This window comes from Sebastes umbrosus, chromosome 1 (assembly GCF_015220745.1).
Source record: "Sebastes umbrosus isolate fSebUmb1 chromosome 1, fSebUmb1.pri, whole genome shotgun sequence".
In the NCBI taxonomy this organism is placed as follows: domain Eukaryota; kingdom Metazoa; phylum Chordata; class Actinopteri; order Perciformes; family Sebastidae; genus Sebastes; species Sebastes umbrosus.
Genome location: NC_051269.1, coordinates 25266952 through 25382323, shown reverse-complemented (window position 1 = coordinate 25382323; position 115372 = coordinate 25266952). Strand labels below are relative to the sequence as shown.

The 115372-nt window shown below is 41.0% G+C and overlaps 6 protein-coding genes and 1 long non-coding RNA gene across 25 annotated transcripts; 5 read left to right on the top strand and 2 right to left on the bottom strand.

Moving 5' to 3' along the window:
• The first annotated feature begins 2592 nt into the window (after window positions 1-2592).
• LOC119488572 (inter-alpha-trypsin inhibitor heavy chain H3-like) lies at window positions 2593-14755 on the top strand. Its single transcript, XM_037770352.1, has 20 exons — window positions 2593-2679; window positions 3256-3416; window positions 3523-3627; window positions 4027-4189; window positions 4286-4396; window positions 5194-5322; window positions 5486-5602; window positions 5782-5950; window positions 6039-6149; window positions 6395-6576; window positions 6710-6889; window positions 6984-7105; window positions 8054-8276; window positions 8586-8610; window positions 9105-9122; window positions 13008-13115; window positions 13276-13444; window positions 13993-14141; window positions 14349-14433; window positions 14537-14755. Exons 1-20 carry the CDS (start codon window positions 2608-2610, stop codon window positions 14649-14651), a joined length of 2514 nt encoding a protein of 837 aa, XP_037626280.1. The 5' UTR covers window positions 2593-2607; the 3' UTR covers window positions 14652-14755.
• A 3160-nt stretch (window positions 14756-17915) lies between these two features.
• Window positions 17916-27828, top strand: LOC119488454 (inter-alpha-trypsin inhibitor heavy chain H3-like). 7 transcript variants are annotated; one of them, XM_037770143.1, is made up of 22 exons: window positions 17916-18054; window positions 18631-18791; window positions 18898-19002; window positions 19403-19565; window positions 19662-19772; window positions 20571-20699; window positions 20863-20979; window positions 21159-21327; window positions 21416-21526; window positions 21772-21953; window positions 22087-22266; window positions 22361-22482; window positions 23296-23528; window positions 24263-24334; window positions 25049-25090; window positions 25355-25414; window positions 25681-25755; window positions 26342-26449; window positions 26705-26873; window positions 27058-27206; window positions 27414-27498; window positions 27602-27828. In XM_037770143.1, the coding sequence occupies exons 1-22, from the start codon at window positions 17983-17985 to the stop codon at window positions 27714-27716; spliced, it is 2730 nt and encodes a 909-aa protein (XP_037626071.1). In that variant the 5' UTR covers window positions 17916-17982; the 3' UTR covers window positions 27717-27828. The 7 variants fall into 7 exon arrangements, with proteins under 7 accessions (XP_037626071.1, XP_037626090.1, XP_037626082.1 ...); XM_037770162.1 differs by lacking the exon at window positions 24263-24334; XM_037770154.1 differs by lacking the exon at window positions 25049-25090.
• On the bottom strand, window positions 27728-59952 carry LOC119488616. Its single transcript, XR_005206994.1, has 7 exons — window positions 59940-59952; window positions 58533-58542; window positions 42674-42679; window positions 41102-41105; window positions 35957-35961; window positions 33673-33675; window positions 27728-27843 (listed from the first exon to the last, which is right to left on the bottom strand). It is a non-coding gene; the product is annotated as an uncharacterized LOC119488616 (long non-coding RNA).
• LOC119488483 (inter-alpha-trypsin inhibitor heavy chain H3-like) lies at window positions 28638-48090 on the top strand. Of its 5 annotated transcripts, XM_037770216.1 has the most exons (23): window positions 28638-28667; window positions 30040-30116; window positions 30670-30830; window positions 30937-31041; window positions 31442-31604; window positions 31701-31811; window positions 39531-39659; window positions 39822-39938; window positions 40120-40288; window positions 40377-40487; window positions 40764-40945; window positions 41079-41258; window positions 41353-41474; window positions 42741-42938; window positions 42972-43006; window positions 44694-44768; window positions 44989-45063; window positions 45330-45386; window positions 45983-46090; window positions 46340-46508; window positions 47250-47398; window positions 47653-47737; window positions 47841-48090. In XM_037770216.1, the coding sequence occupies exons 2-23, from the start codon at window positions 30045-30047 to the stop codon at window positions 47953-47955; spliced, it is 2688 nt and encodes an 895-aa protein (XP_037626144.1). In that variant the 5' UTR covers window positions 28638-28667; window positions 30040-30044; the 3' UTR covers window positions 47956-48090. The 5 variants fall into 5 exon arrangements, with proteins under 5 accessions (XP_037626144.1, XP_037626135.1, XP_037626151.1 ...); XM_037770207.1 differs by having other exon boundaries at window positions 42741-43006; XM_037770223.1 differs by lacking the exon at window positions 45330-45386 and having other exon boundaries at window positions 42741-43006.
• On the top strand, window positions 31845-62035 carry il17rc (interleukin 17 receptor C). 2 transcript variants are annotated; one of them, XM_037770364.1, is made up of 15 exons: window positions 50011-50162; window positions 53377-53695; window positions 54051-54213; window positions 55209-55312; window positions 55409-55523; window positions 55614-55655; window positions 55757-55875; window positions 57443-57499; window positions 57595-57649; window positions 57756-57976; window positions 58646-58699; window positions 58782-58833; window positions 58953-59048; window positions 59421-59459; window positions 59546-62035. In XM_037770364.1, the coding sequence occupies exons 2-15, from the start codon at window positions 53588-53590 to the stop codon at window positions 60199-60201; spliced, it is 1881 nt and encodes a 626-aa protein (XP_037626292.1). In that variant the 5' UTR covers window positions 50011-50162; window positions 53377-53587; the 3' UTR covers window positions 60202-62035. The 2 variants fall into 2 exon arrangements, with proteins under 2 accessions (XP_037626303.1, XP_037626292.1); XM_037770375.1 differs by lacking the exons at window positions 50011-50162; window positions 53377-53695; window positions 54051-54213 and adding an exon at window positions 31845-32196 and having other exon boundaries at window positions 54535-55312.
• On the top strand, window positions 61865-67131 carry LOC119488591 (protein disulfide isomerase Creld1). Its single transcript, XM_037770387.1, has 6 exons — window positions 61865-61941; window positions 64713-64884; window positions 64977-65060; window positions 65390-65485; window positions 65581-65721; window positions 65808-67131. Exons 2-6 carry the CDS (start codon window positions 64713-64715, stop codon window positions 66026-66028), a joined length of 714 nt encoding a protein of 237 aa, XP_037626315.1. The 5' UTR covers window positions 61865-61941; the 3' UTR covers window positions 66029-67131.
• Window positions 67132-72938: 5807 nt separating this feature from the next.
• On the bottom strand, window positions 72939-115048 carry erc2 (ELKS/RAB6-interacting/CAST family member 2). 8 transcript variants are annotated; one of them, XM_037770073.1, is made up of 22 exons: window positions 114910-115048; window positions 108906-109719; window positions 98873-98896; window positions 96688-97122; window positions 96321-96395; window positions 93679-93834; window positions 92707-92874; window positions 92030-92197; window positions 90874-91011; window positions 89277-89417; window positions 88921-89061; window positions 87011-87046; window positions 83547-83749; window positions 81144-81266; window positions 79095-79106; window positions 78576-78699; window positions 77493-77653; window positions 76170-76317; window positions 75663-75701; window positions 73532-74203; window positions 73204-73271; window positions 72939-73080 (listed from the first exon to the last, which is right to left on the bottom strand). In XM_037770073.1, exons 2-21 carry the CDS (start codon window positions 109581-109583, stop codon window positions 73245-73247), a joined length of 3669 nt encoding a protein of 1222 aa, XP_037626001.1. In that variant the 5' UTR covers window positions 109584-109719; window positions 114910-115048; the 3' UTR covers window positions 72939-73080; window positions 73204-73244. The 8 variants fall into 8 exon arrangements, with proteins under 8 accessions (XP_037626001.1, XP_037626033.1, XP_037626010.1 ...); XM_037770105.1 differs by lacking the exon at window positions 75663-75701; XM_037770082.1 differs by lacking the exon at window positions 79095-79106.
• Window positions 115049-115372: the final 324 nt, after the last annotated feature.

The window sequence follows — 115372 nt, the reverse complement described above, 5'->3', positions numbered from 1 at the left end:
CATCTTAAACTGGCATTGTTATATTTATATGTGACTATGCCAACACACCATCTGTGATTTATCTATTACCACCATATGATAACACTGAGTCATGGTCAAGCACAATATTATTGCTACAGCCAGCCCAGTGTCTTTTCCAAAAAAAGTAGCTAGCAGCACTAGCTCCGAAAGCCCCTAAATCAAAGTAATATAAAAACAGGTTGATGTGGTGAGTTACAGGAGAAACTGGCATTGAAACTGAACCGTTGTGGTTTTTAAGAGATTACTGTCTGGTTGGTTGTTGTTTGATAAATGTTGATGATACGATGATGTTAGATGCACATATAACTTTTATTAGAAAAATTCTCTCTGAAGAATAGTTTATTGAATGCATCAATGTTTTGATGGTCAACTGTTCCACGGCCAGGAATGACGATTACTCCTCCTGGATCTGAGGTTCGTCAATTTTGAACGTGACCCACTCAGATTCCATGTCCCCAAACTCTCCCAGTTTGACAATACATTTTGCCGGAGGTGGAAGTTGAAGACTTCGCCGACAGAGGCCCCAGCCATACGTTCCCAGTTAAGCCTCACTACACGTTTGGGTTTACCAGGTCTGTCGGCAGCCTCCCCGCCATCAGCTACTAGGCACAAACAACAGTCAGGGACCTCCTCTCAGCAACTCACTGTCAAATATACCCCTTTCACACCAAGGACTCAACCAGGGTTGAAGCAGGGCTGATTGTGTGTATGAAAGGGTTAACCCGCGTTGATCGACTCGCCTTTGCGATCCCAGGTTGAGACGTGGGTCAGACCAAGGTCAGACCAGGGTCAATTTCGATGTGAATGGCACGGACCAGGATCACTAACAAACGGGGCGGGACAAACCTATTCAGTTGCAAATGAGGGCGCACAGTCCGTCACGTTACTATCACAGGTCGCCGTAGCTCAGACAAACGATGCAACGGCAGCAGGAATGTTTTCAGACACGACGGACGATCAACACGGATGTGTGGTGAGACTTCGGGGTCTCACCACACATGGCCGTCCGCTGTGAGGAAGAAAAAAGCGGTATAAGACGAGACGGTGTAACGTTAAACGAACATAAAAAGGCTGCTGAATGAGAGAGGCTTCCGCCGTAGCGTTACACGGAAACACACCTCGTTAATAATACGTAAACCACCTCACGGTACCGCCAACTGTTAGCGCACCTGTTTTTAAAGCGTGTTTACACATCTTCTATTTGTAACGTTAACTTTTTTAACTTTTTATCTTTCCAAATAAACCTGCAAAAAGATCCATCTGTCGCCTGACCCATCTGTCATAAAGTAACAAACACATTCCCAGTTTATTACATTATCGAGCTATTAGCAAACTAAATGAAATATAAACTCATTTTATTATGTTTGGACAAGCTCTTATATTATCCAACAGTTGCAACATGTCTAGCTGAAAAACTTTAATAGCCCTACTATATGAAGCATGTCTTTGCTGGGATGGTGGAGTGAGTGAAATATACATTTCAGTCTTCAGAAGTTTCTGTAATTCGTTTGTAAATGTAGCCTTTATTATCATAGATAGCACAATGTAGTCTAATATATGATAAATGGGTACTGTAGATAGACAGAGGAAAAAAGGTTCATGTTGATGAACAGATACTGTAAATCTGTACAGTATGTTGTCTGTATGTTTTTGCATACGATACAGCTCCATACATACAACATAGTTCAACATTTTATAAAGCTCAAAATGCTGTGTGTATATATTTACACTGTATCCTAAAAACATGCATCATTCTGTGACATTTTATGTTTTTGCACACATTGATGATGTCACTATCATCTCCTCTTTCTGTAATCCTCCAGACCTGTAACCCCCCCCCCCCCGCCCATTTCTAACACCTGAACTAATTGGTGTGCATTGCTCCCAGGTTGTGACCCAGGTCGTATCTGAATTGTCCTGACCAGGGTTCAACCCGGGTTGACTGGCTTGGTTTGAATTGACAAAATAAGGGTTGAACCAGGGTCAGATAACCCTGGGCATTGGTGAATCAAATGCAACTTTAAGTTTTTGGTAAGACTGTGTGTATGCAAACTGCAAAATCTTCTCTTGACAGATTTGTGTTGTATTAAATTTATATATTCAAGTAAGGACAACTGGGGCTCATTGAGTTTGTTCTATCATTCATCCAAGTGAAGATTGAACTGAAGTACAAGTTTTCTACATCAGTGGCGATTATAGTATATGTTCTTGAACATATTAAGCCAATTTGTCTCTGTGTATCTCATTCACTTTGAGTTTTCTAACCGATGTTGTCTGTGTCAGGATAAAAATTCCTGGAAAAGTGGGCAGGCTGGACCCTCGATGTCAACAGTAAAGCTCACATAAGCAGTTGAATTTCTGGTAAATTTATTTCCTTTTTTCATTCTGTTGTGACAATTTCTGTTAGCTATGTATGTGATTACCAGCAGTATGCATGAGAGGAACGTAGGAGGTTGTTGATACAGGAGAGAGAGAAAGAGGAGTTTGCCCTTTTAAAAAAAGTATGTACACAATAATGTTGTCCTTGTCTGTTTGAGTTTAAAAGACGGATTCAGCTGCCTGGGTTGCACTCTGGTGGGAGCCATCATGGAGAGAGCTGTGGTGCAAATCACCCTCTTTGGGTTGCTGCTGGCTTTGACCACCACACTACCAAGCAAGGTAAGGTCACAAAACTTAAAGGACAGACCACCACACTGCAAGGAAATTGATGCCGTGCTTGATTTTTTCGTCTTCTTGTTGTAAGTTGATCCATTCAATTTTAGGGTTAAGACTTTGGTATTTGGTATGGGTTGGGTTACGGTGAAACTCCAGGGAATTATTGTAAGTAAAAAATGCCTGACAAAAGTATGTTATTGTGTGTAGCTGAAAGTCTATTAGGTATACTCGTGTTGTTGGGCTATAAGTCTGTAAACACAGTCACATTGAAGAGACTCAACTCCCATTTGAGCACAACAAGTTGATCCCCCATGATGTTAATCATTAACTTTTAGGGTAAAGACTTGGTAAAGGTTGAGGTTAAGGAGTATTGGGAGTCATTGTTATTTGAAATCACTGGATAAAGAAATAACGAGAATTAGGTGTTTCTGCAGTTAGACCAACAAGATTCACTCATACCACCCACCAACACTTTGTTTTTCACCATCATCTGATCTTTGGTCAGCTGGTCGTCAGCCAGCGAAATTGACCAAGCCATTTATTTTATTGTGAAATGTGCCTCCTCCTGTATTTGCTCAGGACAACTGGGATATCTACAGCTTTCACATCAACTCCACAGTGACCAGTCGTTATGCAACCACTGTCATCACAAGCCGCGTGGCCAATCGTATGGACGAGTCCAAGGAAATAGAATTCCACGTCCGGATTCCCAAGAACGCCTTCATCAGTAAATTCAGAATGTGTGTGAAGCACATAAAGAATTATACATTAAAGCATCATGAAAATAAATCACGGGCTACTCAGGAGTATGTATATAAACTAAGACTTTTCTTTGGTCTTCTTCAGGTTTATAGATGGCCAAGTGTACGACGGTGTTGTGAAAGGTAAAGAGAAAGCTCTGCAGCAGTACACCGAGGCTGTGTCCCGAGGCCAAAGCGCTGGGATTGTCAGGTACATGGATCAATGGATCAGTTTATTGCCAGGTCTTATACAGGTTGTTTTTATATCGTACTTTGTAGAAGAGCCTTGTGTGTCCTCTGGGATAAAGGAGAAGAAAAAGAAAAAAAATCTTTGTTGCACTAAATTATGTTTATTTTTGTTAGACTTTTCTCAAATGTTTGCTTTTTACTTGGCTACTTTAACATCTTCAGGTCTCTAAAATCCTTCAAATTAAACAATCTGAGAGGAAAAATAACGCTTTGATTGAACTACTCACATCTCATATCCACACTAAGGTCATAATCTGTGATGAGGCGTCATAACTAAGTAGGCATTGTTTCATTTTAAGGGGTCACAAGCCAGAAGGAAGGAACCGCTGCTCTAATGCAATGATTATCGTCTCTGTTGCAGTTCTGTAGGGAGGACCCTGGAGGAATTTAAGACCTCTGTGACTGTAGCTGCACACAAAAAGATCACCTTTGAACTCACATATGAGGAGCTGCTGAAACGCAGGCTTGGCAAGTATGAGCTGCAAATCCACGCTCGACCCATGCAGCCTGTCAAAGACTTCAAGGTGCGTCTTCTTGTTCTATTCAGGAGAACAATGCTGTGGTAAAATCATCTTTCATGGTCAGAGTTTCTAACTACTTTATTTCATTCTCAATGCCAGGTTGATGTGTACATTAATGAGAAGGCGGGCATCAATTTCATCGAGGTTAAAGGAGGTCTAAGCACCAAAACCCTGGCTAATGCCATCACCAAAACACATGCTGACAAACAGGTACATCACGCAGTGATTAAAAGTTCTGTATTTAAAGGTGCTAAATGCGAGATTGGGAGCATTTCTATTGCCTCCGCACGGCTCTCAACTTGGCAACGGCTGAGCCGGCAGCTCGTAGCTAACGTTGCTAACAGCACTAATAATAAAAAAACTACTGCTGACAGAGATAACAGTGTTTATCTGAGGGGGAACTGAGGGAGGGTGCTAAGCCTCCACGACGGCGCTGTTGGCGGGGACGGTGTTATAGGTTGTAACTGCCATGTGAGATCAGTGCAGAGCAGCGGTCGAGAGAAGCTCGGATTATAACACACACAGAGGGAGAGTGACTTCATTCTCTGCTCAGGTAGACATTACTCCTCTATATCTTACATAGCAAATAGTTGTTTGCAGCTTTATTAATGCTCTGGATATCGTATAAAGCACCTTTTAACTCATTTGCTATCTTATTCTGACCCATAATTAACTGTTTAACTACCATACATAATGACGCCATAACAGCACTGGACATATACATCCTGTCTTATTGCTCATCCTTGTGCACATCCCTATCATTCATTCATTATTATATACTATACTGTATATCTTTAGCACTTTTGCAACAGTTTTCACTTTCTGGTTTGATGCCAAACTGCATTTTGTTGTACCAGTCAATGCTCTGCAGAGACAATGAAGTTGAATCTAATCAAATTTAACGAAAGGCAGGGGGCTAATCTTTTTGACCAATAAAACCTATTTATCAACTTCTATCTTTTAACTTCTATCAAGAGTCTGTAAAACCTGATTCATCCTGTTTCCAGGCGTGGGTGTATTTCTACCCGACAGAGGACCAACAGAGAACCTGTGACAGCTGTGGAGAGCAGGGTATGAATGGAGATCTGGTTATTGTTTATGATGTCAACAGGAACACCTCACTGGGAGACATCAAGGTACAGACAGAGTTAATCTCCTGGAAGATTGTTGACTTTGAATGGCCTATTAGCATTGTTAAAATATACCATACTGACTGTACTTAAATTGATATTTTATCTTCCCATGTCTTCTCAACAATATTTTCTAACCAATCGAACTTTCTTCTTCCTCCCCCTCAAGAGATCATCTGGGTACTTTGTTCATCACTTTGCTCCATATGGTCTTGCCCGCATACCAAAAAATGTTGTCTTCGTTATTGATCAAAGTGGCTCAATGCACGGCAGAAAAATGCAACAGGTACAGTATTTGAAGAGTATGAGTTTGTGACAGATTGCCGCTGTATCACTGGAGACTTTTACTTTGTTAATTATGTCTATAAAAGATTTATTAAATACAAAGATCACTTTAAACAAATATTATTGCATGGTTTCTTACTTGAATAAAAGTTCTAATGTGTGAACGATGTTTTTGCCCAGACCCGAATAGCATTAATCCACATCTTGAGCGACCTGGCTGAGGATGACCACTTTGGTCTCTTCACTTTTGATAACAACATTTATCACTGGAAACGAGAACTTGTTCAGGCCAACGAGGAAAACCTGGAGAGTGCCAAGAAATTTGCACGGGATATTAAAGACCGAGGATGTGAGGTTTTTAACAAATATTTTATAAAAGGATGCAAACATGTGACAGCAGAATGGCAGTAATGAAACATGTTTTCATTTAATTACAGCCACAGACATTAACAGAGCAGTGTTGGAAGGAGCACGTATGCTGAATGCACATCCCAGAGAAGGTTCAGCGTCCATCCTTATACTTCTCACCGATGGAGACCCGACCTCAGGTTACAATAAAACACACATGCACACAAACGCAAGCAAATACTTTAAGGACCCTAAAGACACAGTCCATCATTTTTAAATGATCTCACTGCCGTCTTTTTCTCAATATCCTCTCCTGTCAACATGCTAGAAGCCACTCTGGGACTTTGAACATCATGGACATTTAAATGAAAATAGCATCAGCATTATTAAGAATTAAGTGTATAAAACGTGTTTGTGTACACAGTGTAACTTTGTGTCTTTGCAGGGGTGACAAATCTCGAACAAATACAGTCAAATGTCAGAGGGGCTATCGCAGGCAAATTCCCACTCTACTGTCTTGGTTTTGGTTTTGATGTCTATTTTGAGTTCCTTGAGAAGATGTCGCTGCAGAACAATGGTGTGGCACGACGGATTTATGAAGACTCTGACGCTGATTTACAGCTGAAGGTATTTGAAATTACTTGCTCTCATTATAAATACTGTTTACTATGTGATGTGCTACATTTCCAGAGATAAAATTGATCATGGTTGGCTGTGGAGGGATAAACATTTATACAGCGTCCCTAATGTATGTCAACAGGGTTTCTATGAAGAGGTGGCCACTCCTCTGTTGACAGATGTGACAATGATCTATAATGGTGGGACCAATCTAACCCAGACTAACTTCAGCCAGTATTATAATGGCTCTGAGATTGTGGTGGCCGGTCAGATCACTGACAACGACATTGAAACCTTCACTGCGCAAGTTGTGGCCATTTCGGTAAGGATCGCTCTGCACTACATCAGCTGTAATCTTCTGACAGGTTTGTGACAGCCCTCATGTATACTGACATAATTCATTGGTACAATGACAGAGGAATAGAAAGATGATGTTTTCTGACACAAACGCCACCGTGGAGTCCACTGAAACGGCGTCTGGCAGCCACATCCAGAGGGTTTGGGCCTACCTTACAGTCAAACAGCTTCTGGAGAAAGAGTGAGTGCGATGTCAACCATCTTTTCTCTTTGTTCTTGTTTGTAATCTATTATTTATTGAAGGGCTGCAACCCTCATATTTATATTCAATCAATTAATCATTGAGTGTATAAAATGTTATGACAATGAAATATGAAAATATTGGAAAGAAAGGTGCATCACTATCACATTGTTCTGATTGATTTTCTGTCAAACAATTGACCATAAAGGTTCAGCTTCATTGTCATACAATACAGGACTGCAATGAAATGCAGCTGTAGCCTCCTCCACACTATACACACAGAAAAAGTATAATCAAATATTCAAATATTTCATAATGATTATATTAAAAGCTATTTGAAATAGAATAAAACAATAAAATAGATCAAAGCAAATTAAACCTGCAGTAGGCAGAACGTTTTTGGCATCATTGGGCAAAAATTCCATAATAACCTTTCAGCATATTGTAATTCAAGTGTTCTGAGAGAAAACTAGCCTTCTGTTTTCAGAGCGAGGATAACGCGATGATAACGCGATGATAACGCGATGATAACGCGATTTACCACTAATTTATTTCACACATTAATGCAACTTACGTTTTTTCGGTTGTAGTGGGCTCAATCTTAAAGCTAGAGTGAATATATTGCATACATGCATATACAGTATATACAGTAAATATATATACAGTATATACATATATGTGGTAAAAATATATATGTATGTATACTGTATATATATATATATATATATATATATATAAAAAAACTTAGTCTACAAGACACCAAATTTGTCTTAAAATGTGCAGTCCAGTATTTAGGAATGGCCTGTTGCAGCTACAATCTCCCACAAAAGCATACATGTGCTGAAATGTTGTACGACCGTTATATGACCGTATCACTGTACATTATCCCCTACATATTGTCATGTCAACTGTCATGTTTAAAACATTTGAATACAATTTGTGACACAGGCTGCTGTTATCTGGACCTGAGAAGGAGAACGTGAAGAAAGAGGCCTTGGAGCTGTCGCTGAAGTACAGCTTTGTAACCCCACTCACATCCATGGTGGTCACCAAGCCTCCAGGGGAGAACACAGATGTGCTGCATAAACCCAAGGAAGGTGAAACACCACAGGCACGGGATCCTTCTGTAAGGCGTCGCACACCTTTGCGGAGTCACCAAGGATTTCATTCAATTCGTAAGCAAGACAGATATGAACAAAACAAACACAATGTAAAACCAGCACAACATGCTAACTTCCTGTGGCACACAGTGCAGTGTAGAGATTAGTTCCTAGAGCGAGCGTCATAGTTTGAAGCTTAGGGCCACTGGTCAAACGTCAGTATTTGATGAGTTGGGGTGAGAATGTGTTGCAATGGGGGAGGGAATCCTGATATCCACGCTACATGTATTAAAAACTAAGGGTGCAAGCTAATTTACAAATCATGAATATTTCAAAGTAAATTAACAACTGTATCTTAATTTCATGTCATCATCTTTTTCTTTTTAACAGCAGGAGGTGGCGGAGGTAAGACATCTCATATCATCTCTCATCTGCATCGATCTGCAGATACACTATTGATTGACTGCATATTTTTCGCAGTGCATTGCATTGTTGTCATTATGTAAAAATAATTTTAAAAAATGGACAGAAAAACTGAAGGTGGAGGAGGGTGCAAGCTAATATACTGTACAAATCATGAATATTTCAAAGTAAATTAACAACTGTATCTTAATTTCATGTCATCATCTTTTTCTTTTTAACAGCAGCACTTGGTGGAGGTAAGACATCTCATATCATCTCTCATCTGCATCGATCTGCAGATACACTATTGATTGACTGCATATTTTTCGCAGTGCATTGCATTGTTGTCATTATGTAAAAATAATTTTAAAAAATGGATAGAAAAACTGAAGGTGGAGGAGGGTGCAAGCTAATCTACTGTACAAATCATGAATATTTCAAAGTAAATCAACAACTGTATCTGAATTTTATGTTATCATCTTTTTTATTTCTATCAGCACAAGGTGTTATGCCAGGTAAGACATAGGTACACATCTGCACCATTCTGACATTACAGATACACTATTGATTAATTAATAATATAATGTATTTCATACACTTTTGTACTCCAAATATGCTTTGGAAAAAATGTAATCACTACCAAAAAGTTACACGAGAAACAGATGCTGCATCTTTGCAAAATTTGAATAGCCAAAATATAAATTTAATTCTAATTTTTTTTTCTTCAATTTATCTAAATGTACGAAAGCAATTCCAATTTTAAAAACCTCCATGGATCAGCAAGAAGGAGTGGCCTGGGGGACCCTCCTTAAGGCACATATGGGAGGGTTTAAGCTAATTAACAAATCATGAACATTTCAAAGTAAATCAAACTGTATCTTAATTTAATGTTATCATCTTTTTCTTTTAAAAGGTCCACGTAGTTGGCCAGGTACGACATAGGTACACGTCTGCATCTATCTGTAGATACACTATTGATTGACTGCATATGGCATACATCATACAATTTTCACGAATAAATCTTTGCATTCTTCGCAGCACATTGCATTGTTGTCATTATGTAAAATTTAAAAAAATTGACAGAAAAACTGAAGGTGGAGGAGGGTGCAAGCTAATCTACTGTACAAATCATGAATATTTCAAAGTAAATTAACAACTGTATCTGAATTTCATGTTATCATCTTTTTTATTTCTATCAGCACTAGGTTATCAACCAGGTAAGACATAGGTACACATCTGCACCATTCTGACATGACAGATACACTATTGATTAATTAATAATATAATGTATTTCATACACTTTTGTACTCCAAATATGCTTTGGAAAAAATGTAATCACTACCAAAAAGTTACACGAGAAACAGATGCTGCATCTTTGCAAAATTTGAATAGCCAAAATATAAATTTAATTAAAAAAAATTGTTTTCTTCAATTTATCTAAATGTACAAAAGCAATTCCAATTTTAAAAACTTCTATGGATCAGCATGAAGGAGTGGCCTGGGGGACCCTCCTTAAGGCGCATATGGGAGGGTTTAAGCTAATTTACAAATCATGAATATGGTGAATAATGTTATCATATTTCCTTTTAGGAAACCGTGGTCGTGGTTATGTGGGTCAGGATGCAGGTACATGTGTGCATTGTTCTGATACAACTACAATAGTGTATTTGTGCAAATTTTGGATAGCCTTAATATACATTTACTTCTAAAATTTGTTTTTAACTTTATCTAAATTTACAAACGCAATTAAAATTTAAAAACCTCTATGGATCAAAGTAAATTAAACTGTATCTTAATTTAATGTTATCATCTTTTTCTTTTTAACAGTTCTAGCTGGTCTACCAGGTAAGACATAGGTAGATAGGTACATAGGAGGTACACATCTGCAGCGCTCTGACATGACAGACACACTATTGATTAATTATTAATAATGTATTTCATATACTGTACATAGCCTACATCATATAGCATACATTTCTCATGATTATATATAATCTTTGAAATCAAGACAACTCTATTCATAATTTCATGTTATCATATTTTCCTTTTAGCAGGTGGTCGTTTTCATTTTCTTCAAAACACAGGTACAGATGTGCACTGTTCTGATACAACTACAATAGTGTATATATATTTTAATGTACATAGAGATAACACCCAAGTTTGTGGAAAGGTTTCTAAGGCAAGGTTTATTCTACATGTGCATTTACGACAAAGGTGCCACGGTGTGATGATGACCTCATGAGTAAATATTTTGTTCTTCTTAGCAGTAGCGTCAAGAAGGTGGGTGTTATCTAATATGAGTCTGTCAGAGGGCCGACGCCACAGTTGAGAGCAAGAGAAGGAAGGAAGGGGACCGAAACACAAGAAAGTTGGCACGCTGAGAGAGTAGTGAGGAGCTTCTTTGATAAGACCAAACAAAAACAGAGACACTGCTCATATCAGGGAAACTGGGGGTCCCTCCTGGAGACACACCTGGAGTGGACCTTGCAGGTGGCTGGGCCTCTACTCTCTATAATCTCCACAAGAAGTAACATGAGACCACCACCATGTGCGCAAACAACCTGCAAAATTTAGGTTTAGGCGTCTGGTGTGTTGGCAGTTGGACAGCAGGTGAAGGCCGTGGTTCTGGCAGACTTAGCTATAAAAACTTTTGTAAGGATATTGGAGAGATCATGGGAGTTATATGACAATTATGTGTTGCTTTTCATGTTGCTCAACTTGAATGAAGGGTGCTCTGGACATTTTCATGAGTCATTAAGTCCTTGTACAACAGTGCAACAGTGAGAGCTTTTTCCACATATCGATAATAAATCTAGTGCTGTCTTGGTTAGCGTTGGGCTCTGGTTAGATTGTGCCTTGTCACAGACTCTGTTCACAGATCTCTGCTTTGGCAATAATGTAGGTCTGTTCTTCATTGGACTCTTCTGGATTGGTGACTTTGGGTTGGGCGCTAGTTGCTTCCCCAGGTGAAGAAGTAGCTCAGGTTCTTGTTTACTTGTAAGGATAAGATGGACTGTGAAAGTGAAGCGATGCTGTGCTGGGCTGAAGGCGAAAGCTCTCTATTTGTTTTTTCTACCTTCCAACTTCACCCGCTGTCATGATGTAAGCCACTTGAGGCATGAATGTATGATGAGAACTGGAAAAAACGTTGGAGAAAAAAACCCGTCCAATCATTTAAAGCTGAAGTAAGCGACATTGGAGAAAATATGATTAAAAACAAAGTTATTTTTATAAAATGGTTGCTATCCTGACAGCAGTACATGAAACAGATAATCTGAGAAAAATCATGTGCCTCTGTGTCCTCCGGTATCCTCCAATGCTCCTAATGGCATCTGCAGGATTGGAACAACCAATCAGAGCCGAGCTGGAGTCTGCCGTCCACCTTCCGTCTATGAGAGCCGGCTGTCAATCACTCACAAACTCCGATCAAATGGTCAAACTAGGCAGCGCTGATCAAATATGAATCAATATATATACTTTCATTGGAAAAGAGTTTGCAACACTGGACTCGGTTTTTTGGTTGGATCATTTTTTAAATAGTGTACTCTTGCTAGTTCCTCAAGATCACCTTTAAGCCTGTGGTTAACTGGTCAGGATTAGAAAAAAGTGTATTTAGTGGTTTGTTTTGAAGCTGAGGTTAGGTGTCAGAATATGGGTGTCAATTAATACAATATCATCTGAAACTTTGCAACATAAATGTATGTAACTCACTTTGTGTAAATGTATTTACAGCAGATTTCAACGATTATGGCCTTAGTATGAGCAACCCTCTTCCCAGCATTGTGCCAGACAGAGCAACTCATGGTAGAGTATCTCATAGATGTCATTCATGGTATAATTTATATAACATGGATCTATTTATGTTAGAAATTGTACAGAAAATGTGGTAATTTATTTTAATGTAAAAATGTAAGTTGCCCTCGTCTCACCATTAGCTTGCAGAATTCTCAAAACAAAGATTGACAAGAAATGCATCATAAACAAGTATATATTGTAACACATGTATGTTTTTACAGTAAGCCTGAAGTATGTTATTGTGGTGAGGAAAAGGCTGTACTTCAACTACGACGTTCTTGTCTGTGATAATAAATAGCAAACTAAGATTATTTGGCTTACGCTGAAATGTTCCTCAAAACTTGTGAGTCTGAGAGCATAATGGTACATGTCTTTCATTTTTGATGTCAGTGCCACACAAACACAGTCGTGCTTTTATCTTGTAAATGAAATATCAAATGATACATGTTTACTGATCACCACCACATGGAAGTCGAGATTTGGATAATCATTATTAATCATGCTATAATTCATGTTTATTTAGTTAAACTGGTGTTGAGAGCAGAAGCATTTCAGGATAAGTGTTTCTGCTGTGTGACTCTGTGTATCTCTGTGTTCCTCTCTAGCTCCTCTTTCCCACAGGTTTTTGTTAAAAACTGAGAATCTCTCTCTTCCACTTTGCTTTGACGTCACTGGAGATGTTCGCCTTAAACTACTTCATCATCCCAACAGAGGTCAGTAATGCTCCTCTTTGTGTCATCACTATTTCCCTTTTACTTATTGTAATAGAGTATTTTTATGTTGTTCTCATGGTATTTTTGCTTCAGTGAAGGTTGCGTCTACTTATCCTGTATAGGTGTGGTGTTGAGTTGCATTTGTTCTCTTATGTATTAGAGCTGTCTGTGAATGGTGAGCTTGATTCAGTAGCGTATGGAGGCTTCAAAAGGATCGTCATCCACTTCAAGACTGACCTGTATGTTGAGGTTGACACCAATGAAATCACTGTACGAGAGGGACAGACACTGACACGCCACACTGGACAGGATCTCATCACAGCTGGAAGGTGACTTTGCATTGAAATGGCATTGAGTTTTAATGTGTTGCCAAAGATCACATCAAAGCGATGGAGAGGATCGAATTCACTCTCATTTTCATATGCTAAATATAAACCTTCCGCCAGCAGCCATCCATCTTAGCTTACATCACTGTTTTACGGAGGGATGATGTGACTATTTCTTGATTGGCAATGCCAATAGTCCAGAATTATTGTTTTTACACCTAGGTTTACTGTACAGATTAAATAAATGAGATACAACATGTTAATTAGTGAGTTTTAGAGGTGCTGGTAGATTTTGTTACCCTTGACCAGAGTCAGACTAGCTGTTTTCCCCTGTTTCGAGTCCTTATGCTCAGTTAAGGTGTCCAGCTGCTGGCTGTAGCTTCATATTTACTGCAGCCAGCAGCTGCTTTGCATGTGAGAGTGGTATCGATCTTCTCATCCAGCTCTCTGCAAAAAGCAAATCAGCATATTTCCTAAAATGTCAAATTTTCCTTTAAGACAAGTGCAAACAAGTACAAAAGCAAATTAAGACGAGGTGCATTTTTTTCTAGTTTGACAGTGATTAGGCGGGACAAGGAAGTAGATGTTGCAGCTGGAGACACACGCATGGTCTTCTTAATTCACGAGAAGGATGGCGTTAAATTCCTCTGGCCGGTTTTAAGACAGCAGCCATCAGACAACAACGCTACAGGAATTTTAGGTGGGTGAGAATTCTGGATTTTTTGGTATGATTTGATATCAGGTCAATTAATTTCATGTACTGTATGTATGTAATGATTAAAATAAACTTAAAAATAAGGTTTTTAAATATATTGAATAAGTGTTTGCAACCAGCTGTGGTGATTAGTGACTTATGGTACCACCTTTTCAGTGTAATTGCTTTATTATTTGTCCTCTGTGTGTCCAGCTGTAAAGCCAGCAGTTTATGAGGAGGTGCAACAAACTCCCTCAACAAAACTGAAGATCAAGGACCAGGAGGTTGACGTTACCAGGTACATTTTAGTTGGTATAAGGGAGAAAGCTGTTAGAGAGTGCTTTAATTGTTATTGCTCTGATACACAAAGATGTATGACTATTTATGTCTTTCTTTTGTAGGGCCAGTGCTGTTGACTACAGTATTGTCTCTAACCCGACACTGGACTGCTGGCTCATGTCTGCTGAGTCTGCCCTGCAGAGACGCCTGGAGGATTTCATTGTTACACAACTTTAACTGGGAACCATGTTGAATCACTTGCAAAGATTTAATTTGAAATAACAAGTAAGCCAAACTGATTCATAACGTGATACTAACGTGAACAAATAAATAATATCCCAGATCTATAGTTGTCTTGTATGAACTTAATTCATTTATCTAAAGGATTTGTCAGATGATATCACTGGTTGAAATAATTCTTCAAACTTCAAACTTCATTTGTAAAAGATTAAAAGAGAAAATATTAAATCAGGAATTTATAGTGGCATTTGTCCTGCAGTACGACAGCCCTCCACTCATGTCACTCAAAGTGGCCTGAATGCAGAGTTGTTAGTAAAAGATTCAATTCCACGCCATTATTCATTTATTCATATAAGATTAAAAGGTTAACATCATGTAATTAAAAACAAGCTTCATCTTAAACTGGCATTGTTATATTTATATGTGACTATGCCAACACACCATCTGTGATTTATCTACTTATACTATAACCACCATATGATAACACTGAGTCATGGTCAAGCACAACATCATTGCTACAGCCAGCCCAGTGTTGCCAACTCTTTTCCAATGAAAGTAGCTAGCAGCACTAGCTCCAAAAGCCCCTAAATCAAAGTAATAAAAAAACAGGTTGATGTGGTGAGTTACAGGAGGATGTTGTTAAGAGAAACTGGCATTGAAACCGTACAACAAGGAGGGCTGAAGGACTCGACATATGAGTCACAATCATAATAATAATAGTACCTTTACTAATGTAGTCTGTATTTTAATGGTTGCCTTTGTGGATTTTAAGAGATAACTGTCTGGTTGTTTGTTGTTTGATAAATGTTGATGATACGATGATGTTAGATGCACATATAACTTTTATTAGAAAAATTCTCTGTGAAGAATAGTTTATTGAATGCATCAATGTTTTGATGGTCAACTGTTCCACGGCCAGGAATGACGATTACTCCTCCTGGATCTGAGGTTCGTCAATTTTGAACGTGACCCACTCAGATTCCATGTCCCCAAACTCTCCCGGTTTGACAATACATTTTGCCGGAGGTGAGGGTTGAAGACTTCGCCGACAGAGGCCCCAGCCATACGTTCCCAGTTAAGCCTCACTACACGTTTGGGTTTACCAGGTCTGTCGTCAGCCTCCCCGCCATCTGATCCAACTCACCACCAGGTGGTGATCAGTTGAAAGCTCTACGGCCACACACGGCCGCAGGCCTGATGATACAAAGTCGATCATCAATCTTTCGCCAAGGGTGTTGTGGTACCAAGTACACTTATAAATCACCCTGTGCTCCAACATGGTGTTTGTTATGTTATGTCAATTCCATGCATAGCACAGAACTACAGGGTCCCTGGAGAGTTTCCTTTCCAGGACTTCAAGAAGGCCGGGTACTCCACTAGGCTACTAGGCACAAACAACAGTCAGGGAATTCCTCCCAGCAACTCACTGTCAAATATACCCCTTTCACACAAAGGACTCAACCAGGGTTGAAGCAGGGCTGATTATGTGTATGAAAGGGTTAACCCGTGTTGATCGACTCGCCTTTGCGACCCAGGTTGAGACGTGGGTCAGACCAGGGTCGGACCAGGGTCGATTTCAATGTGAATGGCACGGACCAGGATCACTAACAAACGGGGCGGGACAAACCTATTCGGTTGCAAATGAGGGCGCACAGTCCGTCACGTTACTGTCACAGGTCGCCGTAGCTCAGACAAACGATGCGATGGCAGCAGGAATGTTTTCAGATACGATGGACGATCAACACGGATGTGTGGCGAGACTTCAAGGTGCGGGAGCTGCTGGCCGTCCGCGGTGAGGAAGAAAAAAGCGGTAGATTACGAGACGTGAGAGACGACAGTGTAACGTTAAACGAACATAAAAAGGCTGCTGAATGAGAGAGGCTTCCGCCGTAGCGTTACACGGAAACACACCTCGTTAATAATAAGTCAACCACCTCACGGTACCGCCAACTGTTAGCGCACCTGTTTTTAAAGCGTGTTTACACATCTTCTATTTGTAACATTAACTTTTTTAACTTTTTATCTTTCCAAATAAACCTGCAAAAGATCCATCTGTCGCCTGACCCATCTGTCATAAAGTAACAAACGCAGTCCCAGTTTATTACATTATCGAGCTATTAGGAAACTAAATGAAATATAAACTCATTTTATTATGTTTGGACAAGCTCTTATATTATCCAACAGTTGCAACATGTCTAGCTGAAAAACGTTAATAGCCCTACTATATGAAGCATGTCTTTGCTGGGATGGTGGAGTGAGTGAAATATACATTTCAGTCTTCAGAAGTTTCTGTAATTCGTTTGTAAATGTAGCCTTTATTATCATAGATAGCACAATGTAGTCTAATATATGATAAATGGGTACTGTAGATAGACAGAGGAAAAAAGGTTCATGTTGATGAACAGATACTGTAAATCTGTACAGTATGTTGTCTGTATGTTTTTGCATACGATACAGCTCCATACATACAACATAGTTCAACATTTTCTAAAGCTAAAAATGCGGTGTGTATGTATTTACACTGTATCCTAAAAACATGCATCATTCTGTGACATTTTATGTTTTTGCACACATTGATGATGTCACTATCATCTCCTCTTTCTGTAATCCTCCAGACCTGTAACCCCCCCCCCCCCCCCCCCCGCCCATTTCTAACACCTGAACTAATTGGTATGCATTGCTCCCAGGTTGTGACCCAGGTCGTATCTGAATTGTCCTGACCAGGGTTCAACCCGGGTTGACTGGCTTGGTTTGAATTGACAAAATCTTCTCTTGACAGATTTGTGTTGTATTAAATTTATATATTCAAGTAAGGACAACTGGGGCTCATTGAGTTTGTTCTATCATTCATCCAAGTGAAGATTGAACTGAAGTACAAGTTTTCTACATCAGTGGCGATTATAGTATATGTTCTTGAACATATTAAGCCAATTTGTCTCTGTGTATCTCATTCACTTTGAGTTTTCTAACCGATGTTGTCTGTGTCAGGATAAAAATTCCTGGAAAAGTGGGCAGGCTGGACCCTCGATGTCAACAGTAAAGCTCACATAAGCAGTTGAATTTCTGGTAAATTTATTTCCTTTTTTCATTCTGTTGTGACAATTTCTGTTAGCTATGTATGTGATTACCAGCAGTATGCATGAGCGGAACGTAGGAGGGAATGTGTTTTTGTGTGTGGGTGTACAAGGGAGTGAGTTGTTGATACAGGAGAGAGAGAAAGAGGAGTTTGCCCTTTTAAAAAAAGTATGTACACAATAATGTTGTCCTTGTCTGTTTGAGTTTAAAAGACAGATTCAGCTGTCTGGGTTGCACTCTGGTGGGAGCCATCATGGAGAGAGCTGTGGTGCAAATCACCCTCTTTGGGTTGCTGCTGGCTTTGACCACCACACTACCAAGCAAGGTAAGGTCACAAAACTTAAAGGACAGACCACCACACTGCAAGGAAATTGATGCCGTGCTTGATTTTTTCGTCTTCTTGTTGTAAGTTGATCCATTCAATTTTAGGGTTAAGACTTTGGTATTTGGTATGGGTTGGGTTACGGTAAAACTCCAGGGAATTATTGTAAGTAAAAAATGCCTGACAAAAGTATGTTATTGTGTGTAGCTGAAAGTCTATTAGGTATACTCGTGTTGTTGGGCTATAAGTCTGTAAACACAGTCACATTGAAGAGACTCAACTCCCATTTGAGCACAACAAGTTGATCCCCCATGATGTTAATCATTAACTTTTAGGGTAAAGACTTGGTAAAGGTTGAGGTTAAGGAGTATTGGGAGTCATTGTTATTTGAAATCACTGGATAAGAAAATAACGAGAATTAGGTGTTTCTGCAGTTAGACCAACAAGATTCACTCATACCACCCACCAACACTTTGTTTTTCACCATCATCTGATCTTTGGTCAGCTGGTCGTCAGCCAGCGAAATTGACCAAGCCATTTATTTTATTGTGAAATGTGCCTCCTCCTGTATTTGCTCAGGACAACTGGGACATCTACAGCTTTCACATCAACTCCACAGTGACCAGTCGTTATGCAACCACTGTCATCACAAGCCGCGTGGCCAATCGTATGGACGAGTCCAAGGAAATAGAATTCCACGTCCGGATTCCCAAGAACGCCTTCATCAGTAAATTCAGAATGTGTGTGAAGCACATAAAGAATTATACATTAAAGCATCATGAAAATAAATCACGGGCTACTCAGGAGTATGTATATAAACTAAGACTTTTCTTTGGTCTTCTTCAGGTTTATAGATGGCCAAGTGTACGACGGTGTTGTGAAAGGTAAAGAGAAAGCTCTGCAGCAGTACACCGAGGCTGTGTCCCGAGGCCAAAGCGCTGGGATTGTCAGGTACATGGATCAATGGATCAGTTTATTGCCAGGTCTTATACAGGTTGTTTTTATATCGTACTTTGTAGAAGAGCCTTGTGTGTCCTCTGGGATAAAGGAGAAGAAAAAGAAAAAAAAATCTTTGTTGCACTAAATTATATTTATTTTTGTTAGACTTTTCTCAAATGTTTGCTTTTTACTTGGCTACTTTAACATCTTCAGGTCTCTAAAATCCTTCAAATTAAACAATCTGAGAGGAAAAATAACGCTTTGATTGAACTACTCACATCTCATATCCACACTAAGGTCATAACCTGTGATGAGGCGTCATAACTAAGTAGGCATTGTTTCATTTTAAGGGGTCACAAGCCAGAAGGAAGGAACCGCTGCTCTAATGCAATGATTATCGTCTCTGTTGCAGTTCTGTAGGGAGGACCCTGGAGGAATTTAAGACCTCTGTGACTGTAGCTGCACACAAAAAGATCACCTTTGAACTCACATATGAGGAGCTGCTGAAACGCAGGCTTGGCAAGTATGAGCTGCAAATCCACGCTCGACCCATGCAGCCTGTCAAAGACTTCAAGGTGCGTCTTCTTGTTCTATTCAGGAGAACAATGCTGTGGTAAAATCATCTTTCATGGTCAGAGTTTATAACTACTTTATTTCATTCTCAATGCCAGGTTGATGTGTACATTAATGAGAAGGCGGGCATCAATTTCATCGAGGTTAAAGGAGGTCTAAGCACCAAAGCCCTAGCTAATGCCATCACCAAAACACATGCTGACAAACAGGTACATCACGCAGTGATTAAAAGTTCTGTATTTAAAGGTGCTAAATGCGAGATTGGGAGCATTTCTATTGCCTCCGCACGGCTCTCAACTTGGCAACGGCTGAGCCGGCAGCTCGTAGCTAACGTTGCTAACAGCACTAATAATAAAAAAACTACTGCTGACAGAGATAACACAGATAATCTGAGGGGGAACTGAGGGAGGGTGCTAAGCCTCCACGACGGCGCTGTTGGCGGGGACGGTGTTATAGGTTGTAACTGCCATGTGAGATCAGTGCAGAGCAGCGGTCGAGAGAAGCTCGGATTATAACACACACAGAGGGAGAGTGACTTCATTCTCTGCTCAGGTAGACATTACTCCTCTATATCTTTACATAGCAAATAGTTGTTTGCAGCTATATTAATGCTCTGGATATCATATAAAGCACCTTTTAACTCATTTGCTATCTTATTCTGACCCATAATTAACTGTTTAACTACCATACATAATGACGCCATAACAGCACTGGACATATACATCCTGTCTTATTGCTCATCCTTGTGCACATCCCTATCATTCATTCATTATTATATACTATACTGTATATCTTTAGCACTTTTGCAACAGTTTTCACTTTCTGGTTTGATGCCAAACTGCATTTTGTTGTACCAGTCAATGCTCTGCAGAGACAATGAAGTTGAATCTAATCAAATTTAACGAAAGGCAGGGGGCTAATCTTTTTGACCAATAAAACCTATTTATCAACTTCTATCTTTTAACTTCTATCAAGAGTCTGTAAAACCTGATTCATCCTGTTTCCAGGCGTGGGTGTATTTCTACCCGACAGAGGACCAACAGAGAACCTGTGACAGCTGTGGAGAGCAGGGTATGAATGGAGATCTGGTTATTGTTTATGATGTCAACAGGAACACCTCACTGGGAGACATCAAGGTACAGAAAGAGTTAATCTCCTGGAAGATTGTTGACTTTGAATGGCCTATTAGCATTGTTAAAAGATACCATAGTTACTGTACTTAAATTGATATTTTATCTTCCCATGTCTTCTCAACAATATTTTCTAACCAATCGAACTTTCTTCTTCCTCCCCCTCAAGAGATCATCTGGGTACTTTGTTCATCACTTTGCTCCATATGGTCTTGCCCGCATACCAAAAAATGTTGTCTTCGTTATTGATCAAAGTGGCTCAATGTACGGCAGAAAAATGCAACAGGTACAGTATTTGAAGAGTACGAGTTTGTGACAGATTGCCGCTGTATCACTGGAGACTTTTACTTTGTTAATTATGTCTATAAAAGATTTATTAAATACAAAGATCACTTTAAACAAATATTATTGCATGGTTTCTTACTTGAATAAAAGTTCTAATGTGTGAACGATGTTTTTGCCCAGACCCGAATAGCATTAATCCACATCTTGAGCGACCTGGCTGAGGATGACCACTTTGGGCTCTTCACTTTTGATAACAACATTTATCACTGGAAACGAGAACTTGTTCAGGCCAACGAGGAAAACCTGGAGAGTGCCAAGAAATTTGCACGGGATATTAAAGACCGAGGATGTGAGGTTTTTAACAAATATTTTATAAAAGGATGCAAACATGTGACAGCAGAATGGCAGTAATGAAACATGTTTTCATTTAATTACAGCCACAGACATTAACAGAGCAGTGTTGGAAGGAGCACGTATGCTGAATGCACATCCCAGAGAAGGTTCAGCGTCCATCCTTATACTTCTCACCGATGGAGACCCGACCTCAGGTTACAATAAAACACACATGCACACAAACGCAAGCAAATACTTTAAGGACCCTAAAGACACAGTCCATCATTTTTAAATGATCTCACTGCCATCTTTTTCTCAATATCCTCTCCTGTCAACATGCTAGAAGCCACTCTGGGACTTTGAACATCATGGACATTTAAATGAAAATAGCATCAGCATTATTAAGAATTAAGTGTATAAAACGTGTTTGTGTACACAGTGTAACTTTGTGTCTTTGCAGGGGTGACAAATCTCGAACAAATACAGTCAAATGTCAGAGGGGCTATCGCAGGCAAATTCCCACTCTACTGTCTTGGTTTTGGTTTTGATGTCTATTTTGAGTTCCTTGAGAAGATGTCGCTGCAGAACAATGGTGTGGCACGACGGATTTATGAAGACTCTGACGCTGATTTACAGCTGAAGGTATTTGAAATTACTTGCTCTCATTATAAATACTGTTTACTATGTGATGTGCTACATTTCCAGAGATAAAATTGATCATGGTTGGCTGTGGAGGGATAAACATTCATACAGCGTCCCTAATGTATGTCAACAGGGTTTCTATGAAGAGGTGGCCACTCCTCTGTTGACAGATGTGACAATGATCTATAATGGTGGGACCAATCTAACCCAGACTAACTTCAGCCAGTATTATAATGGCTCTGAGATTGTGGTGGCCGGTCAGATCACTGACAACGACATTGAAACCTTCACTGCGCAAGTTGTGGCCATTTCGGTAAGGATCGCTCTGTGCTACATCAGCTGTAATCTTCTGACAGGTTTGTGACAGCCCTCATGTATACTAACATAATTCATTGGTACAATGACAGAGGAATAGAAAGATGACGTTTTCTGACACAAACGCCACCGTGGAGTCCACTGAAACGGCGTCTGGCAGCCACATCCAGAGGGTTTGGGCCTACCTTACAGTCAAACAGCTTCTGGAGAAAGAGTGAGTGCGATGTCAACCATCTTTTCTGTTTGTTTTTGTTTGTAATCAATTATTTATTGAAGGGCTGCAACCCTTATATTTATATTCAATCAATTAATCGTTGAGTCTATAACATGTTATGAAAATGAAAATATTGAGGAAAAAGGTGCATCACTACCACATTGTTCTGATTGATTTTCTGTCAAACAATTGACCATAAAGGTTCAGCTTCATTGTCATACAATACAGGAGTGCAATGAAATGCAGCTGTAGCCTCCTCCACACTATACACACAGAAAAAGTATAATCAAATATTCAAATATTTCATAATGATTATATTAAAAGCTATTTGAAATAGAATAAAACAATAAAATAGATCAAAGCAAATTAAACCTGCAGTAGGCAGAACGTTTTTGGCATCATTGGGCAAAAATTCCATAATAACCTTTCAGCATATTGTAATTCAAGTGTTCTGAGAGAAAACTAGCCTTCTGTTTTCAGAACGAGGATAACGCGATTTACCACTAATTTATTTCTCACATTAATGCAACTTACGTTTTTTCGGTTGTAGTGGGCTCAGTCTTAAAGCTAGAGTGAATATATTGCGTACATGCATATACAGTATATACAGTAAATATATATACAGTATATACATATATGTGGTAAAAATATATATGTATATATATATATATATATATATATATATATATACTGTATATATATACATGTATATATATAATTATATATATATGACCGTCTCACTGTACATTATCCCCTACATATTGTCATGTCAACTGTCATGTTTGAAACATTTGAATACAATTTGTGACACAGGCTGCTGTTATCTGGACCTGAGAAGGAGAACGTGAAGAAAGAGGCCTTGGAGCTGTCGCTGAAGTACAGCTTTGTAACCCCACTCACATCCATGGTGGTCACCAAGCCTCCAGGGGAGAACACAGATGTGCTGCATAAACCCAAGGAAGGTGAAACACCACAGGCACGGGATTCTTTGGTATTGCATAGTCCACCTAGTCGGAGAGTTTACTCGGGACACGGCGGTTCAACTCGTAAGCAACACAGATGACACAAACACAATGTAAAATTAGCATAACATGCTAACTTCTTGTGGCACAGAGTGCATTAGATATGTGTATTATCTGCCGCAAAAGTTCAACGTAGTCGAGGCAAATTACAAACCTAATCAAAAAACGGCGTAAAACCACTTTTTTACATACTACAATTCATGACCACGTTGAATCAATGATTGTGTGCCAGTGCAAACCTTTAATTTTGAGAGGAACATTAATTTTAGTCTTGGTGTGAAAGGTTTGAAGGCGAAAAGTCGTCAATTCATAACTTCCCTGTGTAAAGGCTTTAACAGTTCAAAGACACATTAAAGCCTTCCCACTATCATTAATTCTTTAGTTTGGTACCTACATATATAATAAAATATGCAATATAATTTTTATAATTACAATAAAACTGTTTTCAACTATATGGGATAGTTTACCCGCAAAAAATAAAGGTCTTGATTTTGAAATAGTTCGTTTTTGTCATAATTACAAACTTTTAAGTAATAATCTCAGATTTTTTGTTGTTGTTGATGAATTCTTCTGTGATTCTACCAAAGACTACAGTATCTTGAAATGTGTAATATTCAGATTTTTTAAAAACTAATTATTCTGTGCCTATTAAATATCACCAGCTATAGTTGTAACAAATGTGTATTTTTTAACAAAATGTACATGCAAGATAATAACATGATATGTTTAATTCTTAAATTTCACTGTTCATTTTCCAGAACTAAAGACAATGGTGATAAACACTCGTCATGACCCCCTTCCAGGTCATATTGGTCATATATCTTTTCTAGGTAAACTTCTTTTTTTGTTGTTAATATCATGGCACCAACCACCAATGTTCAACTAAAAAGCATTCAGGCAGCACATTCCCCCACCAAGGCTGGACAATCCTCTGAATCCGTCCTTCTAATGATGGAAAATTTAACAGATACGTAATAATATGTTCTGCATTTGCATCATAATGCATATAGTAAAAGACAATTAATTATCGGAAAATATATCAAATAGCCAAATAGGTTGAATATTTACCAACAAAAGATGTTTTGCAAAAGACTTCCAACATGTGGAAAATTTGTTGAAGCACAATTGGACACGGCCACTGATTATTCTAATAATCTTTAAGAGAAAACAAAGAATTAGCTTCCATTTCATGTTTTATGAGTCAAAATGTAAACTACTTTATGAATATTCACTTGATGCTGCTGTTGGATCAAAATTTCTTCCATGCACCTTGGCCTAAACTTTTTTGAAATTACTTGTCGGTGAAATTTGAAAAACACACATAACATGTTTCATTTTGATTTACAATTGTTAGTTTTGTGTGCATTTAAATCAATGTTAGATTAAGCCTGTGGTTAACTGGTCAGGTTTAGAATAACATGTATTTAGTGGTTTGTTTTGAAGCTGAGGATAGGTGTCAGAATATGGGTGCAAATTAATACAATATCATCTAAAGCTTTATAACATAAATGTTTATAACTGGATTTATGTAAACGTATTTACAGCTGATGATGACTACGGTGATGCAATGGTCGATGAAGATTCTGGTAAAGTATCTCATAGATGTCATTCATGGTATAATTTATATAACATGGATCTATTTATGTTAGAAATTGTACAAAAAGTGTGGTAATTCATTATATAAAAATATAAGCCTGTGGTTAACTGGTCAGGTTTAGAATAACATGTATTTAGTGGTTTGTTTTGAAGCTGAGGATAGGTGTCAGAATATGGGTGTCAATTAATACAATATCCTCTAAAGCTTAGTAACATAAATGTATGTAACTCACTTTGTGTAAATGTATTTACAGCTGTTGAGGACAGCATGTATGGCACTCTTCCCACCCTTGTGCTAGACAGTGCAACTCATGGTAGAGTATCTCATAGATGTCATTCATGGTATAGTTTATATAAAATTGATCTATTTATGTTAGAAATTGTACAGAAAATGTGGTAATTCATTATATAAAAATATATGCCTGTGGTTAACTGGTGAGGATTAGAATAACATGTGTATTTAGTGGTTTGTTTTGAAGCAAAGGTTAGGTGTCAGAATATTGGTGTCAATTAATACAATATCCTCTAAAACTTTGTATCATAAATGTATGTAACTCACTTTGTGTAAATGTATTTACAGCTGAGGATTACAACGATTATGGCCTTAGTATGAGCAACCCTCTTCCCAGCATTGTGCCAGACAGTGCAACTCATGGTAGAGTATCTCATAGATGTCATTCATGGTATAATTTATATGACATGGATCTATTTATGTTAGAAATTGTACAGAAAATGTGGTAATTCATTTTGATGTAAAAGTATAAGTTGCCCTCTTCTCATCATTAGCTTGCAGAATTCTCAAAACAAAGATTGACAAGAAAGGAATCATAAACAAGTATATACTGTAACACATGTAGGTTTTTACAGTAAGCCTGAAGTATGTTATTGCGGTGAGGAAAAGGCTGTACTTTAACTAAGACGTTCTTGTCTGTGATAATAAATAGCAAACTAAGATTATTTGGCTTACGCTGAAATGTTCCTCAAAACTTGTGAGTCTGAGAGCATAATGGTACAGGTCTTTAATTTTTTATGTCAGTGCCACACAAACACAGTTGTGCTTTTACCTTGTAAATTAAATCTCAAATGATACATGTTTACTGATCACCACCACATGAAAGACAAGATTTGGATAATCATTATTAATCATGCTATAATTCATCTTTATTTAGTTAAACTGGTGTTGAGAGCAGAAGCATTTCAGGATAAGTGATTCTGCTGTGTGACTCTGTGTTCCTCTCTAGCTCCTCTTTCACACAGGTTTTTGCTAAAAACTGAGAATCTGTCTCTTCCACTTTGCTTTGACGTCACTGGAGATGTTCGCCTTAAACTACTTCATCATCCCAACAGAGGTCAGTAATGCACCTCTTTGTGTCATCACTATTTCCCTTAAATTCACACAGCCTAGTCAATAAACACCTATTATTTTGCCTTTTGCTCTCTGCGTGTAAAAGGAAATCATACTCTTCTGTACACAATCATTTCTTCTTTGCTCCTCCTTTGCATTTTTTATGTTGATGTCATGGTATTTTTACTTCAGTGAAGGTTACGTCTACTTATACTGTATAGGTGTGGTGTTGAGTTGCATTTGTTCTCTTTTGTATTAGAGCTGTCTGTGAATGGTGAGCTTGATTCAGTATCGTTTGGAGGCTTCAAAAGGATCGTCATCCACTTCAAGACTGAACTGTATGTTGAGGTTGACACCAATGAAATCACTGTACGAGAGGGACAGACACTGACACGCCACACTGGACAAGATCTCATCACAGCTGGAAGGTGACTTTGCATTGTAATGGCATTGAGTTTTAATGTATGGCCAAAGATCGAGAGTGGTATCGATCTTCTCATCTAGCTCTCTGCAAAAAGCAAATCAGCATAATTTCTAAAATGTCAAATGTTCCTTTGAGACAAGTGCAAACAAGTACAAAAGCAAATTAAGACGAGGTGCATATTTTTCTAGTTTGACAGTGATTAGGCGGGACAAGGAAGTAGATGTTGCAGCTGGAGACACACGCATGGTCTTCTTAATTCACGAGAAGGAAGGCGTTAAATTCCTCTGGCCGGTTTTAAGACAGCAGCCATCAGACAACAACGCCACAGGAATTTTAGGTGGGTGAGAATTCTGGATTTTTTGGTATGATTTGATATCAGGTTAATTAATTTCATGTACTGTATGTATGTAATGATTAAAATAAACTACAAAATAAGGTTTTCAAATATATTGAATTAGTGTTTGCAACCAGCTGTGGTGATTAGATACTTTGAGTAGCACATTTTCAGTGTGATTGCTATATTGTTTGTCCTCTGTGTGTCCAGCTGTAAAGCCAGCAGTTTATGAGGAGGTGCAACAAACTCCCTCAACAAAACTGAAGATCGAAGACCAGGAGGTTGACGTTACCAGGTACATTTTAGTTGGTATAAGGGAGAAAGCTGTTTGAGAGTGCTTTAATTGGTATTGCTCTGATAGACAAAGATGTATGACTATTTATGTCTTTCTTTTGTAGGGCCAATGCTGTTGACTACAGTATTGTCTCTAACCTGACACTGGACTGCTGGCTCATGTCTGCTGAGTCTGCCCTGCAGAGACGCCTGGAGGATTTCATTGTTACACAACTTTAACTGGGAACCATGTTGAATCACTTGCAAAGATTTAATTTGAAATAACAAGTAAGCCAAACTGATTCATCACTTGATACTAACGTGAACAAATAAATAATATCCCAGATCTGTAGTTGTCTTGTATGAACTTAATTAATTTACTTAAAGGATTTGTCAGATGGTGCCACTGGTTGAAATAATTCATCAAACTTAAAACTTCATTTGTAAAAGATTAAAAGAGAAAATAGTAAATCAGGAATTTATAGTGGCATTTGTCCTGCAGTACGACAGCCCTCCACTCATGTCACTCAAAGTGGCCTGAATGCAGAGTTGTTAGTAATAGATTCAATTCCACGCCATTATTCATTTATTCATATAAGATTAAAAGGTTAACATCATGTAATTAAAATCAAACTTCATCTTAAACTGGCATTGTTATATTTATATGTGACTTTGCCAACACACCATCTGTGATTTATCTACTTATACTATAACCACCATATGATAACACTGAGTCATGGTCAAGCACAACATCATTGCTATAGCCAGCCCAGTGTTGCCAACTCTTTTCCAATGAAAGTAGCTAGCAGCACTAGCTCCAAAAGCCCCTAAATCAAAGTAATAAAAAAACAGGTTGATGTGGTGAGTTACAGGAGGATGTTGTTAAGAGAAACTGGCATTGAAACCGTACAACAAGGAGGGCTGAAGGACTCGACATATGAGTCACAATCATAATAATAATAGTACCTTTACTAATGTAGTCTGTATTTTAATGGTTGCCTTTGTGGTTTTTAAGAGATTACTGTCTGGTTGGTTGTTGTTTGATAAATGTTGATGATACGATGATGTTAGATGCACATATAACTTTTATTAGAAAAATTCTCTCTGAAGAATAGTTTATTGAATGCATCAATGTTTTGATGGTCAACTGTTACACGGCCAGGAATGACGATTACTCCTCCTGGATCTGAGGTTCGTCAATTTTGAACATGACCCACTCAGATTCCATGTCCCCAAACTCTCCCGGTTTGACAATACATTTTGCCGGAGGTGGAAGTTGAAGACTTCGCCGACAGAGGCCCCAGCCATACGTTCCCAGTTAAGCCTCACTACACGTTTGGGTTTACCAGGTCTGTCGGCAGCCTCCCCGCCATCAGCTACTAGGCACAAACAACAGTCAGGGACCTCCTCTCAGCAACTCACTGTCAAATATACCCCTTTCACACCAAGGACTCAACCAGGGTTGAAGCAGGGCCGATTGTGTGTATGAAAGGGTTAACCCGTGTTGATTGACTCGCCTTTGCGACCCAGGTTGAGAGGTAGGTCAGTTCAGGGTTGGACCAGGGTCAATTTCGATGTGAATGGCACGGACCAGGGTCGCTAACAAACAGGGCGGGACAAACCTATTCAGTTGCAAATGAGGGCGCACAGTCCGTCACGTAACTGTCACAGGTCACCGTGGCTCAAACAAACGATGCGACGGCAGCAGGAATGTTTTCAGACACGACGGACTATCAACACGGATGTGTGGCGAGACGTTTTTGCACACATTGATGATGCCACTATCATCTCCTCTCTCTGTAATCCTCCAGACCTGTAACCCCCCCACCCATTTCTAACACCTGAACTAATTGGTATGCATTGCTCCCAGGTTGTGACCCAGGTCGGATCTGAATTATCCTGACCAGGGTTCAACCCGGGTTGACTGGCTTGGTTTGAATTGACAAAATAAGGGTTGAACCAGGGTCAGATAACCCTGGGCATTGATGAATCAAATGCAACTTTAAGTTTTTGGTAAGACTGTGTGTATGCAAACTGCAAAATCTTCTCTTGACAGATTTGTAGTGTATTAAACTTATATATTCAAGTAAGGACAACTGGGGCTCATTGAGTTTGTTCTATCATTCATCCAAGTGAAGATTGAACTGAAGTACAAATTTTCTACATCAGTGGCGATTATAGTATATGTTCTTGAACATATTAAGCCAATTTGTCTCTGTGTATCTCATTCACTTTGAGTTTTCTAACCGATGTTGTCTGTGTCAGGATAAAAATTCCTGGAAAAGTGGGCAGGCTGGACCCTCGATGTCAACAGTAAAGCTCACATAAGCAGTTGAATTTCTGGTAAATTTATTTCCTTTTTTCATTCTGTTGTGACAATTTCTGTTAGCTATGTATGTGATTACCAGCAGTATGCATGAGAGGAACGTAGGAGGTTGTTGATACAGGAGAGAGAGAAAGAGGAGTTTGCCCTTTTAAAAAAAGTATGTACACAATAATGTTGTCCTTGTCTGTTTGAGTTTAAAAGACAGATTCAGCTGTCTGGGTCACACTCTGGTGGGAGCCATCATGGAGAGAGCTGTGGTGCAAATCACCCTCTTTGGGCTGCTGCTGGCTTTGGCCACCACACTACCAAGCAAGGTAAGGTCACAAAACCTAAAGGACAGACCACCACACTGCAAGGAAATTGATGCCGTGCTTGATTTTTTCTTCTTCTTGTTGTAAGTTGATCCATTCAATTTTAGGGTTAAGACTTTGGTATTTGGTATGGGTTGGGTTACGGTAAAACTCCAGGGAATTATTGTAAGTAAAAAATGCCTGACAAAAGTATGTTATTGTGTGTAGCTGAAAGTCTATTAGGTCTACTCTATAAGTTTGTAAACACAGTCACATTGACTCTCTTTTGAGCACAAAAAGTTGAGCCCCATGATGTTAATCATTAACTTTTAGGGTAAAGACTTGGTAAAGGTTGAGGTTAAGGAGTATTGGGAGTCATTGTTATTTGAAATCACTGGATAAAGAAATAACGAGAATTAGGTGTTTCTGCAGTTAGACCAACAAGATTCACTCATACCACCCACCAACACTTTGTTTTTCACCATCATCTGATCTTTGGTCAGCTGGTCGTCAGCCAGCGAAATTGACCAAGCCATTTATTTTATTGTGAAATGTGCCTCCTCCTGTATTTGCTCAGGACAACTGGGACATCTACAGCTTTCACATCAACTCCACAGTGACCAGTCGTTATGCAACCACTGTCATCACAAGCCGCGTGGCCAATCGTATGGACGAGTCCAAGGAAATAGAATTCCACGTCCGGATTCCCAAGAACGCCTTCATCAGTAAATTCAGAATGTGTGTGAAGCACATAAAGAATTATACATTAAAGCATCATGAAAATAAATCACGGGCTACTCAGGGGTATGTATATAAACTAAGACTTTTCTTTGGTCTTCTTCAGGTTTATAGATGGCCAAGTGTACGACGGTGTTGTGAAAGGTAAAGAGAAAGCTCTGCAGCAGTACACCGAGGCTGTGTCCCGAGGCCAAAGCGCTGGGATTGTCAGGTACGTGGATCAATGGATCAGTTTATTGCCAGGTCTTATACAGGTTGTTTTTATATCGTACTTTGTAGAAGAGCCTTGTGTGTCCTCTGGGATAAAGGAGAAGACAAAGAAAAAAAATCTTTGTTGCACTAGATTATGTTTATTTTTGTTAGACTTTTCTCAAATGTTTGCTTTTTACTTGGCTACTTTAACATCTTCAGGTCTCTAAAATCCTTCAAATTAAACAATCTGAGAAGGAAAAATAACTCTTTGATTGAACTACTCACATCTCATATCCACACTAAGGTCATAACCTGTGATGAGGCGTCATAACTAAGTAGGCATTGTTTCATTTTAAGGGGTCACAAGCCAGAAGGAAGGAACCGCTGCTCTAATGCAATGATTATCGTCTCTGTTGCAGTTCTGTAGGGAGGACCCTGGAGGAATTTAAGACCTCTGTGACTGTAGCTGCACACAAAAAGGTCACCTTTGAACTCACATATGAGGAGCTGCTGAAACGCAGGCTTGGCAAGTACGAGCTGCAAATCCACGCTCGACCAATGCAGCCTGTGAAAGACTTCAAGGTGTGTCTTCTTGTTCTATTCAGGAGAACAATGCTGTGGTAAAATCATCTTTCATGGTCAGAGTTTCTAACTACTTTATTTCATTCTCAATGCCAGGTTGATGTGTACATTAATGAGAAGGCAGGCATCAATTTCATCGAGGTTAAAGGAGGACTAAGCACCAAAACCCTGGCTAATGCCATCACCAAAACACATGCTGACAAACAGGTACAGCACGGAGTGATTCAAAGTTCTGTATTTAAAGATGCTAAATGCGAGATTGGGAGCATTTCTATTGCCTCCGCACGGCTCTCAACTTGGCAACGGCTGAGCCGGCAGCTCGTAGCTAACGGTGCTAACAGCACTAATAATAAAAAAAACTACTGCTGACAGAGATAACACAGATAATCTGAGGGGGAACTGAGGGAGGGTGCTAAGCTTCCGCGACGGCACTGTTGGCGGGGACGGTGTTATTAGTTGTAACTGCCATGTGAGATCAGTGCAGAGCAGCGGTCGAGAGCTAGCCAGCTGCCGGCCCAGTAATGTCAACAAAGCAAAGAGAAACTCGGATTACAACACACACAGAGGGAGAGTGACTTCATTCTCTGCTCAGGTAGACATTACTCCTCTATATCTTTACATAGCAAATAGTTGTTTGCAGCTATATTAATGCTCTGGATATCGTATAAAGCACCTTTTAACTCATTTGCTATCTTATTCTGACCCATAATTAACTGTTTAACTACCATACATAATGACGCCATAACAGCACTGGACATATACATCCTGTCTTATTGCTCATCCTTGTGCATATCCCTATCATTCATTCATTATTATATACTATACTGTATATCTTTAGCACTTTTGCAACAGTTTTCACTTTCTGGTTTGATGCCAAACTGCATTTTGTTGTACCCGTCAATGCTCTGCAGAGACAATGAAGTTGAATCTAATCAAATTTAACGAAAGGCAGAGGGCTAATCTGTTTGACCAATAAAACCTATTTATCAACTTCTATTTTCTAACTTCTATCAAGAGTCTGTGTAAAATAGGCGTTGGTGTAATGGATACCAAACTTGTGACCTTAGTGATGCTGAGTGAATGAACCCTTAGATGATGGTTCTATGAATGTCATTTACAATCTCCACAGGTTGTCCGGTAAGAACATGAATATGATGACGATGTATCAATTAGTCCAGGTCACACACACACTCTCTTTGAGATACCACTCATTTATTGATTGAAGATGGTTTTTAAATCCTTTTGTGAATAGTGTGGATAGTGAGGATAGTGGTTATTTCTCATGGACGCACAGGAAAAGACCATATCAATAATAAATAGAAAAGAGTCCAGAAAGGTGCAACACTGATACTGAGCTGAGTTGGAGGAAAATGAGGCTTGCGATCTGCGCAGAAGGTGATTGGAATAACAGCACTCTCTGATCATGTGAAGACCATGCGCCAAGCCGCAGGCTATTGGTCCGTGCATGTGATCAATGCATGGGCTGGTGAGGGGATGCTTTTGGTTAAACTGCTGCACCTTCTGAACAGCCGCCCCCAACTTTGTGGAGAAAAGTTGAATCAGTTGAAGGTCAGCCAGGAATGTCTTTTGGCAGTGCTGGGAGTCTGATAAGTCGAGCAACAGGTCGTGTGTATGTCTTGTCTTTGACTTGGATCTGGGCAGTCCGCACTCTGCCATCAGCACCAGGAAGGACTGCTGTAACCTTTCCGACTGGCCATAGTGCACGCGGAAGTTGCTGGTCAATGACAAGGGCGATTGTACCGACAGTTAGATCATCCTTTTCTTGTTGCCATTTGGAGCGAGTCTGGAGAGATGGCAGATAGTTCCGGATGAAGTGGATCCAGAATTGATCGATCAGGGCTTGACACTGCCTCCATCTACGACGGCTGAGGAGCTCTGTGTCTGGGTAAACGACCTGTGGTGTTGATGGATCAGGCCGCCCCATCAGCAGCATATTAGGAGTGATTGGATCTGGGTCTGCGACATCTGATGAGGTGTAGCCAAGGGGCTTGGAGTTGACAATACCCTCGACTTCGATGAGAATTGTTCTCAAGACCTCCTCCGTGACCGTCTGAGATCCCAGGGTGGTGTGTAGAGCGGATTTAATGGAGCGGATCTCACGCTCCCAGGAACCACCAAAATGTGGTGCATATGGGGGGTTGAACTGGAAGTGAATCTGCTGACTGGCGAGTTGTGACTGTAGAGATGGGGTAAGTGATTCGAAAGCCTCTTTGAGTTCAGAGCTACCGCCTTTGAAGTTTGTGCCTTGGTCAGATAGCAGCTCGAAGGGTTTTCCTCGTCTGGCAATGAAGCGACGGAGTGCCATCAGAAAGGAGTCCGTATCCATACTGGCTAGCAGATCAATGTGCACGGCATGGGTTGTTAGGCACTTGAATACTATGCCCCATCGTTTCTCTGTGCGCCGTCCAATCTTGATGAGGTAAGGTCCAAAACAGTCCATGCCCGTTGAATAGAATGCTGGGCAGTGGAGCCGTAAGCTGGAGGGTGGAAGGTCGGCCATTTTGGGGATGACTGGCTTACTGCGCCATTTCCGGCATTCAGGACAGTTGTACTGGTGTTTGCGGACTGCCTCTCTCCCACGAAGGATCCAGAATCGTCTGCGTAGTTCAGCAAAGACTCTCTCAGATCCTGGGTGGGCAAGCCGGTTGTCAAAGTCCTGGATGATGAGTTTGGTGATGTGATGATGAGGGTCCAGTACAACTGGATGCAGAGTATCTTGGCAGAGGTCATCACATCTACGGAGCCGCCCCCCCACGCGGATCAACAGGGTATCTTGATCATATTCAGGATCCAAGGTGAGTAGTCTGCTGCTTGATGGTACTGATTTCTGGGATGACAGGAGGGTGACTTCTTCTGGAAAAGAGTCTCTCTGTACCTGTCTGAAGAGGGCCAGTTCAGCTTTCTTGTAGTCATCGGCCGTTGGGTTTGAGGCCGTGGCCGCCCCATGACATGCTTGGACCGAAGCTTCAAGCAATTCACTGAAGCTGTTGAAGGTACTGGCGTCCACCACACATGGATCAGGCGTCACAGAGAGATGGCCACAGAAGTTGGCTTTACGCAGTTCAACTGGATCATCAGGTGAGGAGATGTCTGGAGATGCAGGCCAGGATGATTCATTTTCCCACAAGAATGGAGGTCCGTGGCTCCAGCGGTTGTGGCCAAGGAGCTGCGACAGAGTCAGACCTCGGGTTATGTCATCAGCGGGATTGTCTCTTGTGTTAACATACTGCCAGGGACTACCCTCCGTCAGCTCCTGGATGTCCGCAACTCTGGTGCCAACAAATACCTTATAGCGGCAAGATTGTGATTGCAGCCAATTTAGGACTGTGGTGGAGTCAGTCCAATAGATGATGCTGGAGATGTTCAGGGTAAGCTCCTTTTGCAGGACAGTAGCAAGCTGGGCACCAATGTGTGCAGCGCAGAGTTCCAGCCTTGGGATGGATTGCTGACGGACTGGGGCAACTCGGGATCTTGCTGCTAGGAATGCCACTTGGATTTCACCTGTATGGTCCACTGTCCGAAGGTAGGCTACGGCCCCGTATGCTTTCTCTGATGCATCTGAAAAGATGTGTATGCTTTGGGTGCAGGCGGAGAAGTCTGTCTCTGGATGAGTGTAACATCTGGGAAGAGAGATGGTAGGGAGCTGATGAAGTTCACTCTCCCAGGCATGCCACAGCTGGAGTAGGTCATCCGGCAGCTGTAGGTCATCCCAATCTCTTCTCTTACTCCAGAGACGCTGCACCAGCATTTTAGCTCGGGTGGTGTAGGGAATGAGCAGGCCAAGGGGGTCGTACTGTCTGGCTAGGACCCGATAGATGCTGCGCATAGTCGGTTCAGGGTGCTCAGTGTGGCGAAGCTGGTAGGTGATGGTGTCTGACGTACAGTGCCACAGCAGCCCCAGAGTCCGCTCTGGTGGATCAGTCCCATCTGTTGATAGCCAGAGTTCACTACTCTCCGATAGTGATCCTGGCGGCATGTGACTGACGATGTCTGGAGCATTGGTAGCCCACTGGCGTAGTTCGAACCCACCTGAGAGTAGGAGCTGCTGTAGCTTGTTGACAAGTTGCTTGGCTTCTGGTACTGAGGGGAAGCTCTGAAGGAGGTTGTCAACGTAGAAGCAGTGCTCCATTGAGTGGCGGATATCTTCACCTGGGCTACTGTGATCCAGGACATGTCTCTGGAGAGCAAAGGTGGCACAACAGGGACTGCACGTTGTTCCAAATGGCAGCACCTGCCATTCATAGATGTCGGGTGATGTGCTTGAATCCATGTCTCTCCAGAGGAATCGGAGGAAGGGTTTGTCCTCAGGCAAGAGGTGGACCTGGTGAAACATCCCCTTTATATCGCTGCTCACTGCGATGGGATACTCCCTGAAGCGGAGCAGCACGCCGAGTAGAGTTGATCCCAAAGTGGGTCCTGGAAGGAGATGTTCATTGAGGCTGGCACCATGACGTGTGTATGAACAATTAAACACAATGCGATCTTTACCATTATGTTGGACCATAAGGTGAGGTAGGTACCAGGAGTTGGTGCTGGCTTGTGTTTCAGCAGGAGTGATTTTTCTGACGTAGCCCGCATCCAACAGCTTCTTAATCTCACGGTTGTAGATATCTGCTCTAGCAGAGTCCTTAGATAGGCGTTTTTCAGTCCCACGTAGGTGACCCAGCACTGACTCTTTTGGCGAATGGAGAGGAGGGACGTCTTCCTTCCATAGTAGGGGGGTAGCATACCTTTCAACGCCATCCACTTCCACTCTGATGGTCTTCTCTTCTAGCATCCTGACCGCTGCCGTGTCTTGTTTTGACCGTGTGATGAGCTTCTCATTCCGGTAAGGTAGAACATCCATCTGCCAGAGTTTAGTCACATGACCGAGAAGTTCGGCAGATGGACTCTGGGTGTTGGTGAGCAGGCACTGAGGAGTAGAGGACTGGTGCAGAAGGACTTTGGCAGGGCCTTGAAGTGTCCAACCAAGTCGTGTCTTGAGTGCAGCTGGTCCACCTGGAGGCCCTAAGTGCACGGGCTCGACTGGAATGACGAGATGAGGATAGTCTGAACCAATGAGCAGCAGCGGTTGTGCCTGACTGAATGAGTGGAGAGGCAGGCCTCTGAGGTGACGGTAAGTCTTCTGCAGGGCATCGATGGGATGAGAATGCTTGGAGAGACCGAGTTCTGTTGCAGTGAATGCTCTGTGGACACGGAACCGTTTCTGGGGGTTAACTGCGGAGGACACAGAGAAGGAGACTGACTTTCCTGACACAGTCCTGATGTCTTGACGGATGGTTCTGAGTGCCAGGTCCTCACGCTGTCCCTGAAGTCCCAGCTCTTGGGCAGCACTGTGGAGCAGGATTGTGCGCTCAGACCCGTCGTCAAGGATGGCATATGTCTCGATCCTCCTTTTGCCATTGTAGAGGAATACCTTAACCATCTTCAGAAGCACGCAGCTACTTCGCCAAGCGGGATCTAGGTAGTACGTCACTGGCTGAATCGTTTCTGGGGCTGGCATCTCTGGTCTTACAGATGTTGATGAGTTAACATCATGTAGTACTTCCAGGTGAGTCTGATTGCACTGCTGACATTTGGCCTTGAGGTAGCACTGAGCTGCTAGGTGATCCCTTCCACATCTCCAACACCGTTTACCAGATTTGATCCAGGCTATCTTCTGTTCCTTTGTGAGCTTCTTGACTTCTGAGCACTGGTTGAAGTAATGCTGAATGTTGTCACAGAAAGGGCAATACTTCTTGGGCTTCTCTGGTTTGTTAACCTGAGACCGTACTTGTGTAGGAGGCTCTGATTCCTTTTTAGGGGGTTCATATCCAAGCAGGACGGTCGTGGAGCGTGCTGCTGGCTTCTGCTTAGCCATAACACCTCTCTGACGATCTGGTCGTCCCTGTTGTGGAGGCCGTGATTGTTGGTTCTGTACGTCATCATCTTGAATACGGACTTCGTACTCTAGCCACTCAGCAAAGTCCAGCAAAGTTGGGATGGGTGTGCGAAGGGGATTGATGTAGCGCTTGAATTGTGCTCTCAGGTCATGTGGCAGCTTTGACAGCAAACGTGCGATGTGCGACCTGCACTCCAATTCTGATCTCCCTTCTTTTCCCAGCTGGTCAAGCATTCCAACTAGGGCCCTCACCTTCAGTGCAAACAGGCGAAATCCTCTGCTGTCACCGCTTTTGACTGCAGGCTCATCTAGGACCTCAGTGATGCGCTGCAGAGCCAATTTGTGAGGCTGGCCATACAGCTCTATCAGAGAGGCCATAGTCTTACTGTAGGGTTCCCTGCTGTTACTGTAGGAGTCGGCGATCAGAAGGGCGTCTTCCAGCTTAAGATGGTCGACGAGGATCTGGAATTTGAAGCGTTCCGTAGCATCGTCAGGCAGAATATTGTCAAGTGCTATCTTCAAGCGGGCGAACTGACGAGGATCATCATCAGTGAAGTATGGAATGTGAGGCATTGGTCCACGATACGTTTTCTCCTGACGAGGTGGAGATTGTGGCTGATTGTAGCTTCTCCATTCCCTTGAATCAGCAGGTGGCAAGTGAGGAGAGTCACCTGACAGATAATGAGAGCGAGCAGGTGGTCCGCGAGGAAGAGTGTATGGTTCTGCATATTCTGGTGTGGGTTCTCTGAGCGAGTGTGACCCTGCGGCGTAGTCCGGCTTAATAGTCATATTCCGGAGATGATCGTTCAGCTCAGTAACAAACTGAGGTCGAGGATGCAGTTGAGGGTGCATCCTCAGGAGTGAATCCTGAGCTGTTTCGCTGACTGGGGGTAGGTATGACGCTGGTGGTGGTGGCGGAGGGAATGACTCCCCAACTTGATGTACATACAGTGGCAGAGGTGACTCAGGCCACGGCAGATCTCGCAGGTCATCCTCTGGTTGGTTGAAAGGCTGTCTAGTAGGCTGCAGCGGGGTAGATGCATAGCCTGGAGCAGGGGTCTGTGTGACAGAGATGCCGATGTCCTCGAACTTGGGGAGATGCCTTTGACTGGGAACCTCATAGAATGAAGTGGGAGGTTGAGGGGGAGCTAATGGTCGCGGCGTGAGAACGCTGAGGAGGGATTGCATCTCTCGCCTGAGCTGGTTGTTGTCCTCCCTCATGTCTCTCAGTTCTGACAAGACCACTTCTGGAACGAGGTTCTGGGGAGTCCGTCCATCAGAAGTGACTTTAGTTGCATCGTGGTATCTGCTATCTCCCTCGGCGGAGTGGTCATAGAGTGTGTGTGACTGAGGTAGCCGTCGTCTTGGAAGACTCACCAGGAAGTCGTCGAGATATCGTGGTGGACGAACATCACGGCGAGGACGAGCGTTACCATCGGGGAATGCCATAATGCTGTGGAAACTGTAAATCCGGCTCGAAGGACCATGTAAAATAGGCGTTGGTGTAATGGATACCAAACTTGTGACCTTAGTGATGCTGAGTGAATGAACCCTTAGATGATGGTTCTATGAATGTCATTTACAATCTCCACAGGTTGTCCGGTAAGAACATGAATATGATGACGATGTATCAATTAGTCCAGGTCACACACACACTCTCTTTGAGATACCACTCATTTATTGATTGAAGATGGTTTTTAAATCCTTTTGTGAATAGTGTGGATAGTGAGGATAGTGGTTATTTCTCATGGACGCACAGGAAAAGACCATATCAATAATAAATAGAAAAGAGTCCAGAAAGGTGCAACACTGATACTGAGCTGAGTTGGAGGAAAATGAGGCTTGCGATCTGCGCAGAAGGTGATTGGAATAACAGCACTCTCTGATCATGTGAAGACCATGCGCCAAGCCACAGGCTATTGGTCCGTGCATGTGATCAATGCATGGGCTGGTGAGGGGATGCTTTTGGTTAAACTGCTGCACCTTCTGAACAGTCTGTAAAACCTGATTCATCCTGTTTCCAGGTGTGGGTGTATTTCTACCCGACAGAGGACCAACAGAGAACCTGTGACAGCTGTGGAGAGCAGGGTATGAATGGAGATCTGGTTATTGTTTATGATGTCAACAGGAACACCTCACTGGGAGACATCAAGGTACAGACAGAGTTAATCTCCTGGAAGATTGTTGACTTTGAATGGCCTATTAGCATTGTTAAAAGATACCATAGTTACTGTACTTAAATTGATATTTTATCTTCCCATGTCTTCTCAACAATATTTTCTAACCAATCCAACTTTCTTCTTCCTCCCCCCAAGAGATCATCTGGGTACTTTGTTCATCACTTTGCTCCATATGGTCTTGCCCGCATACCAAAAAATGTTGTCTTCGTTATTGATCAAAGTGGCTCAATGCGCGGCAGAAAAATGCAGCAGGTACAGTATTTGAAGAGTATGAGTTTGTGACAGATTGCCGTTGTAGTACTGGAGACTTTTTACTTCAGTTAATTATGTCTATAAAAGATTTATTAAACACAAAAAACATGTGAAACAAATATTATTGCATGGTTTCTTACTTGAATAAAAGTTCTAATGTGTGAACGATGTTTTTGCCCAGACCCGAATAGCATTAATCCACATCTTGAGCGACCTGGCTGAGGATGACCACTTTGGTCTCTTCACTTTTGATAGCAACATTTATCACTGGAAACGAGAACTTGTTCAGGCCAACGAGGAAAACCTGGAGAGTGCCAAGAAATTTGCACGGGATATTAAAGAAAGAGGATGTGAGGTTTTTAACAAATATTTTATAAAAGGATGCAAACATGTGACAGCAGAATGGCAGTAATGAAACATGTTTTCATTTAATTACAGCCACAGACATTAACAGAGCAGTGTTGGAAGGAGCACGTATGCTGAATGCACATCCCAGAGAAGGTTCAGCGTCTATCCTTATACTTCTCACCGATGGAGACCCGACCTCAGGTTACAATAAAACACACATGCACACAAACCCAAGCAAATACTTTAAGGACCCTAAAGACACAGTCCATCATTTTTAAATGATCTCACTGCCGTCTTATTCTCAATATCCTCTCCTGTCAACAAACTAGAAGCCACTCTGGGACTTTGAACATCATGGACATTTAAATGAAAATAGCATCAGCATTATTAAGAATTAAGTGTATAAAACGTGTTTGTGTATACAGTGTAACTTCTACCTACAGGACAATTTTATGATTGGATGCTGTGTCTTTGCAGGGGTGACAAATCTCGAACAAATACAGTCAAATGTCAGAGGGGCTATCGCAGGCAAATTCCCACTCTACTGTCTTGGTTTTGGTTTTGATGTCAATTTTGAGTTCCTTGAGAAGATGTCGCTGCAGAACAATGGTGTGGCACGACGGATTTATGAAGACTCTGACGCTGATTTACAGCTGAAGGTGTTTGAAATTACTTGCTCTCATTATAAATACTGTTTACTATGTGATGTGCTACGTTTCCAGAGATAAAATTGATCATGGTTGGCTGTGGAGGGATAAACATTTATACAGCGTCCCTAATGTATGTCAACAGGGTTTCTATGAAGAGGTGGCCACTCCTCTGTTGACAGATGTGACAATGATCTATAATGGTGGGACCAATCTAACCCAGACTAACTTCAGCCAGTATTATAATGGCTCTGAGATTGTGGTGGCCGGTCAGATCACTGACAACGACATTGAAACCTTCACTGCGCAAGTTGTGGCCATTTCGGTAAGGATCGCTCTGTGCTGCATCAGCTGTAATCTTCTGACAGGTTTGTGACAGCCCTCATGTATACTGACATAATTCATTGGTACAATGACAGAGGAATAGAAAGATGACGTTTTCTGACACAAACGCCACCGTGGAGTCCACTGAAACGGCGTCTGGCAGCCACATCCAGAGGGTTTGGGCCTACCTTACAGTCAAACAGCTTCTGGAGAAAGAGTGAGTGCGATGTCAACCATCTTTTCTCTTTGTTCTTGTTTGTAATCTATTACTTATTGAAGGGCGGCAACCCTCATATTTATATTCAATCAATCAATCGTTGAGTCTATAACATGTTATGAAAATGAATATATTGGGGAAAAAGGTGCATCACTATCACATTGTTTTGATTGATTTTCTGTCAAACAATTGACCATAGAAGGTTCAGCTTCATTGTCATGCAATACAGGAGTGCAATGAAATGCAGCTGTAGCCTCCTCCACACTATACACACAGAAAAAGTATAATCAAATATTCAAATATTTCATAATGATTATATTAAAAGCTATTTGAAATAGAATAAAACAATGAAATAGATCAAAGCAAATTAAACCTGCAGTAGGCAGAACATTTTTGGCATCGCAGGGCAGAAATTTCATAATAACCTTTCAGCATATTGTAATTCAAGTGTTCTGAGAGATAACTAGACATCTGCACCTCCTCATGGCTCTGTTTTCAGGCTTTAAAAATCTATTGAGTGTTCCTATTGGCTGTGCGCCGGCTGGTGGGCGGTGCTTATTATTTCCTCAACTGATCTCAACATGGCTGCCGGGTCACAAACTTTCTCATTTTACAGCTAAACAGAACACTACAAGATGTTTCTGAAAACATTTGAGGCGAGTAATAGTCATTACAGTAAAAGAATATTAATTAATATTTGATCAGCGCTGCCTAGTTTGACCGTTTGATCAGAGTTTGTGAGTGATTGACAGCTGCTCATAGACGGCAGGCTCCAGCTCGGCTCTGATTGGTTATTTTCCTCCAGTCTGTGAAGTCTTGCAGATGCCATTAGGAGCACTGGAGGACACCGGAGGACACAGAGGCACGATTGTTTTCAGATTACCTGTCTAATGCACTACTGTCAGGATATAGTGACCGTTTTATAAAAATAATTTTTTAAAATCATATTAATCAAGTTAACGCTATAATAATGCGTTAACGCAAATTCGTTTTAATGCCACTAATTTATTTCACACATTAATGCAACTTACGTTTTTTTCGGTTGTAGTGGGCTCAGTTCTAAAGCTAGAGTGAATATATTGCGTATATGCATATACAGTATATACAGTAAACATGTATACAGTATATACATATATGTGCTAAAAATATATATGTATGTATATGTATATATATACACATGTATGACCGTCTCACTGTACATTATCCTCTACATATTGTCATGTCAACTGTCATGTTTAAAACATTTGAATACAATTTGTGACACAGGCTGCTGTTATCTGGACCTGAGAAGGAGAACGTGAAGAAAGAGGCCTTGGAGCTGTCGCTGAAGTACAGCTTTGTAACCCCACTCACATCCATGGTGGTCACCAAGCCTCCAGGGGAGAACACAGATGTGCTGCATAAACCCAAGGAAGGTGAAACACCACAGGCACGGGATCCTTTGGTATTGCATAGTCAACTTATGCGCAAAGGTCACTCGGGGCAAAGTCCACCTAGACGGAGAGTTTACTCGGGACACGGCGGTTCAACTCGTAAGCAACACAGATGACACAAACACAATGTAAAACTAGCATAACATGCTAACTTCTTGTGGCACACTGTGCATTAGATATGTGCATTATCTGCCGCAAAAGTTCAACGTAGTCGAGGCAAATTACAAACCGATAAAAAAACACATCAGAAATCACAAAGGTTCCCATAGGAATGAATTTCCGGCTGACTCACATATGTACACAGAGCTATGTGGAAACGAGGCGTTACACATGCTTCTTTGGCACCACCCATAGGAAATGCATCCACATTGGAATAACGGGCTCGTTTCCAGTGTGTAGAGTTGAGTGTGAGTTTATTATAGGCTAGTAAAAACACTTTTTAATATACTACAATTCATGACAACGTTGAATCAATGATTGTGTGCCAGTGCAAACATTTAAAGGGACTGTTTGTAAGAATCAGAAATTGGTTGTAACAGCGACACCTGTGGCCGTTAAGTCAACGAAAGTCAGTGTCCCGTTGCCCGCGCTCGCCCCTGTGCACGCGCTACGTGAATGGGAGCGAGCATCCGTCAAAACATGTGAGGCGACACACATCAGCTAAAAACACAATATCACTCTATATTTCACCTGCTTGGCAGTAATGTTAGCTGACCAGACCAAGGTCTCTCCATGAATCAATGCTGATCCTAGTGTTGGCTTTTCCTGCCTCAGCCTCCCGATCACGGCCGGAGGAAACAGGGAAGACACCGGCACCCGGTCGGAGACGAGAATGTAACTTGTTGCGGAGCCCCGTCACTTCGCAAGACACGGGAAACCTCTGTTGGTCTGGAGGAGCTGCAGCATTTATTTCTGCAAAAACGTCCACTGTACATACTTCTACAGTGTGTAGTGTGCGCGCATACACGTGAGGTGGAGCGAGCTGAGCGAGTAACGAGCGCGGTGTGTGATTGAAGGCAGGCAGGCAGAGGAGCAGAGTACAGCAGAGACTCCGGCCCTGGAGACCAAAGCTACGGTCTCCCCCGCGTCCTCGGACCGCGGCCAACACTGTTTTGCAAGACGGGCTTCACTAGATACAACTTTGCGGTTTTGGTGCTTCCGTGTAGTTTGTGTTGGAGTCTGAGTCTGAACAGCGTAGCCACACGCGAGCGAGCATGGGACACCGACCCGGATTGATTTATACGTGTAAAAAGTTACAAACAGTCCCTTTAATTTTGAGTGGAACATTAATTTCAGTCTTGATGTGAAAGGTTTGAAGGCGAAAAGTTGTCAATTAATAACTTCCCTGTGTAAAGGCTTTAACACTTCAAAGACACATTAAAGACTTCCTTCTATCATTAATTCTTCAGTTTGGTACCTACATATATAATAAAATATGCAATATGATTTTTCATAATTACAATAAAGCTGTTTTCAACTATATGGGATAGTTTACCCGCAAAAAAATAAAGGTCTTGATTTTGAAATAGTTTGTTTTTGTCTTAATTACAAACTTTTAAGTAATAATCTCAGATTTTTTTTGTTGATGAATGCGTCTGTGATTCTACTAAAGACTACAGTATCTTGAAATGTGTAATATTCAGATTTTTTAGAAACTAATTATTCTGTGCCTTTTTAAATAATTGACCAGCTATAGTTGTAACAAATGTGTATTTATTAACAAAATGTACATGCAAGATAATAACATGATATGTTTAATTCTAAAATTTCACTGTTCATTTTCCAGAACTAAATAAACTATCGCATATCCCTCGTCGTGACCCCATTCCAGGTCCAATTGATCATATTCTACCTTCTCTAGGTAAAACATTTTGATTTACAATTGTTAGTTTTGTGTGCATTTAAATCAGTGTTAGATTAAGCCTGTGGTTAACTGGTGAGGATTAGAATAACATGTGTTGTTAGTGGTTTGTTTTGAAGCTGAGGTTAGGTGTCAGAATATAGGTGTCAGTTAATACAATATCATCTGAAACTTTGTAACATAAATGTAGGTAACTCACTTTGTGTAAATGTATTTACAGCTCGTGATATCAGTGATTATGGCTTTCTTTTGAGCGACCTTCTTCCCAACATCTTTACAGAAAGTGAAACTCATGGTAGAGTATCTCATAGATGTCATTCATGGTGTAATTTGTATAACATGGATCTATTTATGTTAGAAATTGTACAAAAAGTGTGTTAATTCATTAAGTAAAGATATAAGCCTGTGGTTAACTGGTGAGGATTAAAATAACATGTGTATTTAGTGGTTTGTTTTGAAGCTGAGGTTAGGTGTCAGAATATAGGTGTCAATTAATACAATATCCTCTAAAGCTTTGCAATATAAATGTATGTAACTCACTTTGTGTAAATGTATTTACAGCTGATTTCAGCGATTATGGCACTCATCCCAGCATTGTGCCAGACAGAGCAACTCATGGTAGAGTATCTCATAGATGTCATTCATGGTATAATTTATATAACATGGATCTATTTATGTTAGAAATTGTACAGAAAATGTGGTAATTTATTTTAATGTAAAAATGTAAGTTGCCCTCGTCTCACCATTAGCTTGCAGAATTCTCAAAACAAAGATTGACAAGAAAGGCATCATAAACAAGTATATATTGTAACACATGTATGTTTTTACAGTAAGCCTGAAGTATGTTATTGTGGTGAGGAAAAGGCTGTACTTCAACTAAGACGTTCTTGTCTGTGATAATAAATAGCAAACTAAGATTATTTGGCTTACACTGAAATGTTCCTCAAAACTTGTGAGTCTGAGAGCATAATGGTACATGTCTTTCATTTTTGATGTCAGTGCCACACAAACACAGTCGTGCTTTTACCTTGTAAATGAAATATCAAATGATACATGTTTGCTGATCACCACCACATTGAAGTCGATATTTGGATAATCATTATCAATCATGCTATAATTCATCTTTATTTAGTTAAACTGGTGTTGAGAGCAGAAGCATTTCAGGATAAGTGTTTCTGCTGTGTGACTCTGTGTTCCTCTGTGTTCCTCTCTAGCTCCTCTTTCACACAGGTTTTTGCTAAAAACTGAGAATCTGTCTCTTCCACTTTGCTTTGACGTCACTGGAGATGTTCGCCTTAAACTACTTCATCATCCCAACAGAGGTCAGTAATGCTCCTCTTTGTGTCATCACTATTTCCCTTAAATTCACACAGCCTAGTCAATAAACACTTATTATTATGCCTTTTGCTCTCCGCGTGTAAAAGGAAATCATACTCTTCTATACACTATCATTTCTTCTTTTCTCCTCCTTTGCATTTTTTATGTTGTTCTCATGGTACTTTTACTTCAGTGAAGTGTACTTATGCTGTATAGGTGTTGTATTGAGTTGCATTTGTTCTTTTTTGTATTAGAGCTGTCTGTGAATGGTGAGCTTGATTCAGTATCGTATGGAGGCTTCAAAAGGATCGCCATCCACTTCAAGACTGACCTGTATGTTGAGGTTGACACCAATGAAATCACTGTACGAGAGGGACAGACACTGACACGCCACACTGGACAGGATCTCATCACAGCTGGAAGGTGACTTTGCATTGTAATGCTCCCGACCAAGAAATAATCAGGAACATCACCCGCCGTGAAACAGCGATGTGTTGTTTTTACACATAGATTGTTGTACAGATTAAGCTAATGATATACAAAGAGCTTTTGAGATAATGGTGGATGGATGTTGTTACCCTTAAGCAGAGCTCAGGTTGCTGTTTCCCACTGTTTCCAGTCTTTATGCTAAGCTAAGGTAACCAGCTGCTGGTTGTTGCTTCTAATTTAGTGTACAAACATGAGAGTGGTATCAATCTTCTTATTTAACTCTCTGCAAGAAAGCAAATCAGCATATTTCCTAAAATGTATATATAATTGCATGTCTGAACCATAGACTGAATATAAAGATGGACAGCTCCCCAAAAGTGAAGCTAAAAAATCTTGATTGCCCCCTGGTGGCTGACTGCAGTATAGGTCATAAATCCTGCCTCATCCATGTTAGTGGATGGAAATACTCAGAAGCTAAACTAAAAAGTACACGACAAACACATTTTTCCCAAAGATAGTTTTTCCTGTTAGCTTTGTTGCACCTGCCAGGGTGGGACACATTACATCTTCATTCTTATTGGTGCATTGAGTCCGGCGACCTCACATAGTGCTCAGTGTTTCTTTGCAACCTGAGCAGGGGTGTTATCAGCCAAGATAAGTGAAATGACCTGTGTGGGTGTGCAGGGCCGTTAAAAAGTCCAAAACAAAATTAAGAAGAGATGCATATTTTTCTAGTTTGACAGTGATTCGGCGCGACAAGGAAGTAGATGTTGCAGCTGGAGACACACGCATGGTCTTCTTAATTCACGAGAAGGATGGCATTAAATTTCTCTGGCCGGTTTTAAGACAGCAGCCATCAGACAACAACGCCACAGGAATTTTAGGTGGGTGAGAATTCTGGATTTTTTTTGTATGATTTGATATCAGGTCAATTAATTTCATGTATGTTTGTATGTATGTAATGATTAAAATAAACTTTAAAATAAGGTTTTTAAATATATTGAATTAGTGTTTGCAACCAGCTGTGGTGGTTGATGGTGGTTGAATTCATTAATAGAGGCAAATATTTTGTGCTGTGTCTCTTTTAGTTCCACCTTTTCAGTGTAATTGCTTTATTGTTTGTCCTCTGTGTGTCCAGCTCTAAAGCCAGCAGTTTATGAGGAGGTGCAACAAACTCCCTCATCAAAACTAAAGATCGAAGACCAGGAGGTTGACGTTACCAGGTACATTTTAGTTGGTATAAGGGAGAAAGCTGTTAGAGAGTGCTTTAATTGTTATTGCTCTGATACACAAAGATGTATGACTATTTATGTCTTTCTTTTGTAGGGCCAGTGCTGTTGACTACAGTATTGTCTCTAACCCGACACTGGATTGCTGGCTCATGTCTGCTGAGTCTGCCCTGCAGAGACGCCTGGATGATTTCATTGTTACACAACTTTAACTGGGAACCATGTTGAATCACTTGCAAAGATTTAATTTGAAATAACAAATATGTCAAACGCAAACGGATTCATCAAGGAAAAAGACTTTCCGCCTGATACTAACATGAACAAATAAATAATTTCCCAGATCTTTAGTTGTCTTGTATGAACTTAATATATTTACCTAAAGGATTTGTCAGTCATGTTTCATTTGTTTGGAATAATTATGAAGTTTATAGCGGCATTTGTCCTGCAGTACGACCCGAAGTGGCCTGAATGCAGAGTTGTTAGTAATAGATTCAATTCTAAACCTTTATTATTCATATAAGATTAAAAGATAAACATCATGTAATTAAAAACAAAATTCCTCTTCAAATGAAATTGTTATACAGTAATTATGTGACTATGCCAACACACCATCTGTGATTTATCTACTTAAAGAGAGATATACTATAACCATAACTCATATACTGTAACTCTAAATCCTACTGCCTCAGTTTGGACTCAAAATCAGTCAGTCAGACACTTTCTGCTAAGCGTCTCAGTCCTTTCTTTGTAGTTAAAGTACGCATCAAAGTTAACCTGCAACCCTGCATATGTCTATTTATCCATGAATATTACATAATGTAATATTTGTACAGGAGTAACAGCCAGGCTTCAAATTTATTTTTTAAAACTTGTTAACGTGTGGCAGGCCTTGTCGTTTGAGCAATCTGGTTAACAGTGGTGCTTTCCATATACGTGTATGTAAAGGTGTATTAAAATGTAGCCTGTGTACAGTAAATACAGTATATGGAAGCAACTTTAATTGAGATAAAGGGAAAACCATAATGTCACATCATATTGCGCAGTTATGGAAAAAGTAGGCTATTCAAACCTTTTACTGGCAATATTAAAAACATAACAATAAAAATAAAAGGCCCTGCTTTCAGAACTTTACCTAAGTAAGGGATAATGTACAGCGAGCCGATCATTGTTGTGAAATAAACCCCGACAGGGCGATGCGGCCCCGCTTATTACACGGCTACTTGCTTAATAAATCAATAATTTGACACAAAAACGGTCCACCAGAGTCAGAGTTCAGAACTGCGTCCATAGCAACGGCCTGTTATACATAGCAACGGTATGCTATAAAGAAACAACAGGCCGTAGAACGCCGTGATTGACCAATCAACAAAGCCATGCAATAAATAAAATGAAAGAATATTAGTGGTAAATGTGATGCCTTGCATGAACAGTAAGCAACAGAGCTGGTTCAAATACCGTGGGTGGTGCTAGTTCTGCTTCATTTACATGTAGTTTAAACAAAGGCAATGGATCATATCTTAATCTGGAAACTACAAACTACAGAAATCAGTAAAATGTTGTGGAGTGAAATGTGACAAATATTTGCATAGTAAATGTATAAATCCTTACAAAAATGGAAAAGTTCATTGCCAATCCCTCACAGTCACACAGTAGATACAGAGTTTATGTAAGCATACTGTTCACCTTTCACGCAGTACACAATAGGTGGTTGTTGTTTTCTTTACTCTGGTTTGAACACATTTCTAAAGAGCGATGAGCCGTAAAGGGTTTCGTGTTTAGTTCCAGCATTATGTGGTCAAACCAGTCGAGCTGCTGTGGAGTGGTGTGATCATTGTGTTGTGAATGGGATAGTCTTCTCTCAGTGAAGTTCAAAGGTATGTGCATTCTCATGAGCCAGGGTGATAAACTTGTTTATCAAGGCCCAGTGCGGAGAATCGCAAAAGGAAGGATATCTGCCAAATCCACATAACAAGACTCAGAACATGTAACAAACTGTTGCCAACAAACATGCTATGAAGCTTGAACTGTGTTTAAAATACAGCTCTGTGTGTAAAGCTACTTTAGCCTAGTGTTCAAGGTGGAGTCTTGCTTCGATAAAAAAAAATAGTTGTGGACTTTGACCCGTCCAGGTCGTGCTGGTTAAGCTGTAATGAGGAATTCAGAGCAGGAAGTTTCCAGACGATGTGCATTTTGTCATGGCTAGGGACTGAACTGTTGGCACCAAATCAGAGATAGACAAACAGAAAGAGAGAGAGAGACAGAGAGAGAGAGAGAGGGAATGAGGGAGGGACGTCTCTTGAGTCATTACAGTGACGTGCAGTATGGTTCAATTTTCACATGACTCAAACACTTCTAGGAAACTGTCACGGTGTAGCTGATCTGAAGAGAGGATCTTACTTACAGTGGATTACTAAACACAGTAAGTTACCTACATGATATTTCTATGAGATTAAGTATAATTTGATATAATTTCTGATGTTACATTAATATACTCCTGTCTTGTCTTAAGTCGTAGCACTGTTTGCTTGTTTAATGCTTGAATGTGTTTTAAAGGGGACATACCATTCTCATTTCCAGGGTCATACTTAGATTTTGAGCTTCTACTAGAACATTTTTACATTTTTTAATGTTCAAAAAAACATTATTTTTCCCATACTGTCTGTCTGAATATACCTGTATTCATCCTTAGTCTGAAATGCTCCGTTTTAGCGCTTGTCTGTTTAAGACCCCCTCCTGAAAAAGCCCAGTCTGCTCTGATTGGTTTGTGAGAAAAATGTGGTGCACCTTTGCAAAGGTTGTTCTCAAGATGTGTGCGATATATTCTAATGAGCCTACATGTGACATATAGGAAGGGGAGCCACATCTGAATGGCTTGTTGAATCAAATGTTTTCTGATCTAGCCCACAAAAAACTGGGTTGTGTTATTTCACATTTTGTAGGTTGATAGTAGGGGTAGGTGATATATCAAATATATTCGATGCATTGCGGCTTGTTCTACGTTGGTGTAGTAAATGACTATATTGCCAACATCAAGTATAAATATTGTAATTTTTTTTAAGCTGCCGGCATGAGACTTACTTTGGCATTTTTGCTTCTCCAGCGGCTCTCTCCCTCCCACAGACACACTGTGTGTGGTGTATGAGCATGGATGTGCGTATTGGGTGTGTGTTTTTGTATCTGGAGGGGAAGCAGGGAGCTTGGAGAGAGCGGAAGAAGTGAAGCGCCAAAGCGAATGTATACGTTTTGAGGTCGGAATAGGAGATGGAAGATACCAGACGTTACAGCTTTTAATAATCGCCACGTTCTCTGAACCTATGAGATATACTGGTATTGAACTGCCCGTGGGAAGAATGAACATGCAAGAGTCCATTCTGGATAAAAAAGCTCTGTTTTCGCTGTCTACTTTTCTCTTTTTAGAGCACGACACTTATTTCTCCGACTGTTGTCTCTTGTCTCTTGTTTCGTCTCTCCCGTGTGTGTCTCTCAGTGAAGCTAGTAGGGCTGCACGATTTTCAAAAAATATCTAATTGTGATTATTTTGACTGATATTGCAAATGTGATATGATTTACGATATTAGAGATATTTTTTTTTACATTTTTTTATTCTCATTTTGATTGAAAAACATATTACAATAATTATGGTCTGATTTTTGTGGGGATCTGTACCAAACAAAGATGTTTTCCTAAGTCTGTTGAATATAATGTGTAGGCCAGGACATCTCTGCAGCACCACAATATTTCATTTAAAATGGTATTTTGACACACATCACCTTTAACAAATATTAAAGTTGTACCGATTAAAATAGAAATGCTCTGTCAAAATGTAATTATTCTCAATAACTTATCAGTTATAGGTCAGATATATATCCTATATCGCAATATAGCCTAAAAATATTGAGATATTATTTATAAACCATATCGTCCAGCCCTAGTCGGTAGGCACTTGCCCAAATATATGTGAACAAGCACTGCAACAGTAAGTTTTGTATATGTCTCCTTTAAGAATGGACTATCTAGTTTCCAGTAATTATGTTTGCTAAGTAGGACTGTCAACACTAATGCGATGATAACGCGTTAACGATAATTTGTTTAAACGCCACTAATTTCTTTAACGCATTAACACAATCGATCTTTTGGAGGTTGTAGCGGGCTACGTTTTAGAGCTAGAGAAAAGATACTGCATGGAACTAGAAAAACTAAGGAATCGATTGGTACCAACCATGTCATGTTAGCTTGTCGGGAAGAAATACGAAATAACGCTCCAAAGTTACGCTAAATTTTGGCGAGGAAAAAATGGCATGGCCATTTTCAAAGGAGTGCCTTGACTTCTGACTACAAACTATGTGAATGAAAACTCTGAGATGAACGGAGTGAAAACTGTGTCTTATTAGATAAAACAGATGTTGACAAACTGCATAATTTGCAGTTGAAAAAGGTTATAAACAGCAATATATCAAATTGCGTTAAGATCGTATCGTGATAATATTGTATCATGGGGCCTCTGGTGATCCCCACCCCTCGGGTTTGGGTCTATTTGGACAGCATTGTGAATAAATTTGCATGCTTATGTGCATGTGGATGCACATCACTTGTGTATGTGTGTACCATACAGTCTGTGGTGTATGTGTGAACAGGCGGTGTTTGCTTTTGTGATTCGTGGTTTCTTCCCTTTGTTGTTGTGCCAGCTGGTAATGTGTGTGCAGAGGTTTAGTCATCACCACCAGTCTATAATTTGTGTAGGAGAGGTATCGTTACAATTAGTCGTTTTTGCACATATGATTCATATATACAGTGATGCAGCAGGTGTGCAGCCCACACAGTAGGTTGAGTTAATATTTAGTTGGTGGCAAACAATTTTGCAGCAGTCACATATACTGTATATGATGAGCAAAGGTATTGATGTATATGTCATACTAGCTTGTCGCAAAGGAGGCTCCAAACTTGTGCTAAATTTTGGCGAGGAAAAACTGTCATGGTCATATTAAAAGGGGTCCTTTGACCTCTGACCTCAAGATATGTGAATGTAAATGGGTTCTATGGGTACCCACGAGTCTCCCCTTTACAGACATGCCCACTTTATGATAATCACATGCAGTTTGGGGCAAGTCATAGTCAAGTCAGCACACTGACACACTGACAGCTGTTGTTGTCTGTTGGGCTGCAGTTTGCCATGTTATGATTTGAGAATATATTTTATACTAAATGCAGTACCTGTGAGGGTTTATGGACAATATTTGTCATTGTTTTGTGTTGTTAATTGATTTCCAATAATAAATATATACATATATTTGCATAAAGCAAGCATATTTGCCCACTCCCATGTTGATATAAGTGTTAAATACTTGACAAATTTCCCTTCAAGGTAAATTTTGAACAGATTAAAAATTTGCAATTAATTTGTAATTAATCACGGACAATCCTGATTAATCATGATTCAATATTTCAATCAATTGACAGCCCTACTATGAAAAGATTTGTGAAATTTATCAAATCAAGTTAATCATACACCAGAAACACTTGGAGCCAGTTTGTATCAAAAAGATAAATGTGTTGTTTGCAATAGTTGAGTTTCATTTACAGGAACAGAAAACAATGGCCTATACCTGCATTAATTTATGTCTGTTCTTCCCCAGGCCATAACCAATAGTGAAATCCATCAACCACAACTCCGTTTGTCTCGATTCACTGCATTTCCGTGCCAACGTGCAGTTTCAGCCAGGATGTCATCAAGTTCATCTAAAGTAAAGTCATGATGAGGAAGAAGACACTGGACTTGTTTAACAAGGTTGTCATGTTGCTCCTTTGGAGAAAAATGCTGTAGGACTCAAATCTTTCCGAGGCAAGATGTTTTTTCCTGGATGGTCCATTTGGTGCGTTTTACTGACTCTACGCATGTCAGTCTACAGTTTGGAGATTATTGGATATGACAGCCATGAAGTAATCTGCTCACAGGTACTCGAGGTTGCACTGCTAGGATACACTAATTAGACATTTCCTGTGCTGCAGTATAGTACATAGAGTTTTTGTTGACAGATTACACTTTTAATTTCCTTTTAGCTTTTGTACAGCATGCTCTGACATTTTAATTTCCTTTTTCACTGATAGTTTTATTCTCAAACATTTAATTAAGCAGACAGAAGGGATATAACCATCTGTCAGCTTGCCACAATATAGAGCTGCTATATGTACATTAATCACAATATAGTCCTCTGACAGCAAATATTTACCATCCAGATAACATTCAGTAAAAATGTGACGCCACATATTAAACATATGTCTTTCTCATTTTCCATTTGCCTCATTTTAGGGTCTCTCTGATTGCACCATGAAGGATGAAATGTTTATTGAAGCAGAGGATAATGCTGTGGGGGTCCAAAACCTGACTATACATTTCAAGCTGTGCTGCACGGACGGGGAGCCATGTACATTATGTCTGATGATAGACATGGAGATCAACCCATCACAGAAAGGTGCTAAATGCCAGATTGGGAGCATCGCTGCTAACAGTGAAAACAACAGCAACACTGCTGACAGAGCTAACAGCGTTAACCTCGGGGGGAACCAGAGGGTGGGTGCTATGCTTCCGCAACGGGGCCGTAGGTTGGGACGATGTTATAAGCTGTAACCGCCGTATGAGAGCAGTGCAGAGCGGCGGCCGTGAGCTCTATAGCCAGTGCGGCACACTCACATGCACTAAAAGCACACGTTGCTGGCCCAGTTATGTCAACAAAGCTCAGAGAAGCTCTGATTACAACACACACAAAGAGAGAGTCACCTCAATCTCTGCTCAGGAAGACATTACTCCTCTATATCTTTACATGGACAATAGTTGTTTGTTGATATATTAATGCTCTGAATATCATATAGAGCATCTTTACTTCTGTCAAAGTTACATCACACCATCACATGGTGACTGATAGTGGAAACTATCCAAGATTTGACAGTCAGCTGCTGAGGAGCATGTTTGGGGATGTCGGGAAATCATTACTGGAAGAGTGAATGAGCAAACATGGTAGTTGTGACAACAAGGTTATTGTGAAATCAACAGTAGTTTGAGGTATTTGTGTAAATGGTTGCTGTACTTTTCCAGTGTTCCTTGAAAGCACTAATGTGACTTAAAGACCACAGGGAAAACAAGATTTTTTACTTTATTTTCATCATTGATCAATCAACTTACAAACGTATAAAGTGGCTAAAATGTTTACTGTGATCCATTTGAATCTAGTGGAGTAAATGAGTCGCAGTAAAACCTAAGCTTTGAAAAAAAAAAAACGACTGCCATTACAGTACATGCACTTTATGTACAATATTTTAAGTATACTCAGCTCACAATTAATGGGTTAAAACATGAAAAAAAACACTGGTATGGTCATTAAGCGTGGGATTGGGAGTGCTGCTCTTACAGTTGAATTTCTCATGACTGTTTCAATGAAATCTGAGCCCCACCTTGTTTCTGTTGCAACAGCATCTGTGACCGTGTGTTACGTCATACCAGGTACCATGCCCTCGTGTAAGAAGGTGGAGTTTACAGTTAATCATACAGCGCTTACTCACAAAAACAAGGCAAAGGTAAAGTAGACTCCCTGGACTGGAATACAAAGTCTGTACTGTCAATAGAGATCCACTGTATTGCTCTTATAAACTCTGTTTGTTTTTCTTCTATAGTTTTCCATGGTGATTACTAAGCCAGCTGGGGTTTCCTTCAGCAGTCATTTGATTGTTTATTATTCTAAACTATCCCATCTACGTCGAGAAATTCATGCTCCTTCTCTTGATGAAGGTAAAGTTAAGTCTTTTAACTACAAAGCACCTGTTGAACTCATAACTGGCTACTACCAGTAGTGACACATACTTTATTATCTGTCTTCAGTGTGCTCCCCGGAGCTGCAGGCACGTGTAGAAGAGTGTCGCGGTAAATATCTCCCACACAATACATGTGGTTTTCCTTGTGCCATTTTGTTTCTATATTTGTCTTCGGGGAAATGAACCATTTTTTTCTTTCCCTCCTTTCAGTGGCCTACTTCAGCACTGTAATTAACCGAGAGATGAATCGGGTGGAGCTGCAGTTTGCTGACACTGATAAAAGCCCCCCCTCTGTGTGCGTCCAGTATGAGCAGAATGGAATATGTGAGGTCAGTGTTGTATAGCAGAGTTTGGTGGCAGTCGCTGCTTGTCTTTCGTGTTTTTTTGCTTTTGTTATTGTTTGTCTTTGCAGGGGTAAATAAAGTATTCAAATCCTTTGCCCTTAGCCCTAAAAGTAGCAACTAGGGCTGTCAAAGTTAACATGATAATAACTCGTTAACGCAAATGCGTTTTAACGCCACTAATTTCTATAACGCACGGGCGCAACTTGCAATTTGTAGGTGGTAGCGGACTCAGTTTTAAAGCTAGAGTGAAGATACTGGCATCATATGAAACTAGAACCCAAGGAATCCATTAGTACCAACCATGTCATACTAGCTTGTCACGAAGGAGGCTACATAATGCTCCAAACTTATGTTAAATTTTGGCAAAGAAAAACTGTCAGGGACATTTTCAAAGGGGTCCCTTGACCTCTGACCTCAAGATATGTGAATGAAAATGGGTTCTACGGGTACCCACGAGTCTCCCCTTTACAGACATGCCCACTTTATGATAATCACATGCAGTTTGGGGCAAGTCATAGTCAAGTCAGCACACTGACACACTGACAGCTGTTGTTGCCTGTTGGGCTTCAGTTTGCCATGTTATGATTTGAGCATATGTTTTATGCTAAATGCAGTACCTGTGAGGGTTTCTGGACAATATTTGTTATTGTTTTGTGTTGTTAGTTGATTTCTAATAATACAAATATACATACATTTGCATAAAGCAAGCATATTTACCCACTCCCATGTTGATAAGAGTATTAAATACTTGACAAATCTCCCTTTAAGGTACACTTTGAACAGATAAAAAATGCGTGATTAATCGTGAAACTATGGACAATCATGCGATTAATCAAGATTAAATATTTATATCGGTTGACAGCCCTAATAGCAATACAACAATGTAAAAGTCATGCATTCAAATTAAAGTTAAAAGGTACAAGTACAGAGGGTATTATCAGAAAAATTTACTTAAGTATAACAAGTAAAAATATTCAATATGCAGAATGGCCACTTGCTGCATTATTATTACTCATGCATGAATATATAAGCAGTTGGTGGAGGTGGAGCCAATTCTAACTGCTTTATCTACTGTTGGGTAGTTTGATATAGGAACGCATCTTATTTTATGAGATGATCATGTTTTGTATTTAAAATGGCTGCAGAGTAAGTAGTAGAACTGTAACTAATGTACTGATTCATTTCTCAATAAATCCTTTTGTTGATAAAATGTCAAACATTTGTAAAAAAATGTACATCACAATTTCCGAAAGCCCAAGTTGACATATTCTAATTGCTTGTTGTCCAATCAGCAGTCAAAAAATATATTCAGTTTACTAACAAAAAGGACATCAAATAGAACCAGTGAATGTTTAGCATTGTTGCTTGAAAATTGACTCAAAGATTAATCAAAAACATGAATTTTCTTTCTGAAATTCAGTATCAGTATGAAGTGGCATAATATGGAAGTCAAGTAAAGTACAAGTACAGTACTTGAGTAAATGTTCCTCGTCACTCACTACTGTTTTCTCACTCTCATTAAAGCCATGATGTGTTCAATGTTACTTTATAGAGTTGGAACAGGACACCCATCCCGCTGTATGCTGTGACCTCCTGCATGTGTCTCCAGGTACCATCACTTAAACATCATCATTACTTACGGCTACCACATCAACAGTATTGTGTCTATACAGATACAGATAAATATGACTGATGTGTTTTTAGGTATGGAATGAAGATGAGCACAGGCGCGTTCGAAAATGCCCCTTCAACAACACAGGTGAGAAGTCTCTTTTTTAGTTCACTTTCTTTCTGTCTCAGTTCACCGGGTGAAGAGTGGGCAGTTTACCTTTGGTATGCTGATGTTTCCTATGTGTCCCCTCCAGAGTCCCGATGGCAGATGGCCGTATGGCAGAACGTGTCCGTATCTGTAGACCAGGCTCAAATGAACAACCACCGCACCATGCTGTTGTGGAACGTGACTGCACCCTGCAGGCTGGAGGGTGAAGTGTGGCCCTGCCACAAAGACATCAGCTGCAGGGAGATGAAGGGCTTCAGACAACTTCTGACAAATGGCAGGTGGAAACAAAACCGCAAGGAACATTGGGTAAGAGACTTTAATACTGAACCATGTACCCTTCATTTTAAGCCTGTTTGTATTTGTTAACTTAAATTTCCCCTTTTATTTTAGGGATGGGTTGTGATTTTCAAATAGTCATTAACTTATAAAAAAAATCTAATATGTTATATAGCCATGTTGAGATCAGTTGAGGAAATAATAAGCACCGCCCACCAGCCGGAGCACAGCCAATAGGAACGCTCTCTCTCTGAAATTACCTGTGATTGGCCAAAGTCTCCCGTCACGGTCTACATTTTTTAAAGCCTGAAAACAGAGCTATGAGGAGGTGTAAAAGTCTAGTTTTCTCTCAGAACACTTGAATTACGATATGCTGAAAGGTTATAATGGAATTTTTGCCTAATATATGCCAAAAATATTCTGCCTACTGCAGGTTTAATTGAAGCGATATTTACACTGAGTGAAATATCTATGTTTTTATGGCTGTACCATTAAATCAAATAAAATATTCTAAATGCCTTGTGCAAAATGTTATACACATTTCCCCAAATTTAAAAACAATACCATATTTGGTATCATTGGAAACTTTGGGATCTCTACTAGAATTTCAAATAAAGTTCTGTGGGTTTGAATGAGGCCCGGCTACACAACATGAGTTTGTAATGACTGACCCAAGATATATAATTGTGTCCTCTTCAGGAGATAACGGGGGTGTTTGAAGAAATCAACCTTCAGCTCTCTCCATGTGTGATGGTAAAGTATTTGCAACTGTCCTCCTGTGAGTCATACATTTACATACATAGAATAACTCATTTATGTTTATCCATTTGTGCAGGTGAAAGTAAAGGGAATGGGACATGAGCTAGGTCCATTCTGTTTCAAAAACAGTAAGTCTGACACAGTTAATAATACAGAAACTGATGCTGGTTGGGACGTATTTTGCTTAAATACAGCACCTGCTTCTTGAGCTTTTTATTAACAGAGTTTTGTTTTGTACTACTTGCAGCCGACAGGTGGCGCTGGAGTCTCCTGGTTGTTGCGGTCATGCTGCTGGTCTGCTTGACTGTGCTCCTATTTTATCTCCTTCATGACTTCATCAAGAGTGAGTTTTATTAATTTTTGTTATATGTATATACATTGTTAAATATGTACGAACACCAGGACAAAATGCAGGCGACACAAAGAAGACTCAGCAGTGTCTAATTTCTCTGCTCTGGAATTTTAACCAACCCGTGATAAAATATGCATTGTCCAACTTGAACTGAATTTCCTCAGGCACTTCCCACAAAAGGCTCCTTTCATTTGCCCCAAAGACCAAATCTTGTTTACTAGATCTGGGAATTGTTCATAAAGTCTGCACTGCTCATGCATATATTTGATCAATTATTTGTGGTACTGAAATGATAAATATCCCTGTTGTGTATTTCTGCTAAGCCCTCTGGTATATTTACTCTTAATTTTCTGACTTTTATAGAATGGGTGTGGAGCTGTTATCATGGCGGATTTGTAAAGAGTGAGTATTTTCTTGTAATACTTGTAATAAAAAAGTCATAATGGGACAACTATGTGACATTCATCCCCTTGTCTTCCTCTCTAAAGTTGTCAGAAAGGGTCATGTGGTGGTGCTGAGCCCCCCAGATGTGGATGACGGCTTTTCGGAGTCATGTCGGCTTGGCTCCCAGCTCCATGACCAGGGATTCAGTGTGTCTGTGGACCAGTGGAGCACGAAGAAGCAGTGCGATCTGGGGCCTCTGCCATGGCTGCACTCTCAGCTGCTGGAGCTGAAAAGCGTGGGCGGCCGAGTGGTGCTCGTCTTGACCCGCAAATCCTCGGAGAGAGTAGCAGAATGGGCCCGTCGGGACAAAGAGGTTATCAAGACGAAGGGGGAAGACGAGATATGTTCCCCTTACTCTGACGTGTTCATGGCCTCCCTGTGCCTCATCCAAGCGGACAAGCAGCAGGGCAGAGCTGGGGAACGTTTTCTTCTGGTGACATTTGACTCCCATCTAAGCGGTGACAAGAGTCTACCAGAGCTTTTTCAGGGGCTGCCCCTTTTCCAGCTTCCCTCTCAGACCCAGGCTCTCATATCTGAGCTCACTGTGGGAAGGACTGCGAGGGGATCGGGTAGAGGGACATGGACAGGGTGGAAATGGAGAGAAAAGACTAAAGAGGGACCAGACCAGCCGAAGGCACCCCACTGTAAATATGTTGGACTTGAGAAAAACTGGGAGATGAAGCCTTTGATGTACCCATAAATTATTGTTGCACATTATTGCTGCTCTGTGCATGAAGGACACGTTCATCTAAATTACGGATGAGATAAACATAGGACATTATTAAAAAGCTGGCTGGCAATAATCTAAATTGTTTTTATTGTCAAAAAATGCCATGAAATGACCAACAACAATACATTAGTCCATCTCTCATTACTCTCCGACTTCGTTCTCATTCCCAGGGCGTCATATACCGAGGCTTTGTCAGCCGTTCAATACCGCCGCACAAGGCATCCTTTAGCGCGGGTATGCGATGCACCAGGCTTTCCATTATCTACAAACCCATCGCTGCAACAATAAACGTGAAAGTGCTGTGGTGATGTAGTTTAAAGAGTGAAAGAGGCACACCGGGCGGGCGGGAGGAGTGGTGGATGGTGCCCAACAAACACACAGCTTTAATACAGGAGACCGCTGTTTGTGTCCTGTGGGTTACGTTTCACTTTCACTTTACAATCAGCTGTGTGTTCGTGTCCCGTGTTCACAACGTCAAGTCACATTTGCACTATACAAATGTAGTAATTTTAAGCCCAACCATGTTTTTTTCCTTAATCAAACTATAGTGGTTTCATTGCCTAATCCTAAGAAAGTGTTTTTGTTTCATTCACAATATCAAGCATGCATGTTTACTGAGACCGAAAAGTGACGCCAAAAGGGTCTGACAAAGCCCCGGTATGTGACGAGTTGGGATGAGAACGTGTTGGTAGTTTTTAGCAAACATCACACAAATAGGAGTAAATTGTGTATTTGTTGGGGACTATTTTCAGCTGCCAATTTGTAGGCAGCAGGATGGAGTTTGTGAGAGTGACTCAAATCCATCCATCCATCATCCATCATCTGCAACCGCTTATCCCGTTAGGGGTCGCGGAGGGGCTGGAGCCGATCCCAGCTGACATTGGGCGAAGGCGATGTAGACCCTGGACAGGTTGCCAGCCTATCGCAGGGCTGATACATAAAGACAGACAACCATTCACACCTACGGGCAATTTAGAGTCAACAGTTAACCTGCATGTCTTTGGACTGTGGGAGGAGCCCGGAGTACCCGGAGAGAACCCACGCTAACACGGGGAGAACATGCAAACTCCACACAAGGGACCCAAGCCAGATTTGAACCTGCGACCCTCTTGCTTGTGCAGCCCAAACTGACTCAAATGTTTATTGTCAAATGGCACAAAGTGCAACAAGTGGTTTTAATGGTGTTTGGACAATAACAATGGTCTATGGCACAGACGAATTAGTTATATCAGGCTTTGGCTACTTGTTTTTAGTATTGAATTATTGTTTATTATGTTTCATGGGATTTGTTGACCATAAGAAAAATTATAGAATAAGACCAGACTTATCCTTTAAGCTTCAAAATGTTTAACCTAAAACCTTACAGACTAATTATATCCATGTACAGTAAGTCTGTCAACACTTGTCTATAAATAAATGTGCTTATTTTTGTGCGAGGCGGATCTCGGGTTGTGATTGGACAGCTCTCAGTACAAGGATGGCTCTTATTGGTGCAATCTAGTGTCAGTTTAAGTGACACAAAGGAGCGCTTGTTAAAGAATGTCATTACACCCCGGTGGGGGCGGTGCTGTGAGATTATGCATGTACCGCCCGCTCGGGATGTTTGGTTTTTAGTAATCAAACACAGAGAAGTGTTGAAGTGCGACAGGCTCTCCTCGGCTGTCTGATACAGCCTGAACTCACTGCATTTAAACAACGCACACAGAGGAGGTAAAGAAACCCTGAAATCATGTCTAGTTTGTTTTGAGTCCCACTTAAATTATTGGTGTGTTTTACTTATGTAAATGTAGAAGTATTAGTAGCACTTCAAAATGGAAAAGGACCCATTCCAGAGTAATATATTAAGCATGTATAAGCAGCATTTTAATGGTTGAGGTGGAGCTTTAACTTTAATTATATTCTGTAAGAAGATGTTTGCATGTAAAATGTTTAAATGGAGACACTGTCAAGTAAATGTAGTGGAGAAAAAAAGTCCAATATTAGGCTCTATATATAGCCTAATATTGGACTTTTTTTCTTGCTTGACTACATGCAAGAGACACATGTCTCTTGCATGTAGTCAAGCAGAAGTATAAGGTTACATGAAATTAAAATACCTGAAAATGGTAGGTTAAGTAAATGATAACTTCTGTATTTTCTCCATGTTTATTTTAATGGAGTCACTGTCAGGTAAATGTAGTGGAGAAAAAAGTCCAATATTTGGCTATATGTCTCTTGCATGTAATGAATTAGAAGTATAATGTTACATGAAATTAAAAAACCTGAAAATGGTAGGTTAAGTTAAAAACATGGGAAACATACCGAAGTTACCATGGTAACTTCGTTATGTTTCCCAAGTGAAGCTTCACAGCGTCAATGTTACGTTATAGTCCACTAAAAGTGTTTGTTTTTACCATTGAAAGACTCAAGTTGTTATTATAAATGTCTGACAACATTATGGGAATGGAAATAAAACAGATTCCTCACCTTAGTTTGATTCCAGTCAGTCTGTTATTGTGAACAAGTCAAATCTCGTTGTGAAATAATCTGAATATCAGGCAGCAACAGGTCCCAGTCTGTACAGCAGTCTTCCTCCACAGATAGATAGATAGCTAGATAGAGTCACAGCACCCACAGGAACAGCTGGTTCATTGTCGAAGTCAACTAAATATTCAGCCATGACACTGATAATATTTTAGTTAGCACTAAGCTACACTTTCTGTACTTTAACTCAAACAACTCTGCCCGACTAGCACTCGCGTTTCCACCGTCGATGTAGGCTGCTGCACTGTTACCATGACTACTACTCCACTATTACCATGACTACTACTCCACCGCCACCGCACGCGCCATGCTGTTTAACCGTTGTCTTCCGACAACACGTGACCTCGCGATATTTCAGAACGAGATTTGTCATTGAGCGAGATTCTTTCCATAATTGTCTTAAAAACTTAAAAATCTATGCTTAGAATAACAATCAGAGCCTGTCAGTGGCATAAACAAGCACTTTTAGTGGACAGCTTGCCTTGATAGTATTACATTTGCAGCTTGTAAGCAGCTGCCGTCTATACAGCGCTCAATTTCAGACATTTTTACATTTTGGTGACTTTTAAAGAATGAAAATTGCAAAATAATTATAATTATAAAGTAGCCTACACTGCAACAGCCGTTTTATGTTAAAGGGACTGTTTGTAACTTCTTACACGTATAAATCAATCCGGGTCGGTGTCCCAAGCGCGCTCGCGTGTGGGTACGCTGTTCAGACTCAGACTCCAACACAAACTACACAGAAGCACCGAAACCGCAAAGTTATATCTAGTGAAGCCCGTCTTGCAAAACAGTGTTGGCCGCGGTCGGAGGACGCGGGGGAGACCATAACTTTGGTCTCCAGGGCCGGAGTCTCTGCTGTACTCTGCTCCTCTGCCTGCTTGCCTTCATTCCCACGCCGCGCTCGTGCATGCGCGCACACACACTGCAGAAGAGTTAGTTTAGCTCTGATAATATCTAGTAAATGTACAGTGGACGTTTGTGCAGAAATAATTGCTGCAGCTCCTCTAGACCAACATAGGTTTCCCGTGTCTTGTGAAGTGACGGGGCTCCGCAGAGAGAAACATTCTCGTCTCCGACCGGGTGCCGGTGTCGCCCCTGTTCCCTCCGGCCGCGGTCAGGAGGCTTAAGCAGAAAAAAGCCAACACTAGGATCAGCATTGATTCATGGAGAGACCTTCGTCTGGTCATCTAACATTACTGCCAAGCAGGTGAAATATAGAATGATATTGTGGTTTTAGCTGACGTGTGTCGCCTCACTGTTTTGATGGATGCTCGTTCACATTCAGGTAGCGCGTGCACACGGGCGAGGGCGAGCAACAGGACACTGACTTTCGTTGACTTAACGGACACAGGTGTCGCTGCTACAACCAATTTCTGATTCTTACAAACAGTCCCTTTAAATACTTTGACTTTTAGTTTTCAGGAACAAATACAGAGTAGCTAACTCGCACCTCTGGTGTGAACTTTTTCCTTTCAAAGTGTTGTATTATTATAGAATATATAGAAAACATTTTAATGTTGCAGTTCTTCGTCAATTTAGATACTTTACTGGGTAGATTAGCAGTACAATACAGCAACATATCATAAAGCATATCATTTTTTAAATGTAAAAAGTACTAGAAGCTAAAGTTATGAAATAAATGGTGCAGTAAAAAAGTACAATATTTCCCTCTGAGATGTAGTGGAGTAGTAGAAATATTAAGTAGTAGAAGTACTTCATAATTGTACTTGGTGCAGTACTTGAGTAAATGTACTTCGTTAGGCTTCTTTCCACCTCTAGTGCCACAAACAGTCCTCCTAAACTCTTCTTTGTGCCTCCTTGATCACCAAAATAATCAGCAACTTCTTATTCAGGGATGATGGGATGTAAACTAAACTATATTTTGGGATTGTCCCAAAGATGGGGCTTTTTTTTTTTACCCTCATATACTTTATTTTGATCTGATGGGACAGATGGGAGAAAGGATGCTTCCCAGGAACCTGCTGCCGGCTGCCTGGCTGTGTGGTCTGTTGGCTGTTCATGTGCACAGCTGTCCAGATGCATGCAGCAAGTGTTCAGGCCCAGAAACTGACCAGTGTGAGGAATGCAGAGCGGGATGGACACTCCATAATTACACCTGTGTAGGTACTGTATACAGAGTTGATCATCACATACATGTATAGCATAACACCAACAGACTAATGTTGTAAATGTAAATATGTTTTGATCTGTTTTAGACATTGATGAGTGTGGCACAGAGCTGGGTATCTGTCCGACAAACAGCTACTGCTTCAATACAGATGGCTCCTTTGAGTGCAAAGGTCAGTGGTTTAGAATCGGTGTAAAAGACACAACAAGTAGGCTTTTTCTATTGAAGTAAATAAAAATGAAATAAATAACTAAATAAACAAAAATCCTAATTTCACAGAGGGTGAGGGTGACATCCTCAAATTGTTTGTTTTGCCCAAAACCAAAAGATATTCAATTTACAGTGATATTAAAGAGAGATACACACTAAAAGAAAGGGAAAAAGCATAATAGGTCCTCTTTAAATACTTCCTGTTTATCTAATCTGATGTCTTTTGTGGCATTTTTCACTCATATACATTGTTTTTTAACTAAATAAATTAAATGGTGACTCTTTCCTCAGACTGTGACCGGGCCTGTGTGGGCTGTATGGGTAGCGGACCAGCACGCTGCAGGAAATGTGCCTCTGGGTACACACTGACAGGGTCCAAGTGTTTGGGTAACTGCTTAAAAGAGTATTATTTCATCAGCATGTATTAATTATTTGCTCCTGAGATGCTGCATCATGCATGTGCATCTCTTTGTATTTCTCAGATATAGATGAATGTAGTGACCGGGTACTTGCCTGTCATGGTCTGGATGAGATTTGTACCAACACAGAAGGCTCTTTCCGCTGTGACTGTGCTGAAGGATTCCTCCGTAAGAACGGTGTCTGTGTGAAGAAGCGGCAGCCTCGTGAGTCTCATCATACACACAATCACGTGAACATCCGACCACACTGCGACCTCTCACATGTTCACCTCTTGTACTGTGCTATGCAGGCGTTCAGGAGAAAGGTCTGTTTGAGGATATCCAGGACGACGAGGTTGAGGTGCTGCAGCAGATGCTCTTCGGGGTGGTGCTTTGTGCTCTGGCCACGTTGGCTGCTAAGGGAGATTTGGTCTACACCTCTATATTCATGGGAGCAGTGGCGGCCATGGCGGGGTACTGGCTCTCTGACAGGGGAGACCGTTTGTTACACAGCCTCCTGAAGGGACGTTAGGAAAGGACTTCATGTGCCGCTGCTCGGCAAGGCCTTAAACAATCACTGTTGTTTAAACAATCAGGTCCACACACACAGAAAGCAGGTGAATCTTGTGCCTTTTTCATATATCATGGACGATATAAGTTATTGATATGAATTTAAGCTCTGCATTAATGAATGTCACACTTCTCTATCTGTAAGCGAAATGATTGTTATTACTTTTTAGGACAGACTTCATTAAATAGTGCTAAATGTCATTGTACAGAGAGTAAATCTAACCACAATAGAGAAGAACACCCCTTCTTTCATATTTGAAGCCTTTTTAAGGAATTTCAGGTTTTATATGCAGACACCCAGAAGAAGTGACAAATCAAATGACAGTTTTCCTGGCAGCTTCTTTCTGTGCTGACTAACTAACTATAGGCATTTTTTATTATTATTATTTTCACCGGTTTTTGCAACTTAGGGGTTACCTTTTGAACACAACCTTCTTCGGCCCTTGCAGTTTTCAGACATCAGTCTGTATTATAACAGAGTTGGGCAAAAGGAGTGTGGAAGTTTGTTCTTGACCTTGTAAATATTAGTTTGACAAAGCTTAATTCAATTCACTTACCAGCTTCGTCTGGAGCTTTTCAACTGTATTTCACTGTCGTCATCAGTGGATGGATTTTGCTTTGTTGTCGTCATCAACTACAGTCACTGATGAAGACGGCGAGATGCAGTTGAAAGTGGTTACGGCGTATCGGTTAAAGAGAAAGGAAAAATACTTTTATGCGTCTTTCCAGCCACCACTTTACTGTACTGAGCTGAAAAGTGCTTTTTATTGTTTTTCAAGCAGCTACCTTGTTCTGGCATTCAGAGCCACCAACATACGATGTTGTAGCGTGATTAAAGAAGAATTTACAGATTGCTTGAATTTGTGTGCAGAAACCCTGTATTAGATTTGCTTGTTATACTGTATCAATGACACTGTATTTGCACTCTCTAAATATTAAGTTGTAACATGCAGGGTTCAACATTATTGTGTTTTTCACTTGTCCAAAGTCCTTTTTTGCTTGCCCCTATACAAATTGTTGTATTTATTAGTTGTTATCAAATAAGAACAAAGACTTAAGTTAATTGTCATGTTTAATCTTAATGTTTATTTATTGAGAAGGAAGCAAGATAGCTCACTCCTCAGCTACTGCCATCATCAACTCCGACAAAAACAATGTGTTTAATTATTTTTTTACCACTTGCCCGATCTGCAAGCAACTTGCTAGATTTACTAGCCCGACGTGGCCTTTTACTTGCCCCGGGCAAGCGGGCAATCCTGTCGACTCCTGAATATGTACAAGGTAGTATATAGTAACATTTTTAATGCCCCTTTTTTCTATATGTGCAAATTTATTTCTTAAGAATATAAAACACTAAAATAAATATGACCTATGTTAACGTACATAGCCAGGTTTCCTCTTTCATCATTTTAGACAGTGCTGCTGTTGATCATTTTTTTTTTTTTCTTTATATCTGTTAAATTGCTGAATGATAAAACCCAGGACTTTCAATAGTGTAACTTAAATGATTAAGGTAAAACAAATTATTAGAATAATTTACCAAGTTAACTAAATTGTTGCTATTCTAACTACATATAGTATTATTCTTGACATTGTTTTTGCAGATAAGTACAGGACTACATTATTGTAATAAATTATATGTATATGAAATTGAAACAGATGTGAAATCAATGCAAACCTTTAATTACTAGTGTGCTTGTTTGCACTTTGCAATAGTATCATACCTGCATTTAAGTTGTCCGACATGATTGTAGCACTAGAATTAACTAATAAGATTCAACTGCTTTTAACTTTGAGTAGAAAATTACAAACAGAGACAGAAAGAAATTCACCTTTATTTGATGGATATAAACAAGCTGGCCAACACTCAATAGTAATATTCTGATACAGCACATACAATAGCAAACTGGGGCACTGAGGACAGCCTCCTAGGTTTAAAAAACAGAAAACATCACAGAGTATCCATGCGTCATTCAAAACTCAGTCTCGCTTATTTTTTCTCTAGGGACTTCCTCTGATAAAGACTTTTTTTAAATAGATTTTTCTCTTATGCATTCATAGCACACACTCATACACACACATACATACTGACGCATACCCACACCCATAAAAGCAGCACGTACACGCACGCACGCACACACACCTCTCTTTTCTGAATACATTAACACAAGCAACCCCAAAAAACATGCTGCACTCTCACAGAACTGCACAGGCTGTCTACTAAGGGGACACAGTAAGTGAGACACACATCACTCATCAAACACAACATCACACCGCCACAAAGCACGATGCAGATGCAAGTAATGAATGAGGAATGATGCATCATGGGAGATTAGCTCACGTTCACACGAGTAATCATTCAGCATGCTTGGACACTCACATTGAACTTGTTCCTAGGTCTTTACTGTACAGCTCAAAACATTTACTTATACAAATAGTACAGTCTCAAACTGGCATTTTTCAATAAGCGGAAACAATAGAAAAAATAAAGCTAACTTAAATACAAAAATGAATAATAAAAAAGTAAAAACAATATTTTTGTTCTGTCAAAACAAAAAAAAAATGTTTCTGGCATTGGTCACAGTGATTTGTTTAATCCAAAGTTTTCAGCAACATACAGTAAAAAGAAAAATGTACAACAGTAAAGTGAAAATGTATGCTAGGCTTTTCATACTTTTTTCTTGAAGGCTTTTGAGAATTACTGGTGAACCTACAGGCCTTTCAACTCACGGCTGCCTCTAGGCACAGACTTGACTTCTTAACTCCACCTCACACTGAGTGCGATGTCAGTCATTCACAACAAGGATTAGTCTCTCGTCTGAGCCCAGGAAACCAGCCCCAGTCTAAAGCCTCTGTGTCTCCTAAACCTCTTTCTTTTTTGACACAACGGTTGAGAAATCGCTCTGCATAGAGAACAGGAGATTATCCTTACATCGTCGCTTTCAGTTGGCACATTATGTAAAATTCAGCATGCATGGGCACAAATGAAAGGTGTCATGTTTTCTACCATGTAAATCATATATGGTATTTCATGGTAGGAGAACCCCCTACTTCAAGTATTCAGTAGATAAGGACCTGAAAATGGAGGATTCGTACTCCGCCCCCCTGATGGTGAAGTGAAAGGATTTTTGCTCCTCTGTCTGTTTGCATTGTCTTCCCTTTTTAAAAAAAAAAAAAAAAATCCAAATCAGGACCTTTCTCGTAACATTTGTAAACACAAACACGAAAGTTTCACACAATCTGTTGATTCTTGGTCAGTGACAGGAGCTGTAAAGGTTCATAGTGGAGCGGACAAGTACAAGGTGACGCACGCATCGCCTCGGTAAGTTTGTGGAAGATGGGTGGATGGAAAGACATTTATATACAACAATCAACACTTGGCCATATAAGGGAGACAGACACACAGGCACCATGAGGGGAGGGAGAGGAAGTAGATGGGATTGTAACAGTCTAATTCAATTTTCCACTATACTGCAACAATGTGTGTTGTGTTATTCTACTTAAATCAGCTGTCACGGTCACGTATGTCACCACTTCTGTTCACAAGACGACGACGACGACGACGACGACGACGACGACAAACACGCGAAAGAAATGCATCTCGACAGAGTCACTCAAAACCTCCACTTGGGTGTTAAACGTGATAGTCCTCACTCACAAGTGCAAATTCATAATCTCATTGCTACTTATGTGAGCTGCAAAATTCAGTCTTTTTTTTTTTTTTGTTCGAAGTTGTCACCACAACTAAATGTTTTCACACAGAACAAAGGAATGTAATAATGTTTTCTAGACTTCTAGATAGATTTGGATATACTTCTCTATTTCCCATAAACTGCTCTAAAGCTCTTTTTTTTTTGGGCTGTCCTGTGTTTTCAGACAGGGAATGTTACTTGCTGCTGAGGGGGTTTTCTCATGTACAAATCGGAGGAAAATCGCACCACTCAACGCTCTAAATAAGACATCTCTCTGACCTCCAGCCAGTTAGAAAAATAACCATGAAGAAAAAAAACATATATTATTATCTTGTCAGTTTGAAACGATTTTCTGACCACGTATAGACACACTATAGGTTTCTCTCTATATGTATAATATATGCATATCTATCATATATGTGTACAGTTTTTTACGAGGCACAGGCCACCTTGTTGAGAAGGAGAAAACAAGTCACTATGTTTTGGGGGAGGTCACACAGACTACTGCTGGAAGAGGAGAATTACAAGGAAGAGGGGAGCAGGAGCATACTGTGGGTCAGAGTCTGGGCTGGCAATGGTACAAATAGACCTGCAGGGAAAACACCTATTGAACATCCTCCACTTCATAGTCTATAATGTATTTATAGTAGCAGTATTCATAGAGGGAGATCACCTCTGTGTGGGTCTTGAAGTGTTCGTTGCTCACAAAGCCCCCCAAGGTCAAATCGTATGTACAAAGCAGTCTTTTACAGTTGTTTGTGAAGCCCGTTGTGGGATCGAGTCCCTCTACTGTAAAAGGACTAAAAGATGCTCTTGACCAGGTCTTCTGACACCATTTAGTTTGAGCACCAGCAGAAGCACCATTAGTAAAAATTCCTGCAACACGGAGGAGGTGCATAGGTGCATAGTCTCAGAAACTGAAAATAATCTGATGGATCGTTTCTGACCGCTCTCTTGGCCGCTCTGATTGGATGGTTAATTACACTTTGATTGATTAATTTGAGTTAGAATGGGGAAAATAAAAAAATGCATTCACTCTACATTGACATCTGCATAGATTTTTTTTGACTACTTCTGATTAAAATGAGGTAACATGAAGAGAAACATGGATGGCACCCACAGAACTGGAGGCTAAAAACAAGCCCAAGAACTGGAGGGCCCTGCTCGTGCAGCCGAGGAAACCCCCGATGCTGCGGGCAAGGCTAAAGGCGTACTACCAGTCAGCTCTAAGCTCTCCAACAAGAAATGACAACAAAAAATCACTCAAATCTGGTGTGTGGGACACTACATCACTTTTAGAAGCGCTGAACATGAGCCTCTCTAGAAATGGATGGTGTGTGGGGGCATGTATAAAGGTAAAAAAGAGGTCACTGTGTGCCACAAAGGGTAAAATAGCTCATCGACACGATCAGATGATTAAAAACTACAGAAGAGTCATGAGGGTCATGATAGCCAGGTAGAGGGGTCAGATGTCACCAGGTGGGTCAGCAGGGCAGTGAGGATCTCTAAGAAACCATGACAGAGTCAGGTGGGGGAGCCAACCGGAGCCAGAGGAGTCACTCAGGCAGTTGAAACAGACAGCAAGCATGATCTTGAATCAACCACAGGGAGAAAGACGAGGAACAAATACTGGGCTGGCAGACAGCCATGAGATCTCTGCTGGGAGGATCAAGAGGGCGCCGTTGGCCTGAAGAGGTGCAATGTTCAGCAGGTGACAGACAGGTGAGGTGACCTCTGTGAGAGCTCTGATGCAGGGCTGCCATGTTGATCACATGCCCTGTCCAAAGCAAGAATCTGGCACAGAGCACATCTGTCTCTCCATCGGCATCAACATCTGTCTCTTTTCTTTCCAATTCAGTCCCGTATCTGTGATCCTGTACGGAGGAAGTAGATGACGTCTGCTGTTGTTCACACAAAGAAGAAGATCCAGGTCACCTTGAGCAGTAAATGAAGATGAACATAATGTAAGTTGCCATTTTTTATATATTTTTGCATACATTATTTTTTTGTGTTATTATACATTACGTGTGTTCTACTGTAATATGAAATGTTTGTTTTATAGCCTAAACCAAACCTTAGTTGTCACAGATTATTTACTATTGTTATTAATTCAATAGGATAAGTCATCATTGTTTATGAATGGGATGTTATGTATCCCCTTATATATGTATATATTTTTTTAATCAATTGATAATCTGAATGTAGCCCACTCTCCCTCTTTAGGCTGGAACTTCTCGTTAGTGGAGTGGTATGAAAGGTGTTTAAGATATTTGGATGTTGGATTAATCTACCTATATGGTTGTGATGCATGGTATTTATTATTCTTACTTAATATTTTGATACATACATATGGGTGTTGTCACTGATGCATAGTCACAAATAGCTATTTATATATTTTAGGGCTGTCAATCGATTAAAATATTTAAATGCGATTCATTTTTTATCTGTTCAAATTGCACCTTAAAGAGAGATTTGTCAAGTATTTAATACTCTTATCAACATGGGAGTGGGTAAATATGCTACTTTATACAAATGTATGTATATATTTATTATTGGAAATCAATTAAAAACACAAAACAATGACACATATTGTCCAGAAACCCTCACAGGTACTGCATTTAGCATAAAATATATGCTCAAATCATAACATGGCAAACTCAAGCTCAACAGGCAACAACAGCTGTCAGTGTGTCAGTGTGCTGACTTGACTATGACTTGCCCAAAACTGCATGTGATTATCATAAAGTGGGCATTTCTATAAAGGGAAGACTCGTGGGTACCCATAGAACCCATTTTCATTCACATATCTTGAGGTCAGAGGTCAAGGGACCCCTTTGAAAATGGCCAAGCCAGTTTTTCTTGCCCAAAATTTAGCGTAAGTTTGGAGCGTTATTTAGCCTCCTTCGTGACAAACTCGTATGAAATGACTCTTTAGGTTTTCTAGTTTCATATGATGCCAGTATCTTCACTCTAGCTTTAAAACTGAGCCCGCTACAACCTAAAAATCACAAGTTGCGTTAATGCGTTAAAGAAATTAGTGATGTTAAAACTATTTACTAACACGTTATTATGGCGTTAACTTTGACAGCCCTAGTGCTATAATACATTGTGTGTCCCACTGTAATATTAGATGTTTGAAATTACCTGCTCAGCTGTCAATCTCCCTGCATGACCTGCACACCTGAGTGCCCCCTCCTCTTCCCCGGAAAATAGACAAAGGTCCCATTGCTGAGTGTTGATTGAGTGGAGGTAATGAATGTTTGGTCGGGTAGTGTCTCAACATCGTGGCATGGCTGTGCTCCTCCAGTAGTGACCGAATCATCTAAATGTGAGAGATGACAAAACACAAATATCCAGACGTCAAGCAGCTGTTTTCTCTCGTTATGAAATATAGCAGAGAGGACACTGACAATCATAATGTGGGAAAGTCTTAAACATATCTCACCCCTCAAAACAATATTAGAGCTTTGGTTGTCACAGCAAGGATTACGCCCAAATGCCCTCGTCGTCATCCTAGTTAGTGGCAGTGTTACAGGCCAAGAGCAGCGATATGCATGATGGGAAAGAAAGTAGACAGAAACTGAAGTAACTGCTGATCAAAAGACATCACTGGAGCAGCAGGCAGTGAGATAAAAATAGGCGTTTTAATCATTTAAAAGTAAAAGTAAGCATCAGAGAATTTATTAATGTGCCAAGTAGTTGCAGTACTGCTTTTGGCAACAATTTTCCAGGCCTATACTTTGGTGGGAATTTAAAACAAAATTACATCTAACCTGGTCCGGCGCGGGGCGGTGACCAGCATGCGGGGGTCCTCGGGCCGGCCCTCCGCGATGATGGGGCGATGGGTGACGTGGATGTTGCGCGTGGTGTGGGTGCTGTGGGTGCTGTGGGTGCTGAGGGTGTTGAGGGTGTTGCGGGTGCTGGGGATGTGGATGTTGGGGTCCTTGTTGTTGGGGAGGGCCGTGTGGATGCTGAGGGTGAGGGTGCTGCGGAGGGGGATGTCCGTGCGGGTGCTGCGGAGGATGCTGTGGGTGCTGTTGGTGAGGGTGTTGGGGCTGCGGTGGGCGCGGGTGCTGTTGGTGTTGGGGAGGCGGTTGCGGGTGCTGAGCGTGCTGCTGGGGGTGCTGTGGGTGCTGTGGGTGAGGGTACTGGGGTTGTGCCTGCTGTGGGTGTTGCTGCTGTTGGGGGGCCTGCGGGTGCTGCGGGTGTTGCGGATGCATGGCGTGTGGATATGGAGTCTGCTGGGTGTGGGGAGCGTGGGGAGCATGGGGAGCGTGGGGGGCGTGGGGAGCGTGAGGAGCGTGGGGAGCGTGGGGAGCGTGGGGGTACTGCGGCTGGGGCTGAGGCTGAGCGTGCGGGGGCTGTGTCTGAGGGTGGTGAGGGCCATGTGGATGATATTGCTCGTCTTCGTAGTTGTCGGCTATCAGCTTCATTCTGCTTTGTGTCTGTGGAAAGAGGAAAGTGGTTAGTGTATAATGATCTGCTGTTAAAAAGAACATTATTCCCTCACAATGAACATCAAATGAGTTTATGACTGGACAAAGCACATATTTTCAGTATATGTGGGTTGACATAAAAAACAGGAACACCTTACAATGTAATACAATCCAGTGCAATAACCATGCAACCAACACTGAGACTTATACGTTTCTTTGTTTTCCTCAGACAGCTATTGATTCATCACTGTAGTCACTTTTAAGGTCATTGTGATTTCCTTTAGAAAATACACAATTTAAGGAAAATTTTGGAAATACACTCATTCGCTGTCTTGACGAGTTAAATAATAAGATATATACCACTCTCACATCTGTACACTAAATACAAAGCTACAGTCGGCAGCCGATTAGCTTAGCTTAGCATAATGACTGGAAACAGCCAGCCTGACTCTGTTCAAAGGTAACAAAATCCACTTGCAGCACCTCTGAAGCTCACTGACTAACACGTTATATCGGTACAAAAATGACATTGTAAAGATGACAAGTTGTGGTTTAATGGGAGCTGGAACTTTTTCTGGGTTGGGTGCAGTGACGTCCTGACTCTCCGCTGTTTGCCTGGAGACTCCACTCATTTCAGTCTTTATGCTGAAGCTAAGATAACTGTCTCCCGGCTGTAGCTTCAATCTTCTTATCCAACTCTTGACAACAATGCAAAAAAAGAGTATTTCCCAAAATGTTGAACTGTTCCTTTAAGTGTCTATCAGTCCGTGTTGATGTGGGTCTATGTCTAACCTCTATTTATCTTTATTAATGCACTTTCCTTGCATTGTGTATACATCCTTATGATTTATGAGAATCATTTGTGTAAAAAATATTTCCTTTTATGTTTAAGTGTAAATAAATTACAAAAGCAGCTACACACGTGAGTCATGTTAAGTTGAATGACAATTAGCAGCATCTGTCACGTTTCATAGAATTCTAACAATCATAATTTTTGAAGTAATTTATCAAGGCAACATACTGTAGGTCCCCTTAAGCCGTCTACACATGATCAGCGGTAAAATCGCTCTGTGCCATTGTTTTCCAATGGGAGAGTGGTGCCGCCCGCCACGGAGCCTTGCGCTCAAAGTTCAAATTATTTAAACTTTGACCTCGGTTGCCGCTGACCTTTCAAAGCGCAACCAATGACAACAGCTGCAGCTGTTGTTGCCTAGAAACAGGGAATGGCGCTCTTTTTGGGGAGATATTTTACCGCTGTCTCTGCAAGGCTCTGCGCCCTACCACGCGGTGAGTGAAGAGCACATTTCATGTGAAGGCCGCTTTACAGAGACACAAGGAGGCCATATTGTCGCTGCCTGAATTCCTGGTGTATAACTCATACTGGAGCTATAGACCTGAGACTTTGATTTCGAGTGAGACTCGAGTCAAAGACTTGATTTGGACTTGACCGCTGCGAGACTTTACTTACTTGAGACTTGACTCCTTGAAGACCTGACATGACTTGAGGCTTGAAAGCAAAAACATTTAAGACTCAAGTTTGGACCTGGTAAACACACCTTTGAATATTACATTATCAGGCCTATGCACTGAATGAATTTGACCTCAGCTATGCCAATGAACACAGCTTTGATAGGAGACTATCAGAGCTCAAATGAAATGTCATGTAAATGGCCAGAGAAGAGTGGCAAATGACTTGCAATGTGCAAATGAGAACTTGACTTGGACCTGCTGAGTGGAATGACTTGAGACTTGACTTTCTCATGAAAACAGCTCTGACAGCAAAATGAGAGACATTTGGGGGGAAAAACTGAACTAGCAAAGAGGATCAGTGGCCATGCATGTGCACCACCCCCTGCAGATGAAATGGAAAAAAAATGGCTAGTTGCAGCTACATTTTTCGTTTTGATTAATGTTGCCTTGGCAACCAGCTACAGTGCAGACAGAATTTTCCTTGACATTGTGCTGCGGTACTAACATGTTGTTTGAGCTGGTGCATCAGTTTGTCCCGCTCCCTCTTGAGGGACAGCACCTCCTCCTGGGTCTTCTTTTTGTTGGAGGCAGACAGTTCCAGCAGTGCAATATTAGCATCTTTCTCACTGATGGCTGCCAGCAGAGCTTGTTGCCTGAAGAAGAAAAACAACATGATGGCATCAGTACTTTATTTTCTATACAATAGAAAGAACATTAAAGAAATGGTATATTGGTATAAGACATCCCATTACAATCTTTTAACTAAAAAACTGCAGATCAAACTACAACAATTCAATTTAACTGCCTCCGTGCCAAATGCTGTTTAAGTGCGAGTAAATCTATGGCCGGGATTCAGCTTCAGGAGCCAGATGATGATCAATGAATGACACAAGAAGTTGCAGCCGGCAGCCAGTTAGCTTAGTTTAGCATAGAGACTTGATACAGGGGGAAACAGCTGGCTTGTTTAAACCATATAAAGACTGAAGGTTTTATGGGGGGTTATGTTTATGTGCAACACGATTTCTTGCCTGGCAACCTCACAGTGACAACAACATTCAAGGAAGTTTATGCAAAAAAGCGTATTTCTATTTAGTCAATTTAAAGGTACTAAATCCCTGATTGGGAGCATTTCTATTGTCTTTGCACAGCCTCCAGCATGGCGACACCAGCTCGTAGCTAACGGTGCTAACAGCACTTACAGTGAAAACCAAGGCAATACTGTTGACAGAGCTAACAGTGTTAACCTGAAGGGGAGCCGGAGGGCGGGTGCTACAATTCAGTGATAGCGCCGTCCATCAGCTGTAACCGCCGTATGAGAGCAGTGCAGAGCAGCAGCCGTGAGCTAGCCAGCGGGGCACGCTCACATGCACTAACATACACTAAAAGCATGCGCGGCCAGCCCGGCTATGTCAACAAAGCGAGGAGAAGCTCGTATTACAACACACACAGAGGGAGAGCGACTTCATTCTCTGCTCAGGTAGACATTACTCCTTTATATCTTTACAAAGCAAATAGTTGTTTGCTGCTATATTAATGCTCTGGATATCATATAGAAAACATTTAAGTATTTAACAATATCCTCTGAGAATCGATAAGCCTGTTCAGATACATAATAGACCAACAAGCAAACTATGGGAGTGTAAACACTGATGTGACTTTAAACTTTCACCTCAAATGTATTTAGAAGTTATTTTGGTGAATAGTTTATCGAGAATATCTGTTTCTAGACAAGAAATGAATCCATTGCCTTAGCTAGAAACACACCACGAGAAGAGAAATTATGGGCTGCCTGTGTGAGGCTGACATCAAAAGTCATGATAACACTAACTTCATCTCCAGTATCTCCTCCAGCTGTTTCCTGCGCTCCTGTCTCATGTTGGTGAGGTGGCCGTCCCTCTCCTGCAGCGACTGCTGTGTGGAAGACAGACGCTGCTTTGTGGAATCCAGCTCCTGCCTCGTCCTCTCCAGCGTGTTCATCAGCTCCTCCAACTGCATTATATGGGAACACACATCAAATGTATAAATTAGACACATAGATATAGAAATGTAGGTTTCATTAATAAAGTATTAAACCATATATCACTGGTAATTACACTCAGCAAAACCTAATGCAGTCTAAAGGCCTTTACACATCGGGGGCGTGATGAATAAATGACACAAAAATTAAAAATACTCGCCTGCGAATATTGTATGTCTAGGGCTTTTATTGTGAAAGGTAAGAACGGAAGGAGTGGATCTGTTCAGCGCTGCCTTTGTCAAGTTGAGTCATAAAGTTTGCCCTCCTGGTTCGGACTATGGAGCCTCCGTGTTGTTGTTTCATAAATATAGGTGCAACTTAACTGGTTCCGCACAACGTGATTGGTTGATGCCTTTACTCACGGTGCGAAAGCTCAGAAATCATTCTCATTCCGATTCACCACGTAATACTTGTGTACTGTGTGAAAGTACTCATGACAAAAACAAAAGTTTGAAACAAATGAATCGCACTGGAAAAAGAAAACGTGGCCAGTGTGTAACGGCCTTAACACAGTGTTTTCCCCTAGGGGTACTTTGGAGTACTGCAAGGGGTATGTGAGATTTTATTCATACTATAATAAGTTCAATAAAAATGTAAAAGTAAGTTAGATAAACCACATTTTATATTCAATATTACTATTTTCAATGCAATCATTAACTGCAGTAAACTGTCAACTGACGCAACAAACGCAATCGTCCAAGATTACGTTTGTTCAGTTACGTTTTGCGCTGGTCAGAGGGTACTTAGCTGATAAAATATTTCAAAGGGAGAACATTGTTGAAAAAAGTTTGAGAACCACTGGTCTTACATAACAGTCCTAAAATAAATCCTACATTGATGAAGGTTTTTAATAAACTGGCAACTGGAGTGTATTTCTCAAGAGTAAATCCGCACCTTTACATGGTGGCCGCCGTCCATGGAGCCGTCTTTACGGAGGTCTTGTCCTAAGCCCTTCTTGTCCCCTTGTGGTCCCAGTTTGATATTTGGTCCCTTCTTAGTCAGGTCTTTGCCTCCTTGTCTGTAAAAACATAAAAATGTTAGGGCATTTCCATGCCAATCATTTTTCTGAATTCCATTCTGTAGTTGCTGTACCATTCATCGATTAAGAAATACATTCTTGAGGCAATAGTGTTAGGTAAGAAGTTCGTAGATGTATGAGTAGGGGTACAATATATTCCCATATATCAACACAAAAAACATGAAACACAAACAAAAAGAACAAATACAGCGTAATGGACAATCATGTCAGGTGTGCATGAGATCACCAGGACAGCAACACGACATGAGCATCACAGATGAATTGATAGCTTCATGTTAATATGAAATTGCTGAGATGACTCACAGGTTTAGAGTTAGGATGGATATAGGTAGAGATGGGTGCGCAATGGGTGGGGAGGGGAGGGCATTACTTACCTGGGAGCTAGACTGCAGACGGGGAGAGATAGAGATAGAAGAGAAGGAGATGATGGGAGTGGTGGAGGAGACATTGGAAGCAGCAGACGAGAGCACACAAAGGAAAAAGTAAAAAAAAAAGAGACATTAGAACCAGAACATAAAGAAACAACCACAGAAAAAACCAATAGAGAGGACCCAGAGGAGATCACAGTGTGTTCATTGTCAAACAACATGGGAGATCACAGGGGCGCCTGTGACGGCTGCTGCTCTGCAGCCTGACGCAGCTAATGCAGGATGCTTCTCTGAAAACATCGAACCATGTGCATCTGCTGCCAAGCCTGGGAGTGGCAGACATGCAGTCAGACAGGCACAAGTCAGCAGGGCAAAAGAAGAAAGGGAGGAGGACAGGTCTGAGTGCCGAGCAAAAGGAGGGGAAGCCGACAGTGGTTTGACCGAGAGAAGGAGTGAGCTAGTTATGAATTAGTTATGGATGCAGGGTTGTTCAGACACAAGAGACCCGACTGGACTGACACACTCCAGACCCTACCTACTACAGCACCTCACTCACAGAGCGCGTGTAGACCTGGAGCACAGCAGCTCTATGCATGCAGGCCACTTGGCTGATCATTTCCTGTTTTTAGTATCTGGTAGAGCAAGCTAGGCAGGGCGGGGTGGGGCAGGTTGAGAGGGAGGGAGAGCAGGAAGGTGGGCACCGGGACAGACCACTAGAAGAAAGAGGGGCTGTCACAGGTGATGTTACTGGGAGGATTAGAAGGTGAGAATTACAGAGGGTGACGTATAGGGAGAGATGGGCAGATGGGTGGATGGAATAAGCAGGGGAAGTGTGCTCATGGCAGGAAGAGGCATCAGCTTTAGGGACAAGGACTACCTACATCAGCTGCAACAAACAGCCAACACCACACAAACACAAAAAAAGAAGTGTACAGTATGTGTGTCTGCAAGTGAGTTAATGTGCATTATGTGTTCTAACAAAGGACACAGAGGGACAAAAAGTAGAGTCAAATTAAATGGGTGAAACAAAGCGAGAGCAGTTGGGAAAATCACACCAAGAAAACGGCTTCTAATGCAGTTTATAGTGTAGTATTCACAGTATTAAATATATACTGTATATACAAGTGCACTTTTTGATTAGGGGTGTAATGATATATCAATCTGGATTGATTCATCAATTCAATGATCAACGCTTCAATGACATGCAAAGTGAAAACATCAATATCTATCCTCATCTTTAAGATACGCCTTTATTTTGAAATTGAATAGTTTGCTGAATCCTTGGTGTGATTGGTCTTATTGTGTGACTTTACCATGCATCATTACAGAAACAGACCACAATGGGAAGCCCAGCGTAAAGTAACGTCTACTGTTCAGGGAATCAAAAGGAAAAGAGTAATATTTTGAATCACAGAATAACAGAATATATGAACACCTGGACAAAATATTGCAAAATTATGACTTTAAGTTTTGTACTCGTGAGCTGGTTCAAATCTCAAACTTTAAGGTTTGAACTTCATATTAACTTTCATTATTAAGACATACATTATATGAGCCACCTGCAATTAATCATACTCTACGACTTGGTGTTTTAATTTGTTTGATTTGTAATTTGATTCATCATACAACAAAATCTTTGTTGACTTAATTCCCCAATCTGTCATCAGTGTGGACATAATACTGGCTTTTAATACTGGTCGCAACACGCAGTTAGAAAAAATAAACATGCAGCATAAACTCTCTCAACTCTCTCACACATACTGATCAAAAAACATTCATGGCACATACGCAAAACCACTGAGCAAACACATGCTGAAGAAATAAAAGCAAAGATGAATCCAGGGATCTTTGTATCATGTGTACGGGTCATACCGGTACAGCAACATCACCACGCACTAAAAACCAGAGCCCGTCACTCTGATACAAAGATGTGTGAATCCTTGAGACAGCAGGCAGACCCAGGCACACGGGTTGAAACCAGATGCAGTTGCAGCAGTCGCAGTCTGGAGACTTTAACCACGCAGCCGAGCTGAAGTGCCAGGGCAGAGCACTCACTTTCCCAGGAAATCCCACACCATGCCCCCTATCTGCTGGGGGGCAGCGGACACAGAAGGGAGCGGGTCAGGGGGAGCTCTGCCACCGGGACGAGGGATGGGGCGGGGGGCAGAGGGAGGGGGGCTGGTGTTGGGGGGGGGGGAGGTTGCGTGGGAGATAGAGAAGAAAACAGAATCGGATTTGAGAAAGGAATCGAAAAAAAAGGAGGTTTGAGATCGAAGTTGAAAATGATCAATGGCGGAGGGTGAAGAGAGGGACAGGTGGGCATGAAACGGAAGATAGAAAGGGGAAAGGGACAGAAAAAAAGAGGGTAAAGATGGCAAAAAAAAAGACAAGAACACTCAATTAATCAAACACCACCAACAAATTAGCATGACAGAAACGAAAAATGGCCCCTATCACTAGCTGGGAAGGAACAATAGAACTGGTGGGACTGGGACTGACATCGCTCATGTGTCGTTTTCATGCAGTCCATCAGCCTCATCAGTTTAAATTCGAGTCCAGGTGAATGACGATGGTCTCCTCCATCAGCCGAACCAAAGCCAAAAGCTGCTTCCAGTGCGGAGACTCTGGACCACGTACCGCACTGAGAGTTGAGCCAAGAGCTGATGAGACCACCAGCTTTATTTATGTGGTCCATTAACTGGACTCAGTTTGACCGCTTCCACTAAGGGGGATGACTGAGTGGCACTTTGTGTTCTAATATCACATCTAACATTAGCGTCACAACCTTTACAGAGATTCCTTCTGTGCGTATCTCAACATGCAGCTGCAACTATTGTCCATGGAAAAGGTGGATTCTGAGTGTATTATACAAGACCAGGACTGGATCCAGAGCAAGACACTGTGCTGAGACAAACTCATGACGTCACACTTGTACATAACAACGGGAAGATGACAGTACATGTATACAAAGATACATGGAAGCTCACTCAGAACATGGAGAACATTTAACAGGGCATTTTAAAGATGATAAACAACTTTTTACTATTTTAACTTTTCCAAGAGGAGCATAAACAGCAACATAATGTATTGTTAAGAATAATAACATTAAAAGACACAACACAGCACTAGTGAGAAGTATTTTTATGTAATTTTGGTGAACCAGCCCTTTAAAATCTTCCCATTGTTGACGATATCATGTCTGGATATGTAACAATAGGAAAAAGAGGATATATACAGCAGGCCTATATATACATTTGATTTCTTTTGGTTTGTTTTCGTTGTTTCTTTTCGTCTGAGGGTCTCTCTCCTTGCTGTAGGACTTTCCTCGGCCAAAGAAATTCTAACACTAACACAGCAAGGTAGGGCTGCCCCCTCTTAGTTGATTTAATCGACAGATCAGATCTTGAGTTCCTCCACAAAGAATCACATAAAAGCACCACTTTAAATCTTGTATTTACCAGAGATCATACGTTTCTTGGAAAAGAGTCATTCAGCATGAAAAAAGCATAAAAAACGAACAATTGACTAAAGTAATCTTAGTCGACTAAAACCAAAACTACCGATTAGTCGACTAATTGACTAAAAGGGGGCAGCCCTACCTTGCTGTATCTTGTTTTGTTATACAGTATATTGTATGTTTGTATTCTTGTATCTCTTGGTCCGGAGCTGAGAGCATATTTAATTGCCGACTTCAATCCGGCCCTTTGATCATTTATAAATATGAAAAAAGTATTATCCCTCTGAGACCCGCAGGATCGCCGGAAATGTATTTCACAGTCTGTAGCAGGAAGTGAAGATATTGGTATCATATGAAACTACAAAACGTATCCATGGGTACCAACCATCGGGATGGGGGCTACATAACTAATAACTAAATGACGCTCCAAACTTAGGCAAAAAGGGTTCCCTTGACCTCTGACCTCAAGATATGTGAATGAAAATATGAAATGGAAATGTCCGGCCCTTTGGCACTTCGCTGTTTTTCAAATCTGGCCCTTCTAAAAAATGTATTGAATAGGCCTGGTTTAGGGATATTATGTATACAATAAACAGACTGAGAACAACAGCTCTTATTCCTATCAAGTTTGAATGCACATATTGTAAGTAGCTTTGGACAAAAGGGTCTGCAAAATTGTCATTAAATGTAATTAAATATAACAATGCAACAATTTTGTCGAAATAGCATACAGATGTAAGAGCTCCTTTTGCTAATTGTCTCTGTACAGTGTACATAATATCCACTCTTCACCGGTCCTAACATTGTGTCGTCATATTGTCTGTTGATTCTGTGTGTATAAGAACTGTCTCTCTTGTCTTATATAGATATACTCATTATTTCTATAAATATAACAATAGTAAACACTGTACGACAAAAAGGGAGTAATCACATCAGGGTAAACAGAAGTTTACGATACGAGTTACTTTAACCAACGTATCTAGACAGTCACAGTTAATTACCTTTCCAACTCAGCGATCTTCTTGTCCTTGTCATTCTTTTCGGTCTCCACCTCTCGCAGGATGTCCAGGAGTCTCTCCACCTCCGTCTGAGCCTTGTTGGCTTCGTCCTTGAAGTAGCTCACCTCCTTCTCCAGCAGCTTCACCCGGTCCACGTACTCGGGGTTCCCCCTGGGACCGGACTGCAGCTCCACCTCGTGGGCCTTCTGCATCCGCGTGCCACAGGGAGACACACAAACATGCACACATACACACAACCGAAGGTACACTCAGTTAACATTATAACATCAACACAACCATGCAGTACAGCACAGAACAGAGAGTTTTACTGCCCATGGAAGAGAGATACATACAGTACACTGCAGTCCATCACTGTCTTATATTAACCACTCCCCCTGCTCTCTCTCTCTCTCTCTCTCTCTCTCTCTCTCTCTCTCTCTCTTTCTGAATGAATAAAGCAGACTAAAATGTTGTGGATGAGGGCATCATTACTGGTGCTTGCTCATTAGCTTTAACAGAGCTATTATTTAGCTCCATTTAACAGCCCTCTGAGACTCCCAGTCACTTTGCACACTTGGTGAGTGTGCAGAATACAGGACTGTGTATGTGTGTGTGTTTGTTCAGCCCTTTAACACTCAAAAATAGTAACAAATCAGTGGCAGTGAAATGCTAAATCGTGATCCTGTCTCTTCGGTTATCTGTCACAAACTAATCAGGTATTATTGCAACAGTTTGTAACTCTCCATGAAGTACATTACAGTCTTTACACATCACCCTCGAGACAATATGCAGCCACACAAGTCAACACAGGTCGCAGAGGTGCAAAGAGTTGTACAGAGCCAAGAGAGCATCCACCAAAAACACTGCAGTGACCTCCAACCACGGCTGACACCTCAGCTAACCGCACCACACTGAGACGAAAGAGAAGCGTGGCAACACTGACAGTGACAACATGCAACAAGGTCGACCATGTCATGCAAACCCAACGAAGCTGCACAGTCTTTTGTGATTGTCAGTCAAAAGGATGGAGAAACAGAAGCAACAGGGACCGAGTAGATCTGTCGGCTAACAGGAAGTGTCATATTTTAAGCATGAGGAGCGACGTTTGGGTTTAACTTGTGGGAGATTTTTCTCAATGATTCAAATTGTAAAGTATACATCAAGTTATTTTAGATCCACTAATCAATGTGGAAGTATTTAAAAAATACTTTATGAAAAATAACTGTATTGGACAGAAATCAGGCTCCATTCAGCCTATGGGTATAAGTGTGTGGGCATATAGTGCTGCAGGGATGATGTATTTTTGTAGGCCAACCCGGAAGTTAGCATCGCCCTGGTTCCCTCGACAAAAAGCCAATGGGATTTTTCCATTGGGTTTTGGATTATTGTAGAAAATAAGCTCAGTGGCAATCACAAGTTTATGATACTTACACGTTTTGTTCAGCAACATAATCTCCACAATTAAAGGGACTATTTGTAAGATTCAGAAATGCTGCTTAACAGCGACACCTGTGGCCTTGAAATCAACGAAAGTCAGCGTCGAGCTCGCGCTTGCTCGCTCTACATAGACATGAACGAGCATCGCTCAAAACCGTGAGGCGACAGACGTCAGCTAAAACCACAATATCACTCTATATTTCAGCTGCTTGGCAGTAATGTTAGCTGACCAGACGAAGGTCTCTCCATGAATCAATGCTGATCCTAGTGTTGGCTTTTCCTGCTCAGCGCAGGCTTCAGCAGCGGGGCTCCTCAACGAGTTACATTATCGCCTCCCGACCGCAACCGGCAACCGAAGACACCGGCACCCGGTCGGTAACGAGACGATAACGTAACTCGTTGAGGAGCCCAGTCACTTCACAAGACACGGAAAACCTCTGTTGGTCTGGAGGAGCTGCAGCATTTATTTCTGCACAAACGTCCACTCTACATTCACTAGATATTCTCAGAGCTAAACTAACTCTTCTGCAGTGTGTAGTGAGCGCGCGTTCACGTCTAGAGGTGGAGTGAGACAGCGAGGACGAGTGCGCTGTCTGAGTGAAGGAGAGCAGGCAGCGGAGACGAGGCTCCGGCCACACGCGAGCGCGCATATGCGAGCATGTATAAGCATGTGTTCCGACCCGCTACATTTATACGCTTAAAAAGTTACAAACAGTCCCTTTAAACATCACTTTTGTGATGTTTGAAGCATAAATGCAATCCCCAGAAATAAAAAGCTAACGTTAGGCTTAAAACAAACTACACCACAGTCGCATGAGCGCGAGTATACACAACGAGGCTGTAAAGGCGGATGAGTCGGCGTGGTGATGTTTAGCAGTCTCATTTAGCCACTTGTAACATATTTTATATCATAGAACAAAACGTTAAAATCTCTTCAGCTTGTGTTCACCACAGACCTCATTTTAGGCATCTAACTAAAAACCCATTGACTTCCAGACGAGGGAACCGGAAGTGCTAAAATGCTAACTTGTTCTTTTATGGTAAAGATGAGGTTTTAATGATGCCTTTGAGGGTTGTAGGAACTTATCCTCTGTTTCTGTGATCTCTTGTACTTGCTAATGAAAGTATCAAGGAAAAAAAACTACCTTAGGATAATTCAAGTGTAACCTTGTTTTGCATCTACGACTTTACTGAGCTCCACAAAAATGCATCAGTGATACACATGAGGAAATATCAAATCTCTGTATCAGCTTTCAAAATCGATATCAGTTGATGTATCATCCCTCTAAACTATTTAAAGCTGGACATGGGATCCTAAAATACACAGGAAAAAAAAAAATCTTACTAATCCAAAAAATGTCTCTGTCATTTTCAAACATAATTAAGTAACAAATAGAAAAAGATGGTTCGGTTTCACAGTTCATTCCAGGGTTGCAGGTGTCAAAAGATATGAGGAAACCGAAAGTTAACCCCAGGCCGTGTCCTTTGACTTCCATTACATACGTAATCTGAGTATGAAGAAGAGATTGATGCTTTTTCTCAAGCATGTGATGAAGGTCTACTGTCTGAAAACGTAGCCTTATCTTTAAATTCTTGCATTCGACCTAAGTGTGCAGAGCCTTTCTTTCTCTAATGTGCAAGAATAAGTCAATAAAAAGATTATAAATAGAAAAAAAAAATCACAGATAAACCAACTATAGAGCCACAATAATATAATAAAAAGATATACTGTATAATTCCAACTGACCAAATAAAGTGAACTATTAAATACTGTATATGTAGCACCAGTTTCACCACACGTGTCACAAACACAAACAGTTGCAGAATGAGTACGTTGCACAGGACTCTGAGTGCAGTATAAAGCTCATCAGATCAGTACAGTGCGATGGTCAACATGCATCTGGGTGGCTCGGTGGGTGAAAGCAGAACCTGTGCTGGGGGGGCTGGCATGATAACCATATAGCATGTTTCAAAGAAGTGGTCCTCATGCTTTCAATATGTGCCTCAGAGAGCTCGAGAGAGGGACTTACAGGATTGTTCATGTGACTGAATAGCTGCTCAGCTTGCTACATTGCAAACGGAGGGGTCGAGGAAGGGAGCGGGGGCGGGAGAGTCAGTGTTAGGATTTAGTTTGAGAGCCAGAGGAGACAACAGCAGGATCAGACATGTTACAATACGTGTTTGACAGAGCAGTAACATAGTCTCAGTACAGCACAAGTTGTTACAGGTTAAGGGCGACACATCACGGACAAATGTAGAGGAACAGACACGGGGAGAGTCTGTGGATTATGGAGGAGGAGGAGGTGGGTGGGGGGTATTTAATGGACTGTATGTGTCCTGCAGCGGTCTAACAAAGCAGTGCAGCCCGGTACAGGAGAGAAAGCATGATGGTAGCCATTATCCTAATTAACTGGGTTTTATAAAAGGCAGGTTCACGTTTCTGGTTCAGTCCGGATTACAGTGATATTTAGAGAACAGGAATTATCTTAATGAAGGATTACAGGTTTTCAGTTTTCACCTTGTTATATATATAATTGCAAAAAGTGTGTTCTGTTGAGGAATTACTCATTCAGAGTTATCCTCCATGAAAATAACACACAATGCAAGGCCTTGGAAAGAAAAAACACCAAACTCTTTTAATTCTAAGACTAAAAGTAATAATTCACAATTTGTCAAGTCTTTACCTACATAATAGTCTCCATCCAAATGGTCCCTGGACTCACAGTGAGCTAATTATTTTCTTCACAGTGGATACGCAAGCTTTGTTTTTTTTATCTGCAGTTCAGTACAATTAATGAGGGACATCTCTCAGTGTTCATTCAGGGCTTCAGAGAAAAGCTCTTCACAGTTCAGCCAAAGTTGAAGCGTTTATCATAGAAAATGGGAGTGTTTTGGGGACTAAAAAAGGCAATTTAAACCCTAGACCTCTTCCTTATCTGTAAATATTCTTTTCATAACAACAATAAAAAAAGGTCACTTTTGAAACACATGATAATAATTGGATAATGCTTTCAATCTAGTTTGCTTCTTATCTATTTTATTTGTTTATTCTTTCTTTCTGCAGCCAGTGGGTATATAGTTATAGAGCATAAGAGGTAGGTGGAGACAAGGTTTTTAAATTTTGATATTGTAAAGACCCAAGCCAGAGATTGTGATACTTGTTCTCTGCATTTTTTATTAAATGATTTTAATTATGTCTATGTTCCTTGTATGAGTGCATTCAGTCTTTTTGTGTTATGTTCCTCTACCCTCACCAAACTAAATGAGAAATGAAATTTAAAAAAAATAAAGTTGGTCACAAAAAACAACAACTGTAAATTTGAGACTGAAAGTTCATTCTTGACGTTGGAAACCGTATTTTTTGCAAAACAAACTTACCACAACGGCCATATAGTTTCTACTCAGGAGCTATCGATCATATCACATGATATTGCTCAGCAGGTGGAGTTGCAGTAGTCTTTAAATTGTACTTTAGCTGTCAGTTTCAGATGTAGATCATGGGACGCAATGAAACACTCCAGAACAGCTACGACATGGACATTGTAGTAGGATTTCATTGCCAACAGTTGTACACTTGTATGAACATGTATTTGCTGCGACAGACTTCTGTGGAATCATGTTAGCTTTACTGAACTGTGGAGGATTTTTCTTTTGTGTGCCCTGAATTAAGACTGTGGATTTCCCCCTCTTCAACTGAATGATAGAGCTCTGAGTCCAGTATAACAAAAAGTTAAGTGACAATGAAAATGAAACATACGTGTTTAGTTGTGTAAAAACTAGGGACAGGACTAATAACTGATGTGAAATCTGTGAATTATTTACATCTAAATACAAAATATAGATATATGTTAAAGATTAGTAATTATCTGTTTCATATAATCCAAATCAAATCTACACATTAGCCTGATGAGTGATTGTGCTTTGTGAAACGCGCACGTACCTTCTGCAACTGCGTCTCCAACTTACTACACTCCTCTTTTTTCTGCTCAATAGCGATCTCCAGCGACTTGAGCTTTGAATCCCTCTTGAGGCCAGAGGACGCCAGGGATGAAGCATGTTCCTTTAAATCGATGAGACTGGACTGCAGGTGGACAGATAGCACAGATAGTTAGACCTCCTGTCTAACTAGGCTAAAGTGCCGCAGCTTAGATGTCATATAAAGGCCCGAAAGAAAGAGGTACAATATATGCTGTACAGTACGGCAGACTAGAGAAACATAAAGGCACAGCATGTGTACAATATGCAGCCATGTGTACACACTTCACATTCTCTTTACATCCATGCATACTCACTGACCTCTTTCTCTGTTAACTCTATCTGCAGGCTGTTGACCTTCTCCTTCAGATCCTTGTTCTCCTTCTTATAGGACTCGACTTCTTCCAGACGTTCTCTGTCTTCCCTCTCCCTTTGGTCCTTTAAACGCTCTATAATCCTCTCCTAACACACACACACACACACACACACATACAAAAAATAGTCATAAGAGCTACACTTAAGAATCCCAATTTAGGAGTTTAAAACTTCTTAGCTGAGTGTGAGCAATAAGACACATTTATCAAGCGACTTAAGACTTAAGTGTAAGAGTAGAGCAGCTCTCAAGTGACACCTTTAAGTTGTGAGAAATTTCACACACAAAAAGTTTGCAAGTAGGAGTAAACGTGAAGGATTATTATTTTTATCTTTGACAAAAAACATTAAATTAGTCAAATAAATATTGCCCAAAAAGACCAACCGGAGATGTACTCTCGCCCAACCCTAATCTTTACAAAAACTGACTCTGCCGGACTATTTCTTGGCCGGCAGCGGTAACCTCCTGGTTGCCTGGCTGCTGGTGGTCGCTTCATATTTACCATACAGTTGTATCTCATTTAACTCTCGGCAAGAACGCGGAAAAGTGTATTTCTCAAAATGTCGAACTTTTCCTTTAAAGCTGCAGTCGGTATTTTAAACAAATATGATAAAAAGTTGTATTTATAAAATGGTCACTATATGCTGACAGTAGTGCATGAGACAGATAATCTACGAAAAAATCATGTTCCTCTGCCTCCTCCTGTGCTCATAATGGCATTTTTAAGATTTCAACGTGCCCGAACCCAAACAACCAATCAGAGCGAGCTGTCTCTACAGCAGCTGTCAATAACTGCTCGCTACACTCGTGAACTTCGATCAAACGGTCAAACAAATAGGCAGCGCTGATCAAATATGAATCAATATTCTGTTACTGTAATGCATATTTCTCGCCTCAAAGTTGTCAGAAACATCTTGTAGTGCACTGTTTAGCTGTAAAATGAGAAAGTTTGTGACCAATCAACAATCAAGCCAAAACAAAGCACCACCCACAGGCTGGAGCAAACTCTCTTACTTTCCAGCTTAACAGAACACTAACATATGTTTCTGAAAACATTTGAGGAGAGAAATAGACATTACAGTAACAACATTTTTTATCGGAATTCACAAGCTTTGCTAGCATTGATTGACAGCTGCTGTAGAGACAGCTCGGCTCTGATTGGTTGTTTTCTTTCGGTCTGTGAAATCTTGCAAATACCATTAAAAGCACAGGAGGAGACAGAGGAACATGATTTTTTTCAAAAATGATCTGTCTCGTGCACTAATGTGAGGATATAATGACCGTTTTATAAAAATAACTTTTTATCATATTTGCTCTAAGTTACCGACTTCAGCTTTTAAATCCAACATTTTAAATCGTATTAGTTTGATAGATACAGAATCTGAAAAGAAACCTATTTTGTGTCAGTGGGACAGAAAACCTACTACACTCTCATTAAAATGACCTCCCAAAGAGGAACAAATGATTTAGTCATGCAGCAGCTGCTCACATCCCAACTGTGAACTCTCATTGCATCCATCCAAGTGCTACAGTGCTGTACCATACCTTCTCTGACAGCGCCTCCTCCAGGGTGGCCAGGGCAGTGTCTGTGTTACTGGAGTCGGTCTGCAGAGACTTGACCCTGTCCTTTAGATTCCCCAGCTGCTTGTCTTTGTCCCGCAGCTGCTCCTGAAGGTTCTCAATCTGACACACAGAGAAGAAGGAGGAGGAGGAGGAGGAGGAGGAGGAGGAGGAGGAAAAAAGCAGAAAAGCAGGTGTAAATAGCATGTTCTCAAAACCCGAGACGTATTTAAAGTTGGTGTTATAGCTGGACTCGGAGATTACTAAAGTCTTTGATGATTAATACCCTCTACAGACAACGTCATGTTCGTAGTTTGAAATGTTCCGGGGCTTTACAACGAAGCATTTTATATTTCAAGACATACATCAGAAACTGCCAGACTTTTAAGAAGAAGAGTCTGAGAAGTAGAATAAAGAGAAGAGCGGCATATAAATCAAGCTGCCGTCTGTGAGGAAGACAGAATTAAGACTAAATGTAAAAACACAACTATTTAAAGACAAAATGTGCACTGATCTAATGTACTATATTACATGATTGACACAACAGAGAAACAAAACCAGACCAAATCAGGAGAAAACAAAGATTCACGAGAGATGACGAGAGATAAAAGTGGATGGATGAGGAAGAGGAAGTGTGATAGAACAAGAGAGGAGAGGAAGAAAAAGCAAAGGGAATGGGTGAGCAGGTCAGGGTGAGAGAGGGAGTAACAACTCTGTGAGTATTTATAGCACAAACACACACACACACACACACACACACACTAGAGCCAGTGAGGCAGAAATATCTTCTTGCTTGTCTTTCTATGGACACTTTCCCCCTGAGAGCAACAGAGACTCTCTCACTCGTAATGGAGAGAGTAACCACTCTGCCTTGTTATTTTCACAGAGTGACTGGTTTAGTCCAGGATACAAGAGTCTGATGAAACAACGCTCATTTAAAATTACATGTGAAGTACACCAACATAGCCTACTCACAATAGTCAGATGTAACGGATAGATAGTGTAAGAATAACTCAGAGAGTGGTTAGTAAATAGTTTGGACAATTTTTCCAAGATTTTGGTCAGATCTTAGTCTCACTTTACAACTTTAAAAACACCGATCATCCCTTCAAACATCCTCAATGGCAACTCTGATTCTCACCTTCTTCTGCAGGACATTGATCTTCCTTTCTTTGACCTCCAGCATGTCTTTCATGTCCCTGATTTCTCCGGCGAGAGTGCCCTTCTCCTCCGTCAAGTCCTGCAGCTGCTTGGTTTTCTTGTTCAGGAAGGACTCTTTCTCTTCCAGACGCAGACGTAGAGCATCCACCTGAAGCGCGACACAGCCAAAAACACACACTTACAATAAAAGAATCTTACAGAATGTGGACTGTAAATTAGTTAAAATTAGTTATTAGACACCTAAAACGGTTATGGTTTTGGCTTTTAAGTATTTATCCGTCTTAACTTAATCTCCATGCAGTTGCAAAGGAACAGAGCGAGTATTTATTAGCGTGGAGATGATCTTCAGTTTGTGCATTACAGTAACTGTAATGCTTCCACAGTTACTGATCTATCAGTGCAGCTGTTTGATGTTTATTAGATGTGCTGTGACAGTACACTGCGCATTACCATTTCTTTGGCGGTGCCCTGAGTCACAGCTAGTTTGAAGTCCCAAAGTAAATAAAGAGCTGATATGATTTTAAGCCTCGGGCTCAGGGCAAGCCTATTATCTGCTCAGTTTGGCTCGGAGTATGAAAATGTTCACGAGGCAGTGTATTGTTGGGTTGATTTACTGTATGTGTACAAACAAAAGTTGACGGATTTTTATTCTGTTACCTCTGTTTGCAGGATGGCAGCACGTTGCTCCTTGGCAGTGAGAGACTCTTTGAGCACCTCGATATGCTGTTTGCAGTCTGAGTTCTGGTTGTTGAGGGTCTCTAGTTTCGTCTGCAAAGCCAGCAGCTCCGACTCCTTCTTTGACAACTCCTGCTTCAGCTGGTCAATCTACAGACATGTGAAACAACCAGTTAACATGAGCAACGTAATGTTGTACCATCACAGCATGCGTGTATGTATTTGTGTGTGTGTGTGTGTGTGTGAGAGAGAGAGACAAAGAAGAAGGGAACCTCTTTTTACCAAACAATGAGCTACTCAGCACGGCTTTTGCACTATTTTCATCAATGCGTTCTCTCATTAAAAATGCATTTGGGACTGACTCCCCTGCATTCATCATATATTATACATCATCTCTATTCATGATTGATGAAAAGAGGTCTAAAAATAGAACAACAAAACTGATGCTGGTCTACGCCTGGTCGACTAATGCGAGGAGCGGTATGTAAACACTTGATACGATCACAGATTCCAGGTAGCTCTAACTACTAAAACACAAGTCATCGTGTCGTCATGGAGCGTGGGCTGATAGAAACACTGACTGGTCTGACAACTAAAGCAGACATAATGTAATTCACAATTGTCTGTTGGCAGCAGAATAATAAAGTAACCAGCTTTTATACGTAATTAAGGAAGAAAAGTATTTTATTATGCCACAGCATAATTAGCCGATTTTGCCTTTTTTGGTATTCCTGACACAGCTCCCTCAGAAAAAACAGCAGAGAAGCATCTCTCAGAGAGTTGCCAACAGGACACTTTGCTGATGACACTAAATTCTAAAGCAGACACACATCAGTTTAATTTAGTATTCTCCTCCCTGCACAGCTCTATCTGTACCGCGAACGACTCAATCGTGTTTGTTTTTCATGTTTTCGCAGGATCTGCATTTCATGCACAAAGCAGGACGGTATCTACCTTGGACTTCATAAACTTAGAGTGGTTCTTGTAGACCTCCATCTGTTTGATCTCCTCCTCTCTGTCTTCTGTGTTCAGTAAGCCGTTCGCCTTCAGCATTTGGATCTCATCCTCCAGATCCCGAATGTTGCGCTCCAGAGAGGCAATTTTGGTGTCCTGCACACAAACATGCAGAGGAGACACACCTCAAAACCCAGACTGGCATGTCCACAAGTTGCATGCTGCAAATCAAGTCCAGAACAGACAGAAAGACTGACAAAAACAAAAAGATTTAGAGAGACTAAAAGACAGAGCGAGTGAGAAAGAAAGAGATGTAACGAGATAAAGAGAGACTGGAAGAAGCTCTTTGGTGTGGCCGAGAGCAACTGCAGTAGATCTGTCGGTGAAATCAGAAGCTTTCCACCCAGCTCCTTGCAGCCGCTCAGAGGATTAATCACCATTTGGAAATATTGAGCACACATCCTGCACGGCGAGATCATCCAGGACCGGAGAGGAACGTGCAGCGGGAGAGGAAGAAAAGTAACAAGCCGTGGCTTTTTGCCGTAGTTGCTTGCAGATCGATGCAGAATCCAGTCTCTTGACTGCGACTGTGAGTGCAGCTTTAGCTTCACGGCTTTTTAAATAAATAATACAACGTCTTTAAGATTAGCCATGGTCCATCTCCCTCTCCAGCAGAGCATGGAGTAACCTTGTTCCTTCCTGTCTCTCTCTCTTTTTGTGTCTCTCCTTCGTTCCTCCTAGTGGCTCTGAACTTATGAACTTGTGGCCATCAGCAGGGTCAGTCACAGCCTGCTGCAGAGGACCATGGGAAATGTATCGTAATGAGGAACGATAGGCTATCCGCGAACGATCTGAGGGGTTAATGCATGAGAACTGCACATGTACATGCACTTCGCCCCACCGCTGCATCTCACCTCAGTCTCTACGTACGAGACGAACATCAACGAACTAACATCGCTGCGATAGATACAAGACACCGTACCTTCAAAGGAGGGGGATTTTATTCCATCCACATGTAATCACTGGTACATCGACCTGGTCAGTAAATCTGTGCTCTTTATCTCTCTTCCCCTGCCTCTGCGTGTCTCTCTTTCTATCTATCTCCCTGCACACTGGCCTCTCGCTGTCATAAACAACCACACCTGTTTCCATGGTAGCAGCAGGCAGGCTATATACTGTGCACCGTCTCTGGTGAGTGAGGAGGAGAGGGCGGGAGGGATGTAAGGGAGACGGGGAGGGAGGATTATTCGTGCTTCAGCATCAGCATCGACACAGCAGAGGGAGAGAGGAGAGGGGAGAGATGCAGGGTCTTCCTGCACAGCGCAGGAGGAGGAGGAGGAGGAGGAGGAGGAGGAGGAGGAGGAGGAGGTGGAGGAGGAGGAGGAGGAGGAGGAGGTGGAGGCGGGTCTTCCCCTCGCTGTGTACGCAAATCAACAGGATCCCAGAGCACAGATGTCACATGACCGCGCCGGGGAAAGGCTGGGGCCTGCACAGCGCCGATCCAGCCGAGTGAGAGGGGCTGTGTCAGCTCAGCGATGATGTCATGATTTATTTTGAGGAAGTGATGTCAGGCCTCTGCAGTGAGGCTGGTGGAGTCTTCAGCGGCACAACAAGTGTTGATCTGAATAGACGTTTTTATATAAGCATATTTGCATATTACAGCTGCATCGGTTTTAAAGAATGCAATGTGTATGTAAAATGTAATTTGCTTGAGCTGAAAGCTAAACGCAATCACACTTGATGGTGATGGGTGGGGTCTCTAAAACTGCAGACTATCTTTTTTTAAATATTTTTGAATGTAATATGAATGTTTGGCACAATATTTAAATGTGCTTAAAGCTTCCCCTGAAGCTTTAAAGTTGCATAAAACATGACATACATATTCGTTGTCTGCTTATTCCACTGTTATATCTTAAGTGAATTATTCAAATCTAAAAATGCCATTTTAAGACCTGCACAAGCAACTTACAGCAGATAGAAAACTCTTAATATGTCGTGCATCATTTTATACACATTTTGCTATAGTTCAGCTTTGCATATTTGGTGTCTTCAAAAACTTTGAGTGAAAATGTGAAACAATGCTCATCTGCACAAAATTAAGCAGTCTGCGATGTTATAATTATTGAAATTAAATATGTGATTGCTTGTGGTGAAACCAGTGTGATGCAGCTTGGCATGACTGGCTGCTGCACCTCTCCTCTCCAGCCACCACAGCTGTAATGTTGAACAGAAATATTGATTCTTGTTGATGTTTATACAACTGCTTTGTGAGCGGATACACAGTGTGTCTGTGTGCGAGACAGAGATAGAGAGATGTGTCAGTGTGTGTTTACTATTGACTCAGCTGCTCATGATCACAATAACAACAGTAGATTCAGTAGAACACACACCAGCTCTGTTTGGACATGCAGCGGTTTACATAATAGAAGGCGTGTAAATGTCAGTGACACAATAAAACATCTGTCTTTTCACTCTTTTAACATCTGGTTTTAGACAGACTGTCCATGATTAGCTCGTTTGTTTTGCATACAGTCGTAGTTGCAGGAACCTTCCTATCAAAAAATGGAAGTTAACTACATATGAATTACTCCATGAAGCGTTGTGTTGAAGAATAATCATTTCAGGTCGAGTCAGGTTCTTACTTTCATCTCTATGATGGTCTGCAAGGCCTTGGTTTTGCTCGGATCCTGATGCAGTTGATTTCTTCTGTGCAGTTCCTTTTAGAAAAGATACAACATTAAAAAAAAGCAGGATTATATGCCTAAAAAAGACAGAAAAAAATGCATATAATGTTTGTCTATACACATGTAAAATGTTTAATGCAACTGTGGGCTCTGCAGTTTTCAGTTTATACATTACATAATCAATAGGCTACAATATGAGCCGCAGAGTGGAGCATATTGATTATGAGAGACTCTGCACTGCCCTCTAGTGACGACAAATTAAAAAAACAGTCTTCTACAGTGAATCTCATATATTAATATCAACACAACCCTGGCCATAGAGTACCTCTCTCAGATGGATGTTCTCCTTGTCCTTTTGATCCAGAATGACCTCCAGGTGTCCGAGCTGGGCCTCTGCCTCAGCGATGCGCCTCGCTCTCTCCTGCTCCTCCTCCTCAGACACCCTGCCCGACCCAGGAGGCAGCCCTTTGCTCTGCAGCATCTCCAGAAGCTTCTTAATGGACTCGTCCCTGGCGCCCAGCGTCTGTTTCTGGGTCTCGATCCTCAGCTCCATCTCCTCCAGGGTCTTTCTCAGCAAGAAGAGCTCCTTGGCCTGCCGGTCGTGTTCGGCCTGCAGCCGACGGAAGTTCTCCTCCGTCAGCTCGATGGTGGTGAAGTGGTCGTTCATGGAGCGGTTGCCGCCCTCCTGCTGCAACAGGTGATTCAGGTCTCGCTGTGTGCGCAGCTCGTCCTGCAGAGCCTGGATGGTCATCTGGAGATGCTGAAAGAGAGACTCGACATTTATTGACATTAATATCAGGAATAAAGGCAAAGTTTTTCATGACAACACTACACAGCAGGGTGACCACATATAAAACACACTTCTGTTGCACACGGTTCTGTGGAAAAATGCTACAGCGGGTCAAACGGGGGGAACATATCACTTACCAATCTTTAGAAGCAAATACACTGTAAACAAATGATGCTGTCAAAAGACGGTAAAGCTTATTTGAGGAAATATATGAGAGAGGAAGAAGACTGTTTTTCTTTATTCTGGAACAAGAATCAAATTTGAGTCCACTGGATTGGAATCACAGTAACACTTTTTAAAAAAATATATATATTAAGGTTTGAAATAAATCACAGCTGTCAAACTTATTAATTTATTAGGGTAGGTTGCTCTGTTTTTAGACATGTGAGCAGAGTTAATGAGGGTCGTTAATATGCTAATCAAAGCAGAAGACCAGCTCGGTGCTTCCCTGTAGCGCAGCAGAGGTCTTTGCTCTGTGACAGTCAGAGAGCTAACGGAGCACAATGTAGGAAAAGGCTTTATATGATTATTTGAATGAGCTGTTATTGGTGGGGTCAACAATTGAGGAATATACAGACACGGCAACAGAACCTACAGTATCCCAGCCCGTTCGCACAAAAAGGCGTATGAATGCTTCAATAATACGCAAGGCATTTAGCATGTAATAAGAACGCCTTTCTTGCTTTCAGCGTGTCATTTGCACGCCATGTAGTCTGTACTGACTGTGAAGTAAACGCATCCGTGTACATAAGCCACACTCAGAGCTAGTGACGTAGAATACAAAGTAAGAAAAAACGCTTATGGCAAGCGGGTGGGGAGGTGGATAGGTCCAACAAACACAGGGCTGTTAGTGACATGTGTGACGTGTTTTCCGTACTTATGTTTTGTGTTATATATTTTACTTACAGTAGTTTACGTACTTATTTTAAGCCCAACTATGACATTTTTCCCTAAACCTGACTAAGTGGTTTTGTTGCCTAAACCTAACTGTGGACGTTACCGTAGTTTTGCTGCGTGGCGTAGAAATGCCCCGCTATAATGCGTCCTAATGACACGCGGAATATCCGTGTAATGTGCTCTTTATACGCCTTCCTGTGAGACGGGGGAGTATCCTTACACCGTAGAGACGGCACAATAACGTGCTGAATGAACACGTGCTTGTTTGTGAATTTGTGTGTCCAGAATAAAATCAAATCTCTATTAAGCCTACTATATTTCTTTGTGTGCCGGGGTGTCGGTTCTGGGTTTAGGGCTGAGTTTCTGTCACAGATTGACTCAGGCCTGGCGTTGCCTGTTGACATTTTCTTCCAGCAGATATCTCTAGAGAGAGATCAATCTATGTCCAGAAAATGGCCCAATCAGGATTTATAGGAGAGGAAGCAGATTGTTACACTGAAATCAAACCCACTTTACAGGCAGTCTGGGGGTCGTAGGGTTTGTGGTACTACAGGGGGATGGAGCACCAGACACATTTAGATTGACACAATTGAACAAAGCTATTACTCTTTACAGTAGAGTGTCACAGTGTTTATAGGGGAATATATGAGGGTTCACGGGAAAAGGAGACAGGGTAAACTGCTGGTTCACTTCCTTGCGGAGGCTCATAGGAGAGGAAGTTGTAATGGTGCAAAAGGGATTGCCAGGTGTCTGAAAATACACGCCACACTGAAGGTGACTCTATGTTGTGCACACAACACGTGGTGCAAACATAGGGACAAACCTTGTTTCTCCTGGCATCCAGCAGCTGCAGAGCATGGGCAGAATGAACAGAAAAACACATGTATGGTAAAAAAAACAGAGCGTCAGAGCATGATGCAACAGAGACGGATGATCAACATAAACCAGCCAGAGATTTCAAATGAGAGTCTGTCCAGCTGTCTGTTTACCAGCCTTCAGCCTTCAGCCCTCAGCCCTCAGTCACAACATAATATTCACAATATACCTACAGAAACTAAATAGTACTTGTTGAGATTACCTTTCTGGAAAGAGATGAAGATGAGGTTTAAAATGACTGAAAAGATGGTTCCAATCGACGAGCATGATCTCGCATTTACTTATTTTAGATGTATTAGATGGGTCTATGAATGTTATTATTAGTAGTAGTAGCATTGATATTAATAGTGTACTTTGGTATGGTTTTATTCTGTCAAAAACAACATGTAGATAACATTTTGTTTTTCTCTGGGCTTTATGACTCTATTATTATGACTTGCTGATATTCTTATATTTTGTAAGAATGCATATACTGTATTGTTATGATGTCTCTTTTTTTTTGCTACTTCAATCTTTGTATCATATCTCACTGCCCAACGTTATGTTGTGTATAAGAAAATTCAAATAAATAGAAAAAAATGTATTAATTTAATGAACGGCTGATACATTAATGAATCTATTATAGTCGATTAATCAGTTAGTAAATTAATCGGCTATTCCTTTTACAACTGATTAATAATGATGTCATTTTTTAAGCAAAAATGCCTGATTATAACTTCCCAACCATGAACATTTGCGGCTTTTTCTGTTTAATGTGATTTTAAATTTAATATATTTTGGTTTTCTGGCATTTACATACCAAACAATTAATTGAGAAAACAATTGGCAGATGAATCACTAATTAAACTAGTCATTAGTTGCAGTTCTGATTTATTGATGCTATTAAAAAAGCAGGATAAAACAGAAGTGCATTAATCTGAAACATAACTAAAAGACAAATACCAAAGTAAAAAACTAAAATCTGTTTTTCATCGCTCTAACATATTTTGTTGGCTCACTTCCTCAGTACAGACCAGACCGGGTGGAGGGCGGCCACCAGACCCCTGAGGGAGTACAGGATACTGCCAGCATGTGAAGCGTGTGCTCTTCCAGCCGTCGGGGGGCAGTGTTTGTGTTTAGCAGAGCAAAAGGAGCTGATGAATTTTTCTGCTGACAGCAGGACTGCTGCCATCTTCAACAGTTTTGGTCACACTCCCTCCTTATGTGAGTCAGTACTATTAGGTCCGGCAACACAAACCACCTAATACTTCTCAAATTCTCAATTTCACACTGATTTCCATGCTGTCACATGCTGACATCCCTACTGTCACCACTTGGAAATATCATTTACAATCAAGAAAGGATCTTTTCACAAGTTTCAATTCAACAGTTATCTTCCTCGTACATGTGGAATGGTCCTTAGTAAAATAAAAATGTGCTACTATGTTTAAAATGTCTCTTCTTAACCATCAATAAATACATGTTACTGTAATCAGATTAAATTAATCAAAATGAGAAATGACTGGTTTCCTTCATGAGTTTTGATCATGCAGAGAATAAGTCCCTGAATATTGGCCTGCTTGTACTGAGGTATAATGTACAGCTAGCGGGTCAGCTGGTGTCGGGGGTGCTGCATCGCCCTGCCGGGGTTTATTTCACAACAATGACCCGCTTTCTGTACATTATCCCGCTTATTACATGGCTACTTACTTAAGAAATCAATAATTTGACACAAAAATGGTCCTCCAGAGTTCAACATCAGAACTGCGTCCATAGCAACATCCACGGAGCGCCACGATTGACCAATCAGAATCAAGTACAAAGCAGTGTATTAACACCATTTAATATGGCCCAGAGCAATATTCAAACTGTTAAAACCTTTTTCTCTCTCCTCATATCTTCTCTCTCTAGTCTCACCCGACACCGCCTCCTCTCCAGTACTTACTCCCTCTCTCTCTGCCCTGATCAATAACCTGCCGTCTTGTAACTAAACTGCAGGAGGCAGCCCACTGATCACATTTGCATAATTGCACCGTGGGTTAAAATGAATGTATGGCCGTTCCTCCTGACATCTACGGCAGAAAACTGTACCAGTTCCTGTGAGTTAGACGTGACTCAGCAGATATTGGCGTCGTGGTCATCCCGCCTCAAGAGGAGGCTTCTCTTTCGCTGCACATCCTGAAATAGAGCTTCCAGAGGTTTCACAGAGTCAAGGAGGGATGTTGAGCTACAGCGCTCTCCTCTCTATCTGACACCTGGGGCAGGCAGGGGTAACTGGCTGTCAGAAATCCTTTTGTGCAGAAACATAAAATCCTTCTGGGAGCTACAATAGACAAGAAATTGGATTCATTTCCCCTTAAAACCTCTCTTGAAATATCAAAAGCTATTTGTGCGTACATGCTGGTTACTTACACATACAGAAGTTTACTGCAGGTTTGGTTTTTCACAATGTTTGTTTTAGCACGTGGCTAAATTAACAAGACTCTACAGGTATGTTAGCGCCTCAGTGCTGCTTTCGGCATGCTAAAATGCTGATTAGCAGATATAATGTTTACCATGCATGTTCACAATCTTAGTTTAGCAGGTTAGGACGTGGCGTAACATTTTATAATTCAAACTAAATATAACGTAGAGTTGAGGCTGATAGAAATGGTATTCATTTTGCAGGTATTTCGTCTAGGACTGCAACTAACGATTATTTTCATTGTCGATTAATCTGTTGATTATTTTCTCGATTAATTGATTAGTTGTTTGGTCTATAAAGTGTCAGAAAATAGTGAGAAATGTTGATTAGTGTTTCCCAAAGTCCAAGATGTCTTTTTTTTTGTCCACAACTCAAAGATATTCAGCTTACTGACATAGAGGAGTAAAGAAACCAGAAAATATTCACATTTAAGAAGCTGGAATCAGAGAATTTAGACTATTTTTTTCTTAAAAATGACTCAAACTGATTTAGTTTATGTTTAATTTAATAGTTGACAGCTAATCAATTAATCATTGCAGCTCTAATTTTGTCATGAACCAAATAATTGGACACATTAGAAACCTGACCTGATGATGACGCTAGATAAAAAGTCAGAGGATCATCAAAGTTACTACAACTGATCCTGAGGGGAACATGAATGTCTGTACCAAATTTCGTGAGAATCCATCCAATAGTTGTTGAGACATTTCTCTTAAAACCACAAATGTCAACCTCATGGTGGAGCTAGAGGAGAAGTCTCTTTGACCTCCTAGTTGCACCAGATCAAAAGTCATCATCAAAGTCATTGTGAGTCCTCTGAGTACTATGAATGTCCCAGGGGATAGCAATCCATCCACTAGTTGTTAAGATATCGAGGGAAAGTCAGGGGATCCCTAAAGTCAGCAGGTTTCATCCTCTAAGGACAATTAATATCTAGACTAAATTTCCTGGCAATTCATCCAGTAGATGTTGAGATATTTCAGCCTGGACCGAAGTGGTGGACATATAAACTGTTAACTCAAAGCTACGCTGTACATAGATACTCAACGCTGGTGACATTGAAGTTGGCAAAGGAAGGAGCAGCTATATGAGTTGCATGTATACTGCATGTGTGTGTGTGTGTTAAGAGAGAGTGGGTGTTTGCATCTGACAGATGGGACAGCTCCAAAGCGCTGAGTCAGAGCAGCCTACTGTTCACTACAATCCTAATCTCTGTGTTGTATGTCGTGATGGCTGACAATATACAGTTACACCCACAGCTGTGCCAGCAGAAGCGAGATTTATTCATCTGCACTCAGCTAAAAGAAAGAGGAGAGCTCCGCGGATGCAGAAATCTGAGTTGGGACAGAAAACGGGAGTTAAGTAACACTGAATTCTGAAATACATTTTATTTACAGTATTTATAAGTGTTCACCCAGCGTGCAGAAGGCCTTTTAATATATTTTATTCATATTCCTGTTTATTATCTGATTATAGGATGCGCCTGCGAAGATATAAGGATCTTCTCATTTAACAGAACAGCCCACTGTAATGCTGGATCTTTGTTCAGTTTGATAAACCCAAAGACCGGTTCCTATCCTTAGGCTTCCTTTTAATTTAGTTTCTCTGTGATGGGTAATATTAAATGCACACAATTTTTTTTTTTAATTCAAGTATTTACAGCATAAATGGCACTCTCTTAGTCCCACCAACAACACTGAGGATAATGAATTTTTCTATAGTATAGGAGTGTAAGAAAATACAGATACACATGAGTATCGAGATTTTATGTTTTGTGATACAAATTGTTGATTAATTAAATCAAATTATTAATAAACTGATCCTCCAAAACACTGTATTGATTTTTAATTAACCTCTTAAAGATCCAAAGGCCCGCCGTCAGGCCCGGTTTTAAAGATAGAGTGAAGCTACCGGCATTATAACTAGAAACTAGAAAACCTAAGGAATCCATTGGTTCTAACAATGTCATACTGGTAAGTCGTGAAGGAGGCTAAATAAATGCTAGATAGAGGAAAAAGTGTCATGGCCATTTTCAAATGGGTCCCTTGACTTCTGACCTCAAGATATGTGAATGTAAATGGGTTCTCTGGGTACCCACGAGTCTCCCCTTTACAGACATGCCCACTTTATGATAATCACATGCAGTTTTTTGCATGCAGTACAAATGTGCTATTTTTGCCTATTCTAAAAATGATGCATTTCTGGTGTGTTCTTTATATTATGACAGTTTTCATAAAATTAGATTTTAAAAAATCACAATATAATCGCCTTGCTTACAGTATCGCAATATATCACAATATATTGTATAGCTACACCTGTATCATGATACCTATCGTATTGCCAGATTGCAAATACAGTCCTACTATAGTAATAATATTATGGAAATGAAAAAAAGACCACAATGCACTTTGAGTATACATATCTAGGTAAGGTATACTATTCCTTCAAAGGGGAACTCCACTGACTTTCCAAATAAAGTCAGTTTCCAATAGGCGCAACTAGCAAAACACACCTGTATCTCCAAACCAAACTGATGGCAGCCGAGCTGCATTGTGGGTAATATAGGCGGCAGGTTTTGAAAAGGAAGAAGAATATGTGGAATAAAAAAAGATAATATCTACGGTTCCGCAGCATTCATTTTTATATATATTTTTTAAAATGTCCATTGAGTATCTGACAGTGTTATAGAAGTGGGATATCAACCCATATATCATCAGCTGTAAGAGGACAATACAGGCTGTACACGCTCCGCTACATCTGTTAGGCTCTGGGAATATGTTGTATGAATCACAGATATGTGATTTAATACTATGTATTAAATCTTCCACTTCACACTGATGCAAAAAACACTCAGTGATACACAGCCTCTGGGTAATGATTAAGTGAAGCTGTATAATTTCACAGTGATTTTGCATGAGAACCAGCCCAGGAGACAGCCAGCCTACCAGCGCAGGCGATCAATAAACCATTCAAATAGATATAAAAGGCTGACTTTCATCTACAGCACTGTCTGTAAATCAACGCCTTTCAAATTACAAAACCGTTCTCACGCAAGTGTGGATTCAAAATAATGTTCCGTGGGAAAAAAAATTGGTTCAAGCATGAAAGCGCGTCGCAGTGGGCATCCCAATGCGGGACAGTGGAGTCACTCAAAGCTCCAAACCAGGAACCAGGAACAACAGGGACAATGATCCTTAATGAGTTGCTACATACATTTATGTGGAGTTTGATACTATACTACACTTTTCATTATCATGTCTTTCACTCCATCATTCCTACATATCTTGTCTATTTGTTACAAACACAAATCTCACAGTTTGCTTGGCTAATCATTAATTTTTCTGCATATAAAATGTCAGAGAGCAGTGAAAACTAGCTTCCAAGTAACATTGACATGTGGACACGAGGAGCAGGGGATCAAACCGCCAACCCTGCAACTAGTGGCTGGATCTCCTGAGCCACAGCCGCCCGCAAAACGCAGTAATATTTCAGTGGGAAAGAGTGGAATTCATTGTGTTGTCCAATTCTTTTTTCCTTATTCAAAGAAGAATACATCCTTATTGTTGGATTCTCACTTTACTTGTTAAGATGGACATTTTTTGCACCGTTGTCACTGCTCTGATCTAATCTAAAACTATGCTGCTCTGGAGAAAAAGACACCAGCAGACTGTAACGCGTCTTATCCCTTCTGCTTTGTTCCTCCATCCTCCACTCCCATCTTAATCTCACCAGCTTTACACTCTGTAAATGCGTCCCTGCTGTACATGTTGAGAGACATTTCATCACCTTCCTGTCCTCCGGATGATGCAGCAGCCATCTTATGTGCTCGCACGGCGGGGGTGGTGGTTACCACAGGAAGTATCCATGAGCTCACATGATACTTCCTGTGTCCGCTTGAGCTCACCATGTCACGACATCGACAAAAAACATCAATACCTTTTGCTCATCATATATATGTGAGAGCTACATAATTGTTTGGCACCAACTAAATATGAACTCAACCCACTGTGTGGGCTGCACACCTGCTGCTTCACCCTATATATGAATCATACGTGCAAACGACCGATTGTGACGATACCTCTCCCACACAAAATACAGACTGGTGGTGATGACTAAACCTCTGCACACACATTACCAGCTGGCACAAGCACAAAAGGAAGAAACCCGCTAATCACAAAAGCAAACACCCTCTGTTCACACACACACCACAGACTGTATGGTACACACATACACAAGTGATGTGCATCCACATGCACATAAGCATGCAAATTTATTCACAATGCGCTCCAAATAGACCCAAACCCGAGGGGTGGGAATCACCAGAGGCCCCACGATACGATATTATCACGCTACGATCTTAATGTGATTTGATATATTGCGATATATTGCGGTTTATTACCTTTTTCAACTGCAAATTATGCAGTTTGTCAACATTTGTTTTATCTAATAAGATACAGTTTTCACTCTGTTCATCTCAGAGTTTTCATTCACATATCTTGAGGTCAGAGGTCAATGGACTCCTTTGAAAATGGCCATGCCAGTTTTTCCTCGCCAAAATTTAGCGTAACTTTGCAGCGTAATTTACTATCTCTTCCCGACAAGCTAACATGACATGGTTGGTACCAATCGATTCCTTAGTTTTCTAGTTACATATGATACCAGTATCTTCACTCTAGCTTGACTGAGCCTGCTATAACCTCTGAAAGACAGAATAGTGGCATGACCTGCCGGCGGGCCGTCGGATTGTCAAGAGGTTATTAGTTTAAATAAGAGAAGATCGATACTTGACATCCGTGTATTGATACAATATTACTATGCAGAATATCTTGATACTATGCAGTATTGATTTCCCCCCCACCTCCTACAGCCCCCTGACACTGAGACACAACAGTCCCACCCTGATCACATGTTTATTGCTCAGTGACATGTAAAAAATCGGCAGCTCACATTAAAGAATAATTAAAAAAAACATGTCATGTCTGAGGCGAGGTATCCATGCACAGACAGAGCAGTGTGATGCGGGAAGCTCAGCCTCCATTTTGGGGATTGCGTTGATGAAGGCTGACTGGGTGGCTGAGCAGCAGTGGTCATGACTCAGTCAGATATGGTCTGCTCTAGCTCACACACACTTGCCTCCAGCAGCTCTCGTCCAGCTTCGGCACGACAGAACATTCTGCTGAATTCAAGTCGGATGGATCAACGTTATAACAGCCTGAGCCAGTTGCACAGTACATTAACAAAAAAAAAAAAACGTCCTGGGCTAATCATTACCTCTGGTCATGACCATCGACTGTCTTGATTAAAGCTCTGCAGGCTACAGTTGGTATTTCACTCACAGTGGAGAGTCTGTGCTTTACAGAACAGATGAAAGACAAACTAATGCCCGAATGGGTTTCCTCTTTTCCTAAGATGAGGTCAAAAGAAAGCACACAATCCCAGATCTTATTTTTCACAAAATAAATAATGCATGGCATTTGCTCAAGCTAATCGAGGCCTGAGGCTCCTGATGCAATAGTAAAGGGTGCTACAAGACAGATGTAATGATTGGCTTGAAATTACTCCATTATTAATGAGGCAATTTGCTCCTCAGTCAGCCTCTCAAGCCATCCCACCGTAAGTACACTTACGTAAGGACGCCTTACAGCCCAAAAATCAAGATAGAAAAGACCAATTATAGTACCAAGGCAACATCTGCCTTTTATTAGCCAGCATACTTCATTAATGAAGCCAACTAGGAGGGATATAAATACCATTCAGTGCAGAGTCAGAGCAAACACTGGTGGACAAGGCTGAAGGTAGAAAAAAAAAAAAGAGAGCCCTCTCTTTGTATCGAGCACAAAGGCATGAAAGCCCACACTGTACAGCTTTCATATTCTGCCGGACACATTCAGCTCCTACAGTGTGAGACGCCAAGCTAAAAATATACACAAGGATTCACGCTGAGTATTTAATCGCATTGAACGTAAGGAATAAGTGAAATGATGAATGGTTTTGTGCCATGTCAGTGGCTGCGAACAGGTACATTCTCCTCCCCAAACACGATCCCCCTATACGTTGTCATGAATCATAAAGATATAAAAGAATCAAAGCACTGCTGGATCCCCCCCTCTAGGGATCACCGGCAGGTAAAACTGTGAGGCAGAGAGCTCCGACATCCTTCCCCTTTAGCAGCGTGCTTCAGGGATGAGTTGGCAAACTGCAGCCTCTTTAACCTCGGGAATCTTTAAAAAGGGAAATGTTCGTGCACACAAATGCACAAAAGACAGACGGGTCTCATTTAAGGGTTGCACTAATGGTATCCTGCTGTGACCTTGAAGGCTGGAGTGACAGCGTTGAGTAATGAGTGGCCTACTCAGCTGGCTGCTCAGAGTCTGACAGCATCACTCAATGAAGACAGACTGGCACAAAGACCACAACCGGCTGGCAAAAACTCAGCCTTTACGTTTGCTCGAGGGCGTCGTGCAAATCAGCCGCATCATGCCACAGAACTGCCTCAAAATACAAAACGCTGTGGAGCTCGATCTATAAGCAATACGCTGACCTATTCCACAATCTATCTCAGTGTGTCGTGCACTTTTCCTTCAGCTGAAATATCAGACTAAACCGAGGTTCAGTCTGTGAACAGAGAACACATTCCTCTTGAATGCAAGTGCAGTAAGTGATGATTTGCTGTTTTTATATCTACATTATTTCCAGTGTTAGGATCTAATTTTGCATGGGGACACTATAAAAAATAAGAGTTTAGCTGCAAATCAGTATTCTATAAAACAGACTGTAGTGTATGTGAAGATAGCGAAGGCCAGATGAACAGAGGTGGACAGTGAGAGATGATCAAAGTCAGAGTAAGTAAAGGAAAGATAGTGGAAATGGGAAGAGAGAGAAAGAGTAAGACAGAGAGTGTTTAAGCATCCTTGACATGTGTCTCTGGGCCTTGTGCCTACTCTTGTCAGTTCCTGATTTAACTGGGCCATGGCTACACCCCCACATTGAAACCAGCAAAAAAAAAAAACTCTGACATCTCACACTCTCGTGCCAATCTGATAATAACCTTTGAAAGCAAAAACGTTGTGGCCAGATTGCATACAGAAGTTACAATGCATCTACTGGCAGTGTCTTTCACTTAATCATCTAACAACTGCATGTTTTCATTGTCAAGATTATCGATTATAAAATGGTTTCATATAAAGGCAAACAAAAGCTCAATATATTAGCTCATGTTTCAAAAACTAGATTATAGAAAACTAGATTAAAGGGTTTTGGCTCAAGTGGTCTCATTGATTCTGTACTGGAGTACTGTGTGAGGAGAGTGCGTGTTAAATATTTATGTGCGCAAAGAACTCTTTCCAGAAAGGTTTCCACAAGAACTGAAAAACATGACTGATTGCAATAATTCTCTTGAAGTGGTGGACTGAGGATGACAGTGTGGCCTATTGCAGAGAAGAGAATGATGAAAGCGGAGACGCACAGATAAAAAGAAGACAATAGAAAGACTAGCAGTCACTGCAGTGGTGAGTGGATTAAGACAGCTGAGTCTCACCTGGCACTCCTCATGAGTGACTCTCATCTGCTCTTTAAGGATTGATGTGCGAGCCGCCTCTTCTTTCCTCATTATCCTCTCCTTCTTCAGCTCGGGACTCCAGAAGCTCTTGATGCTGTTGGTGGAAGATCCCAACTTACTGTCCTTCAGGTCGAGCTCCCGGCGCAGCAGCTCATTCTCCCTCTGCATATCCCTGAGCTGGACCTGCATCTCCAGCAGCTCCCCACCACTGCTCCGCACCGCCTGCCTCAGCAGAGCGGAGGGCACCCCCTGGTGGTGGTGGTGGTGGTGCTGCAGCATGGAGAGGGAGCCCAGGTCACTGTAAGACAGAAGGTCGCCATGGGGCAGCCCCACTGAAGCGATGTTGGGGCTGCTGCCCATGGCTGTGACGCGGCCCCCGTACATGGCCCGGCTGGTGGCGCGACCCAGAGTCATGGTGCCTTTCGGGTAGGTGGCAGTGGAGCCCACGCCCTCGTGGTCGCTCAGGTACATGGGCCCCGAAGTGGCGTAGGCAGCGTTGAGTGACTGGATGTTCTCCATGGAGAGCGTCTTTCCCCCCGCACCACCCCCGCCCCCGCTGTTGGCCCTCCGATGGCCCAGTCTGGGGGACCTTGGCAGGCGCGGGGACCGTGCGGGGCTGCTCTCTATATGCCCTACAGCTCTGGCACTGCCGTACATGTCCTGCGAATCGGCGGTGCAGCCACCAGAGGGGTCCTTAACAGGGGCGCGCTGAAATGAGACTGCTCTGGCCCTCGGAACCGCACATGGGTGACTTATTTCATGTCTTAATGGGTGGAACACATCAACGTCAGATCTGAGGAAACAGGAGAGAAGCACCTGTTAGATGACTTAACAACTGTTTGTGTGTGTCAGATGAAAGGCACGGAAATAAAAGCGCACACTTTAGATAAGTTCACAGAAGCACATTCCCTTCAGAAACGGTGCATTTGGCCTGCAAGATGCTACAGTTGAATAAATGAATAGCTCTGTTAGTTTTAAGACTGTATTAGTCAACATCAGCAGCAAACTGTCACGTCTTATGTGGCTCCTATTTCAAATGGCCCACAGGAATTTCCCAGCATCAGCCTGGATTTCCCACTGGCCAACGTTTATCTACAACCCATTAATGGTACTCAGGAAAGACAGATTTACAACCACACAAAACATCAGCTAAATAATCACCTAATTAAAACACAGGATACAATATTATATTATATTATATTATATTATATAATATTATATTATATTATATTATATTATATTATATTATATTATATTATATTATATTTTATTATATAATATAATATTATATAATATTATATTATATTATATTATATTATATTATATATACACACACATATAAAAATACAAATATAAGTTTCTGATACATGATGTCAACTATTTTATAACAAGGAAAATAATGATACCCATGAAGTAATAACAAAATGTATGAATGTATGAGATGTTAGCTGCTCTTTTAACAGTTAATCCCCTACAAAAGTATCATGTTTAATATTTCAAATGTCACAATTTGTTTTAGATTAGTGGTTATTAGTTTCTAGAAAACCAAGCACAGATGTATCCATGTATCCAGTAACACTGTAGAGACTGAATAAGAGGTTTATGTGAGTATGACGTTTGACTCTTTGGCTCCTTACTTGATCAGCTCTAGGTTTATTAGTTATTACTGTTATAACTGTTAGGAACTGAACCAAAGTGAAAGACTATATCATATCACAAATATGCAGAAACACAACCCGCTGTTACACTATAAAGAGCACCACGGTACTCCAACGTGCACCATTGTGTTGCGCCAAACAATACAATCATTACAATGTCCCCAACTCAAAGCACTAAAAATCAATTATAAGAGACAGCTAACATAATGAGGCCCATGGCACATGACATAAAGCAATCCTCTCCTGTATTGTATTGCCTCATAAACACATAAAACTTACTAATTAAAATAGACAAGGGACTTTCAAATGATTTTATAACCACTGGTGTTATGCGATTCACAATATGCTATACAGATTTACTAGCCACAATTTTAATTAAAAGAGCGCAAATCAAAAGATTGGAGAGCCTGCTGGGTAATGAGGAGAAAGGGATATGGGAGGCTGAATTTTTAATGTCGTAATAATGGTTCTGCCATTTCATGCCACCTCAAGCTCCAATATAGCACAAGATATATCACAGTCTATAATATATTTAAAGCTTGAGATGACATTATTAAATTATGGTAGATATTATTTGGGGGTAAAATAAAGGCGTTTCACAACAAACGCTGAAGACAAAGACGCTGACAGGTTGTTAATGTCGCAGGCTGCTTGGTGATGAATAATATCTGACGCAAAAAATTAGACTCTTCCATCAAAGTGAAGCACAATACTTTCTCTCCTCAGGTGACACTTGCTGCTCAGGCCCAGTTGCCATGGTGACTATGCCTCGGCTAACGGAGATAAAGCACCTCAGTCGTCTGACATAACGGTAGCATACGTTTCCCCCCCCCCCCCAAAAGAAATGTGGCCAAATGTAGAGGGTGTTTGTCATAGCAGTACCGATGTGACATGACAGCCTGTAGGCTTTAATCTCTCTATAACAATCCCAAGTTTTTAACTTCATGTATATTCTCTTATTTTCCTTCTGAAGGACGGATGAAATGACACAGAGAACTATGTGTCAACAGGTCTCCTCGCTGTATGAAATCCAGTGAGATTTTGGATGACAGGCACCCTCAGTTGCACTCACTGAAGCATCATCTGTGTGGAAACACTTGGCCAGAGGGCACATCACTACAGCCTGGCAGAGGAGGTCAGACAGGACGCCGTCATCTCTGTTAGTAATATTAAGTCAAAGGTGTCTGGGCGGATGGAAACACACTAATATAAACTGGCAGAACAAATCAACCAGAATTTGTTTAAAGGCTCGGACACAGCATGTGTTAAGATTTGGCATTCATAGCCTAAAAACAGTGTAAAACAATTTTTCTCTTCAGTCCCTCTGAGAGATACTGGCAAATTATATTATTTTTTTTAAATATGCAGACATATGCAACAACAAACACCGCAGCTCTTATCTACAGTGGTCAGCTTGCTACAGCAGGTCTGTGAAGTGTGGTTGGTTAATGTTTTATGAGCAAAAAACAACATTCAGCAATCAGCAGAACAGAGAAAACCACAAAAACGTCTTATAGTAAATTATAATTGACCTGCTGTATATCTAGTCTGTTGAGGCTCATAATGTTGTTGTTTTGGTGAAACTGTGGATAATTTAAGTCATTTTTTAGGCCTTTGTGAAGCATCTTTCAGTCAGTGTTTGTTAGGATCTATGACTCTTTAATACAACTTCATATGTCGTCATCATTTTTTTAGACTTTCTCTATATCGCCCATGTTGTTGTTTGTACATCTTCAATGAGAGGGCTGACAAATGCGATTTGTATATATAAGTTTCCAAGATAAGATAAGGCAACTTGAAGCTGACACTTTCTAGTAAGTGGTATTCAACTTCAGCTGTGATTCACTTATGTTGCTGCCTTTGTAATTGTGAATTACAGGAAAAACTATGTAATGTGATGTGGGGGAAAAGTTTCAAAAACGATGCCAACTGGTGGGCCAGTGATCTGGGATGTGTGCCATGTGACCGCAACTTCCACGCTTTGATTCCAGCTCCATCTTTGTTGCATTTCCTCCCCCTTGCTCATTTTCCTGCCAATCTTCACTGTCAGTTATTTAATAAAGGCACATACTGTATGCCAGAAATATTTACTTCAAGAAAAAACATTATGTCAAACGGAGGAAAACTGCGTTGTGATGAGGACCGATGTTCACGCAAACACTGCTTGAAAGCTTAACACTACAGACAGATAAACACACTGAACCTGACAGTCTCAACAAATATCTTCACTTGTATGTATCGTATAATAAGGTGTTTCTGTTTTTCTGTCCACCCAGCGACATATGCTCTAATCACATGGGTGTGCCACAGTCACAGATTTGACAGATTGATTGCCCGGAGCTTGATTGCAGTGGTATGGGCATACTGAACTGGTTTGATCAAGGACGTTAAAGTATCCAGTGTAGGGCTGTCTGTTGATTATTTAATCAATTAATCACATAGTCCATAAAATTGTATGATGGGACATTTTATGACTCTAGTAGTTCAACTAGATATTCAATTTACAATTATATATTTTTTTAAAAAACAGCAATTCCTCTCATTTTAGAAGCTGAAATGAATTTGTTGTGTTTCTGATTGACAAATAACTTCAGCGATTGCACCATTTTTTTGTCAATTAACTAATGAATTAACTGACTTACCACATCAGCACTAGTACAGTGGACACACCCACAGACAGATCCACACAGCACCAAAGCACATTTCTCAGTATATGCGGGTCAGAGGAAAATGACCAGAGTGCAATAAGTGAGTATCACATTAATGCAGAAACAGTGATAATACTGGAGTACCAGAGGGATGCCAGCTGAGAAGGCCAATCGTAATCCTCCACCCCACCCCCCCACTCTACAGTTAACTTTAAAGGACAGATAAGGTGCATCAAATACTATTTCCTATTATTATTGAGATATTTTTGCATGCAGCTTTTTTGAAATGCCATGAAGAAATGATCACTGGCAATTCAGAGAGCAGTAGTGCGTTAACAGCGGGGAGGATACAGATGTTCTGACACAAAGATTTCACCACAGGCGATGCTGAGTGTATCTCAGGGGGGTCAGGGAGACCCTGTTCTATGTATGAGGCCATCGTGACATTTTAGAAAGCCCAGCATGCAGGCGTTTTGTCCCTATACTCTTAACAATAAGAAGAGAACATGCATTTGAGGTCAGAGCACATGACTAGGGTGGACAAAAGGCTATTTTTCTATAAATAGCCTTTAATATAATAAAAATGATAAAGAAATTTGAAAAGAAGTAGCAGCCCCTTCAGTGCAGTGCAGTGCAACACATGTAAGCCTCCTCATCGTCATTTATTCTACTACACTGTATTAACACCACCCATGCTCCACAGCCCTCTGACTTCAATAGGTTGACTTCAAACACCATTTTTCTATAAATAGCCTTTACAATAGTAAAAATGATTATAAAGAAATTTGAAAAGAAGTAGCAGCCCCTTCAGTGCAGTGCAGTGCAACACATGTAAGCCTCCTCATCATCACCTATTCTTCTACACAGTATTAACACCACCCATGCTCCACAGCCCACTGACTTCAGTAGGTTGACTTCAAAGGCCATTTTTCTATAAATAGCCTTTACAATAGTAAAAATGATTATAAAGAAATTTGAAAAGAAGTATAGCAGCCCCTTCACTTCAGTGCAGTGCAGTGCAACACATGTATCCTCCTCATCATCACCTGTTCTACTACACAGTATTAACACCACCCATGCTCCACAGCACACTGACTTCAATGCATGGTTGATTGGATGAGAAGATGTAGCCTAAATGTGGCCTGTTCACCCTGTCCACCAAAAACCTAATGGCTTATAGAAAAAGGCTTGTGCATGATAAAAAAAAATCTGGGAAAACAGATGTTTATTGTAATTACACACACAGGTTTCCCTTTTCAAATCAAATATTGATTCTAATGTGTGCTGACTGGCTGAATGAGGCTCCATTTGATGCAGCATAGAGGAAGCACGACCGAGAGCCATTGACAGCTCACCGGGCCTACATCTTTTCGACGTGGTGCGCGTCGAGCACCTTCAACTACATACACCCAATGAAATAATGATAGCCTTTATTTTGAAATACAGGCGCTCCTCTTTATCGTTTCAAACACGGCTTTTTTAAAATGCAAATTCTCAGGTATTCAGTGAGCTCTGACTGGCTGCAATCAACGACCACCGGAATATGGGGTTTTGTTAAATGCACATATAGAGCCTGTGCGCTTTTTTCCCCCCTCGTCAAATCGCTCACAAAACGAAAAGGACACACGTGCCATTTACTTCTACGACAGGATGCGAAATGAAAGAGTGCAAATGTACCTTGATCGATGTTAATTCCTCTCCTTCGCCGCTTTTAGACGGCATCTTGTCGCCTCCATTCAACCCGAGCAGAGCAGCGTCTCCCAGCATCCTGCGCTGTCATTGGGCAGCGGACACGCGCTCTCTCCTCCTCCTCCTCCTCCTCTACACACACCAGGGAGCAGCATCACCACTACTGCAAGTGGCAGCTGGCAGGAGGCAGGAGGCAGGAGGGGATGGGCGGATGGATGGGATGGGATGCTGTGAGCAGGCCTACCTGCAATGAATTCACATCATCATCTCGGTGTTGAATGGTATAATCATTTTTATTTTAATTTATTTTTTATTTAAAGGGACTATTTGTAACTTTCAGATTTTTTTCTAATTAGCACTAAATATAAGGTAGAGCTGAGGCTGATGGAAATGGTATTAATTTTGCAGGTATTTTGTCTAGGACTGCAACTAACGAATATTTTCATTGTCG

What these genes read in the sequence shown, in the direction of transcription:
- LOC119488572 (XM_037770352.1), top strand. Translation starts at nt 2,608, where the DNA reads ATGGAGAGAGCTGTGGTGCAAATCACCCTCTTTGGGTTGCTGCTGGCT. An exon ending in AGCCTGTCAAAGACTTCAAG is followed by an intron (nt 4,190 to 4,285) that starts GTGCGTCTTCTT and finishes TCTCAATGCCAG; the next exon opens with GTTGATGTGTACATTAATGA. An exon ending in AAACAGCTTCTGGAGAAAGA is followed by an intron (nt 7,106 to 8,053) that starts GTGAGTGCGATG and finishes TTTGTGACACAG; the next exon opens with GCTGCTGTTATCTGGACCTG.
- LOC119488454 (XM_037770143.1), top strand. Translation starts at nt 17,983, where the DNA reads ATGGAGAGAGCTGTGGTGCAAATCACCCTCTTTGGGTTGCTGCTGGCT. An exon ending in CAAAGCGCTGGGATTGTCAG is followed by an intron (nt 19,003 to 19,402) that starts GTACATGGATCA and finishes TCTCTGTTGCAG; the next exon opens with TTCTGTAGGGAGGACCCTGG. An exon ending in GATCTCATCACAGCTGGAAG is followed by an intron (nt 26,874 to 27,057) that starts GTGACTTTGCAT and finishes ATATTTTTCTAG; the next exon opens with TTTGACAGTGATTAGGCGGG.
- LOC119488483 (XM_037770207.1), top strand. Translation starts at nt 30,045, where the DNA reads ATGGAGAGAGCTGTGGTGCAAATCACCCTCTTTGGGCTGCTGCTGGCT. An exon ending in CGATGGAGACCCGACCTCAG is followed by an intron (nt 40,488 to 40,763) that starts GTTACAATAAAA and finishes GTGTCTTTGCAG; the next exon opens with GGGTGACAAATCTCGAACAA. An exon ending in GCCAGACAGAGCAACTCATG is followed by an intron (nt 45,387 to 45,982) that starts GTAGAGTATCTC and finishes GTTCCTCTCTAG; the next exon opens with CTCCTCTTTCACACAGGTTT.
- il17rc (XM_037770364.1), top strand. Translation starts at nt 53,588, where the DNA reads ATGTTTTTTCCTGGATGGTCCATTTGGTGCGTTTTACTGACTCTACGC. An exon ending in ACGTGTAGAAGAGTGTCGCG is followed by an intron (nt 55,656 to 55,756) that starts GTAAATATCTCC and finishes CCCTCCTTTCAG; the next exon opens with TGGCCTACTTCAGCACTGTA. An exon ending in TCATGGCGGATTTGTAAAGA is followed by an intron (nt 59,460 to 59,545) that starts GTGAGTATTTTC and finishes TCCTCTCTAAAG; the next exon opens with TTGTCAGAAAGGGTCATGTG.
- LOC119488591 (XM_037770387.1), top strand. Translation starts at nt 64,713, where the DNA reads ATGGGAGAAAGGATGCTTCCCAGGAACCTGCTGCCGGCTGCCTGGCTG. An exon ending in CCATAATTACACCTGTGTAG is followed by an intron (nt 64,885 to 64,976) that starts GTACTGTATACA and finishes GATCTGTTTTAG; the next exon opens with ACATTGATGAGTGTGGCACA. An exon ending in GACAGGGTCCAAGTGTTTGG is followed by an intron (nt 65,486 to 65,580) that starts GTAACTGCTTAA and finishes TGTATTTCTCAG; the next exon opens with ATATAGATGAATGTAGTGAC.
- erc2 (XM_037770073.1), bottom strand. Translation starts at nt 109,583, where the DNA reads ATGTACGGCAGTGCCAGAGCTGTAGGGCATATAGAGAGCAGCCCCGCA. An exon ending in CTAAGTTTATGAAGTCCAAG is followed by an intron (nt 92,875 to 93,678) that starts GTAGATACCGTC and finishes ACATGTCTGTAG; the next exon opens with ATTGACCAGCTGAAGCAGGA. An exon ending in CTGCCATCCTGCAAACAGAG is followed by an intron (nt 92,198 to 92,706) that starts GTAACAGAATAA and finishes GTCGCGCTTCAG; the next exon opens with GTGGATGCTCTACGTCTGCG.